This window comes from Bufo gargarizans, chromosome 5 (assembly GCF_014858855.1).
Source record: "Bufo gargarizans isolate SCDJY-AF-19 chromosome 5, ASM1485885v1, whole genome shotgun sequence".
NCBI classification, from domain to species: domain Eukaryota; kingdom Metazoa; phylum Chordata; class Amphibia; order Anura; family Bufonidae; genus Bufo; species Bufo gargarizans.
The window spans coordinates 376,392,263-376,536,441 of record NC_058084.1 but is presented as its reverse complement, the minus strand read 5'-3'; the positions used below and the strand labels follow the sequence as shown (position 1 = coordinate 376,536,441).

The 144,179-nt window shown below is 45.5% G+C and overlaps 2 protein-coding genes across 3 annotated transcripts; one reads left to right on the top strand and one right to left on the bottom strand.

Moving 5' to 3' along the window:
- The first annotated feature begins 8,411 nt into the window (after positions 1 to 8,411).
- CMTM6 (CKLF like MARVEL transmembrane domain containing 6) lies at positions 8,412 to 50,201 on the top strand. Its single transcript, XM_044293987.1, has 4 exons — positions 8,412 to 8,648; positions 43,817 to 43,993; positions 45,103 to 45,201; positions 47,761 to 50,201. Exons 1-4 carry the CDS (start codon positions 8,526 to 8,528, stop codon positions 47,917 to 47,919), a joined length of 558 nt encoding a protein of 185 aa, XP_044149922.1. The 5' UTR covers positions 8,412 to 8,525; the 3' UTR covers positions 47,920 to 50,201.
- Positions 50,202 to 80,592: 30,391 nt separating this feature from the next.
- CMTM7 (CKLF like MARVEL transmembrane domain containing 7) lies at positions 80,593 to 131,605 on the bottom strand. 2 transcript variants are annotated; one of them, XM_044294768.1, is made up of 5 exons: positions 131,287 to 131,601; positions 89,702 to 89,875; positions 87,275 to 87,373; positions 85,562 to 85,643; positions 80,593 to 81,663 (listed from the first exon to the last, which is right to left on the bottom strand). In XM_044294768.1, exons 1-5 carry the CDS (start codon positions 131,413 to 131,415, stop codon positions 81,650 to 81,652), a joined length of 498 nt encoding a protein of 165 aa, XP_044150703.1. In that variant the 5' UTR covers positions 131,416 to 131,601; the 3' UTR covers positions 80,593 to 81,649. The 2 variants fall into 2 exon arrangements, with proteins under 2 accessions (XP_044150703.1, XP_044150705.1); XM_044294770.1 differs by lacking the exon at positions 80,593 to 81,663 and adding an exon at positions 83,733 to 84,780 and having other exon boundaries at positions 131,287 to 131,605.
- Positions 131,606 to 144,179: the final 12,574 nt, after the last annotated feature.

Here is a 144,179-nt window from a genome sequence, read left to right as displayed (position 1 = left end):
TGAAATCGATTGTTGTGTGATTGCGGAACATACATACATACACACATATATACGTCCTTCTTTTATATATAGATATTGTACCTTACTGGGTCTGATTCTTTAAAGCTACTTTAATTATTGTACTTCCCCTTTAAGAATAGGGGTATGGCGTGTTGACCAACATTCTCTACTACTAATGTCCTATTGGACTCAATTCCACCAATTTTCCCTGCGCCTACCTATTTAACTAAGACTTAACTTTTATTCTCAATTACTTAATATTACTGGTGTGAATAGCTAATTCATTTAAATTAAAATTCCAGTAGTGCACTCTGCCCTAACCCCTGAAGACGCCGTGATACGGCGAAACATGTCGGGGGGCAGTGTGAGGCTCTGATTTTACAACAGTAAATCACTGTCGCTTACCAGCACAAGTAAAATGACACACACAGTGCATATATAATATACAGGCAGCGCGCAGCCTGTTGGCACAAGTGTATAGGAGGTTAACCTAGTCAGGTGACAATCTGACAAGGTGGTCTTAGTGATATATGAAGGGCAGTGACTACTGGAATTTTAATTTAAATGAATTAGCTATTCACACCAGTAATTTAAAGCTACTTTCACACTGGCGTTTCTGGGTCCGCTTGTGAGATCTGTTTCAGGGCTCTCACAAGTGGCCCAAAACTGATCAGTTCAGCCCCAATGCATTCTGAATGGATAAGGTCCATTCAGAATGCATCAATTTGGCTGCACTTGGTCTCCGTTGCGCAGACATTTAAAAATGCCCAAAAAAATGTATATATAGAAAAATACCGGATCTGTTTTTCCGGACAGGGGAGAGACGGATCCGGTATTTCAATGCATTTGTCAGACAGGTGATACCGTTTTGGGATAGATGCATCCCTTTGATAATTTTTTTTATTACATTTTTGGAGAGTGTTCACCATGTGGCTTAAATGATGGGATAATTGAATAGGTCGGGTCATTATAGTTGCAACAACCCCAGTTCTATTTATCTTCTGTATTATGGCGCACAGTGTATTACATGCTGCCAGAGGCTGGATGATAACGCTGCACATTTCCCACTTCGTGTATAAAGCTGAGGAAATGGATTGTTAGATGGCCGCTAGCACATCCGCAATACCCAGTCCCCATAGCTCTGTGTGCTTTTGTGTAAAAAACTAAAAATTTAATAGATATACAAATTAACCTGAGACGAGTCCAGCGTGAAGGAGCCCAGCACCGCCCCGCATCCTCAGAATCTCCTTCTTGCTCCCCGGCGTCAGACAGCTAGAGCACCGTAATCTTGCGATGCGCGAGCTAGCGTATGCGCAGTGTCGTCATAGTGTTCCTTTCCTGTGCTGGCATCAGCTTCAGGGAAAAAACTGCGCATGCGCTAGCTCGCGTTTCGCAAGATTACGTCGCTCTAGCTTTCTGACGTCGGGGAGCAAGGAGGAGTTCTGAGGATGTGTGGCGGTGCTGGGCTCCTTCACGCTGGATCTCAGGTTAATTTGCATATGTATGAATTTTTTTTTATTTTTTTACACAATAAAAGCACACATGTCCTCAGCTCTATACACAAAATCCCGGTGACAGGTTCCCTTTAAAGGGGTTATCCAACTTCTCCAACAGCCCCCCATATGCCGGGCCCTTCACAGGTAATATACTTACACCGCTCCTGGTCACCACCACTGCTGCTTCTCCCTGTACATGGCTGAAAACATCCGGTGTCGGGGGGGGGGGGGTGTTTAGCAGCCAATAGCAGGCGGGGACGAGCCTCCCTAGTGCTGGAGACGTTGGAGAACCCCTTTAGGGTTCATTTATAAGGGGTAATTGCTAGCATGCAATTCTATGAGGATGAACAAGTGTTTATACGATCATTTGCCCCCATTTATGTTGCAGTTGTCGGCAGTACATCCTGATTACATGGGCTAATGTGCTGCAGATGATGTATAACCATATGTGACGGCCTGAAGACCTGCATAAAAGGCTGGTATGTAGCCTCATTAAAGTGTCCTGTTCTACCCTTCATGAAGTCTGGGCTCATGTTTGGGGGGGGGGAATTCAAGAACTACACGCTGGGGATTGTTATACTAATTATACTCTCCAGAGTATAATCCCTTGCTCTTGTAAAAGCTGTTCCTGCATCGCTCTCTGAAGAAAGAGAGGTGCACCCACTGGAACCTGGAAACCTTGTTGTAGGTCCAGGTTGGGTAAAAGACGGCGAGATCCCAACCAAGGTGCCGCAGTTCGTGGGGTCGGCAGTGCTTACGGTGTCAAGTGGAGTGCTTGGAGTCCTCGGGATGCACTAGGAGCATTCATCAACAGAGGTACCCAGTTGGGATGCCAGGAGATCCGTTACAGCGGTGGCAGCAGTGGGATGGCGTCCTAGTGAGAGGAGAAGCAGCTTGGAGACACAGTTTGTGGAAAATTGAAGGCAACGCTTGTCCCTGTACAGTGCCCCTGGCTTCAGCAGTACGGAACCAGGTTGTAACCAAAAAGCGTCACTAGACGAGGAGGACCTGATCGATCGGGATACAGTCCGGAAAGGCATCTGGTATGAGGCCCTGGAGGGCGTACAGCGCCGGCGGGGCGAGAGACTCCCCAGCGATGGCAGACGCGACTGGCCCTACGAATGCCCCTCCTGGGAGAACAGCCCCAGGAGTAGTGGGTGAAGGAGCTCAAGCTCCGGGTGCGACAGGAGCTGTGGCTGGAGAATGCCTACCAGGCGCTCTGGTGGTATACCGCTCAGCATACACCCTGGACGGCGGAGCACGACAACCCGAAGAGGTATGATTACGATGGCCCTGGCCTGTTGTGGGAGGCTTTTACAGAACCGAAGTTTGGGAGCACTACGGAGACCCAATTTATGACATCTACGACTTCAGGGAGGGTATGCAAGATTGGGCTGACCCCAACGAAGTGAGACTAGACTCGGAATATCTAGTGACACTGGAGTGGGGGGCTGGAACAGGACTACCGACATCTGCTCCACGTAATTGAGAATACCCTGCAGGAGAGTTGGGTGGCAGTCCTAGACTTAAAGTCCTGTGGCAAGGAAGACCCGGCTTAGGTACCCCTTACTTTACTACCAGCTACAGAGGTAGGGGACCCGATAGACGGGTTCGGTGGGGGGGGGGACTGACTGACTCCATATGACAGCTGGAGATGGGACCGAGGTCTCTCCACCGGCCCTACAGGGATGCTGGGCGGTCGGCCCAGATCCCCAACGGCAGCCGGAGTTTCAGGAAGTAGGGACAGTCGGTCCTGCTCCCCAGCGGCAGTATGTTTTGCAGGGAGAGGAGAGCCTCGTCTCCCTTCCCCAGCGGCAGTGTACCTTGCAAGGAGAGGGGAGCATTGGAAAGTAACTAGAGAGAGGTGTGGAGGCTCACCTGTTTATCAGTATGGGAGGGGCTCAATGTCTGGTCTGACTCACCCAGTCAGTGGAGTGGATATGGAAAAGAATGGTGTAGACAGGCACTCAATATTTGCAATCGCACGGAAGTATAGATAAAATAAGTAGTTTAATAATACATAGTACATAAAATATTGCGGGCGTACAGTGGATACGTGTGCTTCCCAAAAGTTAAAACGTTTTTTTTTTTTTTTAATTCAGAAAAGAGGCAATGTAAAGGTAATATCAAGGTCCTCAGTGATTGAACCAGTGGCTGTAGCAGACAGACTGACTATCCTAATTTTAAGAAAACTTCGCCTAGAGTAATATTATAGTTTCAATTGCAGATCGATTGTATTGTGATTATACATCAATTGTAGTAAACCGTCATGGTAATAAAGGTTAGGTATGTGTCCCACCATACACTGGCTGCTGTTACCTGTCCCGGTGTCTTCACAAGCTCCCACTGCTGCTGTGTGCCCGACTGCGTATTCTTGGCATCCTACGTGGCTTCACACTAGGATGTCCGGGTATTCAGCGTGTGCGTTGGTCAGCAGGCGCTGGTGTTGTAGAGGAGGTTGTGTAGTTCTCTGTGTTCAGCGTCCCTCGTGGGCTTTCGGGTTTCCAGGTGATTATACAGGTAGATGAATAGAAGGAAGCGCTTCCAAATAATAAATATAGTCCATATGAGCATGGGTTGTCCAGGTATTAAACTGCTTTACACCAAAAGCATAGTCTCCCTTCCCCAGCGGCAGTACTTACGATGTCGAGCGGAGTGCTTGGAGTCCTCGGGAAGCACTAGAAGCATCCATCAACGGAGGTACCCAGTCAGGGTGCTAGGAGATCTGTTACAATGGTGGCAGCAGTGGGATTGGAGATGGTCGCTACCCCTACCCAGCAGCGTTCCAGGGAGAAGAGACAATCGGTCGATCTCCCCAGCGGCAGAGGGCGTTCCAGGGAGAAGAGGTAGCTGACCTCTCCCCCCAGCGGCAGTGTGGTTACCCAGATGATATGGGTGGCATCACTCTCCTGCAGCAGAGTCAAGCGGACCAGTTGGAAGAGATACTGGATTCAAAATACAGCCTCGTCTCATGTGTGTGGGGAAAAGGCTGCATCTACACTGGGGAATGCTATATGCTGTATACTCCCCTGGCTATAATCCCTGAGCTCTTTTAAGAGCTTGTTTCTGCATCGCTCTCTAAAGGAAGAGAGGTGCACCCGCTGGAACCTGGAAACCTTGTTGTAGGTCCAGGGTGGGTAGAAGACGGCGAGATCCCAACTGAGCTGCAGCGATTTGTGCTTACAGTGTCAAGTAGAGTGCTTGGAGCATTCATCAACGGAGGTACCCAGTCGGAGTGCCAGGAGATCTGTTACACCATATAAAAGATGCGATCGGCCGAGCATTTGCTCCTCTGTCAGCTAATCACATGCAGCAATAGTCAGGATTTTTTTTTCGAAGGAACGTGTCTCTGCTGAAAGTGATGTCTTGTAAAATGGGATCTCTATACAGCAATGTTACATTGAGGAAGCAGACAGGTTAGGGTCCTTGGGGTATTCCCACTATTGCGATGTTACATGGGCTCTCAGATCACCTTGGACACGCTGGAGGCCATGTACTGCCGAATGAGACACCATGACGACCAGCGCTGTACATGTACGGCAGAAGTCATCAGTTTAAATAGGGCGCCCACTCGTGAGCACAGCGTACATGAGCTTTGGTTTTCACGCATCACTTGTGCGTTGCGTGAAAATCTCAGCATGTTTTATATTCTGCGTTTTTCAAGCAATGCAGGCCCCATAGAAGTGAACGGGGCTGCGTGAAAATCGCATCGCATCCGCAAGCAAGTGCAGATGCAATGTATTTTTCACGGATGGTTGCTAAGAGATGTTGTTTGTATACGTTCAGTTTTTTTTACCACGTGCATGCAAAACGCATTAAATCGCATTGCACCCGCGCGATAAAAACTCAACGTGATCGCATACTAAACTGAATGAACTTGCTTGCGAAATCGCGCATTTTTCACTGAACGCATCCGGACCTAATCCGCTCACACTTGTCTGCAAGGGGCCTTAAACAGCAGAGACCTGGGGCCAATATCTGTGATCGGCGATAACACCAATCACGTACATTTAACCTCTCATTTGTCGTGGTGAAATGTGATCACGGCACCTAAGAGCTAAAAAACTTGGAACGCCTTCCTCTCGCTGAAATCGTTAGCAGCACTGCATTGGAATATACTGAATTCTCTATTCAGTGATGGAATAAATTCGTTTGGAAAATAAATAAATAAATGATATATATATATATATATATATATATACACACACACACACACACACACACACACACATACAGTACAGACCAAAAGTTTGGACACACCTTCTTATTCAAAGAGTTTTCTTTATTTTCATGACTATGAAAATTGTAGATTCACACTGAAGGCATCAAAACTATGAATTAACACATGTGGAATTATATACATAACAAAAAAGAGTGAAACAACTGAAAATATGTCATATTCTAGGTTCTTCAAAGTAGCCACCTTTTGCTTTGATTACTGCTTTGCACACTCTTGGCATTCTCTTGATAAGCTTCAAGGGGTAGTCACCTGAAATGGTCTTCCAACAGTCTTGAAGGAGTTCCCAGAGATGTTTAGAACGTGTTGGCCCTTTTGCCTTCACTCTGTGGTCCAGCTCACCCCAAACCATCTCGATTGGGTTCGGGTCTGGTGACTGTGGAGGCCAGGTCATCTGGCGCAGCACCCCATCACTCTCCTTCATGGTCAAATAGCCCTTACACAGCCTAGAGGTGTGTTTGGGGTCATTGTCCTGTTGAAAAATAAATGATGGTCCAACTAAACGCAAACCGGATGGAATAGCATGCCGCTGCAAGATGCTGTGGTAGCCATGCTGGTTCAGTATGCCTACAATTTTGAATACATCCCCAACAGGGTCACCAGCAAAGCACCCCCACACCATCACATCTCCTCCTCCATGCTTCACGGTAGGAACCAGGCATGTAGAGTCCATCCGTTCACCTTTTCTGTGTCGCACAAAGACACGGTGGTTGGAACCAAAGATCTCAAATTTGGACTCATCAGACCAAAGCACAGATTTCCACTGGTCTAATGTCCATTCCTTGTGTTCTTTAGCCCAAACGAGTCTCTTCTGCTTGTTGCCTGTCCTTAGCAGTGGTTTCCTAGCAGATATTCTACCATGAAGACCTGATTCACACAGTCTCCTCTTAACAGTTGTTCTAGAGATGTGTCTGCTGCTAGAACTCTGTGTGGCATTAACCTGGTCTCTAATCTGAGCTGCTGTTAACCTGCGATTTCTGAGGCTGGTGACTCGGATGAACTTATCCTCCGCAGCAGAGGTAACTCTTGGTCTTCCTTTCCTGGGGCGGTCCGCATGTGAGCCAGTTTCTTTGTAGCGCTTGATGGTTTTTGTGACTGCACTTGGGGACACTTTCAAAGTTTTCCCAATTTTTCGGACTGACTGACCTTCATTTCTTAAAGTAATGATGGCCACTCGTTTTTCATTACTTAGCTGCTTTTTTCTTGCTATAATACAAATTCTAACAGTCTATTCAGTAGGACTATCAGCTGTGTATCCACCTGACTTCTCCACAACGCAACTGATGGTCCCAACCCCATTTATAAGGCAAGAAATCCCACTTATTAAACCTGACTGGGCACACCTGTGAAGTGAAAACCATTTCAGGTGACTACCTCTTGAAGCTCATCAAGAGAATGCCAAGAGTGTGCAAAGCAGTAATGAAAGCAAAAGGTGGCTACTTTGAAGAACCTAGAATATGACATATTTTCAGTTGTTTCACACTTTTTTGTTATGTATATAATCCCACATGTGTTAATTCATAGTTTTGATGCCTTCAGTGTGAATCTACAATTTTCATAGTCATGAAAATAAAGAAAACTCTTTGAATTAGAAGGTGTGTCCAAACTTTTGGTCTGTACTGTATATATATATGGGCATCGCCATGTCTGAAAACGCCCCTACTATTAAAATATTTATCCAATACGGTGAATGGAAAACGCAATCAAACCTGCAGACTCTGCATTTTTTTTCGTCACTTCACTTCCCATAAAAATCGGAATAGAAAGTGATCAAACAGTCATACATGGCCCAAAATGATAAAAAAAAAAAAGGAAATCAATGAGTACTCACACAGCTCCATCGACATAAATATTAAAAAATAAAAAAAGTTATGGGGTCAGAATATGATGATAAAAAGAAAAGAAAAGAGAAAAAAAAATTTTTTTGGTCAGTATGAAAACACAAGAGAAACTCTACAAATGTGGTATCGTTGTAATCGTACTGACCCAGAGAATGACGGGCACTGGTGAGTTTTACAGCATGGGAACGCCGTTAAAGCAAAACCCATAAAACTGTGATGGAATTTCCAGCTCCCCCCTACATGGTAGGCCACACTAAGGCCTTATGCCCATGACCGTTGTTTTGGTCCACATTTTTTGTGGCTCGGATGCAGCCCCATTCACTTCAATGGGCTGCAAAAGCTGCGGATAGTAGACCGTGCGCTGTCCGCATCCGTATGTCTGTTCCGTGGCCCCGCAATACAATAGAACATGTCCTGGTCTGTTTTGTGGACAAGAAGAGGCATTTCTATCATAGGGCGGGAGGTTCCGTTACGCTAAAGGCGGAACGCACACAGCTAGTATCCGTGTTTTGCAGATCCCCATTTTGCGGACCACAAAACACGGTAAGGTCGTGTGAATGAGGCCTCAATGGTGACATTAGAAAGTACAATGTGTCCTGCAAAAAACAAGCCCTCATACAGCAATGTGGACGGAAAAATAAAAAGGTTATGGCTCCAGGAAGGGAGTGAAAAACTAAAAATCCTCACTTCATTACATAAACCCCCAGCTACACTACAAGTCGAGCTGCCGCGCGTTATTTGCCCGCTTTTAGTTTCTATTTCTTCGGACCCGGAGAGAGCAGCAGGGGGAGGCCGCGCGTCGCAGTCTTCAGGGACGTCCGCCACATGCTGCCAGTTTCACTTTCTTTTCGTTCTCGGAGGCCATTTTCTAGGAGTCGCTTGAAGAGCAGGAAGCGCTGAGAGCCGCCCGCAGCCCCGGTGTGTACACGGACGATCGCCGCAGTGAGGGTCATGGCGGACACGGCCCCGGCCTACAATCCCACCACCACCGTCTCTGACGTCCCCGGCAAAGCCAACGGGGTCTGCGGCTCCGAGCTGGACCTGAAGCACTTAGTCCTGAAGCTCGTACAGCTGGTAAGTCTGCGGCGGGGGCTACTTACCTGCTGAGCAGAGGTGTGGAGGGCGCCGTGCCCTGCCTGTGGCGGGGGCTACTTACCTGCTGAGCAGAGGTGTGGAGGGCGCCCTGTCCTGCCTGTGGCGGGGGCTACTTACCTGCTGAGCAGAGGTGTGGAGGGCGCAGTGTCCTGCCTGTGGCGGGGGCTACTTACCTGCTGAGCAGAGGTGTGGAGGGCGCAGTGTCCTGCCTGTGGCGGGGGCTACTTACCTGCTGAGCAGAGGTGTGGAGGGCGCCGTGTCCTGCCTGTGGCGGGGGCTACTTACCTGCTGAGCAGAGGTGTGGAGGGCGCAGTGTCCTGCCTGTGGCGGGGGCTACTTACCTGCTGAGCAGAGGTGTGGAGGGCGCAGTGTCCTGCCTGTGGCGGGGGCTACTTACCTGCTGAGCAGAGGTGGGGAGGACGCCGTGTCCTGCCTGTGGCGGGGACTACTTACATGCTGAGCAGAGGTGTGGAGGGCGCCGTGTCCTGCCTGTGGCGGGGGCTACTTACCTGCTGAGCAGAGGTGTGGAGGGCGCCGTGTCCTGCCTGTGGCGGGGGCTACTTACCTGCTGAGCAGAGGTGTGGAGGGCGCAGTGTCCTGCCTGTGGCGGGGGCTACTTACCTGCTGAGCAGAGGTGGGGAGGGCGCCGTATCCTGCCTGTGGCGGGGGCTACTTACGTGCTGAGCAGAGGTGTGGAGGGCGCCGTGTCCTGCCTGTGGCGGGGGCTACTTACCTGCTGAGCAGAGGTGTGGAGGGCGCCGTGTCCTGCCTGTGGCGGGGGCTACTTACCTGCTGAGCAGAGGTGTGGAGGGCGCCGTGTCCTGCCTGTGGCGGGGGCTACTTACCTGGAGGGCGACACAAAGCCCGGGAGTTCCTGACGCGTCCTGTGTGAACAAAGCCATTGAGGGCAGTGACGTCCTCTGCGGTAGAGAGCTGTGCTCCAGGGATCCACCCGTTCCTCTTCAGTGATACTTACCGTCACCCCTTGTACTGACCCAACAGGGAGCCTGTCACCTACTTGTGGGACACAAGGACAGGGGTCATAAACTGGTGGAAAGTAGAACTGGCTTAGTTGCTCTTAGCAACCAATCAGATTCCACCTTTCATTTCCCAGTTCTACTTTACACCAGTTTGATAAATGACCCCCGTAAGTTTTAAATATATGCAAATGAGCCATCGTAAGCCCCCAGTTTGCTGCAAGGGTCCATTCGCGTGTCCGCATCCATTCCACAATTTTGCGGAACAGGTGCAGACCCATTCATTTTCAATGGGGCCGGAATGTGCTGTCCGCATCTGCATTTGCGTATCCGCACTTCCGTTCCGCAAAAAAAATAAAATAGAACATGTCCTAAAAAGGCATTTTCTACGGACGTGTGAATGGACCTTCCTCGCGCCTAACTCCTCTCCTACAGCGCTGTATCTTTCTGGTGTCATTCTTTCCTGCGCACATCACCTCCAGCCCCGGATTTCAGCTGCAGGAAGTAGTGATGCCAGAAGGATACAGGGCTGGCCGGACTATACACAGCGGAGGAGTTAGACGCGAATAAGGAGGGGGTGGGGGGGGGGCACTTTCAGCGAACGCGCTGCCCCCGGGCACATTCGATGGGGTCCGTGTGCATCCTGTAATTTTCGTGGGGCCCAATGTAAAAAAAAAAAAAAAGCCTATTCTTTTATGCAAAATAGACAAGAATAGGACACATTCTATCGTTTGCAGCCTGTCCATATGGATGACTTCCTTGGGCTATCCGTTTTTTACTTTTTTTGCTGACCCATAGAAATGAATGGGTCCGTTTGCTTTTCAACCCAAAAAAAATTGGATCGGATACAGACCAAAAATAGTCGTGTGTGTAAGGGCTAAGGCCTCCTGCACACAAATGTGTGTGCCCCGTGGCCACGCTGCGGCCCGCAAATGCGGCTTCCGCAATACAAGGGCAGCGTTCCATGGGCATCACGGACGCGGACCCATTCACTTCAATGGGTCTGGAGATCCGGAATGGTGCGGAACAGAAGCACGGAACGGAACCCTACGGATGCACTACAGAGCGCTTCCGTGGGGTTTAGTCCTGTACTTCCCTTCCGCAAACAGATAGAACATGTTCTATCTTTTTGCGGAACGGGCGGATCGCGGACCCATTAATGTGAATGGGTCCGCGATCCGCTGCGGCTGCCCCGCAGTCTGTGTTCGTGCATTGCGGCCCGCAATTTGTGTGCAGGAGGCCTAAATCTAGTTTCACACTAGCGCTTGAGAACAAGCCAGAACAGCCGGCCGGATCTCTCTTCATTCCGACATTGGCGGAAGTTTGGAAGTCCTCGTCCAGCCCTATAATGGGGACCGGCGGAGATCCATCCGTATTCCGGCAAATCCGCTGTGCGCATCTCAAGCCCTAGTGTGAAAGTAGCCTAAGGCGACCAGCACACGGGCGCAGGTTGTCTAACAGAAACTCCGCATGGATTTTTGTACCGATTATCTATGCGTTTCTGCACCAAATCCGCACCTTGTTACTTGCTTACTTTGACGCGTTTTCTCCCCTTGTGATACACAATTGACATTCTGCGCATTTCACGCGGCAGGTCAGTTTCTGCACCAAAAATATACACAGATGTATTAGCACCGATTTCTGTGTGGATTTCTCACCAATATCCATGTGTTACTTGCCGTTTTTGTTTGATTTGATGTGGATTTTCCGCAGCTCTTGCCCTTGCATGGCAAAGGGTGAAATCTTAACATGCTGCGCATTTCTTAATCCGCACGGCACGCCGATTGCGGCACGGAAAAAAAATAGAGAAGTGTACTTGGGATTTGTCAAATCTCATTCACTTTACACTGCAGTTTTTCCTGTCAAAAATACATGTGGAAAAACCGCTTATACTCCGCAACGTGTGCAGGTCCTCCTACCACAGGCGATATTCCGTATGAGGAAAAACCCGCAGCAGAGATCCATGACTGACCCTCAGATCTCTGCCGCGGATTTGCAGCTATACATGGCGCGGGCTGCAGTTTCAGCATGATAAAAAACAGCAAGTATTGACATTTTTCATCTGTTTTCCCCAAAATTCTGATTTCAATATAAATAAGGGCTCGTTCATATCTGCGTTGGGGGGGGCCTTCATCACAGATTTTGTCAGAAGTAGCAGAGTAAGGTCTCTTTCACGCGAACCATACGGATTGGCTCAGAATACATTCAGGGTGCGTTCAGTGAAAGTCGCACCATTATACAAGCAAGTTCAGTTGGTTTAGTCTGCGATTGCGTTCAGTGTTTCAGTTTTTTCCACGCGGGTGCAATCAGTTTCGATGCACCTGAAAAAAAACAAAAACGGAACATCTAACAACCATCAGTGAAAAACGCATTGTTCCCCGACTGCATCCAGATGCAATGCGTTTTTTAACTGGAGTCCCATTCACGCGTGAAGAACGCGGAATATAGAACATGCAGCGATTCTCACGCAACGAAGAAATGGTGAGTGAAATAAACGCTCATGTACAGAAACCCATTTAAAAGGAACGGGTCAGGATTCCGTGCGGGTGCTATGCGTTCCCTTCGCTCGTGTGAAAGGGGCCAAAAAAACTGCATACAGAACTTTTTTTCTCCCAGACAGAAGCCAAATGGATGCCGTTATAGTCAATGGTATTTGTTGTGCTCCGTTTTTGTTAGTTATAATGCACTGCACTGCTTAAATGGGGTCCGCGATCCGCATCCGCCGGTCCACACCGCAAAAAAAGTACTTTTTTGCAGTGCGGTGGCACGGACAGAAACACCACGGAAGCACTCCGTGGTGCTTCCGATGGGTTCCGTGCCTCCATTCTGCACCGACCTTCCGGATTGCGGACCTATTCAAGTGAATGGGTCCGCCGCATCTGTGATCCATCAACATCCAGTTTGACAAAGGTTGCGCGGCTGCTGCAGCAGTGATGTATCCACCGCGTGTGACGTCTCCCCCATGTACAACAGAAATCAGAAAAGGCTGAGGTTTAAATGTACAAATTACACGTTTTACTGATTCTTTTCCTACAAAACGATATTTCGCTCAGCTCCTTCCTTCACTATAACATAGTGTCTGCAGATTGCACTGCATTTTGTGAGGACAGGTCCTCTCTAACTTCCTAAGGCCTCTTTCACACGAGTGAGTTTTCCGCGCAGGTGCAATGCGTGATGTGAACGCATTGCACCCGCACTGAATCCGGACCCATTCATTTCTGTGGGGCTGTGTACACGGATGCGGTGCGATTTTCACGCATGGTTGCTAGGAGACGATCGGGATGGAGACCCGATCATTATTATTTTCCCTTATAACATGGTTATAAGGGAAAATAATAGCATTCTTAATACAGAATGCTTAGTACAATAGGGCTGGAGGGGTTAAAAATTTAAAAAATAAAAATTATATAACTCGCCTTAATCCACTTGCTCGCGTAGCCGGCATCTCTTCTGTCTTTTTCTTTGCTGTGCACAGTAAAAGGACCTTTGATGACGTTGCTGCGCTCATCACATGGTCCGTCACATGATCCACCACATGGTAAAAGATCATGTGATGGACCATGTGATGAGCACAGTGACGTCATCAAAGGACCTATTCCTGTGCACAGCAAAGAAGAAGACAGAAGAGAAGCCGGGCTGTGCGATCAAGTGGATTAGGCCTCATGCACACGACCGTTGTGTGCATCCGTGGCCGTTGTGCCGTCTTCCGTTTTTTTTCGCGGACCCATTGACTTTCAATGGGTCCGTGGAAAAATCGGAAAATGCACCGTTTTGCAGCCGAGGCCGTGATCCGTGTATCCTGTCCGTCAAAAAAATATGACCTGTCCTATTTTTTTTGACGGACAACGGTTCACGGACCCATTCAAGTCAATGGGTCCGTGAAAGAACACGGATGCACACAAGATGGTGATGGGGACGCTTCTAGTTAGAATACACTGCAAACTTTGTACAAGACTGCCCCCTGCTGCCTGGCAGCACCCGATCTCTTACAGGGGGATATGATAGCACAATTAACTCCTTCAGGTGCGGCACCTAAAGGGGTTAATTGTACTATCATATTCCCCTGTAAGAGATCAGGGCTGCCCGGCAGCAGGGGGCAGACCCCCCCCCCCCCTCCCCAGTTTGAATATCGTTGGTGGCACAGTGTGCGCCCACCATCCCCCCCCCCCTTCCTCCCTCTATAGTTAAAAATCGTTGGTGGCACAGTGTGCGCCCACCATCGCCCCCCCCCCTTCCTCCCTGTATAGTTAAAAATCGTTGGTGGCACAGTGTGCGCCCACCATCGGCCCCCCCCCTTCCTCCCTGTATAGTTAAAAATCGTTGGTGGCACAGTGTGCGCCCACCATCGCCCCCCCCCCTTCCTCCCTCTATAGTTAAAAATCGTTGGTGGCACAGTGTGCGCCCACCATCGCCCCCCCCTTCCTCCCTCTATAGTTAAAAATCGTTGGTGGCACAGTGTGCGCCCACCATCGGCCCCCCCTCTCTCTATAGTAGTAACAACCATTGGTGGCAGTGTGCGGCCTCCCATTCCCCCCCCACCCCCCCCCCACCACAGTAGAAGATTCATACTTACCTGCTTGCTGCTGCGATGTCTGTGACCGGCCGGGAGCTCCTCCTACTGGTAAGTGACAGTTCTTTAGCAATGCGCCGCACAGACCTTTCACTTACCAGTAGGTGGAGCTCCCGGCCGGTCACAGACATCGCAGCAGCAAGCAGGTAAGTATGAATCTTCTACAATTGTACTATTGCTAAGTAACCATGGCAACCAGGGATGCAGTAGCTTCCTGGTTGCCATGGTTACCGATCAGAGCCCCAGCGATTAAACTGGGACTCCGATCGGAACTCCGCTGCCACCAATGATGGGGGGGGGGGGGGGAATGGGAGGCCGCACACTGCCACCAATGGTTGTTACTACTATAGGGAGAGGGGGGGCCGATGGTGGGCGCACACTGTGCCACCAACGATTTTTAACTATACAGGGAGGAAGGGAGAGGGGGGGCCGATGGTGGGCGCACACTGTGCCACCAACGATTTTTAACTATACAGGGAGGAAGGGAGAGGGGGGCCGATGGTGGGCGCACACTGTGCCACCAACGATATTCAAACTGGGGAGGGGGGGGGGGGGGGGCTGCCCCCTGCTGCCTGGCAGCCCTGATCTCTTACAGGGGGATATGATAGTACAATTAACCCCTTCAGGTGCGGCACCTGAGGAGTTAATTGTGCTGATCACGGCCCCCTGTAAGAGATCGGGTGCTGCCAGGCAGCAGGGGGCAGTCATGTACACAGTTTTTCAGTGTATTCTAACCTGAAGCGTCCCCATCACCATGGGAACGCCTCTGTGTTAGAATATACTGTCGGAAATGAGTTTCACGATGTAGCTCATATCCGACAGTATATTCTAACATAGAGGAGTTCCCATGGTGATGGGGACGCTTCAAGTTATGTTCGGGTGTCCGCCTGGCCGTGCGGAGGCAAGCGGATCCGTCCAGACTTATAATGTAAGTCAATTGGGACGGATCCGTTTGAAGATGACACACTGTGGCTCAATTTTCAAACTGATCCGTCCCCTATTGACTTTCAATGTAAAGTCTGGACGGATCCGTCTGAGGCTATTTTCAAATGTTTTAACAATATAATGCAGACGGATCCGCTCTGAACGGAGCCACCGTCTGCATTATGAACACAAGTGTGAAAGTAAAGGGACTCCTGACTTTACATTGAAAGTCAATGAGGACGGATCCGTTTGCAATTGCACCATATTGTGTCAACGTCAAACGGATCCGTCCCCATTGACTTGCATTGTAATTCAGGACGGATCCGTTTGGCTCCGCACGGCCAGGCGGACGCCAAAACGACTTTTTTTTCATGTCCGTGGATCCTCCAAAAATCAAGGAAGACCCACGGACGAAAAAACGGTCACGGATCACGGACCCACGGACCCCGTTTTTGCGGGCCGTGAAAAAAAACTGTTGTGTGCATGAGGCCTTAAGGTGAGTTAAAATTATTTTTTTTTTTTTATCCCTCCAGCCCTATTGTACTTTGCATTCTGCATTAAGAATGCTATTATTTTCCCTTATAACCATGGTATATTGTCTGGATACCAAACATGCCTATTTTTCTCACGCGCGTGCAAAACGCATTACAATGTTTTGCACCCGCGTGGAAAAAACGCGAACATGGAACGTAATCGCAGTGAAAACTGACTTGTTTTAGTGTCAAAATCGCACCATTTTCCCCGAATGCATCCGGCCCCAATCCGCAATGCCCGTGTGAAAGAGGCCTAACGGTCATGTTAAAATTGGAAAAACCCTGCCAAAAATGTCACTTTTTTTTTTAACTGCAGGGGACACTATTGCATTTTTAACCCTTAGTGATATAATTAATTTTAGCTTTAAGGACCAATAATATTTTCCTTTGTGTTCTAGCGGTCATCATTTTTTAATTTATTCTGCTAAACTTTTATTATTTTGTAGGATTAGTTGTAGGTTTTTAGGAACCATTTTGGTGTATTTATAGTGTATTAAATAACAATGTATTTTATTTTTAGGGGAAAAAAATCCATTTTTTTTTTAAACATTCTTTTGTGGAATTTATTTATGGAGTTCACTGTGTGGTAAAAATAACATGATTTTATTATGTGGGTCAGTACAGTGATAATAATATTTAATAACCATATTTCTATATATTTTTTTACTATTTTTCCTTTCCGCCTGTCAGCTCTGCGACTGCTCCCTTTCCTTCTCCAGACTGAAGGGGAGAAGGGTGGCTGCTTTGGCTGCTCATATCTCTGGTTTTGTACCAGCTAGAGATATGGTATCTTTGTATTGTTTGAAAGCTGACATTTCAAGCTATCAGACAATACCAGAATGATAGCAATATCTTCAGTACAGGGGAAGATATCACTGTTAAAAATCGGGATGCAGAGAATACAGCTGAAAGTCAAAGTGAAAGCAGGTTTTACCTGTGATTATTCCTGACTCGAATGAGGCCGTTTCTGTTCTGTTTTTGCAGATTCCGTTTGCGGTCCGTATGCAGATCCATTCATTTCAATGGTTCCGCAAAAAAAAAAAAATCGGAATGTACTCAGTAGGGGTGGGCGATATGTCCTAAAATCTATATTGCGATATAATTTGAAGCATGTGCGATATATATTGCAATATATTATTTTCTTCTGTATGTATACAAAAAATACAAATTAATAAACTTTGTAAGAAATTTTTAGAGGGCGCAGTTTTTGGCTATCTTCGTATTCCAAAACGTGCTTCACTTTGAGGTGATGAAACAAGTTGGTTGTATTCCCTCTCTTTGCTATTATTGTCGCCCTGCATAGTTTGCAGTATTTATTTTTCTGTTCCACATCCGACCGCTTAAACCCAAACCAGGTCCATATGACGACGTCGCACCGGTCTTCTTTATGAGCACCTCCTCCTCTTCGTCCCCACATGTAAGCTCCTCCATGGAGTTGACCAAAACAGGCACAGCTTGATGACATCTAGGGCGCCTGCAGGAAACGATTATTTTAGCAATCTCTAAAGACTAAAACTATTACTAACCTATTGCTAATTGCTTTCTAAAAACTATATTTTTATGTGCCTATGGTATAGCAAATCATCAGCCCCATGCCATTTGCCATCAGTCATCGTCAGCCCCATGCCATTTGCCAATTGCCATTATCAGACATGTCCCCCAGAGCCAGTGCCATCAGCCCCATGGCATTTGCCATCATCTATCAGACTGTCTGATGATGGCAAATGCCATGGGGCGCTGATCTGATGGCGCTGGCTCACTGGGGGGACACATGTCTGATGATGGCAAATGCCATGGGGCGCTGAGCTGATGGCACTGGCTCACTGGGGGACACATGTCTGAATAAGACATGTGTCCCCCAGTGAGCCAGTGCCATCAGATCAGCGCCCCATGGCATTTGCCATCATCAGACATGTGTGTCCCAGTATTTGCCATCATCAGACTCCATGTGTCCCCCCTGCTATATATTCAGATAGAGCAGCCGGCCTCAGTGCCATCAGATCACCCCCATGTGGCATTTGCCATCATCAGACTCCATGTGTCCTCCCTGCTATATATTCAGACAGAGCAGCCAGCCTCAGTGCCATCAGAAGATGATCAGGTACTGGCCATCCTTTGCAAAAAGATCCTTTCCTTATCCAACCCCGATCCTCCAGCAAGAGTCCCCGTCCCCCGCACAAGAGTTGCTGTTATTATACTTACCTTTCCTTCAGGGTGCGCGGCAGCGGCCGGCTAATGGAGTCCGCAGATGTGGCGTCGTCTTTAAGCACTGGGCGGGACCTTACTGACATCACATACAGCGTCAGCAAAGCAGGCGGACTCTGTGTGCACGCCGGCCCTGGCCAGTACAGTGCGGTGCGGAGTCTGGAGGCCAAGGAGTGGTGAGCCAGAAGCTTTTGCGCAATCATTCACTACCGCTCCATGGTCATATCGCGGGGCGGCGATATAGGCGATACACACAAGATCCATATCGTAGCACATATCATATCACCAATATCGCCCACCCCTAGTACTCTGTATGCATTCCGTTTCCGTATTTCCGTTCCGGTGAAAGATAGAACTTGTCCTATTATTGCCCGCAAATAACAATCCGTGGCTCGATTCAAGTCAATGGTTCCGCAAAAAAACTGAATGCATATGTATGTCTTCTGTATCCATTCCGTTTTTGCGGAACCATCTATAGAAAATGTTATGCCCAGCCCAATTTTTTTATGTACTTACTGTTTTCAAACATTATTCTATGCTTCTGTTTCTGATCCGCAAAAAACGGATCACAAACGGAAACCAAACGGAATGTCAGCAAAACGGAAACACCAATGAAACAGAAAAAAAAACTGAAAAACTGATCCGTTTAAAATGGACCGCAAGACCATACGGTCGTGTGCAAGAAGCCTAATGCTGTCATTTTGGTCTTGTATGAAAGCCTGGGATGTCATCTTTAAAACAAGACCCGTCCTATGCTTCTCGCTGCTACCATTCAAGAGTTATAAGCTGCCCCCAACCACTTCTGCCCGAGCCCAGCTCTGGCAGAACAGTTAGGTGGTTAACCCCTTAAGGACCCATGACGTACATGTACCTCATTTCTTTGCGGGACTTAAAGACCCGTATCGTACATGTACTTCATGGGGATCGGGCGGGTGCAGGAGCTGCGCCTGTCCGATCCGCAGCAGGGGTCCGGCAGTCACTGACAGCCAGACAGATCCCTGCTGCATGCACCGGCATCTGTGAAATCACTGATGCCAGTGCATTAACCCTTTATGTACCGCGGTCAGCGCTGACCACAGCACGTGCAATGTCGGGCGGGGATCGGAGCTGCTGTGACGGGGACCTGATGGCATGGAAGGCAGCCCAATCAATGTCTTCCTTAGGCATCAGGGCTGCCTTCCGGTGGAGAGCCTGTGAGATCCAGCCCACTGGATCTCACAGGCAGGAAGCTGTATGAGTAATGCATTTGTGTACAATACGTGACGAGAAAACAATCTCAGAATGGCTTGGATAAGTAAAAGCGTTTTAAAGTTATCACCCCATAAAGGGACACATGTCAGATTTGCTAAAAATGGCCTGGTTCTTAAGTGAAAAATGGCAGGGTCCTGAAGGTGTTTTCTGAGTTCTTTTTATTGATGACCTATCCTCCTGGATTAGGGCTGCAGTAAATGAATATTTTAGTAATCCGGTATTCTATCAATTTTTACGATTCATCGAGTAATCTAATAAGAAAAACCTTCTTAAAATAATGTATTACTTTATAAAAAACAATATTTTTTTCTTACAGTTGTATAGCAAATAATTGCACACACATAAGGCTTCTTTCACAGCAGCAATATACAGTCTCATAAAAACACAGTTTTATAGATGCTCACCTGTCTATTGTCATGCAAGGTGCTCAAAGGCTGGCCCTGCTCTTTGATGCTATGTTTCCTGCTGCAGAAAACAGTCGCTCTGATGGCGTGGAAGTTGCTGGAAAACACAGAAAGGACTCTGCCAGCTTTGCTATTACTGGATAGCAGCGTGTTTGATTTGTTTTCCACCATGACAGCGGATTCTCTTTCTTGGATACGGGATGTTATCCAAAGTACATCACGACCTCCTTCTACACAGATTGACCTAACTGCTGCTCCTTATCCTCTTCATCAGTGGAGCTGGACTCTGATGATCCCAGTATGTTCTGGAGGAATGATGTGCCTGTGGCATGATCCTTGGCATGCTTTGCTGCAGCAGGTTTATCTCCTTGTCCTCTTCTAGAAGAAGCTCCACCATGTTCACAGGGCCATGTCATTTCCTTTTTGGCAACAAGTGACATGGTCTGTACTGTGCTTTGGACCTTGAATGATTCATCAGCAGACAAGAATTTAAGTTTCTTAAATCTGGAATCCAGAGGACAGGCAATTAGGGCAGTGTTTGAAGAGTCTGGTTGTAACGTAGACAGTTCTTGCCATCTTGTTGTGATCTGTTCTACCACATGAGCCTGGTATGACATTAATGGTGCAGCCTCAAAGGCTAAAACCTGTATGGACTTCTTTAGGTTCTGCACTAGCTGTGGAAGTGCAGAGAGGGTAACGTACTTCTGGCCACTCAGAAACACCGTAGCTCCTTCAAATGGCTCAAGGGCCTGGCTTAGCTCCTCAGTCAGGCTCCACTGTTCAGGCTTTAGATTAAAGGGACACTGACAGGGCCAATAAGCATATTGAGGGAGCAGCAGGGAGATGTGCGAGATCCTATTCACCCTGATAGATCTCTATCAGGGTGAATAGCACAAGGGATGAAAAGATCCAGGTTCTAGTCCTAAGGGAAGAAATGGTTATTAAAGGGACTCTGTCACCACTTTCTAACCCCCACTTTTAAAACTATAGTTCTGTCCATGGAGCCCCTGTGATTACAATGGTGTTGTTATATGCGAAATCTGCTGGCTCGTTTTGATAAAAAAAACCTTTTATCTAACCTGTCAATCATGAGGATAAGGTGCCCAGGGCGTTTCTCCTGGTCTGAACATGCCGCCCGCCGCCACCGCCGTTGGTGCCCAGCTCCTCCTCTGCCTTGAATTAGCGCCGCCTGAATGTGAAGAAATACGCCTCCGGCTCTCCCTCAGTCCCCCCTCCTTTTCTAAAATTTCGCGCGTGCACACAGGCCTGTGCCTGATGCGCCCGTGCGGACTTTTCGATTCAGCCTCATTGAGCGAAGTGCGCATGCGCACTTCGCTCAACCTCCCGATAACGCGAACACTGCCGCACGCGTGGGATCTTAGAAAAGAAGGAGGGGGGACTGAGGGAGAGCCGGAGGCGTATTTCTTCACATTCAGGCGGCGCTAATTCAAGGCAGAGGAGGAGCTGGGCACCAACGGCGGTGGCGGCGGGCGGCATGTTCAGACCAGGAGAAACGCCCTGGGCACCTTATCCTCATGATTGACAGGTTAGATAAAAGTTTTTTTTATCAAAACGAGCCAGCAGATTTCGCATATAACACCATTGTAATCACAGGGGCTCCATGGACAGAACTATAGTTTTAAAAGTGGGGGTTAGAAAGTGGTTTAAATAAAAAGTTAAACAAAAAAAACACCAAAATACTAAAAGTTTAAATGGCCCCCTTCCCAGTTTTACATATAAAATTTACAAACAATAAAGAATTAACATATTACATATCGCCACGTCCCAAAAAGTGTGAGCTATTAAAATATAAAAAAATATTTCCGCTCGGTGAAGGCCGTAACAGAAAAAAAACAAAAAATCGCAAAACCACGCAATTCGCCATTTTTAAGTCACCTTGTCCCCCAGAAGATGTCCCTGGATGTGAGAGGTATGTGGTGCTGTTTTCTCCTATATGTAGTGCTGGCTCACTACTGTGACCTGCGTCTCATCTTCTCAAAGTCCTTTTTTTTAAATTATATGCATTTTAAATTTGGCGACTAAAAAATGTAATTTGGCTCCTAACTTTTTTAGTTTAGGAGCCAATGGCTCCTGGTCATTTTTTTTTTTGTCTGGAGCACTGTATATGGCAGTGCAGGTGTTATAATGGGTATTACAATCATATAAGTATCCCCCCTGTCCACATTATACATACGGTAAACTTAAGTTTTATAACCTGCTCCAACGGTCTTCAATCTGCCCAAGGGGCGGCGTTTCACCTCTCTTGCACCCAGCCAGCCTCCCCCAACTGCCGCTTTGAAGCGCCGCCCAGCTCATGAATATTCAGTTTGCTGGGCGGCTTCTGCTGTCCCCGCTCTGAAGCGCCGCGCTTAACAGTGCCCGGCGCATGCGCCGGATCTTGTGAAGTCCGGTACAGTAAGCACCGCCCAGCTCATCAATATTCACTTCGCTGGGCGGCGCTTACTGTCCCCGACTTCACAAGATTCGGCGCATGCGCAGGGCACTGTTCAGCGCAGCGCAAGCCCGCAATCAGACCCCCATGCCACCATTATCACACGCTCCCTTGCTGCAGTGCAATCACAGCCAGATCTGGACCCATGCCATCCATTGCCATGTCCCACAGTGCCATCAGATCAGCAGCCCCTCCATGCCATGTGCCCCCATGATGGCACTGCCATCAGCCCCTCCATGCCATCCAGATTGCCATGATGTCCCCTTCCCCTGTGCCTCCATGCCATCCACCATGTCCCCCACTCCCCCAGATCAGCCCCTCCATGCCAAATCACAGGTGCCCCCATTAACCCCTCCCCCCCCCTAACAATAACTTTATACATGCCAAATCATAGACTGGTGCCCCAATTCACCCGTCTTCCACCTCCCCCATTGCCAATTCCCATGTGCCCCCGTTTCTCCCTTGGCCCGCCGCTGGTGCTGCTGACTTAACTTTAATGGCAGTGCGGCTTGGAGTCTGCAGGAGACGCGTCTTCATCCCAGGATGCACTGGGACATGACATCACACACATCGTCAGCCAGCGCGCTGACGATGTAAGTTTACAAGGCCATGCAGCGCGGTGCCGAGTAGGGACTCGGGAGGCCACGGAGCGGTGAGTGAGAAGCTTAATTTCACTCCCGCTCGGTGGTCATGTGATTCAAACAATTCCTTGATGCAGGGAAACTGCATTGAGGATTTTTCTGTCTCGATTTCATTGATTTAATTGATGAATCGTTTCAGCCCTACTCTAGATAGGTCATCAGTATCTGATTGATCTGGGTTTGACACCCGGGACCCCCCACTGATAAGCTGGTTGAGAAGGCAGCAGCCTTCTCACAGCTTTTCCTAGGCCAGTAATGACACGTTCATGGATCACGATGCCTAGGAGCAGCTCAGCCGCATAGAAGTGAATGGGGCTGAGTGCAATATTAAGCACAGCCGCTATACTATGTACTGCGCTGTACTTGGTAAGCTGCAAGAAGGCAGCGGCGCTCACATACTCATGACCTATCATGAGGATAGGTTATTAGTAGTAAAGTCTCGGAAAACCCTTTTAAAGGTCTCTCTTTAAAAGCATTTGAACGTTCAGTAAGTAATATGCTCCTCTTCCCCGGTTGGGCACATAGACGCAACTAAAAGTCCCTTTATACGGGAAAATGATCATGCTGATAATCAGCCTGTGTGAATGTGCCGCCAATAACAAGATGAACGAGCAAATGCTCGTTCTTTAGGTGAAAGCATTCTTAAGTAGGCCCTATGATGTTTGCTGCCGGTTTTGATCCACTGACCTGGTCTATGTCTTGTATGGCTAGGACAGAACTGGATTTCTGGTACACTATTAAAAACGTTGTCCAAATGGCAGTAACGTGAGAGACAATGTGACTTATGAATGGGACAACCACACTGTTCTCTGGTCATATCAGGAGCACTTCAGATGGTGCTTTCAGACTCTAGGTCCTTGAAAGCGGTCAATGTCTGGTCGGCAGGATGTACTGCTGGATGTGACTGAAACGCCCTCATCCCAAAGTATCCCTGCTGTATAGTACACTCTGGTTGTGGCATACAGTTTTCTCCTGCTACATGTTTGGGATCCAGCTTGTAAAGGAACAAGAGATCCACCTCAGATGTCCCTCGTCCATGACAGAACATGAGAATATAACCGGACCAGTCTGATTATGCTCATTGCCCTACTTCTAGATTAGATAGAAGACCCCGTCGGCTTGCCTGTGTGCAGTGTACCCTTGTCTTTGAAGTTTCTTGTCCCTATGACCTGTGGAGTGACTCTTCTGTTACAATCTTACATGCGGTAGTTTCCGTACTGCTATGTTGTTTCCTGGAAGAGCTGCTTTGTTCTGAGAAGACAGCTGATCTTTAGCGTGGAGAATCAGAAATGAGGCAACTTCCTAATCTACCAAGACGCAGCGTCTATTGATGTTTTTGTTTCTTCTACAGCCTGAGGCGCCCTTTATTGTCTGTACTATTATAGAAGAATGCAGAATATCATTTTCAGATATGCTGCGTTCAAACACGTGTCCTCTAAAACAAATAAGTGAAAAATATCTCAATGTGACATAGCTGTCTTTTGCAATTTGTAGAATTTGTATGTACCCAGCCAAGCCCTCCTCACTGCCGCTGACTGGGTACATACTACTGGGGCAACTATAGGAGTCATTATTAGAGGAAGGTAGAGCTGTCTTGGTGTCATGACCCACATCTCACCTCCTAAGCCCCCTTCTCTGTATTTATATTAGAGACGATTGGAGGAGGACAGAACGTGACAACTATTGATGGCCACCACAGAAGGACAGCTTCTGGGGAGGTCTTCTCTGCTGCATATTTGATTCTGTGGTATGGTATTCTGTGGTATTACTGACCCTGCCAACTTGTATTGGCCCCATCTACTTGTGTTGCCCCACCTTCTGTCAGGTTGGACCCATTAACAACATTGGAGCCACTTTTAGATTTTTTCCAGGTCCACTTTAAGTTCCCAGTCTGCCCTTGTGTATACAAGATGTGTGAGGTTTCCTACGCTATCCTGTCTGTACAGAGGTAGATTGGCTTTATCCTGATCATTACACCCCTTTGCTAAGCCCCACCTTTTAGTTCGTCTCCAGCCAAAGATGGAACAGATCAGCAGGAGGTTAACCCCTGTGTTCTTTCTGGGATTTCTACAAGACTGTTTGTTTGCATCAGGACAAGGACTCGTGCACATGGCCATTGCCTGGCCATGCCCGTATTGTGGACCACAAACAGTGGGTCCGCAATATACTGGCACCGGCCGTGTGCACCCAGCATCACGGATCCGGACCTCTTCACTTGAATGGTTTGGCAATCCGGAAGGTCCTGTGCCGAATGGAGGCACGGAAGCACTGCGGAGTACGGACTGCTTCGGTGGGTCTTCTCTCCATGCCTCCGCATCACAAAAAAAGTAGTGCATACTTTTTTGCCGTGTAGACGGATCACGGACCCATTCAACTTGAATAGGTCTGGATCCGTCTGTGGAATCTGCACGGATGTTGCCCGTGCATTGGGGAGCGCAAATCATTGTGTGTGGCCAGGTTCATCAGACATCTCAAGCTTTATCCTGGTAGCATTTAAAGGGGTTGTCCAGGCACACTCACTGCCATGACTTCTGCACTTTAATTGACAGTGCTAGGTGTGATCATTTTTACACTGTGTGGCCCTGTCAATCAAAGAGGACCTTTCACCAGGATACATGTATTGAAATAGTTATATTGCTTTACAGTGCGGCCCACAGTGATGTCTTTCCGCGTTTATTTTTCAAAAGACCCCCCCCCCCCCCTTTCATCCGAGGTGGTCCGTGTTTAGTTTGGCTCCTCATATGCTAATGAGGCGATTCGGTACAACTAGGCGGGGACTTGAATTTGTCCTGGGCGCGGTTATCTTCTCCCTGGCTGCGAGCGCATCCAATCAGAGTGCCCCGCTCTTAGCCAGGGGGAAGGAGCTCAAGTTCTCGCAAGATTTGCGAGAACTTGAGCTTTACACATCCTGAGCCGTGCGCCATCTTGGAGTCCCCGGCGGAGAGCATCGCAGCGGCGGCAGCAGCAGCATCTGCCTGGGACTCCAAGATGGCGCACGGCTCGGGATGTGTAAAGCTAAAGATCTCGCTAGAACTTGAGCTTCTTCCTCCTGGCTAAGAGCGGGGCACTCTGATTGGATGCGCTCGCAGCCAGGGAGAAGATAACTGCGCCCAGGACAAATTCAAGTCCCCGCCTAGTTGAACCAAATCGCCTCATTAACATATGAGGAGCCAAAACAAACGGGGACCACAGCGGACAAAAGGGGGGGGGTCTTTTGAAAAAAAAAAAAAATGAAATACATCACTGGGGGACATGCTGTAAGGTAAGATAACTATTTAAATACATGTATCCTGGTGAAATGTCCTCTTTCAAGTGCAGAGGTTGCGGCAGTGCCTCTAGGAGTAATGACAACGCCCCCGTTGCTCCTAGAGGCTCATTTGCATATATTAAAACATATTTTTTCTCAGCAATGTGGGCACATATGATCATGGGACAAATACAGACGCCTTCAGCTGGCAGGTGCACATGTAACAGGTCAGCCAGTTTCATGGGTACAAATCAGCTGATAGATGCCCTTTGATGTTATTTTTTTGTGGGGTTGGGGGGCAGCATTGGCGTTTTATGTATTTTTTCCAAAACTCTGCATGCTCCGTTCACTATAGCAAAAAGTCAGAAAAAAAAATGTATGTTACAAATTGAAAAAATGCCACTAAAACCTCTTGTAAACCTATAAGCCCTTTTTATCTTCCAAGCTTTAAAATGGTCTGTGACATGTGTGCGACAGAGGCTTTACAGGGAGGTTGGGATGGAAGGACTAGGCGGCGGGGTGATTTCACCGTGAAAGAATGCCAGAAACTTGCTGACCTCACGAGGCTATCGCCGGGAGTTCCCCGTGTAGAAATGGAGGAAATGTTTGACTGTGCGGGGGAACTCTGACAGACCTCCATCACTGCATCTGGCCGGTTTAAAATGAGAGGGTTTTTACAAAAACAAAAAAAAAAAATGCTACTCTAGGAAGTAATACAGGGAGATTACTGACATGGGGACAGGCAGCAATCTGCGGGTCTAATGGTCCTGTGACGTTAATCATTTACCATTCTGTCCCATACAGCTTTCTGTTGTCATTGCCCTGAAAGGCGCTCTTGTTCTGTAGGTGGAATACAGTGCACCTTGCACCAGTCTTCTAGGTCACCTACCTAGCAGGCACCCCAGTGAGCAATTGGCATTTGATCTTTGATAGATAGCGTTTTTTTTAATTTTCCAGTGCTGGTATTACTCTTTATTGTGAGTACTCGTTTAACCCCTTAACACATTCTTCAGAAAATATATGGGTATAGGGGTTAATGTAACTTAAGAATTCAGGTTTATATTTGTGGAGAGTATAAATGTTAGGGCTAATGCAGACAGCCGTTCTCTGACCATTCCACGTATCGTTGCCCACAAACAGCGTGTCCGCAACATATTGGCCCTGGATGCGGACGCCTTCATTCGAATGGGTGCGCAATCTGAAAGGAGTGGTGCAGAACGGAAGCACTACAGAGTGCTTCTGTGGGTTTCTCTCCGTGCCTCTGCACCACCCAAAAAAATATAAAATGCAGATGGATCACGGACCCATTCAAGTTGAATGGGCCTGGATCCATCTGCGGCAGCCGCACGGATGGTGCCCATGCATTGGAGACCTCAAATAGTGGTCCCCAATGGTCCGGAAACATCCGTCTGCATGAGCCCTTATCACCCTCTGGCAGTGAAAGTGTTGAGAGGGGCACATACTGGACCAGTACTAATTATGACAAGGTGGCATCTCATGAGTGACAGATGCCACTGTATGGCATCCAGTCAGCGGCATCCATTTAATGTGTAAGTTAAATGGAGCCCAGAGGACGACGTGCCAGTCATCAGTTAGATGACCATACAAAACAAGAGGACCCCAGTGACTCCTATAGTGGTTCAACAAAATCTGCCTATAGTTTCTAGCTTTTTATTGTTGGAATAGAGAAAGTATAGTGCAGTGTGTGATGAGTGCAGATGACATTTTTACGAGCACTAACATGACCCTTTTTGAATGCCAGGACCCTTCATCATTGGACATGCCCCCTTTTCATGATGTACCATGCCCCCTCCATGAACATTTGCGCATCGGTGCTGAGTCTGATGATGCAAGATCCTGGCGCCACATATAGAAGTTTATGGTGGACGTGTAGTTTAAGGACTTTCTTTTACATATGGTGACCGAGCAGGCAATTTTCAGGAACAAACTGTTCATTCCCTATAACTGCCTGCTCGTCATGCAGCAATCGCCTCTGTTTTATGGAGTCTAGCGATTGCTTGTCCCATACAGATTCATTGTTTCTGGGCAGTAGATCCCTGTGTAGACAGCAGAATCTGCCACCTGGACATACTGGTCGGCGATGCTTTCACCCGATAAAACAGCAGCACCTTTACATGGGTCAGTTATCGGGAACAAACGTTCCTAGGAATACTCCTTCCCGATAATTTCCAGTAGTTGTAAGATGTGGATTGAGGTGGGGGTGAGATCTGTATAAGAGTGTGCGGGTGAAGAGGTGGGATTTGGAGAGTAGGGTGGAAAGCATTGAATCTGTTAATATGGGAAGGAGCACTGAGAAATTGTGTAGAGGCCATAGGTTATAAAGGGGTAGGGGAATTTATACCAAAATTTCCATAAACAGTATTGTTTGATTCATTCATTTATAAATGATTTATATTTTCACCTAGTTTTGTTAGTGAAGGCCCTGACGTTTCCTCCTGGTTTTGTCGCTGCTTGGTATATTACTCTGCGTTTGGTTCTGACGATATGCGCTGGTTTTGACTGTCTGACTTCCCCTTTTGTCTGCACACTTAGGCAGGTCAGGAACTAGGGATGAGCGAATCGACTTCAGATGAAAACATTCGAAGTCGATTCGCATAAAACTTTGTTTTAATACTGTATAGAATGTATTGGCTCCGATGGGCCAAAGTTATTGCTTTGCGAAGTCTCGTCTTGTAAACTCTGGTTTGATTCCAAGGCACCACTGATGTTTCATCCGAAGTCGATTCGCTCATCCCTATCGGGAACCATCGCCCAGTTGGGGGGAGCGGGGCACCATTTCGGGATGATCTTCCAAAGTAAGTAGGGACAGTGGTGTGGGTGGAGGTCCGGTCTGCACGGCTACCTATCTGTTTGGCACCTTTCCTGTCAGTTATGTACTGAATCCGGCACTTCTGCTATTTTTCGTTCTACTTCTACTATAACGAAGCAGAACAACATAAATAATGGCACCCACGTGAACGTGCCCTTAGTGAACCACAAACCACTACAGTCCATGTTGTGAAACTTTAATGAGTTTTACTAAAATTCACTGGAACCTCGTCATCCAGGACAGTCTGTCACTCGGGCTGTCTCATAAGCCTGATTAGAAGCAACTGGGAGGGCACTTTGTTAGCCTTGGTTTCTGTTTAGCGGGCGCCAGTGTGCTGCACAACGAAGCTGCAGCGGTATACCGCAAATGGCCTAGTTTCTCTATAAATACAGGTGTGGCACTCCGCTGCCTAATGTATAAGTTTTGCGCTGTGATGTTCTTCCATATGACAAGACAATAAAGCTATTTACGGACAGTTTTATATGAAAATGTGTTGGAGTTAAAGTTCATCTTGTGCCAACCATCTTACGTAGGAGATGGCAATCCTAAAAATCTATACTTGCCGGTTTCCTACTGCTCCGTTCAGACTCCATGGCTCCCTGGGTCGTCTTCACTAAAGCTCTGGTCCTGCTCTCGCTTAGATGGGGTCACGTCTGCCACTGCAGCCAATGACTGGCCTCAGCAAGCGGCAGTGATATGTCGCTTGGGGACATGTCACCGCTGAGGCCAGTCATTGGCTGCAATAGTGCACGTGACCCTGTCTGCAGAAGTTTTAGGGGTCTGGAAGTCAGAAAAGACAAAGCCAGAATGGAGTGGTTGTGAGTAGATGCATATAAATCTCAGGTACCACTGGGTAGTGGTATGTGGGATTTAAAAAAATTCTGGACAACCCCTTTAAAAAGGACCTGTCATCTCTCTTGACATGAATGGGTTGCTTGCAGTATCATAGATTGTAAGGCTGAAAAAAGACATCTGTCCATCCAGTTCGGCCTGTTAGGGTCCATTCACACGTCCGTAGAATGAGTCTGCATCCGTTCCGCAAATTGCAGAACGGTTGCGGACCTATTCATTCTCTATGGGGCAGGAATGGATGCGGACAGCACACAGTGTGCTATCCGCATTTTCAGATCACGCCCCCGATCTTCTGGTCCGCGGCTCCGGAAAAAAATAGAACATGTCCTATTCTTGTCCACAATTGCGGACAAGAATAGGCAGTTCTATGGGGGTGCCGGCCGGGTGTACTGCGGATCCGCAATATGCTATGGACATGTAAATGGACCCTTATCCTGCAAGTTGATCCAGAGGAAGGCAAAAAACTGTGAGGTACAAGCCAATTTTCCCCACTTTAGGGGAATAAAAAATTCCTTCCCGACTCCAATCAGGCAATCAGACTAACTCCCTGCATCAACGACCCCTCTCTAGTAACTATAGCCTGTAATAATATTACACTCCAGAAATACATCCAGGCCCCTCTTCAACTCTTTTAGGGTACTTTCACACTTACGTTGTTTGATTCCGGCAGGCAGTTCCGTTGCCTGAACTGCCTGCCTGATCTGGCAAACTGCATGCAAATGCATGTCATTTTTTCTGACTGATCAGGATCCTGATCAGTCAGAAAAATGCATTGCAATACCGGATCCGTTTTTCCGGTGTCATCAGGCAAAACGGATCTGGTATTTATTTTTGTCTCATTTTTAAAGGTGTACGCATGCCGGTATTTTGAATGCTGGATCCGGCACTAATACATTCCTATGAAAAAAAATGCCAGATCAGGCAAGTCTTCGTTTTTTTCCGCTGGAGATAAAACCGTAGCATGCTACGGTTTTCTCTTTTGCCTGATCAGTCAAAATGACTGAACTGAAGACATCCTGATGCATCCTGAACAGATTACTCTCCATTCAGAATGCATGGGGATATGCCTGATCAGTTATTTTCCTGGTATAGAGCCCCTAGTGGTATAGACACGCTAGTGTGAAAGTACCCTTAGGCCTCTTTCACACTTGCGTTGTCCGGATCCGTCGTGTACTCCATTTGCCGAAATTACACGCCGGATCCGGAAAAACGCAAGTGAATCCGTCTTCAAAATGCGTTCAGTGTTACTATGGCAGCCAGGACGCTATTAAAGTCCTGGTTGGCATAGTAGTGTAGCGGGGGAGCGGTATACTTACCGTCCGTGCGGCTCCCGTGGCGCTCCAGAATGACGTCAGAGCGCCCCATGCGCATGGATGACGTGCCATGCGATCACGTGATTCATGCGCTTGGGGCGCCCTGACGTCTCTCTGGAGCGCCCCGGGAGCCACACGGACGGTAAGTATGCTGCTCCCCCCGCTCCCCACTACACTTTACCATGGCTGCCAGGACTTTAGCGTCCTGGCAGCCATGGTAACCATTCATAAAAAGCTAAACGTCAGATCCGGCAATGCGCCGAAACGACGTTTAGCTTAAGGCCGGATCCGGATTAATGCCTTTCAATGGGCATTAATTCCGGATCCGCCCTTGCGGCAAGTGTTCAGGATTTTTGGCCGGAGCAAAAAGCGCAGCATGCTGCCGTATTTTCTCCGGCCCAAAAACGTTCCGGTCCTGAACTGAAGACATCCTGATGCATCCTGAACGGATTTCTCTCCATTCAGAATGCATGTGGATAATCCTGATCAGGATTCTTCCGGCATAGAGCCCCGACGATGGAACTCTATCCCGGAAAAGAACAACACAAGTGTGAAAGAGCCCTTAGTGAACTCTCAATCACCACCTCCTCAGGCCGAGAGTTCCATAGTCTCACTGCTCCTACCGTAAAGAATCCTCTTCTATGTTTGTGTACAAGCCTTCTTTCCTCCAGACGCAGAGAATGTCCCCTCGTCATAGTCCTGGCTTTACAGTCAACAGTAAGGCCACCACCACACTGTCACCTTTCTGCAGGCTTCCAAAACTGCATCGGAAAACCTGACAGCGTGACCCTAAATGTCCAACTGGGTGTTACCAGATGTGTATGCGTCCCTGCACTGTCTGTCACTATCCAGTTAATGCTGTCAGCATCAGCGTGAACACAAACCTAACTGGTTACACTCAGTTGGACCTTTATTGCAAACTACCGGCAGTACATTCATAACCTTCTAGTTGGAATAATAGAGGATTGGCAGAAAATAGTCATAAGAACAGATGTTGCTTCCAATAATGATTACCGGTACATTGGGAATGCAAGCAGTTACTAGACTAAACTTGTCAGTAGAGATGATGGGTCCTCTTTTTAAAGGGGTTTCCAGGACGAAATTAGATTAGGTGTTTTTGCCCCAGAACCAGGCAGTGTAGTGCTCATGCCCGGTTACGGCAGTATCGCTCCCGTTCATCCCGAATAATTGACCCAATCTTCAGTGTAGTGTGAAAACATAGCGGTAAAATCCTAAAGGTAACCTGTATTATGCTATAAAGCTTAGGTAGGCAAAGTATCAGGTGAACCTTCCGGTCAACGCTGGAGTTATGTCTATTTATAAGTTTTGGGGTTTTTTGCTTTTGTGTTTTTTTTTTTTTTTGTAACTTAAAATTTAGCAAAATATCCTTTTAAGTCATAACCTGAGAAGTGTGCCATGACTGCAATGTTTCCATTTGACCTTAAGGGGATTGGATGTGTTGCCGTTGTGGAGGATTTTAAGGTTTTCCCTTGTATTGTACGGTCTTGAGTAGAGGAAGGAAATGCTGTGCACTTGGTGATTCAGCAGCCGCGTCTTGAGAGGGGAAGCTGAGGAGCCACTCCTTTCTTTGCAATCCTTGCCCGGTGAAGTCTGTAATTTACAGCAGCGTCTCCCATGTCTGTTGCTGGTTAACATCTTCGGAAAACCTCTGTGGAAGTTCTTGCACGCTTGTATATTATGTACTGCGCATCCAGATAACCAGCGTGTTCCGAGCTGGGCCGCAGTAATTAAAGGGTGCTGTTCTCTGCGTCCGCACCCTCTCTGTTTGTTTGTATGCGAAGGGCGAAATGCCTTCCTGTTCCAGGCTTTTTTTTTTTTTTTTTGCACTAACACATTTTCACTGATGTACTCTCTCTTAAAGGGGTATTCCCACAAATAGTACTGTACTTATCCCGTATTCACAGGACGAGGAGATGAGGCCTTATTCACACATCAGTGATTCATGGACATGTGCTGTATGTGTTCTCCACGGACTGCTCACATACCTATTCTTTTAAAAGGGGTTATCTAATTTCAAGAAAACCCCCCCACATGTGCCGGGCTCGTCACCAGTAATATACTTACCCCGCTCCCCGCGCCACTCCTGGTCTCGGCATTGCGGGTGACGCTAGAGAGGCTCGTCCCCGCCTACCATTGGCTGCTCCCCCGAACACTGGATGTTTTCATCCGTTTGCAGGGAGAAGCAGTAGCGGCGATGCAGGAACCAGGAGCGGCACGGGGTAAGTATATTACTGGTGAGGGGCCCGGCACATGTGTGTGTGTGTGGGGGGGGGGTTCTTGAAATTGGATAGATCCTTTTAATGTGTGTATTTACTGTAGGGAGCATTACTCACTTGACCAGTGTACAGAGGCAGGGACACCAAAACGTTCAACAAAAGTCCTCTTTATTTAGGCTTTTTCATCAAAAGTACAGCCAGTACATCCAGATCGCAGCCGGGTCAAACAGTGTTACTCCACTCTGTGTGCCTTTCCTCCAGACTGAGACACCTAAGATCCAGCAGCAGGATTAAATAGGATCCCTGGACATGAGTATGCCTCAAGTCCCGGACTGGAACCTGGGGAACAGGCACCCACCCAACACATTGCCTGTTCCCAGTAAAAGCCTGCCCTGAACTAGCTGAACCAGCTACACTATCTATTTTCTGTGTCCACCAGCTAACTTAGTGGACTCCTGGACTAAGGCTTTTACTCCACCAAGGCCGGGCACCTTGGTGGCACATTCCTGGTAAGCAAGCCGCTTTAGAATGCTTCCTGCAACATTCTGGGTGACACATCTCCCCTCATAGATGACTCCTGTCACCGCCTCACATTACATAGCCGTGTTTTAGCATGGAAGCATGCTCTAATTTGCCCGTGTTTATGTATGCATCACGCTCATTATAGTCTATAGGTCTATGAAAAGCATGAACGCCATCAGCGTTTCATCTGTTTTTCACGGATTATTTAAAGGAGATGCTCTATAAATTAATTTTCAGCTGTGCCGTGTCAGTGGAACCCGAATAGAGAGCAAAAAAACTGACACATGGACCAAACACAAATTCTTCCTCCCCACTCAGGTACCCGTTTTTACAGACCATTAGACGGCTGCACTCCAATCTAAACGGCTTACAAAAATGGGCCGATTTATTTCAGTGGAGTCCTTCTGGCCATCAATATGGCCAAAAATAGAACATGTCCTATTTTTTTGATTGCCTCTATTCCCTGGCCATTAAAAAACAGTCATGCGAATAGCCCTATAGACTGCAGTGGTTCTGAAAACGGTGTGTGTGAATATGTGAACCGTTGTGCGACCATTAAGAAGTCTCACAACCGCAGCCTTGTGGTCGTTTCCTAGGGCCTTGTTCACATGTCTGTTTAATGTCCGTGAAAAACCCATCCATGAAGACGTCTGTGAAGAGTCCATGTTTGATCCGTGTGTGTTGTTTTTTTTTTGTCCTCCATGTATCAGCTTAAATGCTTACTGTAGCTGAAAATAAATTTCCAGAGCATCTCCTGCCAATAGTCCGTTGACAGAACACACACGCGATCCGTGCTGTCAGTGGTTTTTCACAAACCCATTGACTTCAATCGGTGTATTTGGTCCGCGTCATGGACCAAGGTAGTGCATGTCTCCGTGATTTTTCCACTGACTACTTAAAATCAATGGGTACGTGTGCTGTCCTTGGAAAATGCGGATAGCGCACGTACGTGAAAAATGGAAATGTGAACAAGGCCTTAGGCTGATTTCACAACATCAATGGGGTTCATTTATTAAAGCTCGTCTGGTGTAAAAATAGTCACCTTTGTGACTATTTTAATGCCCGTGCAACAATATTTTGTCACAGAGACATTTTTAGGCCACGTCCTATAGATGGGGTAGAGCAGGGCGTGTTGGGGGTTGTGTTCCCCCTGGCAAATTTAATACTTTTTCTTCCCGGAAACCGGCAAAAGTGTAGACGATAAACTGTGCCAACCAGGTGCTGGCATTGTTTTTCAGAGAGGCGCACAGACTATATTTTTGCCAAATTTATGACCAAGCGCACGCATTGTATTAAATTAGACGTATACTATGGCAGCACAGGATGGACAACTAAGACTGGCGTAAAAAGCTGGCTTAGTAAATATCCCCCAATGTCTCCATCTTGGGGCGCTCTTAGTTCAGTATGGACCGCACCCGAAAACAGACTCATTTATTTGGATGGGTATCTTTAAATGGGCGATTTTATGCACGGAAATCGCAGTGTGTTCTAACTTTGTCTGTTTTTCCTGCAGAACTGCGCTCGTAAGGATTTGTGTCTGGTGTAAAATAACAATCTGGTGAATATATCGGTTAATTGAAGGGATTAAAGGCAATCTGTCCCCCTGATTTTGCCCAGTGACACATGAGTAGTACTGCAGATGAGGAGTCCAGATCACAGTCCCCCCCCCCCCTGCTGTCAGCGCTCAGAGCTGATGAATTGCATTGTCAGGACTGCCGTGTATGTGCACATGAGTCCTCTCCATTGTGGTAGAACAGCCCAGCAGTCCTGCCAATGTAATTCATCAGTGACAGCGGGGGGATAAAAACAGTGATCTGGACCCCCTTATCTATTAGTGTAGACAATGGTCCAAAATCAGGGGGACAGATTGCCTTTTAGTTTAATATTTTTACTATACAGTGAAATTTATATGAAAATTTTACATAATGCAAAAATAACAGCCCTCCACTTGATTCTCGCCACCTCTCCCATGCAGAAAGTCCATTGAACTTTTTACTAAAGGTGGCAGCAAATTGGAAAGGGATACCAGCCCGATTCACAATAAGGACTGGCAAAATATCTGCACCAACTGCAATAAGTACCGAAATAATAGCTTGAACAATAATTATCTTTATATAGCACCAACATATTCCGCAGCGCTTTCCAATCAGGGAGTTCATGTACAAACAGAGTCATAAATAACATAGCAACAAACCATTCAAGCCAGAGGAATGAGGGCCCTGCTCTCAAGAGCTTACAATCTATGAGGAGATAGGAGGGACACAAAAGGTAAAAGTGCTTGTTTTATACAATGTTTCTGCCATCTTAACAATATTGGCTACTTTCACACTAGCGTTCGGGGCTCCGCTTGTGGGTTCCGTTTGAAGGCTCTCACAAGCGGCCCCGAACGGATCCGTACAGCCCCAATGCATTCTGAGTGGATGCGGATCCGCTCAGAATGCATCAGTTTGGCACCGTTTGGCCTCCGCTCCGCTCAGCAGGCGGACACCCGAACGCAGCTTGCAGCGTTTTCGGGTCCGCCTGGCCGTGCGGAGCCAAACGGATCCGTCCAGACTTACAATGCAAGTCAATGGGGATGGATCCGTTTGACGTTGACACAATATGGTGCAATTTCAAACGGATCCGTCCCCCATTGACTTTCAATGTAAAGTCAGGAGTCCCTATTAATATACCATCAGATCGGAGTTTTCTCCGATCCGATGGTATATTTTAACTTGAAGCGTCCCCATCACCATGGGAACGCCTCTATGTTAGAATATACCATCGGATTTGAGTTACATCGTAAAACTCAGATCCGACAGTATATTCTAACACAGAGGCGTTCCCATGGTGATGGGGGACGCATCATGTTAGAATATACTGAGAACTGTGTACATGACTGCCCCCTGCTGCCTGGCAGATGCTGCCAGGCAGCAGGGGGCAGACCCCCCCCCCCCCCTGTAATTGACTTATTAGTGGCCAGTGCGGCCCCCCCTCCCTCCCCAGTATTAATTGTAGCCAGTGCGGCCCCCCTCCCTCTATATTCATCGGTGGCCAGTGCGGATTCCCAGTATTAAATATGACCAGTGCGGCCTCCCCCTCCCTCTATATTTATTGGTGGCCAGTGCGGATTCCAAGTATTATGACCAGTGCGGCCCCCCCCCCCCCCCCCATCATTGGTGGCAGCGGAGAGTACCGATCGGAGTCCCAGTTTAAATCGCTGGGGCTCCGATCGGTTACCATGGCAACCAAGACGCTATTGCAGTCTTGGCTGCCATGGTTACTTAGCAATAAATACAAGCATTATACTTACCTGAAGAGCTGCGATGTCTGACCGGCCGGGCGCTCCTCCTACTGGTAAGTGACAGGTCTGTGCTATAGGCAATGTGCCGCACAGACCTTTCACTTACCAGTAGGAGGAGCTCCCGGCCGGTCAGACATCGCAGCTCTTCAGGTAAGTATAATGCTTGTATTTATTGCCAAGTAACCATGGCAGCCAAGACTGCAATAGCGTCTTGGCTGCCATGGTAACCGATCGGAGCCCCAGCGATTTAAACTGGGACTCCGATCGGTACTCTCCGCTGCCACCAATGATGGGGGGGGGGGGAGAGGGGAGGCCGCACTGGTCACAATACTTGGAATCCGCACTGGCCGGCCACCAATGAATATAGAGGGAGGGGGAGGCCGCACTGGTCACATTTAATACTAGGGAGGGGGGCCGCACTGGTCATATTTAATACTGGGAATCCGCACTGGCCATCGATGAATATAGAGGGAGGGGGGCCGCACTGGTCATATTTAATACTGGGGAGGGAGGGGGGCCGCACTGGTCATATTTAATACTGGGAATCCGCACTGGCCATCGATGAATATAGAGGGAGGGGGGCCGCACTGGTCATATTTAATACTGGGGAGGGAGGGGGGCCGCACTGGTCATATTTAATACTGGGAATCCGCACTGGCCACCGATGAATATAGAGGGAGGGGGGCCGCACTGGTTACAATTAATACTGGGGAGGGAGGGGGGGGCGCACTGGCCACCAATAAGTTAAATACAGGCAGCAGAGGGGAGTCATGTACACAGTTCTCAGTATATTCTAACTTGAAGCGTCCCCATCACCATGGGAATGCTTCTGTGTTTAGAATATACTGTCGGATCTGAGTTTTCCGAAGTGAAAAATCAGATCTGAAATAAACAGTTATGCAAACGGATCCGTTCTGAACGGATGCAAGCGTTTGCATTATAGGAGCGGATCCGTCTGTGCAGATACCAGACGGATCCGCTCCTAACGCAAGTGTGAAAGTAGCCTAAGGCTGCATGAGCCGTCACCGGCCGACATCTGTAGTGCTTCTGAGTGCATGGGGTGCGGTGGATACTGGGTGATGGATCAGGCTCTGAAGAATGATGATGAAGGGGGGTGGGGTGAATGGAGAAGTTTGATTAGGGTTATGTAGGAATCCGCCCAATTTCTTGGGGAGCGGCTCGGGAGAAGTCTTGGAGCCCGGAGTGAGAGGTTTGGATTATGGTGGATGTCAGTTGTAAATCATTTGAAGAGTGTAAAGCACGAGTAGGGTGGTAGACAGAGATTAGGGAGGAAATGTAGGGGGGGGGGGGGCAGCACTGTGGAGAGCTGTGTGGTGAGAATGAGCAGGTTAAGGCTACATTCACATGACCAAAAAAACGGATGACTGTCTGTATGGCATAGTTTTTAGTTTTTTTGTTGCGGATCCATTGTAACAATGCCTATCCTTGTCCGCAAAACTGAAAAGAATAGGACTTTTTCTAATCTTTTTTTGCGGAGCTACGGAATGGACATACGGATGCGGATAGCACACGGTGTGCTGTCCGCATTTTTTGCGGATCCATTGAAATTAATCCTATCTTCCAAAAAAATGGAACAGACACGGAAACAAACAACATTCGTGTGAATGTAGCCTAAATTGAATCCTGTACTGTGCGGGCAACCAGTGCAATGACTGGCACATGGTGGAGGCATCGGAGTAGCGGCTAGAACTACAACTCCCATCATGCCTGGGCATACTACAGCTATCAGGGAATGATGGGAGTTGTAGTTTTGCAACATCTGGAGGGCCATGAGTTTGACATCCATGGGCTAGACTGATGGATGACCCTGGCTGCTGCGTTTAGGATAGATTGGAGAGGGGAAAGTCTGGTGAGGGGGAGTCCAATTAATAGTGAGTTTCAATATCGAGGTGGAATGGATCAGGGCAACAAGGAGAGTTTTTGTTGCTTCCGCAGTAAGAAAATGGCAGATTCTAGAGATGTTTTTGAGGTGAAGGCAAGAGATTGAATATAGGGGGTAAAGAGAAGATCAGCGCTGAACATGACACTGAGACACTCAACGTGCTGCCTAAGAGTTATGGAAAAAGGAGCAATTTTTATTAAAAAAATTTGCACCGATAAATTGCTCCGTTATGGTTGTTCAGATCAAGGTTGAGGGCGTCTGCAGAGGCTCCCAGATGTTCTATGTTGGTGGCAGATATACATTGTGTGATGTAGATGCCCTAAGATACCATTTTGGGATAATGTAATTGAAATTATTAGTGACGCTTACAAATTTCAACTCCATATTGCATTTTATACTGGTTTTATTATTTTGTAATGTCTTGTACAATGATGCCCTGGATTTTTTTCCCCCTGAAAATTAAGAATATATAAATAATGGTATAATCTAATTATATGCCACATTTTGTAAAATTTTTGTAAATGTAGGAATCCTGCTTTAGGCCTCATGCACACAGCTGTATTTTTGGTCTGCATCTGATCTGCATTTATTTAATTTTTAGACCTATTCATTTTAATAGGGCCCCAAAAAATGCGGAAAGCATACCGTGTGCTGTTCGCATCTGTATGTCTGTAGGTCCGGCATAAAAATAGAACATGTCCTATCCTTGTCTGTCTTCCGGACAAGAAAAGGCATTTTTTAACATAGGGCAGGATGTTTTTTAACATAGAACAGGAAACTGCAGAATACGCATGGCCGGTATCCATATTTAGCGGACTGCAAAACAGTCATGTGCATGGGCAGTATGTGTTTTGAGGTCCGCAAAACGCAAACCTGCAAAAGACGGGTGACATCCGTGTTGCATCTGGTTTTTTTTGGGGGGGGGGGGGGGGGTTTGCAGACCCATTGACTTCAGTGGGTCCATGGTCTACATTTTGTGGCCAAGAATAGGATATGTTCTGTCTTTTTGTGGAATGGAAACACATGGATCATCCATTTGCTTTCCACATCTGTATGGCCTCTTTCACACGGGCGTTGCGGGAAAATGTGCAGGTGCGTTGCGGGAACACGCGCGTGAGAAAAATTGCGCATGTTTGGTACCCAAACCCGAACTTCTAAACAGAAGTTCGGGCTTGGGATCGGTGTTCTGTAGATTGTATTATTTTCCCTTATAACATGATTATAAGGGAAAATAATAGCATTCTGAATACAGAATGCATAATAAAATAGCGCTGGAGGGGTTAAAATAATAATAATAATAATTTAACTCACCTTAGTCCACTTGATCGCGAAGCCGGCATCTCCTTCTGTCTTCATCCTAGCTGTGTGCAGTAACAGGACCTGTGGTGATGTCACTCCGGTCATCACATGATCTCTTACCATGGTGATGGATCATGTGATGACCGGAGTGACGTCACCACAGGTCCTGTTCCTCCACACAGCACAGAAGACAGACAGACAGAAGAGATGCCGGGATGCGCGATCAAGTGGATTAAGGTGAGTTAAATTTTTTTTTATTTTTAACCCCTCCAGCGCTTTTGTACTATGCATTCTGTATTCAGAATGCTATTATTTTCCCTTACAACCACGCATCCGCGGTGGAATGCTCGCCCGTGTGAGAGGGGCTTATGTCTGTTCTGCAAAAATGCGGACCATAGACTAATTGAAGTCATTGTATCCACAAAAAACATAGATGCAACACAAACGTCACACGGATGTCAATCATATTTTGCAGGTCTGCATTTTGCAGATCGCAAAATACATACGACCGTGTGCACGAGGCCTAGAGCTAGTTAAAAATTGCAGCTGCGGCTTTGTTTTTTCCCTATGCAAAGTGCTACCATTCGCCACATAAGCTATGTTGCAGTTCAGTGCACAGCAATCCCATTTGGCAACAGAATACCCCTTCATTCTTGTGAGTCAAACCCCCAGCAGTCGTCGTATCAGGGCTAAGGGCAATCTGCATAGGAGGCTCCATTCAGATCCTTCACTTATTTATTTTACTCGCCTATATAGCGCTGACATATTCCGTACAGACGTCATCATTGCTTGCTTTCTCCAATGGCTGGCTCACAATCCCTATCAGTATGTCTTCGGAGTACCCACAGAAAACCCATGCAGACACGGGGGGAACATACAAACTCCATTCAGATGTTGTCTTTGGTCAGATTTGAACCTAGAACCCCAGCGCTGACCACCAAGGTATAATGCTGATTCCATCAGATGCCGTCATAAAGACTGGGCAAAAAAGTCCTGCATGCAGGAAAAAATACAGGAAACTGAATGGACCACATTGTAGTCATCTGCTAATCTGTCGGTGGATATATACACTACTCCCAAAAAGTTAGGAATATTTGACTTTCGGGTGAAATTTATGGAAAACGTTAAAAAAAAGTTCATGCTACAGTGATATTATATCATGAAAGTAGGGCATTTAAGAAGCAGCAACAGTGGTAGATATACCCCCACAAAAATGTCAGTGTCTCAATAACTTCTCATGTGGCCTTGAGTAGGGATCGACCGATTATCGGATTTACCGATATTATCGGCCGATATTGAGGATTTTGAACGCTATCGGCATCTATTTTGCCGATATTCCGATAGCGTATGGGGAACACAGATCACGCTGCTGACAGCGCTCTCCGTGTTCCCTCAGCAGCACAGGGGAGAAGGAAGCAGTGTCTCCTCCCCCTGTGATGCTGCTGCCGCTGCCGCCAATGAAAGGACAGGGCACAAGAGGAGGGGAGGAGCTATGGCCACTGCGCCACCAATGAAGCTTAATCTCTCATTTATTCATATACAGGAGGCGGGAGCTACAGAATCACATAGCCGGCTCCCGACCTCTATGAGCTGTAGCTCATAGATCTACGGTAGTTAACCCCTCAGGTGCCGCGGATCGCAGCTACAGCTCATAGAGGTCGGGAGTCGGCTATGTGATACTGCAGCCAGCTCCCGCCTCCTGTATATGAATAAATTGGAGATTAGGCTTCAATGGTGGTGCAGTGCGCCCCCCCCAAGCCCAGGATTTGACATTGGTGCAGTCCCCCCCCCCCCCCCCCCAACCCCAGTATTAAGCATTGGTGGCACAGTGCGCCCCCCCCTCCCCCCCAGTATTAAGCATTGGTGGCGCAGTGCGCCCCCCCCACAGGATCCCCTCTCCCCTGCTCCTCCGACGATTGGAGCCCCAGCAGTGTAATGCTGGGGCTCCGATCGGTTACCATGGCAGCCAGGACGCTATTGAAGCCCTGGCAGTTATGGTAAGCTCCATGCTGCTGTGTGCACAAAGCACAGAGCAGCAGGGACAGTGTGAGCTCCTATTCACCCTGATGGAGATCTATCAGGGTGAATAGGACAAGGGTTCTAGTCCCTAAGGGGGCTAAAAGTTAGTAAAAAAAAAAACTAAAAAAAAATAAGTTATAAAAGTAAAACACCAAAATATTAAGTATAAATGAAAAAGAAAGATTTACAAAAAAAATACACATTAACAATAAACATAAATTTTCAGCAGGTTTGTGGGAATTTGTTTTATTTTTTTTCAAAAATAAAAAATTCCCAGAATATCGGTATAAATTATCGGCTATCGGCCTGAAAGTTCACAAATTATCGGTATCGTCCCTAAAAAATCAATATCGGTCGATCCCTAGCCTTGAGCATCAGTTACAGCTTGACAACGGCGCCTCATGCTGTTCACAAGTCAACTTATTGTCTGCTGAGGCATGGCATCCCAATCTTCTTGAAGGCCGGCCCTCAGGTCATTGAGGTTCTGGGGTACAGAATTACGAGCCTCTACACGGCGTCTTAGCTTATCCCATAGGTTTTCAATGGGATTCAGGTCTGGAGAAAATGCAGGCCACTCCATTTGAGGCACCCCAGTCTTCAGCAGCCGTTCCCTAATTATGTGACCTTGATGAGCTGGAGCATTGTCGTCTATGAAGATGAAATTAGGCCTGTGTTGTTCATGCAGAGGCACAATGACTGGATTCATGATGTTATTCAAGTAGTTTGGGCTTGTCACTGTACCATTCACAATGTATAGGGCAGTTCTGTATTGATTAGACACTCCTGTCCACACTGTAATACCACCACCACCACCAAAGGCTCGTCTGGTGACAACAGTGGCTTATGTATAGCGCTCTCCTTTACGTCTCCAACATCATTGGCGGCCATCATTTCTGCTAGACTTTTATCGGTGAACAGCACTGAGGCTCACTGGTCCCTCGTCCAGCATAGATGCTCCCTGGCTCATTCAAGATGATGACGCCTGGTGGTGTGGTCAGGTATCCCTGCAGGTCATCTAGCATGCAGACCACGGTGATGTAAATGGTTTCCAAAGGTCTGACCTGACACTTACCTCCCTTAAATTTAACATTCATCATCGAGTTTCACAGGGCATTGTTCACAATAGAGCGGTCATCAGTGTAGGATGTGGCCAAAGGATGTCCACTTCTATACCCTTCTGTGACTCTTCCAACTCTTCCAGTCTCTCTGTATCTCTGTTGCAATCTGCTGGTGACACTCTAAGCTCAGTGGCCACTTCCGTCTGAGAACATCCTGCTTGAAGCCTCGCAATGGTGAGGTACTGTTGATCAATTGTTAGGTGTCGTCTTGGTCTCATGGTATCAAAATGTGAACAGCATGAGGAGGACTGTTTAAATACCAATTCTGTTTGCACCAGGAATTTTATTGGTTGGTTGCAAGTTGTGCAAAAAACTGAAACAATGAGCAGTTGGACTTGGGCCTTCAAAAGTTTAGAGAAGGTGACATTAAGTTCATCTCTAAAGATTAGAGTGCATCTTTAAATTTCACGAGAAGCCGGATATCTATAACTTTTTGTGACTAGTGTATATTGGTGATGTGCTATAACATATCAGAACACCCCTCACGACTGCTGCATAAATACATAGTTTTACCTCTAGCATATATGCAAGTAGAAAACAGAATTGATCCTCGTTTGCCTTTCCTAGGTGCTGTCCTTCGTGGCTTTCATATGTGAAGAAGTCATCGATCAGTGTGACTCCTGTGGTGGCCTGTACTTCTTTGAGTTTGTTAGCTGCAGTGCCTTCTTGCTTTCCATCCTCATGTTAATCGTGTACTGGACACCTCTAAGGAAAAGAATATCCATTCCAAGCTTCAAGAAAATTGTAAGTTCGCTTACCTAATGAATTACTCAGTTTTAACAAATCTAATAATGCCTCATAGAAGTACTGACCGCTCTGCTGGCATGCTCGTTTTATTACTCATTACATAACAATCCAAGGACACTGCGTTGTGTCGTTCCTCCTAGAATAACTGACCATTGGGTGTTGACATTCTCCAAAGGGTGGTCCCCACACAGTCGCGCAGGCACACCCACAACTGGTTACGCAGAGTTGTCCTATTCAGAGGAACAGGAACATTGCTCAATAATTGTCATTTTCTGAGGAATTCAGTTATTCACGCTGGATCCTTTTTAGGGCGGCTAGGGCTACATGGCGACTTCCCACGACTAAGGATTGCAGATCTGTGAGGCTACATTGCCAAACGATAAAAGTGAATGTAGTTGCATTGTGACCCACAAGCCGCCAGAGAGCTAGCAGGTTTAGATTTTGTTGCTAGTCGTGGCAATTTGCAGATCACTAGGCTAGCACTTTAAAGGGCATCTTTCAGCAGATTTGTCCCTATGAAAACTGGCTGACCTACTACATGTGCGCTTGGCAGCTGAAGACAGCTTGTGTTGGTCCCATGTTCATATGTGCCCGCGTTGCTGAGAAAAATGATGCTTTTATATATGCAAATGAGACTCTAGGAGCAACGGGGGCAGTTGCCGTTACACCTAGAGGCTCTGCTCTCTCTGCAACTGATGTACCCTCTGCACTTTGATTGACAGGGTCAGGGGTGATGATGTTTTCACTGCCCGACCCTGTCAATCATAGTGCAGCAGTTGCAGAGCGAGCAGAGCCTTTAAGTGTAATGGCAACGCCCTTGTTGCTCCTAGAGGCTCATTTGTATATATTAAAAATCCTTTTTCTCAGCAATGCGGACACATAAGAACATGGGACCAACACAGATGTCTTCAGCTGCCAACAGGTCAGCTAGTTCCATAGGTACAAATCTGCTGACTGAGGCCCCTTTAAGTTTCATTATGTTTCACTGCTTGAGATATGAAGTCCATCTCTGCACCCCAGCACTGGAAGCCTGAATTCTGTGCACATGTAGGGTAAATGCACCACCTGGAGGAAAGTACAACAAATTGCATTGTTATCTATTGCAGGATTTCTGGGTTACTGCAGTTGTTGGAGTCTTTTTCCTGATCGCTTCTATTGTATTTGCGGCGACAATGGACAGTTCTTCACTTGGACAAGTATCAGTGGTAAGTCGGAGCCATTTTTTAACTTCCGTCTGCCACGAATAAGCTCTTTATTGAGCAGTACCATATGCAGGAGATTGGAAGTAGTGATTAACGGCAGGGGCAATATTCTAATTTGTGATATTTCGCAAATATTTTGTAGAATATTCGTAGATTATTCACAAATTTGAATATTCGTTATATTCAACTTTTCTTTTTTTACTTGAAAATCGGCCAGGTGATGATTCCGTAATATGCGTGTAAAGGGGGAATATTAATCGCCAATATTTATGCAAATATCAATAATTAATCATTTTTTACTTGAAAATCGGCCAGGTAATGATTCCGTAATATGCGTGTAAAGGGGGAATATTAATCGCCAATATTTATGCAAATATCAATAATTAATCATTTTTTACTTGAAAATCGGCCAGGTAATGATTCCGTAATATGCGTGTAAAGGGGGAATATTAATCGCCAATATTTATGCAAATATCAATAATTAATCATTTTTTACTTGAAAATCGGCCAGGTAATGATTCCGTAATATGCGTGTAAAGGGGGAATATTAATCGCCAATATTTATGCAAATATCAATAATTAATCATAAATAGGAGGGGCCGTCTATTGATGACTCCGCCTATTTATACCTTTATATTAATAACACTACTTTCACTTTGCCTTGCGCTAATCACTAAACTAGCTGCGAGCGCCTAACTGAGCTAGCTACTGCTAATAACAACATGTTACACAGTAGGTATTTATTATCAACCTACTATGCACAATACACACAATACAGCACCATGAATACAATACTCGCTACACTACACAGTTTCCAAACTCCACCCACAAAGTAACTATACAGTATACACAAACATACATTCATTAGCAGCCCACCCAACCTGGCTCTAAGCTATCCCTATGGGAGGCAAAGGGTTAACACACACTCGGCTGCTGCTGGGGTAAGCGGGCAGCAGTGAAGGGGGGGAAGGATTACAGGGCAGCTACAAGGGTAACTGGGGCTGCCTCAAGGGTACAGGGCTGAGGTTCATGCTGCAGGAGTTCAGCAGCCAGGGTTAGGGATGTTGGTGGCAGGAAAGGGGTTACTATTGTTGGGGATATAGGGGGTATGTGAGGGGTAGGTAGGGGCTAGACAGGTAGATACTTAGCCCTTCCAGAGTTACTAGGCCTTCTCCAGGTGCACGTCATGGCGCTGCTCTCTCCCATGTGTGTCTGTGTGTAGTCCAGTTCCAAAAGACCCATTCCCTTTGTCTTGGACTGATATATAAGTCACTCTCACCCCCCCCCCCCCCCCTTCCCCCATCCAAGGTGCAGGGAAATGACATCATCGTGTGCTAGTGACAGAATGCATGCACTCAACCTGACTGGCCCCCGAGGCTCACAATCTGTACAGCCAAAGACACCATGGCACCACACACACCCATGTCATAAACAGTCCCTAAACAGAAGGTGGGGGAGCCCTGCTGGGCATGTTTCAAAGGGATCTATTGATCTTCTGAAGTAACCAGAAGCTGGACAATCTAGCCATCTGATGCCATCACCCGCAGGTATGCAGGAGGAGGCGGGGGGGTGCCATGACTGGAGGACATAACTGGCCACATGCATATAAGACAATTGGGGCATATCTATATCTATCTATCTATCTATATATATATATATCCAACTCTAATGTAAGTACATATGGACATGTGTGTAAATACAGGGGCATACAGACATATCCACATATACACACACAACACTATGACCTTCCCCCCTCTGGCCATACAGGGACACACATGCACAATTATACCACTTCCCTCTACACATATACATATATATATCCACAGATGCTTGGGGCACATCTATAAACACATACACCTACAAAACCGGGGGTATGAATGGTCAGCAATAAGCCCACATACATACTGTCATGCTGACATAAGTGTATATACATAGACATGTGTGCAAATACATACACACATATCTATATATACACACACACACTCGCATATACCTGGGGCATCACATACAGGGGACATACATGTGTACCCACTTGCCATACAGTGCCAATATATACACGGCCATACAGGAAATATATATCCCTATAAAAGGGCCCATATATACACATGTCAAAGAAGGGGCACACATATATATATACTCGCCCACCTGACTTCCCTCTACAATGCGAATATTACGCGATCAATACAGGCGTGGGTCAAAAACTAATATATAGTACTATAGAATATACTGCTATAAGTTGCTTGTGGGCCATTGTCCCACAAGCAAGAAGCAGGGAGGAATCTTGACTTCAGATAGAAAAAAATGCTGAATATTCAAAAAAGAATATATAGCACTATATTCGAAATATTCGCGGATTCTCAAAGTTGCAATATTCGAGATAAAAATTAGCTTTTTGAATATTCGCACTCAACACTAATTTGGAGGTCCTGGTCCATCTCCCAAGTGGACATGTCTGTGCTGCCCTTCTACAGGAAAGGGGCAGCCCGAGTTTCTGAAACACCGCTGGGCGAGACCTACACCTAACTGGGGGTACACTTTAATGTCTCTTTTTGTATCTTGCAGGCTTTTGGATTCCTCGCCTCTTTTGCGTTTCTAGTGGAGTTGTGGTTTATGCATAAAAGTGGCTACCTGAAGCAAAATCAGGAGGACCGTTCAACACCCGGAGCAAATGGCGTGGTTGAGAACCAACCATTGAACCCACCAGTTCAAGCTACTGCTTGATTGCCCAGGACACTGATTCTGGCGGAGCGCAGTGAGCTATGCCACAGGAAAACCTATCCGTCAGGAAATCCATCCAATTTTATGGTCTCTCTTTTTTTATCATCTGTAAATATAATCCACTATTTTGGAGATTAACATCCATTATAACACTATGTGGATATGCAGGAAAACGTTGCCTTTCCAGATAATTACTTTTTTATTTTAATTCATTCCAGATAATAGTTCCTTATATGCATGATGGATTGCTTCACTTATTTATTTACTACCAACGTGAAAAATCATGAAATTAGTCTTTTTAGAATATTTCTGTGCATTCTTAGGCTGCCACAAACTACTTTGCTTTGCTACTTTGCTTACTGTGACGAATCTAGATTCCAGGAGGTCCTCCTTTTTATCTGTAGGGATGAGATGAAGTCCCCCAGTTACTTGCTGCAGGTTGTATTACTGTACAGTATCAAACACAATCAGTTCTTTAGATTTAGGAAGGCCTTTACAGTAGTAGGTTTCCTGTATACTACATTAACCCTGCGCGCCCCATTCGTTAGGTACTGGTGCTGTATAACGTGAATGAGCTGCTTTTTGGGTATCCATATGCACTGTGGGGGTCACCTTACAACAGGTGCAAGAAGTCAAGGACTAAGGTCGCAGGAGGAACTAAGGGTTCTTTCTAAACTATGGGTCACAAGACATTAAAAAAGACGTCCCATTTGAACAGTTCCCTTTTTTAAAAAAAAGTTTCACCGGTTAAGTTGATCGTAAGGTGTACCTCTGCTGGGACACCCAGAAATCGGACGTAATTTGTGTGCGGGAATCCAGCCGCAAGCATTCAGTTTCCTTGCAGCGCCACCACCGGAAAAGTGAGGCATTACGCCATTCCCATTGGTATGAATGAGCTGTCTGTGTAATGATCCAGGCGTGCTTCGTAGTCGCTCTGGCTAATGGACAAGTCATGCACAAGGCAGAATTCCCTAAATCCCATTAGTAATGTATATGGCACTTGGAAATAAAATTTAGAAGCTGCAGGTTACTAAGGTATGCTGAAAGCATTTTTTTTACGCAAGCTATATTGGTCTAATTGTCCATATAGCGTTTTTTTTAGCAAAGTTGTCCGTAAATGTATTTTATTAAGAGAAAATTAAGCCTGTTTAAGCAATGTAACCTTCTTTTAGCCTGGGCTCTCTGGCAGGTGACATTATGTGCACAGAGCAGGAGCTATCACTGGACCTGGTGTTGAACAGACTCCATAAAGGGTTTCATCCATATGATCTAAAACTGTGCAATACGAAGTTTTGGCTCTAGTGGGAAGGTTGCTCAAATTAAAGGGCATTTCTGAGATTTTAATATCCATGACCGATCGTTAGGATAAGCCATCGATATGAAATCGGTGGGGCACAGCCACTGCACAGCCAAAGGGCAGCTCTCTGAAGCAGTAGCGTCTCTCCGGTGACCGATTGCTGCGGCGGCAGCTCTTCAGTGATTGATTCCTGCGGCGGCTCCTCTCCAGTGATTGACTGCTGCTGCGGCAGCTCCTCAGTGATTGATTGCTGCGGCGGCTCCTCTCCAGTGATTGATTGCTGCTGCGGCGGCTCTCCGGTAATTGATTGCTGCGGCGGCTCCTCTCCAGTGATTGATTGCTGCTGCGGCGGCTCTCCGGTGATTGATTGCTGCTGCTGCGGCGGCTCTCCGGTGATTGATTGCTGCGGCGACTCTCCGGTGATTGATTGCTGCTGCGGCGGCTCTCCGGTAATTGATTGCTGCGGCGGCTCCTCTCCAGTGATTGATTGCTGCTGCGGCGGCTCTCCGGTGATTGATTGCTGCTGCTGCGGCGGCTCTCCGGTGATTGATTGCTGCGGCGACTCTCCGGTGATTGATTGCTGCTGCTGCGGCGACTCTCCGGTGATTGATTGCTGCTGCTGCGGTGGCTCTCCGGTGATTGATTGCTGCTGCTGCTGCGGCGGCTCTCCGGTGATTGATTGCTGCTGCTGCGGCGGCTCTCCGGTGATTGCCGGTGAAGCGGCATCTTCATTGTTTACCAGGAGCGTTGCCCTACATTTTGCTGTGGTGGTGCAGGTTCTAGTGAATGAGACAAAGCCATGTGTAGTACCACGAACAGCTACTACAAAATATATGGTACTGTACCAGTTAATGACAACCCTTTCAAACCTAAGGATAGGTCATCAATATTCAAATGCCGAAAACAGTTTTTAACATTGTGATGTTTGATTAAAGTGAAAAATGTGAATCTTGCTGTTTTTAAAAATAAAATAACTTCTTTATTAATATCTTCAATCTCTAAGGGTTTTTTTTTTTTTTTTGCAGTTTATTAAAAAATAAAGAACTTTGCAAAATGATACTGTGCATTAGCTGATGCAGCCACGTCCCCTCTCCTCAATAAACCCACACGCTAGGATCAGCCAACCATGTCAAGTTTTTTTTTTTCTAACTGGAAAAGGAGGATTAGTGACTGGCAGACACCTAGCACTGCTTACCTTCCCCCTACTTTCCCACTAACACACATTTAGGCGCCTTGCAGATGAACGTTTGTCACGCTGCGGACTCGCAGCGCAGCTCCCGGCCTGACCTCCCAGCACTGACGGGGTCACATAGCATTATATTGATTTATGATGCTATGTAACCCTTACAGTTCTGGAATGTATTGGATAACACTAACATAATGAGGTCAGTGTTATCCAATAAGTTCCAGAACTGTAAGGGTTACATAGCATCATAAATCTATTTAATGCTATGTGACCCCGTCAGTGCTGGGAGGTCAGGTCAGTGGTTTTTGGCCTTTGGTGTTCCTTTTTAAAATTGCAGCATGCTCTGGGTGTCATTTTTTTTTTTTTTCAGACATATTTCCATAGCCTTCTCTGTAGAGAAAAAAAAAAAAAAGTTTGAAAAAACCAAAGTTAAATGTGTGACTAAAAAAAACAACATTTTTTTGTGGAGCCCCTATACACTGTTTTTATGGGGCTGTGAAAATGCCAGCAAACCCAAATGCATATTTTTGGTCACCTTCCTTTTTGCCATGTTTTTTTCAAGCATTTTATTAAATGGTATGTTTGCCCACCAGCATTTTCTTCATAGTGTTTTTTACATGCTGTGTTTTTGAGAAGCCAGAAAGACAAAAAAAAAAAAAAAAACCCACTTAATTAACAAAAATTACAATATAAAAAAATATATTTGTGGGTTGTGTTTCAGATTTCCCATAGACCTTCAGCTAACATCTGGAGCTGACGTTTTACCGGGAAAAAGGGAAACCTGCAAAGAATGGTGCAGGTGCAAAAGCCACCACTAAATGCCATAAAAACCTGTGTAAAAGCCCTTGTAAAAAAAACATGAATTTCGCTGCATTTTTCTTAAGCCAAAATAAGCTCAGTGCAGTTGTTCAGTGAGGTAAGGCTACTTTCACACTGGCGTTTTGGCTTTCCGTTTCTGAGATCAGTTCAGGGCTCTCACAAGCGTCCAAAACTGATCAGTTTTGCCCTAATGCATTCTGAAGGAAAAGGATCCGCTCAGAATGCATCAGTTTGCCTCCGATCAGTCTCCATTCCGCTCTGGAGGCGGACACCAAAACGCTGCCTGCAGCGTTTTGTTGTCCGCTTGACCAAACTGAGCCAAACGGATCCGTCCTGGCCCACAATGTAAGTCAATGGGGACGGATCCGGTTTCTCTGGCAAAACAGAAAACGGATCCATCTTCCATTGACTTTCAATGGAGTTCATGACGGATCCGTCTTTGCTATGTTACAGATAATACAAACGGATCCAGTCATGACAGATGCATGCGGTTGTATTATTGTAACTGATAAGTTTTTGCAGATCCATGAAGGATCCGCCCAAAACGCGAGTGTGAAAGTAGCCTAAGAAATAAGTCAACTGTGGGTTTTTTTTTTTCTGTACAAAACCCGGCATGAATTTCTAGTAACAATGTATCTCGGTCCGAGAGGTAGAGATTACTAAATCAATAGATGCTGATGTGTACGTATTTCTCTGTGTATGCGTTTACTGTATATGACACTGAATATGACTTTATTTGTTTATTTTTAGTATTTCAGCTCAAAGTGATTTTATGCCACAAATAAACATGATATTGAATAAATGAAACAGTTTTGGATATTTTGCTTATTTGTTAATATTTATTGCAGGTTGAATACATGTATCAAAGAAAGTGAAATGAGTCTATTGCTACCATTGGTGCTACCATTGGTGATCTGTAACATGCACTGGGCAGACGTGGTAAGAGGGAAAGTAGCACTAAAGCTTTTCATAAAAGATCTATATCAGTAGTACAGGTGAACATAAGAAAATGTGTAATATAGCCTCCACGTAGCGGTGTAAACGGCCTTTGCCCTGCGCGATACAGCTCATTTCAGAGGGGCTGCCTGTGTGAAAATGGGGATATGTCCGGGTTTTAATAAACACTTCCACCACCAGCTCAGGGGTGCTACGATGGGGTTATCCTGTGACCTATTATATGCTAACTTGCCCCTGGCGTTGGGGGAGAAACCTATTCTGGGCACTACAGTGCTTTGAAAAAGTATTCATACCCCTTGAACTTTCCCACATTTTTTATATTACACTCACAAACTTAGGGTACTTTCACACTTGCGGCAGAGGATTCCGGCAGGCAGTTCCATCGCCGGAACTGCCTGCCGGATGCAGCAACATGGACGCAAACGAATGCATTTGTGAGACCTGATCCGGATGCGGATCCGTCTCACAAATGCATTGCAATACCGGATCCGCCTTTCCGGTTGTCATCTGGAAAAACGGATTCGGTATTTATTTTTTTCACAGAATTAATGGTCTGCGCATGCATGGACGGAAAGAACTGATCCGTTTTGCCGGAACACTTGGGGCCGGATCCGGCATTAATACATTTCAATGGAAATTAATGCCAGATCCGGCATTCCGGCAAGTGTTCAGGATTTTTGGCCGGAGAGAAAACTGCAGCATGCTGTGGTATTTTCTCTGGCCAAAAAATGTATGAGGGACTGAACTGATGCATCCTGGACGGAATGCTCTCTATTTAGAATGCATTAGGATAAAACTGATACGTTTTTTTTCGGTATTGAGCCCCTAGGACGGAACTCAATGCCGGGAAAGAAAAATGCCAGTGTGAAAGTAGCCTTAAACTTATTTTATTGGGATTTAATGTGACGCAAAGTAGCAAGTATGTGTGAAGTGAAAAGAAAATGATGCATGGCTTTTACATTTTTAATAAATAAAAATCTGAAAAGTGTAGCGTGCATGTATTCACCCCCCTGTACTCTGATACCCCTCAATAAAATCCAGTGTGACCACTTACCTTCAGAAGTCACCTATTAAGTAAGTGGAGTCCACCCGGGTGTAATGTTTTCTCAGGATAACTACAGCTGTTCTGTGAAGGCCTCAGAAGCTTGTTAGCTTCTACAAAAAGAGGTACTTTGGATCCACACCTTAGATTAAGTCCTAATGGTCTGAACGAATCTTGCAATTTTAATGTAGTTTTGTGACCCTAAATGTAGGTTTGATAATTGTGCATGATATATTTAGGGAAATGGCAAATTAAGGGTTAAAAGGAACTACTCTCTAAAGGGTTAAAATCCATATCAATGACACCGCGCTTGCCTCAACCTTCTACAGTACACTACTACGCAGTAGGGTTGTCGCAGACTGGTTTACTCAACGCTGGAGCTGCCGTTACTTACTAAGAAGAAACTGCCGTTACCTGTCTCCTAGCGCTTGTTCCGTGACTGCTTTCTCCTGTAGTCTGAAGTGGTACTGGGTACTTGGTTGGGGTTGTTTGTTTCACGGTCCGCGTCCCAGCCGCTGGCGCGACATCGTTTCTACAAATTGTACTTGGCGTTCTCAGGAGTGGATAGTGACGTCACTGTTCCAGCTACGGATCGTAGCTAGTACCAAAATTCCTAACGACACATTTCGGACTTTACGCTGTCCTTCCTCAGGTAAAGAGGAATATGGTGATACTCCTGAGTGCTCAGTACTTATACCCTCTAGCGAACCCACCTTAACTCTTTCTATCCTGTCTTATGTTCTGATTTGCCTGCAGTGAAATCTACTGCTTAAGTGAATTTATCTGCCGCAATAGTGCTTTTCTCATTCAAATGCAAACAACTCTATCTCTTTATCCATGGATTTTTAATATGGATACCTTGGCACCCGGAGGGATAAACTCTGAGATAGTTGTTTGCATTTGAATGAGAAAAGCACTATTGCAGCAGATAAATCACCCTTAAAGGGAGTCTGTCACCTCCATATGGCCATATACAGTGCTTACATGGCTCTGTAGCACACCTATACAGGATTGTAATGGTACCGTTGTTCTTTTCTTTAGACTTGCACCAGCAGGAAAAACAAAGTTTAATTCTTATGCAAATGAGCTCTTGCAAGTGCCCAGGGGCGGCGTTCAGTATATAGGTGCCCAGGCTGCTCTGCCTTCTTTTCACTTTACTCCTCCCCAGTCCCTGCCTTTGCCCGCCCTCCAAGTCTCTTGCCTCATCGATGGGTCCGGACTTGGAGGGTGGGCAAAGGCAGAGGCTGGGGAGGAGTAAAGTGAAAAGAAGGCAGAGCAGCCTGGGCACCTATACACTGAACGCCGCCACTGGGCACTTGCGGGTGCTCATTTGCATATGAATTAAACTTCGTTTTTCCTGCTGGTGCAAGTCTAAAAGAACAAAGGTACCGTTACATTCATGTATAGGTGTGCTACAGAGCCATGTAAGCACTGCATATGGCCATATGGAGGTGACAGACTCCCTTTTAAGGTCTGAGTAGCACAGAATGTGCATGCTTGAGAAAGGAGGTGGGGTTCCCACGAAATATAGCTTCACGTGCGCTGCTGCGTGTTAATCCCCTCCGGATGCGGTGTCTCTACATCTCACTTTAAAAGTACTTTTCTGGACATTACACACTGGATGGACTAATCTTTGATATGTGATGTAAGTCATCATTATTTTGTTTCCTATGAAGATTAAAGTGAACACTCGCAAGTTTATGGCTGCAGTTTTGATGTGTCTTTTTTTGCATATTAGGGCTCTTTCACACTTGCGTTCTTTTCTTCCGGCATAGAGTTCCGTCGTCGGGGCTCTATGCCGGAAAAATCCTCATCAGGATTATCCCCATGCATTCTGAATGGAGAGAAATCCGTTCAGGATGCATCAGGATGTTTTTAGTTCAGGACTGGAACGTTTTTTGGCCGGAGAAAATACCGCAGCATGCTGCGCTTTTTGCTCCGGACAAAAATCCTGAACACTTGTCGCAAGGCCGGATCCGGAATTAATGCCCATTGAAAGGCATTAATCCGGATCCGGCCTTAAGCTAAACGTCGTTTTGGCGCATTGCCGGATCCAACGTTTAGCTTTTTCTGAATGGTTACCATGGCTGCCGGGACGCTAAAGTCCTGGCAGCCATGGTAAAGTGTAGTGGGGAGCGGGGGGAGCAGTATATTTACTATCCGTGCGGCTCCCGGGGCGCTCCAGAGTGACGTCAGGGCGCCCCACGTGCATGGATGACGTCATCACATGGCACGTCATCCATGCGCATGGGGCGCTCTGACGTCACTCTGGAGCGCCCCGGGAGCCGCATGGACGGTAAGTATACTGCTCCCCCACTCCCCACTACTACTATGGCAACCAGGACTTTAATAGCGTCCTGGCTGCCATAGTAACACTGAACGCATTTTGAAGACTGATCCGTCTTCAAATGCTTTCAGTTCACTTGCGTTTTTCCGGATCCGGCGTGTAATTCCGGCAAGTGGAGTACACGACTGATCCGGACAACGCAAGTGTGAAAGAGCCCTTAGCTGTACTCATTTCCGCAATAACAATGTAGAATGTGCCCAGCACACTGAACATCCATTATCGTGGTTACTAGTGTTGAGCTAATCGAGCTTCCGGTCATAGATTCATAGATGGTTTTAATGCTGAATGGAGACCTGTCTCTGTGGAGGCAAAATTCGTATCAGCCGAAGCCGCGTGATACTTCGGTCTTTAAAAACATTTTAAAATAGCAATCCGAAGTCAGGCTTCGTACTGAGCCGGTACCAAACCCAACTTCGGATTCTGGATTTTAAATCTTTTTAAAGATGCAGAAATGAATACTGAATTTATTCACCGAAGTCTCATGCGACTTCAGCTGAAACGAATTCTACCTCCGCAGAGGCAATACATTTTATGGCTGTCCACGGAGTGTTTGAACGAATTGACTTTGGATCTATGATCTGAAGCTCGGTTAGCTCAAGCCTAGTAGTTATACAGCAGACCCATCCTGCGGGTCCCACTCCCTAGTAGTCTGGTCCCTTATTATCCTGTAATATGCTGTGATAATACTGCTGTCTGGTTTGTGTTGGCATCTTCTGGTCATATTTTGATGTGTGTTTATCACATGCCCAATTCTGTCAGTAAGTTTTATATAATTAGAGAGAATAAGTGCAAATGAAAACCCATGATTAATGTAAAAAATATACTGTATTTTTCGCCCTATAAGACGCACGGGTCCATAAGACGCACCTAGGTTTTTGAGGAGGAAAATAAGAAAAAAAGTATTTTGAACCAAAAGGTGTGCTTTTGGTGGGTTTTGAACTAATGGTGGTCTGTGGATTTCACTGTCATGGGGAAAATCTGTGGATGGCACTGTTACAGGGGCATCTGTGGATGGCACTGTTACAGGGGCATCTGTGGATGGCACTGTTACAGGGGCATCTGTGGATGGCACTGTTACAGGGGCATCTGTGGATGGCACTGTTACAGGGGCATCTGTGGATGGCACATATATAGCATCTTATGCTATGTGTCAGCCACAGATTCCCCCCCCCCCCCCCCTCATAACAGTGTCCCTGTGTAGTGAATGACTCCCAAAACAGGGGCTGGGGGCCGACATCTGGTGCTGTAATGGCAGCGGGGCCCGGTGCAGTCACTGTATTCTATTACACCAGGCCCCGATCACTGTAGTCTAACGTGTAGCCAATGTTAAAGTATAGAAATCCTCTGAAATCCAGCATGTAGCACTTACTAAACTCCCGTAGCAGGCAGGAGGCCGGGCGGCGGCAGCGTAACTCACTACGCAAAGCGCCTGTTCCTCCCACTTTATGAATGAAGCAGGAGCGTGACGTTACGCTGCCGCCCGGCCTCCTGCCTGCTACGGGAGTTTAGGAAGTGCTACATGCCGGATTTCAGAGGATTTCTATACTTTAACATTGCCTACACGTTAGATATGATTACTACAGTGAGCGGGGCCTGGTGTAATAGAATACAGTGACTGCACCGGGCTCCACTGCCATTACAACACCAGATGTCAGTGTTTCTCCCAGTGGAATTGAGTGTATATTTTGGATCTTCCAATACAGATCAGATAGTGAGCCTACTTTCCCTTCACGACCCATCAAGGCCCCGAACCACCCCAATCTCTCCGAGTCTCCCAGCGTATCCGCTTGGGATTTACCGAAGGATGTTATTTGTCTGAAGGGCAGGAAGTGAGCCGATGGTAGCTGAAATTTACTCTGGAACTCCTGCCACTTGAGTATCTCCGTTTCTGAAGTTGACAACGATTGTTTCACCGTATTGATGCCTTTTTCCCTCCATCTGCCAAACATCTTAGAATGTCTCCCTGAAGAGAAGGCTGGTAAGGACCACAGTGGCATGTATGATGTGATGTACATGGGTAACCTATATAACTTCCTGACTGCCCTCCATGTCACTGTTGTGTCTTTTATTCGATTTTTATTCTTAATCGAGGGTGGTGTATCTCTAATTCTGGTGTGTAGTAACACTACCAGATCTCATGGGGCTACCAACTCTGTCTCCAAAGGCGTATTTGAAAAGTGTGATGTACCCTAAAGCCAGTCTCTAACATGTCTAATAGCTGCCAAATTATATTTTCTAATATTAGGTAGCTGTAGCCCACCCTCCCACTTCATCAAACACAGCTTTGCATAGGCTATCCTAGGTCTCTTCTTTTTCCATAGGAAGAAGGTAAATACCTTTTGTAGTCTATTGATATCTGTGTGTCTTATAAGTAAGGGTATTGTTTGCATCGGGTAAAGTAATCTTGCTAAACTAACCATTTTTATAAGGTGCGCTCTGTCAAAGAGGGAAAGTGGTAAGTTTGACCATCTCTCTAATTCTTGTTCTAAGTGTATAAAGAGGATGGTTGTTTGCCTATCCCTATGCCCAAGTATGTCGGATGATTCGGCATCACCTCTACGGCAGAGGCCCATCCAATAGGCCTCGGAGATATAATAGTTGACTCTTATTTACATTGATCTTATATCCGGTGGTTTTTCCATAGTAAAGCATACTCTCTAGGACTTTTCCCAGTTGCTCCTGTGGAGAGTTCAAAATCAACAAAATATAGTCTGCGAAACAGGTAAGTTTTACTTCCCTTTGTCCCTCCTGGATACCCTGGAATGTATCTGAATGAATCAGGAGACGAGCCAGGGGCGTAGCTATAGGGGGTGCAGAGGTAGCAGACGCTACCGTGCCCAGGGGCCTGAGGGGGCCCAAAGACTCTTGTGCTTATAAGAAGACACTGGTATAATAGAAGGAGGGAAGGGGTTTGGTCAAGAATTTGGCAAGGGGGGAGGGGGGTTCTGTTTTTGCCTCAGGCTGCAGGAGGGCTATGTGCTTCCCGGCCCCTGGTCACAAAGCACTGAGGGAACGGGGGCCCAAGCTGAACTCTTGCATCAGGGCCCCTGAGACTAGCCAATAGTTCCAAAGCAAAATTAAAAAGAAGGGGGGAAAGGGGACAGCCCTGTCTTGTCCCCTTACAGAGGTTAAAAGGTTCTGACAGAAAGCCTGGGACGCTCACTCTTGCCTGAGGTCTCTTGTACATACTGTTCAGAATAGCTGTGAACGGGCCTCGGACGCCAAAAGCATCAAGGGCTCTCCCAAGCTGCTCCCGGTTCACATTATCAAAAGCCTCCTCCATGTCTATTGATAAGAGGGCTGGGTGGCATCCTCTATCTTGGTTATGCATAATAATGTTGGACTGCTAATACTGTTCTAATATTAGTTACAGCTGCTATCCCCTTCGTTAAGCCCCTTTAAGTTCAGGCATGTATTGCGCTAGTCTATTTGCCATCAGTTTAGACAGATGGCATCCTCTATCTTTATGTCTTGGTTAATTAATGAGATTGGTCTATAGGAACCAATTAGGGTCTGATCGTTGCCTGGTTTGGGTATGACTTTTAATATGAGCCATATTTCCTGAGGGCATTTTTTTCCCGCCTTGAATATGGATACTAGGGCCGGGGTCACTTCTCCACTCAATGCTTTGAAAAATTCAGCTGAATACCCATCAGGACCCGGTGCTTTCCCATTGCGCACCGTTTTGATAGTTTTCTTTACCTCCTCCTCTGTTATCTGAGCATTGAGATGGGTTAGCCTTTTGTCCGAGGCCTGTGGCAGACATACCTTAGCCAAGAGTTCCCCCGCTCTAGAGATATTGCATTGATCTTGGCGATATAGTTCAGTGTAATATCTCCCAAACCAATTTGCTATGTTTTTTGGGGCATTTAATTTTTTCCCAGACTCACTTAGTATAGAGTTAATCCCTGAGTAACCTCCCTGTGTTTTTGTGAGATGCACTAGCATTTTGCCAGCTTTATTGCCGTATTTGAATAAGTCTGCCGACTTTTGGTCCAGGAACAATTTTGTTTTTTGTTCCAGATAGTAGTCATAGGTATGCTTTGCAGTTACCCATTTTGGTTTTGTTGAGTCTGTGTGGTCTTCTAGGAAGGCCGTGTAGGTATTTCTCACCCTGTCATTAGCTTCTTTATAATGAGCTTGTGGTTTAGTTTTTTTTTTTGTCTGTGTATGAAATTGTTTTCCCCCTTATTACTGCCTTTGCAGTCTCCCAAAACAGCAAATGCTCATCCTTATGGTTAATGTTTTCAGAGAATTCCCACCACCATCCCTTCAGTCTGTCTATGAGGTCCTCATCAGCCACTAAATTATTAGGAAGACGCCATATATAGTCAGTTCCTCTAGGTGTATTCTCTGCTATGTGTATAACTACCCGGCCATGGTCTGAGATGACTATATCTCTTATTTCTGCCAAGTCTGTTTTCCGCATATGTTGCAGTGAGGTCAGGATATAATCCAGCCTTGACCACCATGACTGCTGAGCATAGGAGTAGTGTGTATATTTTCTTTCAGTTGGATTATAAAATCTCCAGATGTGAGGTTTGTAGATCCCAAGAAGGACTCGAGAGTGTATAGTCCAATCTCGTATGCGAGTCATTTCTATTGTGTTGGCGAATTTCTCGCACATCCCGTGCCACGTTGAAGTCCCCTGCTACCAATACCTGTCCCATTTCCTCCTGGAGGATCTCCTTCTCCAGCTCTCCAAAGAAGGTCACCTGGGTAGAGATAGGCCCGTATACAGTGTATATAGTAATCTGTCCTGCTTCCGAATCTAGTTTCACCTTTTATTAGTCATCCCCTTTTCATCCTGAACAACCCCAATGATCTTGTGACACAGGTGCTTATGGACCAGCATCAAGACTCCTGCCCTTCTACTGTCCGAGGAAGAGCCTAGCACTAAACCCCCCCAAAGCCCTTTCATGCACCAGAAATCAGCATGCTCCAGGTGCGTCTCTTGCAATAGCGCAATATCCAAATTTAATCTCTTGAGGTGTCGGAGAATCATTATTCTTTTTTGTGGAGATCTCAAGCCTTTCACGTTCCACGTCACTATTTTCATGTTCTACTTTTGGTATGTGTTATAGAGATATCCACCGGAGCACACCCCTCCATTAACTAGTATTACATCCATGGAGCTTAGCAAAATACAAAACTTTCCTCCCCCCCCCCCCCCAACCCCAGCATCAATGCCCTGACTCCCCAGTCTAGAGTTTGGCAACCAGCCTTTCAATCGTATAAACTTCACTTTTTTGGCACCTATCTGGCTAGAATTGCTGGTGTCTCTATTTCCAGCATACCACCTTATTCTCATTGTAACTTTCTATCTATATATGCTCACTTACGCTCAGGGAGTTTTTAAACAAATGCTCGACTAAGCCCCCCTCCACCTCTTAACATTTTACACAACTTGTATATCTCGCCAACTCGCGTTGCATGGCAAATCAAGTACTTTTCATATATGTCTTTATAGTCCTCTTGTAGCTGTGATTTTGCGACCTTTCATGTAAGTCCCCAGATCCTTTTTCCTCAGTCCCATTCCGGACTTGATTCTTCGATGCGGTTCCACGCGGTTTCTACGGGATAGTCCCTGATGATGACTACCTCTCGATGAAACGTTCCCTCTGGCTATTGTCTCCTCCTCTTTGCCTCCACCGGTAGATTCTCCCTCTATAGCTGCCACTGCATTTTTAGGTGATAGGTAGGTATCCATGATGCCTCCTTGTCTAAAGACTTCCAAGACCGCAGGATATATCAATGCAAATTTTATTTTCTTCTGTACTAGCTGTGTACATACTGAGGAGAAAGCTCGTCTTTTCCTGGCCACTTCCGCTGAGTAGTCCCCAAAAAGGAGAATGTCCCCTTACTTTAAGCTGTTGGGTTGCGCGGATGTATTTAATCAAGAGGGATTCTTTCTCTGCATAGTTGAGCTTCTGCCTGTGTATCTTTTAAACGTTAGTGGGCCTTGAATTCCAAGAGCATGGGGCAGTTCCACTACACATATTTAGGTGAGCTGACTTGGGAGTATCGATTCCAGTAGACCCACAATCCTAAGATTGTTCCTTCTTGAACGGTTTTCCAAGTCTTCCATTTTACCTCTTAGGGCTTGGTTTGTTCTAAGAGTGTCTCTGACTTGGGACTGCGCCCTCTCCAGCTCATCTTCTATCAGACCGACTCTTTGCTGCAGCTCTTGTATTTGCGCTGAGTGTTGCGCTGCATCATTTTGTAGTTGTTTCATGGAGGAGGCAACCATTGCTTCCAACGTGGCTTTTAGGTCAGGAGTGAGCAGATTTGCCACTGTTATTGCAAGTTCTTTGCATGGTATATCAAGTCCCTGTATTTGCGGAGAGACTTCAGTCTCCGCCTCCTGTTGGCTATCTTGCCTTGCTGATAGTTGCAGTTCTCCCGCTGTGGAAGAGGAGACTCAGTAAGCGGGGAGCCGCTGCGCACAATGAATTTTTCCATTAGTGTCCGCGCAACCGCAGGTAGCGTTTTTAGGGTGTTGTTTCCCCGGTCTACGGCTTTTTCCCCTGGATATTGGCCTGAGTTCACAGAGCTCCTTCTTTGCATGTCCTCACATGTGCGTGCCGGAACTGGAAGTCCTGCGTTGTTTTTTCCGCGTGGGTGCAATGCGTTTGGTGCGTTTTTCACACACGTGATAAAAAACTGAAGGTTTACAAACAACATATCTTAGCAACCATCAGTTAAAAACGCATTGCCTCCGTAATTGCTTCCAGATGTAATGCGTTTTTCACTGAAGCCCCATTCACTTCTATGGGGCCAGGGCTGCATGAAAAACGCAGAATATAAAACATGCTGTGTTTTTCATGCAACGCAGAACTGATGCGTGAATAAAAACGCTCATGTACACAGACCCATTGAAATGAATGGGTCAGGATTCAGTGCGGGTGCTATGCGTTCACGTCACGCATTGCACCCGCGTGGAAAACACATTTGTGTGAAAGGCGCCTTAGGGTATGTGTACACATCAGATTTTGCAGAAGCAAGGGCAGAAACGACTGCGTTTTTTCACTTTCAATGCTGCGGACCACTTGCGATTTTGCCCCAATGAATGTACCTAAACTGTGTATGGACACCCACTGTGGAATCCAGCGGCATCTGTCCTGTCACTAGGGCTGCGCATCTTCACTCGTCTCACGATTCGATGCGATTACGATTATCAAGTCCACGATTCGATTCGATTCGGCGATGCATCACGATGCATCAAGATTATTACCCAAGTCCCCTTGTTTTTCAATTTTACATCAAAAAATTAATTCAATCAGTCAGAAATTGCACAAAAATATTTATTTGTATCTGCTATTTAACCGCTTGCCGCCACGCTAACGCCGAAAGGCGTCATCGCGGCGGCTCTCCCAGGTCACACTAACGCCAATAGGCGTCATCTCGCGAGACGCGAGATTTCCTGTGAACGCGCGCACACAGGCGCGCGCGCTCACAGGAACGGAAGGTAAGCGAGCTTGCTGGCAGGCTGGAGATCCGAATTTTTTAACCCCTAACAGGTATATTAGACGCTGTTTTCATAACAGCGTCTAATATACCTCCTACCTGGTCCTCTGGTGGTCCCTTTTGTTAGGATCGACCACCAGAGGACTCAGGTAGGTCAGTACAGTCGCACCAAACACCACACTACACTACACCCCCCCCCGTCACTTATTAACCCCTTATAAACCCCTGATCACCCATGATCACCCCCTATAAACTCCCTGATCACCCCCCTGTCATTGATCACCGCCCTGTCATTGATCACCCCCCTGTCAGGCTCCGTTCAGACGTCCGTATGATTTTTACGGATCCACGGATACATGGATCGGATCCGCAAAAAGCATACGGACGTCTGAATGGAGCCTTACAGGGGGGTGATCAATGACAGGCGGGTGATCACCCATATACACTCCCTGATCACCCCCTGTCATTGATCACCCCCCTGTCATTGATCACCCCCCTGTAAGGCTCCATTCAGACGTCCGCATGATTTTTACGGATACATGGATCGGATCCGCAAAACACATGCGGACGTCTGAATGGAGCCTTACAGGGGGTGATGAATGACAGGCGGGTGATCACCCATATACACTCCCTGATCACCCCCCTGTCATTGATAACCCCCCTGTAAGGCTCCATTCAGACGTCCGCATGCGTTTTGTGGATCCGATCCATGTATCCATGGATCCGTAAAAAATCATGCGGATGTCTGAATGGAGCCTTACAGGGGGGGTGATCAGTGACAGGGGGGTGATTACCCTGATCACCCCCTGTCATTGATAACCCCCCTGTAAGGCTCCATTCAGACGTCCGCATGCGTTTTGTGGATCCGATACATGTATCCATGGATCCGTAAAAAATCATGCAGATGTCTGAATGGAGCCTGACAGGGGGGTGATTACCCTGATCACCCCCTGTCATTGATAACCCCCCTGTAAGGCTCCATTCAGACGTCCGCATGCGTTTTGTGGATCCGATACATGTATCCATGGATCCGTAAAAAATCATGCGGATGTCTGAATGGAGCCTTACAGGGGGGGTGATCAGTGACAGGGGGGTGATTACCCTGATCACCCCCTGTCATTGATAACCCCCCTGTAAGGCTCCATTCAGACGTCCGCATGCGTTTTGTGGATCCGATCCATGTATCCATGGATCCGTAAAAAATCATGCGGATGTCTGAATGGAGCCTTACAGGGGGGGTGATCAGTGACAGGGGGGTGATTACCCTGATCACCCCCTGTCATTGATAACCCCCCTGTAAGGCTCCATTCAGACGTCCGCATGCGTTTTGTGGATCCGATCCATGTATCCATGGATCCGTAAAAAATCATGCGGATGTCTGAATGGAGCCTTACAGGGGGGGTGATCAGTGACAGGGGGGTGATCACCCTGATTACCCTGATCACCCCCTGTCATTGATAACCCCCCTGTAAGGCTCCATTCAGACGTCCGCATGCGTTTTGTGGATCCGATAAATGTATCCATGGATCCGTAAAAAATCATGCGGATGTCTGAATGGAGCCTTACAGGGGGGGTGATCAGTGACAGGGGGGTGATCACCCTGATTACCCTGATCACCCCCTGTCATTGATAACCCCCCTGTAAGGCTCCATTCAGACGTCCGCATGCGTTCTGTGGATCCGATACATGTATCCATGGATCCGTAAAAAATCATGCGGATGTCTGAATGGAGCCTTACAGGGGGGGTGTTTGTTTTTGTTTTTGTTTTTTCTTACTAAGTCTCATATTCCACTAACTTGTGTCAAAAAATAAAATCTCACATGGACGCACCATACCCCTCACGGAATCCAAATGCGTAAACATTTTTAGACATTTATATTCCAGACTTCTTCTCACGCTTTAGGGCCCCTAAAAAGCCAGGGCAGTATAAATACCCCACATGTGACCCCATTTCGGAAAGAAGACACCCCAAGGTATTCCGTGAGGGGCATATTGAGTCCATGAAAGATTGAAATTTTTGTCCTAAGTTAGCGGAAAGTGAGACTTTGTGAGAAAAAAACAAAAAATCAATATCCGCTAACTTATGCAAAAAAAAAAAAAATTCTAGGAACTCGCCATGCCCCTCATTGAATACCTTGGGGTGTCTTCTTTCCAAAGTGGGGTCACATGTGGGATATTTATACTGCCCTGGCTTTTTAGGGGCCCGAAAGTGTGAGAAGAAGTCTGGGATCCAAATGTCTAAAAATGCCCTCCTAAAAGGAATTTGGGCCCCTTTGCGCATCTAGGCTGCAAAAAAGCGTGACACATCTGGTATCGCCGTACTCAGGAGAAGTTGGGCAATGTGTTTTGGGGTGTCATTTTACATATACCCATGCTGGGTGAGAAAAATATCTTGGTCAAATGCCAACTTTGTATAAAAAAATGGGAAAAGTTGTCTTTTGCCAAGATATTTCTCTCACCCAGCATGGGTATATGTAAAATGACACCCCAAAACACATTCCCCAACTTCTCCTGAGTACGGCGATACCAGATGTGTCACACTTTTTTGATGCCAAGGTGGGCAAAGGGGCACATATTCCAAAGTGCACCTTTTGGATTTCACCGGTCATTTTTTACACATTTTGATTGCAAAGTTCTACTCACACATTTGGGCCCCTAAATTGCCAGGGCAGTATAACTACCCCACAAGTGACCCCATTTTGGAAAGAAGACACCCCAAGGTATTCCGTGAGGGGCACGGCGAGTTCCTAGAATTTTTTATTTTTTGTCACAAGTTAGCGGAAAATGATGATTTTTCTTTTTTTTTCTTTTTTCCTTACAAAGTCTCATATTCCACTAACTTGCGACAAAAAATAAAAAATTCTAAAAACTTGCCATGCCCCTCACGGAATACCTTGGGGTGTCTTCTTTCCAAAATGGGGTCACTTGTGGGGTAGTTATACTGCCCTGGCAATTTAGGGGCCCAAATGTGTGAGAAGAACTTTGCAATCAAAATGTGTAAAAAATGACCGGTGAAATCCAAAAGGTGCACTTTGGAATATGTGCCCCTTTGCCCACCTTGGCATCAAAAAAGTGTGACACATCTGGTATCGCCGTACTCAGGAGAAGTTGGGGAATGTGTTTTGGGGTGTCATTTTACATATACCCATGCTGGGTGAGAGAAATATCTTGGCAAAAGACAACTTTTCCCATTTTTTTATACAAAGTTGGCATTTGACCAAGATATTTCTCTCACCCAGCATGGGTATATGTAAAATGACACCCCAAAACACATTCCCCAACTTCTCCTGAGTACGGCGATACCAGATGTGTCACACTTTTTTGATGCCAAGGTGGGCAAAGGGGCACATATTCCAAAGTGCACCTTTTGGATTTCACCGGTCATTTTTTACACATTTTGATTGCAAAGTTCTTCTCACACATTTGGGCCCCTAAATTGCCAGGGCAGTATAACTACCCCACAAGTGACCCCATTTTGGAAAGAAGACACCCCAAGGTATTCCGTGAGGGGCACGGCGAGTTCCTAGAATTTTTTATTTTTTGTCACAAGTTAGCGGAAAATGATGATTTTTCTTTTTTTTTCTTTTTTCCTTACAAAGTCTCATATTCCACTAACTTGCGACAAAAAATAAAAAATTCTAGGAACTCGCCATGCCCCTCACGGAATACCTTGGGGTGTCTTCTTTCCAAAATGGGGTCACTTGTGGCGTAGTTATACTGCCCTGGCAATTTAGGGGCCCAAATGTGTGAGAAGAACTTTGCAATCAAAATGTGTAAAAAATGCCCTGCAAAATCCGAAAGGTGCACTTTGGAATATGTGCCCCTTTGCCCACCTTGGCAGCAAAAAAGTGTGACACATCTGGTATCGCCGTACTCAGGAGAAGTTGGGGAATGTGTTTTGGGGTGTCATTTTACATATACCCATGCTGGGTGAGAGAAATATCTTGGCAAAAGACAACTTTTCCCATTTTTTTATACAAAGTTGGCATTTGACCAAGATATTTCTCTCACCCAGCATGGGTATATGTAAAATGACACCCCAAAACACATTCCCCAACTTCTCCTGAGTACGGCGATACCAGATGTGTCACACTTTTTTGATGCCAAGGTGGGCAAAGGGGCACATATTCCAAAGTGCACCTTTTGGATTTCACCGGTCATTTTTTACACATTTTGATTGCAAAGTTCTTCTCACACATTTGGGCCCCTAAATTGCCAGGGCAGTATAACTACCCCACAAGTGACCCCATTTTGGAAAGAAGACACCCCAAGGTATTCCGTGAGGGGCATGGCAAGTTTTTAGAATTTTTTATTTTTTGTCGCAAGTTAGTGGAATATGAGACTTTGTAAGAAAAAATAAAAAAAATAAAATCATCATCATCTTCCGCTAACTTGTGACAAAAAATAAAAAGTTCTATGAACTCACTATGCCCATCAGCGAATACCTTAGGGTGTCTACTTTCCGAAATGGGGTCATTTGTGGGGGTTTTCTACTGTTTGGGCATTGTAGAACCTCAGGAATCATGACAGGTGCTCAGAAAGTCAGAGCTGTTTCAAAAAGCGGAAATTCACATTTTTGTACCATAGTTTGTAAATGCTATAACTTTTACCCAAACCATTTTTTTTTTGCCCAAACATTTTTTTTATATCAAAGACATGTAGAACAATAAATTTGGCGAAAAATGTATATATGGATGTCGTTTTTTTTGCAAAATTTTACAGCTGAAAGTGAAAAATGTCATTTTTTTGCAAAAAAATAGTTAAATTTCGATTAATAACAAAAAAAGTAAAAATGTCAGCGGCAATGAAATACCACCAAATGAAAGCTCTATTAGTGAGAAGAAAAGGAGGTAAAATTCATTTGGGTGGTAAGTTGCATGACCGAGCAATAAACCGCTAAAGTTGTGGAGTGCCGATTTGTAAAAAAGGGCCTGGTCACTAGGGGGGTATAAACCTGTGGTCCTTAAGTGGTTAAACAAATCATACCAAGTTCCCTGCATATCATATAGCAAAGTCTGAATGAACAAAACAGTGCAGCAGACAACAGTATTTATTTAAAACAGTACTGTCAGTGTCTCTGTAACGTTAAACTGTTGTGCTGGCCTGGCTGGTGCAGTTAGTTTATAAGTTTTACAATAGTTTTACCATATAATATATATTATATAATATTAAACAGTACTTACAAAAAAAAGGAGCACTTCAGTTCCTGACTGTAAAACATCACAGTGAGTCAGTGAACCTATAACACAGTCAGTGTGACAGTGACTGTGTTATAGGTTCACTCACTGTGATGTTTGCCAGTCAGGAACTGTCTGTCACACAGTGTGTTCAAGTTGTCTGTGTTGCAGAACTTCCTGGTTCACCGTGATTGTTTTGGCAGCAGGAGCAGCACCACCACCAGCACCACCACCAGCACCAGATGGGTAGTACGTCTAGATCAGTGCTATAAGCTCTCAGAGTTGTCACTTTACAGAAAACGTTACCTGCACTGAGCACTCAGCAAGCACTCTACCACGATACATCAACTGAAGCCAAGCCATGCCACCATTAGAGGAAGCTGGAAAATCCTTGACAGAATACATTTTCAACTGAATCTGAAAACCTTGGACAAATCTTTATGGGATCACAAACACACACCACAGAATACCAGAAAAAAAATAAACACACATCCTCCTCACTGAATCATAATGGTAAAGGGCAGGCCACAGGACGGGCAATGTGGCACAGCCACCATAGTCAGACATGATGTCAGAAGGTCGGTGTGTGTTTTTTTGGTTTGTGTGAATGTGTATTTGTGTGATCCAATAAAGATTTACTCCAGGTTTTAAGTTTCAATTTATTCTTTCAAGGATTTGCCTTCCTCTGGTGGCTTGGCGGGCGTCAGTTGTCTGGAATTAAATACAGAATTCTTTTGGTTGAAGGTTAAACCCCTAAACAGAGTCAGAAATTCACAGAGCATGACAGACACATTGGGAAAACACCAAAAAACACGTCAGTGTAAAAATACAAAATGGATCGGACGGACAGTCGCATAATAGAAAACCATTCTCCATCTCCTCTCCACGCCAGTGCTGCTAAAAGCTAGAATAATATCATATATTCTGATTAATCATCACAGTGAACTTAGAATATATGATATTATACAATTACAAATATACATATTATAACAAAATGTTACATTCATTGATCGTTTGCAATTGCCACGACCTGCCGACCACTGCCAGTCACCTGCAGGCGGTCACTGCCTGTCTGACTGCCAGTGCCACGACGGCACCCCACCAGTCAGTCAGTCACAGTGACTGAGTGCGTTCCGTTGAGGACGAGAGTGGCATAACTGGCGTTAACCGTTAAGTAACTGGTCTTGTTGACAATGACAGGGATGGAGTTGGAGTAACTCGTCGTGAGGGAGGGGTGGGGAGGAAAAAGGGAAAGGGGAGGAAAAAGGGAAGGGGAGGGGAAGGGAAAAGGGGAGGGGAAGGGAAAAGGGGAGTCTGGCACTGGCAGGGGAGACAGAGAAATAAAAAATTTCAGTGGCAGAGACAATGCTATAAACAAAATCTATAAAATTAAAAACACTGCTCAGCATTTTGGAACATGTAGATTTTTCTGTAAGAACACCAATTGATCTACATGGTCTGGTTTGAGGGCGCTTCTTTTTGCAGTTACTTGCAGTGGAGAAAACCCGCTCTGCAGACACGCTTGTACCTGGGATACACAAGTATTGCTTTGACAGCCGAGAAAGGAGGGGAAATATGACCTCATGCTCACGCCACCAGTTCAAAGGGTCCTCAGTGAGAGGCAGAGGTGGGGCTTTACAATAGTTTTCCATTTCCTCTTCAGCCTTGGCATAGGGGGTCTTTTTGGGTTCTATAGTACCTTCAGTGTCAGTGAAAGACTGTCCCAGCAAACTCACGAGCAGCGATCTGGCCTTTTTGGGAGGAGATGGTGGAGATTCAGAATGGTTGTCTTCGATGGGTGAACCGTCCTCTTCTTCCAGAGTTTGTTTTCTTCTAGGCACTTGATGATCCTCTTGTGTCCTCTCACTCTCATCTGATGTAATCTGTGTTTGAACAAAAAAGAAACGGAAAAAAAACAATAAGTAAAAACACAAATGTCAATGCCTTTGATTCTGATGGGGTGATGAAAAAGCACAGGAAACGGACAGTACAGTTCCCGCACCGCATCAGATTCAGAAGCGTGGTAGTGCTACTGTCGTTTCAAGAAGAAACATGATGGAATTCTTCAAATTAATTTAATTACCTCCAAGGATGCAGCTTCCTCAGTGACTCCTTTAAATATCTCCAATCTTTCTTCATCTGTGAGGATGAAAGGCAGTCCCTTAAAGCGAGGATCCAGTGCAGAGGCTGTATGAAGGATCTTCTTCTCGGCCTCACTGCTGTACCTCTTCTGGAGATCTGTTCTAATAGAATTCTTGATCTCATGGATCATGGGTGTGTCTCCCATCGTGTCTGTCATGCTCTGGAGAAGTTGTGCATTTATAGGGGCAATGAGAGAAACTGTTGGATTGCGCTCTTCTGACATCAGCATGGTTGCATCCTTTATTGGCTTTAATGCACTCACGGCATCCTCTGCATTTGACACATCTGTTTCGTTTAGAGTGCAGAGATCGGACTCTCCTCTTCTGACTTCTGGAGACAGCAAGGTGGCACAGACTGCAGGTTGTTGTTCCAAGAACCTCTCGACCATGTCGTATGCACTGTTCCATCTTGTTGCCACATCAGTTATCAGCTTATGATTCTTCAGGCCAAGACATTTCTGTTTCTCTTTTAGACGGTGGCTTGCTCTAGTGCTGCGGTGAAAGAATGTGGATATCCGACGTACTCTGCCAAGAAGCCTAGAGAGAGTGGCCACTTTCAACGCTCGCTGGGATGCAAGATTCAGTGTATGGGCGAAGCATTTCACATGGGGGAATTTTCCAACTTGAGCTGCAACTATCATGTTTGACGCGTTGTCGGTCACAAGCACTACAGATTTATCGGACAGCTGCCATTCTTCCACAACATGAGAAAGTAGCTCTGCCAGATGAGCACCCGTGTGAGACTCATAAATGGCTCTCGTTTGCAGTACATGCGACAAAATCTGCCAGTCCTTACTAACGTAATGTGCTGTTATTGTAACATAAGACTCTGTCGTGACTGAAGTCCAGGAATCACACGTTATTGCGACTCGACTTGCTTGGCTCATTGATGCAATTATCTTAGCTTTGGTTTCGTGGTAGAGTGCAGGTATGACGTTTTCTGTAAAGTGACTTCGTGACGGGATCTTGTAACGCGGCTCTATCGTCTTCAAAAGGTAGCGAAACCCACTGTTTTCCACAACAGAGTAAGGGCGCAGGTCCTTCGCTATGAAAGCTGCCACAGCTTTTGTTATTCTCTTTACCTTTTCAGAGTTGGGCGGCAAAGTTGACTGTAACATTGCATCAATTCTTGGCTGATCTGGGTTCATTTCCTTGGTGGTGGTGGTAGGTTTTAGCATTTCTGGGTGAAAACGGCTGACGTGGTTTCTCAGATTAGTAGTATTCCCTAGATATTTAATTTTTGTGTGACAGATTTTACACACAGCGTATGACTTGTCCAATTCGTGCTTCCTACTTTTTTCATAAAAGCCAAAATGTTCCCAGATGTTTGCTTTTAAAAAGCTAGGTGCATTTTTTATCTCTCGTTCCTTTTGTTCTACTTCTGCCATTTTTATTTACTAGCAAATGCAATGCATGCCAGGCATCTATGTGAATTTGTGAGTAGGGATGACACAAGTCTTGAATTTGAGTGACTAAGCCTAAAGCCTGCCACGAGATCAACAGAAAAAGTAACACTGCTGGCTGCTGGTGGTGGAGCGATTCTCCTCCTGCCTGTGGTGGACTGGACTGAGCCTGAGGAGTGAGGAAAAACGGACAGGTGAGGTGACACAATTTTTTTTTTTAGGTACGGTAATAACAGGCAGTGACCAGCTGCAGTCTCTGTGAGTGGTGTATCTGTGTGATGGTCACCTACCTGTCACAACAAGGTGGCAGAGTCTGACTGGCACGTGGCACCTGCGCAGGGGCGTAGCTAGAAATGACTGGGCCCCATAGCAAAAAAAATTTATGGGCCCCCCGATGGTGACCTCTATGAACCTTGTAAAGAAACCAAGACAATGGGGACACGGGACATAGCTTTCTGTAGCAGTTACATCTGACTCCGGTCCCCGAGGGGCCCAAAGGCACCAGCATTATAAATGGCACATGCCATGTGCCATTTATAATGCTGGTGCCTTTGGGCCCCTCGGGGACCGGAGTCAGATGTAACTGCTACAGAACGCTATGTCCCGTGTCCCCATTGTCTTGGTTTCTTTACAAGGTTCATAGAGGTCACCACCGGGGGGCCCATAAATTTTTTTTGCTATGGGGCCCAGTCATTTCTAGCTGGTAGGCGGCGGTAGAGAGTTTACATTGGTGCTCGAGGCTGTGCTTAATGCTACTTTCACACTTGCGTCAGAGGATTCCGGCAATCTGGACGCAAACGGATGCATTTGTCAGGCGGATCCGTCTGACAAATGCATTGAAATACCGGATCTGTCTCTCCGGTGTCATCTGGAAAAACGGATCCGGTGTTTATTTTTTTCACAGATTTAAAGGTCTGCGCAGATCGGAAGAACGGATCCGTCAATACAGCAATTTTGATGCCGGATCTGGCACTAATACATTTCAATATAAGTTTAAAGCTGGATCCGGCAAGTGTTCAGGATTTTTGGCAGGAGAGAAAACTGTAGCATGCTGCGGTATTCTCTCCGGTCAAAAAACATAAGAGGGACTGAACTGATGCCTCCTGAACGGATTGCTCTCCATTCAGAATGCATTAGGATAAAACTGGTCAGTTCTTTTCCGGTATTGAGCTCCTAGGACGGAACTCTATGCCGGAAAAGAAAAACGCAAGTGTGAAAGAACCTGAGAGACCATCAGTATGTTAGTCCTGGAGGTTTCAGGTTGATAGATCCTGTGTATGCTACATTGTATCCACAATAACCATCCTCTCAGTAGGGACTGAGTCTGATACACGTGTGAACTGTGAAGGGGCTCTGATGGTGCAGGATCAGTAACTGTCAGTAAATCTGACACCCCAGCAGTTTCAGATCCCTGCCCTTAGCTGAGAGTTGTCAGTGTGGAATCGGATCACCTCCTGCTGGGAGCAATCTCCTGAATAGTGTGAGATAAATGTAGACATTCCCAGACTGGCCACTAGGGGCCGCTGTTTGACCGCCTTTCATAGACCCGGAACCTAAAGTTCCGTCCACTGTAGACGGAGGGGAAGAATAAGAGAGACACAACCGAAAAAAATAAAGAAGAAACATGGCGTGGGCGGCAAAGGTATGAGAAGCGGCAATATGAGCTGTGTAGGTGGCAGGCGGTAGGTGTATATGCTGTGTAGGTGGCAGCACTGGCAGGCGCTTTGGAGGTAGATATTACATACTCATAGGTGACAAAACTCACCTCGCCGCCAGCCACCGCACGTCCGCACTGCCGCCTGCTTCTGAGTGTCTGACTGGGAGCCGGAGATGCGCGGAAAGCCGGAAACCACGCCTCCGGCTCCTCCTCACTCAGTCAGACCTGGCTCACTCAATGTTGTGGCCACCCCCTCTGACACGTCGGCGGGAGGCGGGAAAGAAGGCGCCCAAAAACTTTTTTCCGACTCGGCTGCACGGCGGACGCGACGCTGACGTCATCAACATGCATCGATTATTTAAAGCAACCGCATCGATGCAGAATCGCCGGGGGTCGAATCGCGATGCATCGCTGCATCGATTATATTCGACAGCCCTACCTGTCACCGCACCAAGAAGGGACATGACTTGTTTCTTTTTGGCAAGGTCACAATTTTAAACTGCCAGCTAAGGCCACTGATTTAAAAAGATGGGAGACGGACACCAGAATTTTGGTGCAGAATCCCTGCAAAAATTCCACCAGCAAAAGATGCCGTGTGACTCTATACCCTTGTCACAGCTTCTTTCAGGAGAAAGTGCTTGAGGCAGTTGAAGGATGGAACTGAGCATGTGTGACCACCTAAGCAATGTTACTGAGGTAGACAGGGGAATAGGGAAAAGAGCCATCAGCAGGTGGCACTATACAGATTTAATTGAACAATTTATATTACATTTTAGCTACCTGCAATTGCAAAAATATTCAGATCCAGGTGCTGCTTTGAAAAATATTTTTTGTAGGACAACCCCTTTAAGGTGTAGCTCATATGCTAGAGTTGCTATTCTCCAGTTAAGGGGGGATACTGATAATTCTCTCAGCAACTCCACTCCTATATTGACTCAATCACCTACTCTGAAAACAGCCCCCGCTAGCCAAATATCAACCCTCACCGTAGTCTTTCTATAAATTTCACGTGGCCTATACATTGAAAATTTGTGAACCCTTCAGAATTCTATATAACTGCATAAATTTGACCTAAAACTATATCAGATTTTTACACGAGTCCTAAAAGTACATAAAGATAACCAAATCAGATAAATGAGTCAAAATATTAGACTTGATCATTTCTTTATTGAGGAAAATGATCCAATATCATGACTGGGAGTGACAAAACTATGTGAACCTTTTTTTTTTTTGTATCTGGTGTGACCCCCTTGTGCAGCAGTAACTGCAACTAAATGTTTCTGGTAATTGTTAATGAGTCCTGCACATCGGCTTGGAGGAATATTAGTCCATTCCTCCATACAAAACTGGCCTCAACTCTCAAGGATAATGGGGTTTCTACCATGAACTGCTCGCATCAGGTTCTCCCACAACATTTCTACTGGTAGAAAGGTCAAGACTTTCACTTGGCTATTCCCAAACTTTAATAGTCTTGAACCATTATATCAGTAGTATAATTCACAGCTACTGGGCTTGTATTTTCTCTTCAAGACGTTTCACTAGTCATCCAACTGGCTTTGTAAAAAAGGGCTCATACACACGAACGTACTTTCTGTCTGTGTCCGCTCTGTTTTGTTTTTTTGCGAACCATATACGAAACCATTCATTTCAACAGGTCTGCAAAAAAAAAAGGGAAGTTCATTGAACAGAATTCATTGTTCCATCAATGATGGCAAACCATCCTGGTCCAGATGCAGATTTATGCAGAAATGTAGTAAATTTCACAAACTTTCAAGCACCACGGTATATACATTACCTAGGCATTTTATAGAATGTCTGTTTTTCTCTGGATTCCGTATCTATAACTTCCAAGCCAGGCTATTATGATGAACGGAATCAAATACCCTTTTTACAATCCAAATATATCATATCAGTAGAATACACAACATTCAGATTTGAACTTTCCTCCTTCTCTTCGTAAGGCAACCTAGTTTTCATGCTCCTGCTGATTCCCTTAGATTATTTCCTGCTGTGTAATTCTACATATTCCTTAGTATAATACTATAAATACATCAGAAGTCAGGCACAGATTTGTATTGTGTCACAATGTTACCAGTACCTTTGTAAGCATCAAAGAATACTTTTAATGAGACTGTAAAATAGGAATCACAAATGTTACCGCTGCAGTAGGCGGCTTTATACAGAGTTGTTCCTTAGTTATTTTACTCCCTATAATGATGGTTGACATGTGATAAAGAATATGTGCATATGAAACAAAAGAGCCTCTGTGCCAGCCGTTCAAAGAACTCAGAAAGTAGATATTAGGCATCTTAACGTCAGAGAGAATCTGAAACAGCTAGCGGTAAAGGAAAAACATGTCAAGTTGAAAGAAAGACTCCCTTCCCCTTGCTTTTTCCCTATTCTAGTTTTAAATTTTATGATTTAAATTTAATTTATTTTCCACCAAGTTTATTTAGGTGATTACATTGTACCAATAAAGGGGTTTACAGTTTATAGAAATCCTTAGGATAGTTTATCAATATCAGATCAGTGGGGGTGTGACACCCATCACCCCCAGCGACCATCTGATCACACTTGGACGGGTAGCTGAGCTGCAGTAATCCAGTAAGTTCTTGTGCCGGCGGGTGCTGTGAACAGCTGGTCGGTGGAGGTACCAGGTGTCAGACCCCTCTGATCTGATACTTATAAACTATCCTAAGCATAAGTTACCGATATCTATGAACTGGAAAACCTCTTTAATAGAATATTTTTACAAGTGTCATATTTGTACGTTCTGTGTAAACTGTTAAAAGAATACCACTACTAACATACGCTACAGGTCTAGTAACATAGTTTATAAGGCTGAAAACCGATATCTGTCCATCTAGTTCAGCCTGTTATCCTGCAAGTTGATCCAGAGGAAGGCAAAAAAAAAAAAAAAAAAAACTGTGAGGTGGAAGCCAATTTTCCCCACTTTAGGGGGAAAAAAATCCTTCCTAACTACAATCAGAATAACTCGCTGGATCAACGACCCCTCTCTAGTAACTATAACCTGTATTATTATTACACTCTAGAAATACATTCAGGCCCCTCTTGATCTCTTTTAGTGAACTCCCCATCATCACCTCAGGCAGAGAGTTCCATAGTCTCACTGCTCTTACCGTAAAGAATCCTCTTCTATGTTTGTGCACAAACCTTCTAGCCTCCAGACGCAGAGGGTGTCCCCTCGTCACAGTCACAGTACTGGGGATAAATAGATGATGGGAGAGAGCTCTGTACGGACTCCTGATATATTTATACAGTCATTAGATCTCCCCTCGGTCATCTTTTTTCTAAAGTGAATAACCCAAATGTTGATAATCTTTCAGGGTATTGTAGACCTCCCATTCCAGTTATTACTTTAGTTGCCCTCCTATGTACCCTCTTCAGCTTTGCTATGGCTGCCTTGTTCACAGGAGCCCAGAACTGTACACAGTACTACATGTGTGGTGTGACTAGTGATTTGTAGAGTGGCAGGACTATGTTCTCATCACAGGCATCTATGCCTTTTTTGATGCAACCAATTATCTTATTGGCCTTTGCAGCAGCTGTCTGACACTGGTTTCTACAGCTTAGGAATTTTAGTGACCAGCAAACGAAGTCCTTTTCTATGTCGGTGTTACCCAGTGTTTTACCACTTAGTATGTACTGGTGACTTCCATTATTCCTTCCCATGTACATAACATTACATTTGTCATTGTTAAAGCTCATCTGCCACTTCTCTGCCCAAGACTTCAATCTATCCAGATCCATCTGCAGCCGTATACTGTGCTCTTCCGTATTAAATTACTTTACACAAAATATTTTACTGTGCAAGCCTTCTACAAGATCATTAATAAATATATTGAAGAGAATAGGGCCCAATACTGACCCCTGTGGTTCCCCACTACTGACAGAAAACAGAAGGTTGTTACTGTCACTATCACTGAACCAGTTACTTGCCCACATACAGACATTTTCTCCCAGTCCAAGCATTCTCATTTTATATGTGGTACAGTATCAAATGCTTTGTAGAAGTCCATATTTACGACATCCATTGATTCGGCTCGGTCAAGTCTAGTACTACCTCCTCATAGAAACTGATTACATTAGTTTAACATGACCGATCCCTCATGAAGCCATGCTGATATGGCGTTTTTCATCGAGGTACTCCAAGATAACATCTCTTAGAAAACCTTCAAACAGTTTATCTGCGACAGATGTTAAACTTACCGGCTATAGTTTCCGGGCTCTGTTTTTGGACCCTTTTTGAATATTGGTACCACATTTGCTATGCGCCAATCCTGTGGAACACTCCCTGTCAGTATATCCTTAAATATTAGAAATAAGGGTCTCGCTATGACATTACTTAATTCTCTTAGGAGACATGGATGTATGCCATCTGGTCCCTGCGATTTGTCTATTTTAATCTTTTTAGGATGCCCCTGTACTACTTCCTGGGTCAGACAGGGCACTTTTAATGGGAAATTTACTTTTACATTCTGCATTTCATCTGAGTTTTCCTCAGTGAATACAGTGGAGAAAAAAATATTTAATAGCTTTGCTTTCTCCTCATCGCTCTCTTCAGATTTATACTTTTTACCATTTATATAATTGAAGCACATTTTAGGGTTAGTTTTACTCTCTTTGGCAATTAATCTCTCGGTCTCTGGTTTGGCTGCTTTTATTTGTTTTTTACATATTCTATTTTTTTCCTTATAGTTTTTCAATGCTTCCTCGCTACCCTCCTCTTTTAGTGATTTAAATGCTTTCTTTTTGTCATGTATTGCTTTCTTTACATTTCTATATATGGACATTGTTTTTGTTTTTTTTCTTGTTCCTCCTTTTATTCCCACACAATTAGATTTTACAATGCTTTTAAAAATATCGTATTTTGTGGCTGTATTTTTATTTTTGAGGACTTTGTCCCAGTTAGTTAGGCCTATGGCCTCTCTTAGTTGGATAAAAATTAGCTTTTTTGTTTGGTATTTTTGTTCCTCCCTGAAGAAACACTCTTTTGAATGACAATTGGAAGATTATTACTTTATGGTCACTATTTCCCAGGTGTCCTTCAACCTGCACATCTGTTGTTCTGTCAGATCTATTGGTTAATACCAAGTCCAGTATGGCTGTCCCTCTTGTCAGGTCCTGAACCAGTCAGGAAAGGTAATTGTCGTTAGTTATTGTCAAGAACCTGTTTCCTTTATGAGATTTACAGGTTTAAGTTTCCCAGTCTATATCTGGGTAGTTGAAGTCCCCCATAATAACCACCTCATGATTTACCGCCTCGTCTATCTGGTTTAGAAGTAGATTTTCTGTGGACTCAGGAGTTTATTATAAGCCACCTAATACACCAATTAGTATTTTATCATAGTTTTTGCCTCCATGTATTTCTACCCACAGTGACTTCACATGTTCTTCTCCTTCACTTATATCTTCTCGGACTGTGGGCTTTAGACAGGACTTTACATAAAGGCAGACCCCTCGCCCTCTCAGGCTTTTATGATCCTTTCTAAACAGACTGTAACCCTGTACATTAACCGCCCAGTCATAGCTGTCATCCAGGCATGTCTCAGTTATTCCCACTATGTCATAGTCCTCCTCACACATCACCATAAAGAGAAGCATCATCACAGGCCTTTCACCAAGCCAGCTAGTACTCTGCTTTGCACTGACAAGGGACAAAAAAAACCCCCACCAAAATACTGCCTGTGGATGGGGCTTTTTCCCTTATGGAGTAGATTTTGGTTTGGCATAGCCTTTGTCATGTTGCAAGATAGGTGGCACTAGGGAGACCGTTTTCAGTCTTTCTGGAGGAGAGCTATTTTGCCTCACATACAGTACTAAGAGTCAAACTACAGGGTCCCTAAACTCCTATCATAAATGCTACCTGTGTAGCAGCATTTTATAAGAGACCACTTGCTAAAGCTCTGTTCACACTGGCTTTTCCACAATTTTTACTGAAAAAGAAAATACCAGTATTGGCTTCTATTGGATTTTGTGACAGTCAAATTCTGTTCAATCAGCTCTGCTTTTACACTACTGTACTCTGCAAGAAAATAAAATTTGATCAATCCCATTCATGTCAATATATCTTAGGCTTTTATTAAATATACTTATAAGATGACTATGAAATATTGGGTCAGGAAATGTGATGACTTTTGCTCTTTATCTAATTTACATTACTGTTATATCCCTTGCACTGTATGTACCACCTGATGTCAACCTTGAAAATAAACATTTTCTCTACAGTTTACATCATGCATCTTACTAACAGGTCAGAGAAATATTTTTTTTGTGGGAGTGCTACTTTAACTCTTTCCCTTTCAAGGATTATCTCATACGTCCTTACAGGGTGGTACTTCAGTAGTCAGTATGAGATACATCTGTGCTCCTGACAGATATATGTTTCAGGCTTTATAGCAGCTAAGAATCTAAGCTTTAAAATAAGACAAGGATGGTATTGCTAGACACGATATATCCCAAGATACAGCTGGATAGAGATGGGAACTGTATATACCTACAGCTCCCATTTCTGACTTCATTTCTAAAGGCTCTATCTCTGGCTGTATAGCAGAGCTGTATGTGAAAAGTGTCTGGCTACCAGAAGTGCAAAACGTCCAAAAACACCTGCCAGCGAAAAGCTATAGAAAGGGTTTGCAACTACTTTTTTTTATTGTTCATTTTGCTTCCTAAACTCAAAGTTAAGCAACAACTGTAAAAAAGTACCATTTTGCTTCTAGAGAGTGTAAGTTCTTCACCTAGCTGTTGGTGCTTCTGATGTGACGTTAAACAGTCGGCGGACTGCTCTCTCTCTGCTCCGTCACATACTTCTCTCACGGCCACATGGTCAGATTGTCTAGATGCAGTTTTGGAAACCAAAACCAGAAAAGAGCAGACTTCCTATATATCCTTTATACTTTCACCCCTCTTATTATCCACTTCTGATTTGGGCTTCCAAAATTGCGTGCAGAAACCTGACCATGTGGCCGTACCCTTACAGATAACAGCCGAGTGGGGAGAGGATTCAATGAGGGCAGGTCTCATAAGCTATAGATAGAGAGGAGAGCACACACAAGGCAGCTGCATCCTGGAGACACTAACATGCTCTTAAATTACAGCACATAACCAAAGTGTCACGTCACAGTTGCGAGATGAAGCAAGTCTCACGATATTTGCAGCAAGATCGCAAAGATGTAAGTCTTTAATTTTTTACTCCATATTTTCACATTATCATATAATAGTATGAAACTATGATTACAAATTACACAAAATGACCATTTATTTCACATGTAAAAACACTTTTTACTGTTTTCAATCCTGTACAGCTTCATAAAATACAAAATGCCGTTAACTGAGTTAATTTACATGCACGTATATTAACTGCTTACGATTCTCACAGCCCATAAAGAAAAGTTGTACATATTTTATGTGGAGAGGAAACAAATTATAAGAATGAAAAAGCAATATCTGTGCTATCAAGTATTCGGCAGCAGCCATCACATATACTGCAATAGTTAAAACAAGATACTGTCCATTCATGGAGGATATTATTATTACAGCTGTAAAAATAATGGCAGACACCATATATCCTTGCTGAACAATATAAGCAGAATATAAACATACCCCAAAAATGTTTTACTTGCTGACCCCTTGTTTCAATCTACCCTTTAATAAATCTGCATAATCTGATTCTTCAAGACACTAAAATGGCATTTACTACTTAAAGTCATTTAGGTTGGTAAAAGAACCACTACTGACTACTATCTACAGCAGCAGTCTCCAACCTGCGGCTCTCCGGCAGCTTCAAACTACTACTCTCAGCATGATGTCAGAGCCGAAGGTTCGGAACCACCACTCCATAGCTTGTCCATAAATATAATTTTTATCTAATAAGTAATGGAATACACTTGAAAGTTATTGATTGACACAATCGTATTGTCATCTTTGGTTTTAGCACTTGCTTTTCAGGAGCAGTTTTAAAGCCTAAATGGCAGCAAGCCTCCAGAGAACACATATGTCCTCCTTTCCATTACTGGATATGGCGTAAGACAGGGAAGACAATGCTACAAATTAGCTGCCTCAGGTATGTGTATATTCCATAGCTGTGCATCCATTGGAGGCGGTGGAAGTTTCCTGCGGAGAGGATCTCACAGCCAGTGCAAACTGTGCTCAGACATAAGTGTTTGTGCAGGAGATTTTCATTCTCACTTCAGCTCTGGAATCCTGTGCTGACCAGGCAGTCATAACGTCGCTCCTGGAAGAGATCACGTCAAGCATTACAAACATGAAACCGCTTGCAAGTCCAAATGACAGTCTCCGTTATCTAATCATGTGATATCACCATCATCCAGAGAACTATAATGATGACGGGTATTCCCATCTCTGGGAGTCCCAGAAACAGCACGGCACTACACTGTTTCCACATCTCAAAAGTTTATGGATGTTTCAGTTGTTCCAACCACCTCTGGCTGCCACATCCAGTTTCCAGGGGTTTGGGTGGGGAAAGGGGGGCATTCTTGGGACCAGTATCTATCAGACATTTATAGAATACCCTGTGGATATGCTATCAATGCTTGAGATAATAGTACAAGCTTACCCTCTGGGAACTGTTCTCATTTCTCGTAATCACGTGAAAACTTGGCAAAACTGAAACCTGTAGGTTAGATTAATACTAACCTAATACATATGTACGGAAACCACAATAAAAAGGTATTCCACATATAGCAACATTCCAGGTTTTTACATGTTGTCATCCAAGTACCTAAAAACTTTTCTCAGGTGATCCCTTAAATAAAGAAATGCAGAGTACATAGACAACAACTGCTGCTGCACATTACTGAGATTACAGCAGTAGTTGTCAAAACATCCCCATGTAGGCTAGAGATATTCTTTAAATGATGACTAATCTTTCACACAACTTTGCATAAATCAATAGTACAAGCGACCACAAGAAACTTTATAACATGTTTTATCAGTGAAATTTTTTGTTGTTCTCCTGTTATTATCTGTTCACCAGCATCCCCGCTAATTGATTTTCACTTTGAAAAATGCCTCATTCCTGTCCAGGATGGTTCATCTGTGCAGAAGGATCATATTACACTTGTCAATGCAAATCTATGGAGATGGGAGGTGAAGGAGTGAGCAGGAACTCAGAGAGGCACAGACAAAGAAAGGCATGGCTACATAGGAAGCTTATAGCTCAACACAAGTGCTTCATTCACAACCATGCAGGTCAGTACTTCTGTAATGTCCTTCATTATCCTGATCCTGCTTCTGAGTGACTGTGAGACGGTTAGGAAGGGGATTCTCCTTTATTTTCTGTGTGCAGTAGATGGCAGCTAGTCTCCACCCACCATGTCTGAGAGAACTGCTCAGTTATTCAGATATTCAGCAAGCACAGGGGAAAACTGCTACAAATGCCAGATACACATGATAAAATGGCCAGAAATAGTGTTAGGCTGGGTTCACACGGGCGTGACGGATTTGTTCAGGATGCGTCCCGGTTGTATTGCGGCAAACCCGCGCGAGTAGGTATGCAATTGCAGTCAGTTTTGACTGTGATTGCGTTCCGTTGTTTAGTTTTTATCGCGCGGGTGCAATGTGTTTTGCACGCGCGTGATAAAAAAATGAGTGTAGTACCCAGACTCGAACTTCTTCACTGAAGTTCAGGTTTGGGTTAGGTGTTGTGTAGATTGTATTATTTCCCCTTATAACATAGTTATAATGGAAAATAATAGCATTCTGAATACATAATGCATAGTACAATAGGGCTGGAGGGGTTAAAAAAAAAAATAATTTAACTCACCTTAATCCACTGGTTCGCGCAGCCTGCATCTCTTCTGTCTTCATCTGTGAGGTAAAGGACCTGTAATGACGTCACTGTGCTCATCACATGATCCATATCCATGGTGATGGACCATGTGATGAGCGCAGTGACGTCATCACAGGTCCTTTACCTCACAGATGAAGACAGAAGAACAGAAGAGATGCCGGCTGCGCGAACAAGTGGATCAAGGCGAGTTACATTTTTTATTTAATTTTTTTTAACCCCTCCAGCCCCATTTTACTTAGCATTCTGTATTCAGAATGCTTTTATTTTCCCTTATAACCATGTTATAAGGGAAAATAATAATGATCGGGTCTCCATCCCGATAGTCTTCTAGCAACCGTGCGTGAAAATCGCACCGCATCCGCACTTGCTTGCGGATGCTTGCGATTTTCACGCAGCCCCATTCACTTCTATGGGGCCTGCGTTGCATGTAAAACACACAATATAGAGCATGCTGCGATTTTCACGCAACGCACAAGTGATGCATAAAAATCACTGCTCATGTGCACAGCCCCATAGAAATGAATGGGTCCGGATTCAGTGCGGGTACAATGCGTTCACCTCACCCAGAAATCTCGCCCGTGTGAACCCAGCCTTATTCCTCATCTACACACCATGCTTTGGTGAATGAAGAGTTTGTTGAAAGGTCAGTGAAGTTTTAAGCACTACAGAAAAAAATGAGTGTCACAAAAGAAACTGTACAGACTGCACTTTGCCAATTTTTCTGTAGTGTTACAAGCAAACTGCCGATCCAGCTTTCAGCTGAGGCCCTTAATTTTATTGAAAACTGACCACAGGCTTACACATGGGGAGGGGTAGACCACAACGGGCATTTGCTGTCTGGTCTTATATAGCATACATGTATGGAAACATTAAAATACTGTATGCATTGGCTCTGCAGGGAGCAGCCATGGAGGTTGGTGGTAAATGTGTCTGGCATGGTATGGTGGCATAAGGTTGACTATTACAGCTATGGGTACTTTGCTATGAGAGCACCAACTGTGACTAATATATGTTCTTGTGCATCTGTCCATGTCTATGATCTCACAGACTGCCTGTGATAAAAGTAGTCTGAAATGGCCAATTTTGAACATTTCAGTTAAACATGGTATGAAAATTCAATGCAACCCATCACTTGGCATTTTGTGGAAGCCCAACATGTTGTTTTTTTTATTTTTATTTTTATTGCCTCCCTGGTCAGTTTAGTCATTGTATGTTGGTGGGATTGTGTCTAGAAACCATCCCATGTATAGCGGGATTTTGACAAATATATGCCCCATGACAGCCTGGTGGAAAGGAAACCATGCGAAAAGACCATAGTTTTTTTCATTTTTATTCCTGGCAACCTGCTTTCAGGTCTTGAGCTCGGAGTGATTTGCCACCAAACAGAGAATCAGATATTAGAGCAGTAGCCAAAGCGGCATAATTATGTTGTTTCAGGCTGGGTTCACATTGTGGTTTTTTCCAAGCATTTAATGTCTACATTGGGGAAAACAAAGGATACAAAAACATAGCACACCACACTTTTCTATCCTGCAGAGTCTGGTAAAAAAAAAAAAAAAAAAACATTAATGTACAGTATTTGTATTTTTTTTTTTACAATGGATTTCTATGGTGAACAGATGCATTGTATTTGTATTTGTTAAATGCTTGGCAAAAAAGTGATGTGAACCCAGTCTTACTTCCACAGATATTGACATATTTAGCAAAAATGACAGCATACATTAACGTACAGTATATGTTTTTTTACATTCGATTTCTATGGTGATGGATGCCACTGTATGGCATCCGTTTAACATATACGTTTTTTGTGGTGTGAACGCAACCTAAATTCCACAGGTATTGACATATTTTGCAAAAATGATAGTAGGGACGTACGGCCATACTGGTTGTCACTCACAATCACCATCTATTATTTTGTTCAATAAATAGGAAAGAGTCATTTTTGCCATGCAGAGATGAGAAAGAAGCCAAGTCAAAAGTGCAAGCAGCGTTCAGGTGTCCGCCTGCTGAGCGGAGCGGAGCCCAAACGCGGATCCGCGTCCACTCAGAATGCATTAGTGCTGGATGGATGCGTTCGGGGCCGCTTGTGAGAGCCTTTAAATAGAACTCACAAGCGGAGCCCCGAACGCAAATGTGAAAGTAGCCTAAGACTGCATTTCCTATGGTCACATTTCAAAAATGGCACTGTACCATTACAGGAAAATGCCAACATCTCAGTATATACTGATTAAACATATAGAAGTCCCTTCTCTGGGTGCAGCCCCTCAAGTTGTGCCCATACACATTCAATACATGGGTTTTCTTTGGTAATATAACTTACCACTGGATTGAGTTACAAATGTCACTTTATATGATAGCACCATGCCTACAATACAGAGGACACAGGCGATGAATCCGAAGACCTGAAAGGAAAAAAGGAAACCATGATATATATATATACATACATACACACTATTCCAAATGTGGAACATCACTGGTCAGAAAGTATCAAAATTACTTACAGTTCTGAGACTTTTGAACTTCTGAATGTACAAAGTATGCAACACAAAACTACTGAGCTCAGGGATACTGTTTTATATAGAATGTAAAAATTACAATTCATTTTAAAATTGTCTAAACATACTAGAAAAACTCGATTGGACCAGCTAAATTAGATCATTGAAACCAGGACAATGTATTTTTCCTGCAGGTATCCATCCCAATACAGGATACAATTACCATCGTAATAATCTTAGATAGTGGGCCAGATGTATAGACACTGCTATGAATTCCGTTTAGTTCTGAATAAAGTACCACTATTGTATTCAGCAGAATGTAATCGTCTAGTGGTGGAGTCCTCTGATCATACTTTTATGACATATCAAATATGCCCTGAGAGTCTATGGTGGGAAACAGCAACGGTGATGGTATTCCTATTCTAGATACTGAGCACACTACATGCATCTAGCGGTGTACTGCTAGTAGGGAAGGTATGGGGGTTGCAGCTGTTGCTATTACTAACGGGACCCTAAAGCTCACCACATACACTGACTGGCTTACTTCTTCTCTGCCATCATTGCAGAATGTCTAGTGGTGTGCATGTCTGGATACAGAGCACTCTGAAGCGGGAGGGAGAAATAGTCTGCAGCCCCGGAATCGGGAAGACAAGGAATAGGGACTCAGAATACGCATGCTGCGCTGTGTCAGGCAGCAAGAATGTTTGTCCACTTGTTTAACTGGTACGTGCATTGTACAGCAGACTTCACATCTCTTTAGCCATAACGGCAGGCAGATGTGGAGACCACCCAGTGAGTCACTGCAGGGAGTATTTATATTTTGGGGGGTTGGCAGAAAGGGGGCGCTATTGCTTTGCTGCAGCAATACTACCTTCTGGAGTGCATAAAGTGGATCATTTAAGGACACAAAGGTGAATATAACTATGGGGCAGCATATAGGGCCAATATGATTTTGTAGGGGCACAGAACGGAGCAACTATTTGTAAGGAGTTTCAATTGGGTAGTATTACTGTGCAGGAGCATACATGAAGCCACCTTTACTGTGGGGCACAAAAGGAGCACTATTAGTTTGCGAGGGACACAAAAGAGGGGATTGTTACTGTGTGGGACACAAAGGGGGCTACTATCAATTTGTGGGGCACAGAAAAGGACACTATTACTGTGTTAGGACAACAAGGAAGCATTATCATTCTGTAGTGGACATGGTGGTCTGGGCCCAAAGTGAAGAAAAGGGAAAGCGGATGACTCCCATCAGAAAAGACATGACCTTTGAATCACTGTCTGCAACTGTACCAGAGCAGGCTGGACTGCAGGCCCAAGCACCAGGGTCCGTGAGCCTTTAGCGGTTTGCTGCTTTTTATAACTGCACTAACTGTAATGCTACCATACTGTATGTACCGGTACGTATGTTTTCAATAATTCTGAATAACCAAATATCTCTTAATAACCTCTAAAAAGACCCCATGCCCAGTATAGCAGAGCTGAAAATGCGAAGATGAATACTGCGCTGAAACAGAGAACTCAATATATTATCTTACCGATCCAGCTACTAATCCACCAACGCCAGAACTTTTGACAGCAGCCACAATGGAGCCGATAAAGACCAGGAAGGTACATATGGCATAGTGTAACAATTCCTAGAATGAAAGAAACCCCCTCAAAAAATGAACTGATGTTCTAATACACATTCTCATTATACTAGTACAACTTCTTGGAGTTCACAAGTTCATTTAGTAATATATGTATTTTCTCATCACTGCACTGGGCTTGTGGAGAAGAATCCTCTACTACAGGGGTACTCAACTGGCAGACCGCGGTCCATATATGCCAGCTGTCCGGACCCCTGCCATCCCTTCAGCTCGCTCCTCCAGCGCCTGCATGGGGAGGAGCTTCTGCTCTTTCCAGCGCACTGGGCGCTTCCTAATCTCCCAGGAGCGCGCTGAAAGAGACAGGTCCCTCCACATGCAGGCACCAGAGCTTTCATCCGGCACGTGGAGGGAGCCGTCTCCCTCAGTGCGCTCAGTGTGTTTACAGGTCCCTTCTCTCCTGCAGCAGCGGCACGTAAGGGAGCTTCAAGCTCCAAAGGACACATACGTGCTGCTGGAGAGGGGGGTGGACATCACCACTGCCACCAATTAAATAAAGTTCACATTTGGGGGGGGGAGGGGGGCGGTGGAGAGGGGTACAGACAGGCGGGAACCCGTCACTGACTGCAGGAAAGGACTCCAGGGTGTCAGTGTCGTGTTCCCATCTTTCCTGGGCCTCTCTGTAAAGTTAAAGGTAAGGATTTTAAATAAAGATAAAGCCCCATCAAACCACGATAGTTTTGTTCCACATCCAATCCCCATTATTGGGGGATTGGATGTGGACCCCTTCATTTCAATGGGGCTGCAAAAGATGCAGACAGCGCACACTGTGCTGTCTGCATCTTATGTGGCCCCATTGTAATTAAAGGGAACCTGTCATCAACTTGATGCTGCCCATAACTAATGGCAGAATAAAGTAGAGACAGGTGAGATTTCAGCGGTCTGTCATTTATAAGTTAAAAGTAAGTGGTTGCTGAAAACCAACATCACAATCACTGCAGACTGGGCCTGGCCCGGCCACCTGAGAAGTCCTGGTTATTCATGATCTCCTGCTCTCCTGCCACCTGCTGATGGCTGACCGTCTTCTACCTAGTTTTCTCCCTATCTCTCTAGTAGAGAACTGCCAATCATCAGCAGATGGGCGGGATAGCAGGAGGTTATGAATAACCATGACTCTTCTCAGGTAGATTTGACTCTTTTTCCAGGCCCGGGCTGCAATGATTATGATGCTGGTTCTCGGCAACCACTTGCTTTTAGCTCATGAGTGACACACCGCTGACATCAGCATTTCTGTTACAAATTTATGCACTCAGTGAGGTCATCATAAAGTTGATGACAGGTTCCCTTTAATACATATGTCTGTTCTGTGGCTTAGGTTGCCACCCGGCCAGTAGTTCACCGGCAAGGCTGGTATTTTAGTTCCCCTGCCGGAATTTTCCTGTAAGGACTGTTACTAATGAGTGCTTCCATCGTGGAGCACTCATTAGTACAGCCTTTACCTCCACCGCCACTTGTGCTAATCAAAAAAATTAAATAAATTACCTCCCCCTCCATTTGCTCACGCTGTGGGGAACACTCCCTGCTGACTGGAAGCTCAGGATAGGACCTGCAAAACATCATCACGTTGGCGGACCAGTCCTGTCATGAGTTTCCGGTGAGCAGCGAATGTTCACCGCGGCGAGATGAATGTTTTTTTTTTTTAATTAATTATTTTTTAAAAAAATTTAAAGCAGAGAAGCAGGCACTAATGGGGGCATTAGGGCATTACTCTTACTGAGGCACTAATGTGGGCATTACTAATTCTGGGGGGGCACTAATGGGGGCATACTATTAATTAGGCAATATGAATTCTAGGGGGCGCTAATAAGGGCATTATTTATTCTGGGTGGCACTAATAGGGGTATTAATATTACTGGGGGGCACAGTATGACAGTGACGTAACACACCATGTTAAGCAACGCCCCCACAACTTGGCCAGTATTTTTTGTTGGGAAAGGTGGCAACCCTATCTGCAGCCCTCAAAAAAGAAAGAGAAAAAATGACAGTTTTTACACTTGCAAAGTACAAAGTTTGCAAGGCATTAAAAAGATATCATCTTTACTGTTGGCGCTCAGCTTGGACCTTCACCTGACTGCAGACCCAGGTATGTGGACCTTTAATAAAACTAGTTGAGTACCCCTGCTCTACTATCTAAAATATAACATTAATCATTGTAAGTGATCAACCAGAACTCATTTCTAACAATCTCACGTGCTCTTAAGAATAATTTGATACAAGGAAGGAGGGCATTTGCCGTCCAGCCTCATCAGCCACCGCCACTGAGAACTATAAATGCTTTTTGAGTAATGAGCCATACAAGCATATTAAAGATTTACCTACCGCTAGCGGCCACGAGACACAAGTGAGCATCCTGTAAATCCGGAATAGGTTCACCACATAAAAGATAATTATGAGGATCATGAAGCAAATTGTGACAACTTCAAAATAGCGGTAAGCACTGTAGTCTGTCCAGTTGGAGAACGTCACGCAAAGAAAGGCAATCAGCAAACACAGCTGGAAGAAAGTAAATGGAGAAACCAAGAATAAAAAAAATACATACATTAGTCAGACGTAAAAAAAGGACATCTACAAATCTTATAAAAAATAAAAATCTAATTAAATGGCAATAGTATATACCAATCATGTGGGTAAAGTAAAACAGTGGGAGATGGTCCTTTATGTCAAGGTCAAGGCACTGGACGATATGATTGACATTTGGATATGTTACTTATAGACCTGAATCAAAACCTTGCACGCCAGAGGTCTCTCTCCTGTCAACTGCATGTCAGAGAGAGCCAGAGGATGGAGACTATGACAGTCATTTATGTTTGTTTTTAGTAAATTGGCCATATAGTGCTTTATAGAGTAAAGAAATGGCTGTGAAATAGGTTAACACAGTCCTTTATTAATTGCCTCTGACTACATCTGAAATAACAGCTCCCATGCAGGTCTATGTGTCTCCATGGTAACCGACTACAAACGGTGTAATCTGCTTCTGCAGTCATATTTACTTCTATTTGTTTTCTAATTCTCAATAACTGAGTGAATGTATGTTAGCAAGACATACGGAACAAATGAAAGGAAGTACGACTAAATAATCAGACTACACCATTTTTTGTAGTCTGTTACCACGGAGATGCATTGGAGTTGTAGACACAAAATGATGTGAAACTCTACTTTCAAAGTTGCTTTATTTTGGGAGTGTTGGAACAATAAAACGATGATGATGTGACGATGGCAGGCCTATTTACCTGTAGACATGATTAACCCTTTCCCACCCTCCGCCATGCATGTACAAGTCAGGTCTTTAAAAGGGAATCGCTCAATAAATCCATGCTATTAAAATCAGCTTGCATGTCTGGGTGCTCCACGAGCTTCAACCCTTGTATTGTGCAAGTGCCGAACACAGTGGCGATAGCGCTGCCACAAGACTTCAGGGCCAGGCATTAATAAGTCTACGTGCCTGGCCCTGTCAGTCAAAGAGGTGGGGGTGCCGCATGTACAGAGTGAGCGGCGCAATAGCAATGCTCTTGTTGCAACATAGGAGCAAGAACATTCAGCTGGCAAGTGCTCATCGGACATGTAAGCTGATTTTAATAAGATGGATTCCTTTAACCATGGCGCCCGCTCCATAGGCATCATAGCCACTGGGTTTCTGCTGTTTTAAACAGCATAATTTTGTAGCTAATGTCTGATCATTTAACCCCCTCAGATTTCGTGGTCAAGTTTTTATTATTTTTTAAAAGTATTAAAACACTAGAAAAACTACAAAAAATGTGGTATCAGGGCAGATTTTATTACACATTTCCTTTAAGGCCAGTTTCACACGCAGTATTTTGGTCAGTATTTGTAAGACACTTATAGAATAAGGGGGTATTCAATATTTAATTTCCTTCAGTTTTGTGGTGTTATATAGCCCAGAAATTGCAGCTCACAGCATGGTAGTTTTCACTTTCCAGTTTCAAGATAGCACAAGATGCCACAAGTGTATTATGAGTAGAGATGAGCGAATTTCATATTTTGAAATCCGTTCACGCTTCATTTGGTGGTAAAAGCAGAATTGCGTTATGGATTCCGTTACCACGGACCATAACTCAATTCTATGACGGAATGCATAACGGAATGCATTTAAAGGCATTCAGTTATTCATTCCATCATAATAGAAGTCTATGGACTGCAAAACGGATCCGTCTCGTTTGCGTTATGCATTCTGTCATAGAATTGCGTTATGGTCCATGGTAACAGAATCCATAACGCAATTTTGCTTTTACCACAAAACAAAGCATGAACGAATTTCATAACATGAAATTCGCTCATCTCTAATTATTATGTAATGGCAGGCTTGTGGGGATTGGCCAAACTCTCTAATGCCCCTGGTGGCTTGACCAAAATGGTTTACTTGAATTTTCAATACCTGCAAACCATGTCTTCTCTTTTCTCTAGCCACCTACCTCGGCCATTACCTGCACACCTATTCCCCTATTTTATTCCCCCATAACATGTGGACGCCCTCAGCTTCTGGTCTAAATTGCAATATTAAACTGTGAGAGACCTTATGTCCAAGATAGGCTCTGACTCCAACTTTTGCTCAGAAAATCTCCCTACTGGGAATTTTCTAAACATGCTACTCCAGAGGATCTGACATGGCTAGAAAAAAAATAAAAAACCACTGACAAAGAACCCATGGCCCCCAAATTGATCTCTCTCTTTTATCATATGATATCAACATTTAAAAAGAGATGCGTTCTGGCCTACTTGAGAAGCTGGGAAAAAGACTTGAATACATCTTTCACAGACCCTGAAACAATGGCCATTCACTTGAAGTCACATGGGTTTTCCCGATGTATCCGTACTCAAGAACATTCTTTTAAGGCCTCATGCACACGGACGTTTTTTTTGCGGTCCGCAAAAACGGTTTCCGTTGTTCCGTGATCTGTGTCCGTTTTTTCTTCCGTGGGTCTTCCTTGATTTTTGGATGATCCACGGACATGAAAAATGAAAAAAAAAAAAAAATCTAAGTCAAGTTTGCCTTTAAAATGATAGGAAAAAACGGACACAGATCATGGACGCGGATGACAATCTTGTGTGCATCCGTGATTTTTCACTGACCCATTGACTTGAATAGGTCCGTGAACCGTTGTCCGTGAAAAAAATAGGACAGGTCATATTTTTTTCACGGACTGGAAACACGGATCACGGACACGGATGACAAACGGTGCATTTTCAGATTTTTCCATGGACCCATTGAAAGTCAATGGGTCTGCAGAAAAAAACCGGAACAACGGCCGCGGATGCACACAACGGTCGTGTGCATGAGGCCTAAAAGGTGATGACTAGATGGTATAATTATCCGCAGAAGCTTAAACAACTGCGGCTATCCCAATCTGATTTATGTTGGAGATGCGGAAATGAGGTGGGTACACACATATTATTTAAGTTATTGTCACCAAGATTAGTCTATCCCCTGAGATGGTCCTGTTGTGGTTGCTTAACTCCTCCTGGACACCCTCCAGATATAATTTGCCCACATTACTAGTTCAAGCAGCCAGCAGCTGCCTAAGCAGATAACCCCCTTCTATGGATCTCTGGTATAATAAACTAAACCAACATTAAAGAAAGGAGAAATTGTCCAGTTGGGTATCCAGGCAACATTCAAAATTTTTGAAGCTTTGGCAACCATGGAGACAGTTCAGGTTAACCCACGTGGGAAGGCTTTCTACAAAATTTTGGAGTGTGTCTATGAAAATGTATGGCCATTTATCCAGAAGAACTTTCATGAGGTCAAACACTGATGTTGGACGAGAGGGTCTGGATCATAATCTCTGTTTTAATTCATCCCAAAGGTGTTTGATGGGGTTGAGGTGAAGGTTCTTTGGGGGCCAGTCAAGTTCTTCCACAACAAACTCACCCAACCATGCCTTTATGGACCTTACTTTATGCTCTGGGACACAGTCATGCTGGAACAGAAAAGGGCTTTCACACAATTGTATACAGTCTTGGCATGCTGTAGTATTAAGAGTTCCTTGCACTGGAATTAAGGAGAACAACCCTATAGCATTATCCCTCCTCCTCCACCATACTTTACAGTTGGCACAATGCAGTCAGGCAGGTAATATTCTCCTGGCATTAACCAAACCCAGACTTGTCCATCAGACTGCCAGATAGAGAAAAGTGATTCCTCACTCCACATAACACGTTTCCACTGCTCCAGAGTCCAGTGGCAGTGTGCTTTACACCACTCCATCTGATGCTTGGCAATGTAAGGCTTGCATGCAGCTTGAAACCCATGCCAAGAAGTTCCTGGCGCACAATTTATCTGTAGTAGTTAATACCGGATAAAGTTTGGAAGTCTGAAGTCAGCAGATCGTTGGTAACTTCTATGCACCTCAGCAGTTGGTGGCCCTGCTCTGTAACTTTACCTGGTCTGCCACTTTGTGCCTAAATGCTTCCACCAATAATACCACTAACAATTCATTGTGGAATATGTAATAGGGAAGATATTTCATAAACACACTTGTTACAATGGTGGCATCCTACTACAGTATTACGCTCAAATGTTTAACCTTATTGTGACTGCTGCAGCCAAACACTGGCCTCAGTATTCTCATGCCGTACAGTGCAGAGGTCAGTGATTGGCTGGAGCAGTCTCATCGGTAGCTGGGCGTGTCTTCACTGCAGAAAAGTAAACCATGACTGGCAGGGAGCTCCAACACTGGAACGGCAGAGGATTTAACAGGTCAGTACTTGTTCTTTTGTTATTTTATTACACTTCCACTCTTTAGCCTTTTATTTCCCAGGTCAGAAAACTCCTTTAATTACAAACACTGCATCATGTTTTAAATAACAGTTTAGCGCTTGTTCATATGTGCACTGTCTTTAAATATGTTCCATCAGAAAAGATGAAAAATGGAAAAAAAAAAAAAAACAACTTTTAAATACCTATTTGTCACAACCTATCGTTGACACTGTTGTACCTGGGGTCAGAAGGTCCATGACCTAATGGTGAGAACAGATTCCGGTTCGGGTTTTCCTGCTTAGGTTTGCAATCCTTTTTGTCCCACTTAGGAATCTGTAGCTTTTCCTTTTAGCTGTTCTCTGTCAGCCACTTCCAGCTACTATATATATTCTCCCTTTCTGCTTCCCTTGTTGCCAGATATAGACCTTCGTTCCAGATCTTCTATTCTGACCTCAGGTGGACAACTGTTGCTGTGGAGCCGTTGGAACTGGAGCTGTTGGATCTCCGGTTCACTTCTGTTGTAGTTGTCTCCCTTAGGGGATTGTGTGGTTTGTCCTTTCCCTGTTGTTACACTAGGTGGCAGTGGTGAGGACTAGTGCTCCCACCACCCTACTCACTACCTAGGGCATATTTCAGGGTAAGCCAGGGACGAGGCACGTGATCGGCGTACGGGTTAGCAGCCCGTCTAGGGATGTCAGGGCAGCCAGGTGCCAGGCGAGCTAGGGGTCACCACTCCTTCCTCTCTGAAGTGGAAGGGTACTGGCCATCTGCGCCATCTCAGATGTGATACCACTTGTTTAAATTGGTGTTTATGAGCATCAGTTATGTTACCGGGAGTATTTTTTTTGCTGCCAAAAATAACAAATATATGGCCAAATGGAGTTTTTTGTTCTGTTTTTAACATTACAGTCAATGGATGATGGATAGAAACGGAAAGTGCTCCATTTACATCCATTGTTCAATCTAATGTATACTTTTTGTTCTGTTCCTCTTACGGAACAGAACAATGGAAAGGTCAACACAGACATGAACAAAACTTTTTACATGAAGATAAAAATAAAGTAGCAAATGTCATCTGTAGCAAGTAATATGGAAATACATTCCTGCGCTTCTTCAGGATGAAAAACTGATCTATAGTACAGGATGCGGTGGAAGTTGTGGCGAGGATGGCCTTTGTGTTTATTATTTAACATAAGCTTTAATAAAGATTATTTTTGCGGCACATGTTACTATTTGTTATTTATTGATACTATTTTGGACCGATATATTGTTTGTAGGCGTTATGGATTTATATCAGATATCTGCTTCATGTGATTGAGTACTATAGGAGCGCTCTTTTGGTGGTTGTTCACTTGTGTATAGACTAGACAGTTTGCTCTGATAGTAGATTTCAATGTCAGTGACACAATCCGCATATAATACTGGCAGTGACATCAACTGTAATACCACCAACATTGTGTATGTTACTTGCAGCAAGCAATATGTGGGTTGTACCACTAGTTCACTAAAAACACGTATTAGGAGACATGACGTACAATATATCTACGCAGTCCCGGCACTTTAAAGGGCATTTGTCAGTGGCTTTGTACCTGTGAAACTGCACTTGGCAACATGCATCCCATGTTCTTATGTGCCCACATTGCTGTTTTAATATATGCAAATGAGTCTCTAGGAGCAATGGGGGTGTTGCCCTTACACCTAGAGGCTCTGCTCTCTCTGCAACTACAGGGAGTGCAGAATTATTAGGCAAGTTGTATTTTTGAGGATTAATTTTATTATTGAACAACAACCATGTTCTCAATCCAGTGAAACCAATATAACATCTCAACATTCACAAATATACATTTCTGACATTCAAAAACAAAAACAAATCAGTGACCAATATAGCCACCTTTCTTTGCAAGGACACTCAAAAGCCTGCCATCCATGGATTCTGTCAGTGTTTTGATCTGTTCACCATCAACATTGCGTGCAGCAGCAACCACAGCCTCCCAGACACTGTTCAGAGACATGTACTGTTTTCCCTCCTTGTAAATCTCACATTTGATGATGGACCACAGGTTCTCAATGGGGTTCAGATCAGGTGAACAAGGAGGCCATGTCATTAGATTTTCTTCTTTTATACCCTTTCTTGCCAGCCACGCTGTGGAGTAGTTGGACGCGTGTGATGGTGCATTGTCCTGCATGAAAATCATGTTTTTCTTGAAGGATGCAGACTTCTTCCTGTACCACTGCTTGAAGAATGTGTCTTCCAGAAACTGGCAGTAGGACTGGGAGTTGAGCTTGACTCCATCCTCAACCCGAAAAGGCCCCACAAGCTCATCTTTGATGATACCAGCCCAAACCAGTACTCCACCTCCACCTTGCTGGCGTCTGAGTCGGACTGGAGCTCTCTGCCCTTTACCAATCCAGCCACGGGCCCATCCATCTGGCCCATCAAGACTCATTCTCATTTCATTAGTCCATAAAACCTTAGAAAAATCAGTCTTGAGATATTTCTTGGCCCAGTCTTGACGTTTCAGCTTGTGTGTCTTGTTCAGTGGTGGTCGTCTTTCAGCCTTTCTTACCTTGGCCATGTCTCTGAGTATTGCACACCTTGTGCTTTTGGGCACTCCAGTGATGTTGCAGCTCTGAAATATGACCAAACTGGTGGCAAGTGGCATCTTGGCAGCTGCACGCTTGACTTTTCTCAGTTCATGGGCAGTTATTTTGCGCCTTGGTTTTTCCACACGCTTCTTGTGACCCTGTTGACTATTTTGAATGAAACGCTTGATTGTTTGATGATCACGCTTCAGAAGCTTTGCAATTTTAAGAGTGCTGCATCCCTCTGCAAGATATCTCACTATTTTTGACTTTTCTGAGCCTGTCAAGTCCTTCTTTTGACCCATTTTGCCAAAGGAAAGGAAGTTGCCTAATAATTATGCACACCTGATATAGGGTGTTGATGTCATTAGACCACACCCCTTCTCATTACAGAGATGCACATCACCTAATATGCTTAATTGGTAGTAGGCTTTCGAGCCTATACAGCTTGGAGTAAGACAACATGCATAAAGAGGATGATGTGGTCAAAATACTCATTTGCCTAATAATTCTGCACTCCCTGTACAGTCCAGTGAACCGCAGGATATGAATAAGCGACAGGATCGTATCCTCCAATACAGATTCTGATGTATACAAAAGGTTAATATCTTGCTAACTTCTATGAGGACTCCTATTGTTTTAATTAGTATGGTATAGGATTCTTTAATAACTGGGGATGTTTTACTCCGCTGCTGGATGGGTCATGAATAAGGCATACTACCCGAAAGGCGTAGACCAGGAAGAGGGGGTCTATATTTGGACTTTTTATTTCACTGTTTCAACAGTAACGTCATGAATTTTATTCATCTAGCCTCGAGTATCGGACATGTTTTTTTTTTTTACAAAGTAGCAATTGTATTACGGAAAAGTGAACTTAGGATACAAACTCAGTGATGAAAATGTTACTTCATTTCCGTAAATAACAATGCCTATAACTACACAGTAAAACCTCATCCTCTGTAACCACGAGGCACACTTGTCACATGTTTCCTGTTACTGGAAGCAATAGCTCACACATGCATTATTCATTACCATTATGTGTTATTTTAGTCGCCCCAACTTACAGAAAATGCAGTGTAGCATCAGCTTTTAAAGGGGCCAGAGTGGGGTGAAGGGTGAAATAATAACCAGTCAGTACTCACTTTACTGATTCCCATGCTGCTGTTCATGCATTTTTCCAGGTTTTCAGAGGGTTTATGCCTCACTCACACGTCAGTGTTCAGTCAGTGATTTTGAGCCAATACCAGGTGCGGCTCTAAACAGAACAGGAGCAGACCTTTCCCTTATTCCTCATGTCTGTGGAGGCTACAATCCTGGTTTTGGTTCACAATCACTGAGGGAAATCGCTGACCGAAACACTGATGAGTGAATGAGGCTTTAAAATCACACAGTTTACTTTCAACTTTGTTTTTGCCATTGGAAAAAGTCTAAACTTAAAAAAAAAAAAAAAACACCACACCCAGAACACTGAGATTTGAAAGAAAAAAAACTGTCAAAAGGACAAAAAAACACATCTTAAAATGGCAATTCAAAAAACAAAAGGCCCATTTAATATTAAAAATACGCCATTTTTTGTGGCATAAGAAAGTCGCAAACTGCTTAAGTGCCCATTCACCACCAGCCTCACTACTTTTCCTGAGAAGGGGAAGTGCGAGGGTCAGGAGAGGGCAGGGCCAGCGGCACCATCACATTTATCATCTTTCCCGGCGTAGAAAAAAACTGAAATCTACACCAGCCCCGTACGCCGTGAGGCTATGATAAATATGACAACAGTGTGTGCAAGGCGTTTTAAAACCGACACATGAAGACCAACATGTTAAAAAAAGATTAGGCATTTTCTATTATAGTGCCGGCGATGTGTGGTCCGTAAATTGCGGAATGCACATTGCCAGTGTCCGTGTGAATGGACCCTTAAAATGTATAAATGACATGTTGTACGGAATCTTTTCCCACAAAGCTATATGTAAATCTGCTCAGCGCCTGCTCGATGACATGCTGCCTGCAGATTGCACTGCATTTCATATATTTTTTTATTTATTAATGCAAGATGTTTGGGCCCTGACAAAACAATAAAAGCTTTTGCACTCATCTTTCCAGCCGACTCCGATCGCGCGCTGCCGGTGCATGGTGCCAGACCATTGAGGTCAGTGATCGGCAGAAGTGAATTTGTAATTAAATATAAAAATAGTATTTTATATGACCCGAGTTGTGGTTTATTTTTTAGCTGAGATTTTTGTACGGTTGACCAAACCACAACATTTTCTATGATAAAAACTGCAGCAAAAAAATAAATAAATAAGGAAAAGAACACAGTACTGTTCATATCCATGTTAAAGGGAACCCTGCTGATCAGCTGTTTGAGGAGGCCTTCCTAGACCCGCAACATCACGTTCACCGGCCACGTGGCTTAGGCGCAGCTCAGTACCATTCAAGTGACTGGACCTGAGCTGTGATACCAAGCACAGCCACTATCCAATGGACGGAGCTGTGCTTGCTATGCAGCGACAAGGATGCGATGCTCATGGGAGCGCAGCGGCCTCCGCAGACAGGTGATCTGTGGGAGCCTGGGTGTTGGACGCCACTGATCTGACATTGATCACCTATTCTGAGGATAGGAAAAAACGGAATTTGAGCAGTGATGGATCTGTTACACAATGGACACCAACGGCACATGACCAACTTCATTATGTTTTGATAGGGCCCTCATGGTGTCCTTCATTTGACTGGATGTAGTGCTTTTTCTTTTTGTCCAATGTGACGGAACCTCTGATGCGGTGCAGTCAGGAAAAACCTAAGCATATTTCTGGGGTTTGGGTGAAATACAGACGTTTGCCCAATTATGAGGGGGACATGTAAATACTGTACAGTTCCTGCCCTGGTGTGGCTCCAGGAACCAAGGATAGGGCCCCAGTCCCACTCCATAATATACAGCTAGAAGTGTCTTAGCTGAGCATTTAGAAACACAGCACATATACCACAATGTCATAGTAATTACAAGTCCTTCATTATCTCCGTAGGTACAGCCACCCGCAGATCAAACACCGAGTGAAGCCAAACTATTTTGTGCCTGTCTGAACTCCTCACAAACCTCATCCATCTTCACCATCAATTTGCATAAATTATATTCGGCGGGTTTTAATGAGCAATCTGTAACAAGCTGCACAGGGAACAGAATACTGTAAAGTCACAGAAACCTAAGGAAACAAAATGACCAGGCTGAAATGTGCATATACAATGCAGCACGGAAACTACAAGATGTAAACCGGATCGGTCAGTCCAAAAGAAACAAGAACTGCCTGCCGAGCCCAGATTAGACGCTGACCATGGCGGCCAACAGGCTGATGTGTATGAGGGGGGGGGGATATATGGAGGCGTCAGGAGAGATAGATGTAGGCACATGGAACGGAATTTATCTAAGATGACATGTTTAGGTTGTATTAAAATGCTGTTTTTTTTTGTGCTAATAAAAACCAGAGCAGATAAAGTAAACTGACTTATGTAAATCCAGTCCAAATACTGCAGCAATTAATCACATGTTTTTGAGACATACAATGATTTTAAAATGAGCATAACCAGCAGACTATGAAAACCACATGCAAAGTCACAAGTACATTTTTCCAAGAACTGCTTTAAAAGAAAACTGCAGCCGTTGGCTTTTGTGTAACCTTAAAAGGATTTTCCGTGGCCTTCTCTGTGCTCGCCAAGCACAGCGCCAGACATTGAAAAGTGGATGTGCTTGGTATTGCGCTCAGCCCCATTCACTTCTATGGGGCTGAGCTGCGCCTAGGCCACGTAATCGATGAACATGTCGTCAGGGCTGCAGTAAACGATTATTTTAGTAATCGAATATTCTACCGATTATTTTTTACGATTAATCGAGTTATTCTAATAAGAAAAAAATAATTAATACTGTTTTCCTTTATAAAAACTCATCAGACCCCCAAGTGCATCAGCTCCCCCTCGTGCCACCAGCTCAGTTCCCCCAGAGCCATCATCTTCACTATCCCCAGTGCCATCAGCTCCCCCTCGTGCCACCAGCTCAGTTCCCCCAGAGCCATCAGCTCTCCCCCGCTCATCTCTAGACATATTATTTATGGTACTAGGGCTGGGTGATTATGACACTGTAATGAAAGCCAATGTTTGCGACAGCTCTGAAGGGTTGTTAGTGGGGGAACGCCCACATACACCTATAGATCTCACTTATAGATCCGGGCGGTTTCATTACAGGACACATCTTAGAGGAAGTAAGAAGTGTAATGAACCTTAAAGAATGTGTAAGGAAATGCAAACACAACCTCTGATCATCTGAGGGACTGCAATCAGTAAGTCCCAGGGTGTCAGTACCTATCGGGAGAGGGTAAAAGTACCTACAGTACTGTGGGTGTGTGTGTGTGGGGCTCCTGTCAGGGTGCGAGTCTCACGGTCGGCTCACACCTGGCAGGGGTGCGTCAAGGTTGGCTGCCATAGGGCAAGGGTTGTCAGAATTGGCTGGCATAGGGCAGGGGGTGTCAGGACTCGTATTGGGAAGCGGTTGTCAAGACAGTTACCGTGGTGCTGCTGGGCATCATCAGCATTGAAGTCCATGATGTGTTCCGGCAGCTGATGGTGCTCCTGCTGCTCCATGTGCCACCCATGGGGGTCGCTGTGCAGGACGTCGGGCGGGTGCTCATCCCGCTCCTGCAGGGCGATGGGCCATATCCTAAACACCCGAAACAGGGCTCCATCATATCGTGCACTGGCGGCTCCTCCCCTGCGCGGATCACCAAGGAACTGCTAAGCTCCTCCTTTCCAGCAGGGGCGCCGCCGACACTCCATCGTTCCGTGCTGCTCTGGGCCTGACGTCACACAGCACGTCAGGTCACGGCATGCGTACGTCAGTGCAGCACGGGACCATGGACGTGCTGCGCAGTGTCCGGAGGCCCCCTGCTGGAAAGGTGAGTATTCCGAGCGCAGCGGGAGACCAGGGAGCGGGAATAATAGCAAGCTCTTCACTCCCGCTCTGTGGTCACGTGACAAAAACGAATTATCGATGCAAAAAATTAGCATCGAGGATTTTTATGTATCGAATTAATCGATTTTATCGAGTACTCGTTGCAGCCCTACATGTCATCATTCGGCCTAGGGAAAGCAGCGAGAAGGTTGCTGCCTTCTCAAACAGTTGATCAGTGGGGGTCCTGCATGTCAGACCCCCACCAATCAGAAACTGTATTAACAGCTCAGAAAACCCCTTTAAAACAGCACCCCTACAGGCAATATGTAAGCGTATGGAAATTCAGGCTTAAGGGAAATTTGTCATCAGAAAATGACCTATTGTTTAAATCATGTTTTAGAGTTCAACATTTTTTATTGAAATTTTCTTATTTTTTCAAATATAAGGAAACAAAGCATTGCATGGGTACAGTACATAGATATGATGAAGTGGACACAGCCACCTAAGATACAAATCATTACATCTAGCCAGAAGATCAGGCCAATTGTACTGTCAAAATACAAACTGTAGAATGTACAGCAAACACTATAACAGTGAATAGCAAATGCCAAACACAAATCTATCTGCACGTAAGATAAGGTTACAGGAGGGACCTCTAAAAAGCACGTTCAAGGAGGACACAAGCGACTATCCCCCTTACAGTGTTGTGGCATTAGTGCCTGTTTACCTGGCAAACTTCGGGTGAACCATCCATGGATCCCAGGTGTTTTTATACTTCATAGGAGAAATCACAGAAGGAGGGAGCAACCTCTCACACCTGCATGTATTATTCAGTTCAGTAATCACCTCCGCAACAACTGGGGGGTTCATCTCCTTCCAATGACGGGTGATAACCAATTTGGCGCTAAGCAAGATGTGCCCCACCACTGGTCTATATGAAGGGCAAATTTGCTGGATGCCCAAGAACAGAAGAGCAATTCCCGGAGATGGAGGGCTGCGCTGGCCAGATACTTCACCTAGCAACATAAATACCTGTTTCCAATAATCAGTGATAACTGGGCATGTCCACAGGACGTGGAGTAGGGAACCTACATTTCCACACCCCCTCCAGCACATAGGGGAAGATGTAGGGTAAATAACATGCAATCTCTCAGGCGTATAATACCAATTTAGAAGCGTTTTTACCCCAGCTTCATAATGCGTGACACACTTGAAGTTAGAGGTCAGAAAGCCTATAGCAGAAGACCATTCAGCCGTAGAATATGAGCTGCCCAACACACTCTCCCATCTCTGGAATGATTTAGATTTGACAAATTCAGACTTATCCCCCATGCAGTCATATATGCGCCCTGTCGCCCCTTTTTTCAGCAAGTTTTGGAAGCAGTAGAGTTGAATTATCCCTTTGTGCGTAGAAGGGGGTTTAGCAACGATTGATGACAAGAGATGTTTAACCCTGAGATAATTAAATATTTCGCCTGATGGAAGCTGAAACGTCTGTTGGACCGTAGCAAATGGGGTGACCCCTGCAGAGCTAATAATTTGGGAGACCTTCTCAATTCCCTGTGTCCGCCACTTCTGAAGACTTATATCTCTCAATGTCCACTCCAAGGAGCAGATGTCAACGTGGGAGAACAGGGTGTCCCTAGAATCTGCATAGGAACTATGAAAGTGCAACCAAATTCTCCCCACATGACTCACGGTTTGTAGGGAGACATCAGGGACCTTCCTACTCCATAATATGCTAATCAACCAGTCTTTCAAGGAACCCCCTTTAATCGAGTGGGATTCTATTTGATGCCAGGCTTTGTCACACTCTATATTCCACCATTCCCTGGCTAACGACAGGCCAATGGCTCTATGGTAATCGCTAATACAAGGTAAACCCAGTCCTCCTGCTTTTTTCCGTAAGAAGAGCTGCTTTTGGGCAATCCGGGGCTTAGATGATTTCCAAACATATTTGGACAATGCTGCCTGCGCTTTGTGGAAGAACAGGTCTGGGACCGGGATAGGAAGAGCTCTAAATACGTATATCAATTTAGGTAATGTCATCATCTGAAATGCCGCCACTCTACCAACCCAGGATATCTCCCTCATGGAGTATTGGGAGAAGTCGGTTGCCATGGTGTCAAGGAGAGGTTCATAGTTCAATTTGTACAAATGCACACAGGGGAACGTCAACTTAATCCCCAAGTATGGAAGCTCATTTTCCTGCCAATCCAGGGTAAAACGGGACCGTAGCAATCTATCTTCTTCCCGGGAAATATTAAGCAACAGGGCTTGGGATTTGGAATTGTTAATTTTATAGTACGAAAGAGTACCAAAGTGTGATATCAAATCCAAAGCTGAATCTAGTGACTGAAGGGGGTCTGAGAGAGTAAGGATAATGTCATCAGCATATAATGATATCCTGTGGTCCCTCCCTCCCACGACTACCCCCTGTATACTAGATGAGCGTCGGATATGTTGGGCTAAAGGCTCAAGAGCCAGTATAAAGAGGAGGGGTGACAACGGGCATCCCTGACGCGAGCCGTTAGTAATCTGGAAAGGGGCAGATACTACCCCATTAACCCATACGCTAGCTGAAGGGGAGGCATATAAGCTATAGAAGGCGTTCAAAATGCTACCCTCGAACCCCATTCTACCAAGGACTGAGAATGCGAATGACCAGTGAAGACGGTCAAACGCCTTCTCCGCATCCAGGGTCACTGCTACCATAGAGAGGCTATTCCGTTCAACATGTTCAAAGAGATCAATCAGTCGTCTAGTGTTATCTGACGGCACCCGGCCCTTAACAAACCCCGTCTGATCATCTTTAATTAAAGAAGGAAGCATAACCGATAGTCTACTGGCTATCAGTTTGGCAAAAATTTTGATGTCTGAATTCAATAGCGAAATCGGCCTGAAATTTTGTGGTACCTCTGGGGGCTTACCTGGTTTCGGCAAGGTGACTATAAGGGCCGCGAGCATTTCTGGCGGGAACGGGGTACCCGCCAGAGCTTTATTAAAAATATCCAAGAGATGTGGGGACAGTATAGGACAGAAATGCTTATAATATTCATTAGACAACCCGTCTGGGCCTGGGGATTTGCCTGATGGAAGAGTAGCAATAAGTTTCTGGAGTTCAATAGGCGTAGGAGGGGCATTTAATGAATGGAGTTGGTCCCGGGATAGAGTGGGCAACTCTGATTGGGTCAGGAAATTTTCCACGAATTCTGAATAGTTCTGTGGTAAATCAATTCCATCCTTGAGATTATATAGGCTCTGATAGTAGGTACGGAACTGTTCTGCAATATCCCTGGGGTCTAGTAATTTGGCCTTAGAGGACGGGTGTATAAGGAAGGGGATTTTTGATTTAGTTTGTTGAGCCTTAAGTTTGTTAGCCAATAGTCTACCCGCTCTGTTTCCCTGAGCATAATGTTTCGCTTTAGACCAAAGCATGGATTTAGAGTAATTTTGGGATAGTAGACTACACAGTTTGTCCCTCTCCGCCTTCAGGAGGGCAGTTATCGGAGCTGTAGGGGATACCTTATTCTGGGTCTCAAGGTCCTCAATGGATTGGAGCAACTGAGAAACCTCTTTCTCTCTGACTTTCCTTAGTTTGCACTTCAATCTAATCAGGGAGCCTCTTATGAACGCCTTGTGGGTCTGCCATAGAACATACTTATCCGTGACAGAACCATCATTAAAGGCGAAGAACTCTCTCAGTTCAGCAGACAACTCTTTAACTGCGCCTGGGTTGGAAAATAAAAACATATCGTTACGCCATATAGGGGCAGATGGGAATTGGTATAAATCCTCCAACGACAATGTAATTGGGGCATGGTCGGACCATTGTATGAGACCAATATCTGAGGATATTGTGTGCAGTAGGGTGGCTTGATCAACAAAAAACATGTCAATACGTGAGTAAGAGAGATGGGGGGCAGAGAAGAAGGTGTAATCTTTCTCTCCACTATGCTGAGCCCTCCACACATCAATAAGGCCCTCTGATCTCAGCAAAGAAGCAGCATCTCCTCCCATACGCCGGTTAGGGCTGGTGGAGTCCAGCGACCGATCCATCACCATGTTAAAATCTCCACAGAGAATCACCTTCCCCTGTTTCATGCGGGTCACCTGTTTCAGTAGCTTCCGCATGAAAGAGATTTGGTGATTGTTAGGTGCGTACACGTTGACCAAAGTGTAGGTGATGTTGTTGATGGAACATACCAGAATGATGTATCGGCCGCCGGAGTCCACTTTTGAGGACAATGTAGTAAACGCCACTGAATTCTTGACAGCTATGAATACTCCTCTGGATTTCTTGCTAAAATGAGAATGAAATACATGAGGAAAGAAACGATTATGGATGCGTTTAGCATCCCCCTGAAGCAAGTGGGTCTCTTGGATACAGATGAGGTCCGCTCCAGCTTTGGCTGCCTCCCGCCACACATATGTTCTTTTTTGCGGACAATTAAGTCCTTTAGCATTCAAAGACAATAGTTTAAGACCCATTAGAGTGGGGGGAGGGGCCAAGTTCTGTGCAGGCAGACAGACAACCAAATATCAGCAAGTCAAATTTTGATAACAAAAAGACAAACGTCTAACAATATGCAAATTTCACGAAGCTCTGAGCAGATACGACAAAGCAGCGAAAAATAAGGAGTCAATATAAATGGGGTAGGGACAAAAACAGAGAAGGATATTACGACACCAGACGGTAAAACACGTCAGTATGGCATAGGTGGCGTAAGTCCACTAGTAGGCTGAGAAGGGTATTAGAAATGCAGGCATATAACACTATCTGCACCTAGATAAAAAGAATAGACATCAAACCCCACATGAAGTAAGCGAAAACAGCAAAAGAACTCCACTCCTCTAGCCGCTGATAAACCCACTGCGGCCAACTATGGAGTCTCCTACATCACCAATTCAGAACTGTGGCAGTCTCATTGAAAGCATCAGCCAACTTGAGCTCCAGCCGCATTCATCGGATCATCTCTTCTTCGGTTCCCTCTTTTCTCCACCTGAAGAGGGATGTCCCACGCTATAAGCAGTTCTCGTCCATCTGAGACCGATTTCACCACATGCGTTTTTCCATCTTTCCGGATCAGCAGCTTTTGTGGGTAGCCCCATTTATACTGGATATCATTATCCCTAAGGGCAAGGGTAATTGGTTGCAGTTCCCTTCTTTGTCTCAAAGTCGACATGGAGAGATCCGCAAAAAGTCTGACAGTCTGAAATGGAGCAGGGAGTTTGTCACAGTTCCTAGCCGCCAGCATAAGGGCTTCTTTAGTGTGAAAGAAGTGGATTCTAGCAAGTGTATCTCTTGGTATATCCGCACTCAGGTGTGAAGGTTTTGGGATTCTATGAGCCCTGTCTATTATCATGTCAGGAACAGGGATTTTAGGTAGCAGTGTCTTGATGAGGCTTTTAAGATATGGCTGCAGGTCTCGGGGTGCTACATCTTCAGGGATGCCCCTAAATTTAACATTGTTCCTTCTGGAACGATCTTCCAGATCCGCTAACTTGCTTTTTACGGTTTCCAGTTCTTCCGCCATGTCATTGTGGGCATCAATAATGCTATTTTGCGACATGGCAAAGTCCGCCATTTTGTTCTCTACATGCTGGATTTTATCTGCGTTATCCTTCACTTTAGCCGCCAGAGGGTTAATTAACCCAGCCATGTCTGAGCGCATGGATTGATGCAGTGCCAGCAACATGTTTTTAATGGATTCCTCACAGAGCGGTTTGTCTGAGGTACGGTAGGCGACGATGGGTGTTGCAACAAGAGGCTCTGCTGTTTGAGCCCAGGGTCCCTCACCGACCTTAGTGGAACATTCAGTGTCCAAGCGCGGCCTCTGCTTCTGAGGGCTGCTGGAGGGTGACATCTCGCTCCGGCATGCAGCGGCGCCATCATGTGTCTCCACGTTCCCCGGGGTTCCTAGATCACTCGGAGTTGGTGGGAGCGAAGGGAACTCTGCCTCTGTCAGGGAGAAGGCATCGGGCTCAAGCACAGGCGACGGAGATCTGGAAGCGCTCCTGGGCGATGCGCTGCCCCGAGGAGACGATGCGCGGGTTCCGGCGCGGGAGCCTGCGCCATCTTTGGCCGGGCCCCGTTCAAAGAAACTGTCCAGATTGCCGCTGAGCAGTCTAGGCAACTGCCTTTTTGATTTCCCCATGGCTTCCTGGATAGTGTCCAGCTTCCTTGCCGGCGAGGATGCGGAGATGGCAGCGGTCCTAGCTGAAGGGAGCTGCTTTTCAGTCGCTGAGGTGCAGGAGCCGTTCGTTCAAGCGGCCATTCTTCTCAGTGGCCAAGCATGAAGGCTTTATTTCATCACACTGGAGCCGCACACAGGGAGGTCTAACAATCGTTTTTCAGGGCACTGGAGTAATTGTCAGCCCCACAGTGGTGCCTTATGTTAAGATAGCCTCTATGCCTGTCCTCTCTTAGTCCTGGAGCACCTATCAGCCACACGCCGGTGCCGGGACTCAGGCGCGGAGGCGTTTAAATCATGTTTTATGTTAATATTTCTTTTTTGTGATTTTTTGGTGAGTTTTTTACATTTTCTATGTTATTTTCTATATTTAAAAAATTGTAAATGATCCTGCAATAGTCACACTGGCCACTGGGACTAATAATATTTCATGATTTCCTCTTGGTAAGGCCTCTTGCACACGAACGTTGTGTGCCCGTGGCATACGGCAGGTCCGCAATACACCAGAACTGGACCGTGTGCACTCCGCATCACGGATGCAGACCCATTCACTTGAATAGGTCCGGAATCACGGCGATGCGGAATGGAAGCACAGATCGAAACCCCACGGAAGCACTACGGAGTGTGTCTGTGATGTTTCTGTTCGTAACTCCGCACCGCAATTTTTTTTAATTTGTCCTATTTTTTTGCGGTGCGGACGGATCACGGACCACTTCCAAGTTGAATGGGTCTTGATCTGTCCAGGTCGCCGCACAGATGTTGCCCGTGCATTGGGGACCGCAAATTGCGGTCCCCAATGCACGGAACAGACCCACAACGGCCGTGTGCAAGAGGCCTGACTCTGGTAATTTGTTCCGGCAGAAGATTCGTCTAGCAGGGTTACTGTATGCACACAGCCAGGTCCCTATTTACTGGCAAATTTTCTAGGAGCAACGAGGGCGTTGTCATTATACCTAGAAGCTGTGCTCCTTCTGCAACTGCTGCTTCCTCTGCACTTTGACAGGGCCGGGCAGTGAAAACGGCATCATGTTTACCCGGTTCTGTCAATCAATGTGCAGAGGGTACAGCAGTTGCAGAGAGAGCAGAGCCTCTAGGTGTAATGGCGACACCCCTGTTGCTCCTAGAGGCTCATCTGTAAATATTAAAACATAATTTTTCTCAGCAATGTTGACACATATGAACATGGAACCAACACAGATGCCTTTAGCAGCCAAGTGCGCATGTAACAGGTCAGCTAGTTTCATAGGTGCAAATCTGATGACAGATGCCCTTTAACTCACAGGATACCAGCGCCGTACATGTATGGCGTTGGAAACAGGGTCACAAATCCCAGCGCCGTACAGCTACGGAGCTCTGATCGGCTGCACGGGTCCGGTAGTCACTGATAGCCGGACCTTTGCTATATGCACTGGCATCGGTAAAACGGTATGTGCGGTATCCTGCCGGATTTCCATCGGGTCCCCGCGCTGCTGTGACCCGATGGCTTGGACTGCAGCCCGATGCCTTCCGTGTGAGCCTGTAAGATTCACTGGTAATACTCTTACAGCCAATGCATTACAGAAGTATTGTAAAGGGGATCAAAGTGGGACAAAAAATAAAGTTAAAAAAGAAGTAATAAAAATAAAGTAAAAAAAAAAAGTAAGTTTCAAGTAAAAAAAAAAAAAGGGTCTTTTTCCCCAAAATAAAGTTAAAAAGAATTGTAAAAAATAGGGAAATAGGGAAAAGTAGACATATTAGGTATCGCCACATCCGTATCAACCGGCTCTATAAAAAATATCACATAATCCACCCCGTCAGCTGAACGCCATAAAAAAATAAAAACATTGCCAAAACAGCCATTTTTTTCACCTTGCCTCACAAAAAGTGTAATACTAAGTAGGGCTGAAACGATTAATCGATCTAATGAAATCGAGGCAAAAAAAAATCCTCGGGACCACTGAGCGCGAGTGAAGAAAAGCCTCTTACGGCTAATGCTGTGTGTGACGTCAGGTCCCGTCCAGTGCATGCTTGGAAGAAGACGCGGTCCGTCTCCTGCGGACTCCATGTCAGCACACTGCAGTGCCAGGAAAGGTAAGCATAAAGTGAGCGGGGGAGGGGGACATGGCAATGGATGACACTGGGGGAGTAGGGGACATGGCATGGAGGCAGGGGCTGATCTGATGGCACTGGGGGAGAGGGAAACATGGCAATTGGGCTGGCAATGGATAGGCATGAAGGAGCTGATGGCACTGGGGGAGTATGGGGCATGGCATGGAGGGGCTGATCTGATGGCACTAGGGGAGTGGGGGACATGGTAGATGGCATTGAGGCACTTGGAAAGGGGGGGGATGGCAATGGGGGACAGGGCATGGAGGCAGGGGCTGATCTGATGGCACTGGGGGAGTGGGAAACATGGCAATTGGGCTGGCACTGGGGGACATGGTGGCAGCCTTGGGGTCTGATTATCATGGTGGAATTGGCATGGGGGTCTGATTGCAGGCTTGCAGCATGGGAGGACTGATTTGAGAGCAAGGCTGACTGACTTGGGGGTGTCTTACCTGTGGCTGAGATGTGATAGTCTGATCTGGGGGGTGTAGTTTGATCTGATGAAAAATATTTTGTTTCTGAAATTCCTATTTTACCCCCACGTAAAAGGTATGACTCAAGTCACTCAACTTTCTCTGTGGCACAAAGCAAAAGGGCAAGAGGCAAGACCTAAAGAAGTATTACTTTACTTCATCAACTGCGAAATGGAGAAAGAGAGAGAAAAAAGTGAGGCTGAGGGGCGATCAGAAGAGACAGGACAGAATGTCCAAAGTTTGGGATCATTTCAAGCTGAAAAAGAAAGAAACACTGTACAGTGTGTCTATTGTAAAACCGAACTAGCGTACCATAATAGCACAACATCAATGCTTCAACATCTGACCAGTTTACACATGTAGTTCACCGAGCGGACCGGACCCAAGGTAAGTAAAGCAAACATGTTATATGATCTTAGTGACACAGACACAACACACAGGCTTCGTATTGTAGTAATAATTGTTTATTTAACCTCTTTTTCAGTACATCACAGCGACGTATGGACAGCTATGTGTGGACAGCAGCATCACGTTCAACTGAAGCAGCTGAGCTTACAGACAGCATTCTGAACATGATTGACACAGACATGCGCCCGCTATCCATGGTGGAGGATGAAGGTTTTCAGAGGATGATTTCCACTTTCAATCCAAGATACGTTCTTCCTTCAAGAATCTACTTCATGAAAATTATGGAGAAAAAGTATGAAGAAATCAAAGGCAAGTTAAGGAATACTCTTAAGGAGACTGACAGCATTGCACTTACAACTGACATTTGGACGAGCGTTGCTACAGAAGCTTATCTGGGGGGTGACGTGTCACTTTCTTGGGAAGGATTGGGAAATGGAGTCCTACAGCCTAACTACGATGCCCCTTGAACAAATATTGCAGAGTGGCTTGAGGATGTTATTGCCGTATTTGGCATTCCAGCAAAGAAAGTCCAAGCTGTTGTCCATGACAATGGTGCTAACGTTGTAGCAGCAGGGAAGATTTTAAAAGGAAAACATGGATGGGCATCGGTGCGATGTGCAGGTCACATCCTGAACTTGGTTGTGCAATGCGCTTTGAAGAACCACCAAGCTATCTCTAAGTGTGGCTTGTGTAAGATGCCTTGTTGAGCATTTTAAGAAGAGTGAGTTGGCATGCACCAAGCTATAGGAGAAGCAACGGCAGACGGGCACACCACAACACATGCTGGTGCATGATGCAAGTACGCACTGGAATACTACTTATTACATGATATCACGACTGCGGGAACAAAGGTGGCCAGTGACTGCTGCTCTCTCAGACCCGGAAGTGACTCCAAGAGGAAAACACCACTACCTTGATCTAAAGCCTGAATAGTGGAGCCTGACTGAGGAGCTAAGCCAGGCCCTTGAGCCATTTGAAGGAGCTACGGTGTTTCTAAGAGGCCAGAAGTACGTTACCCTCTCTGCACTTCCGCAGCTAGTGCAGAACCTAAAGAAGTCCATACAGGGTTTAGCCTTTGAGGCTGCACCATTAATGTCATACCACGCTCATGTGGTAGAACAGATCACAACAAGATGGCAAGAACTGTCTACGTTACAACCAGACTCTTCAAACACTGACCTAACTGCCGGTCCTCTGGATTCCATATTTAAGAAACAAATTCTTGTCTGCTGATGAATCATTCAAGGTCCAAAGCACAGTACAGACCATGTCACTTGTTGCCAAAAAGGAAATGACACGGCCCAGTGAACATGATGGAGCTTCTTCTATAAGAGGACAAGAAGATAAACCTGCTGCAGCAAAGCATGCCAAGGATCATGCCACAGGCACATCATTCCTCCAGAACATACTGGGGTCATCAGAGTCCAGCTCCACTGATGAAGAGGATAAGGAGCAGCAGTTAGGTCAATCTATGCAGAAGGAGGTCATGATGTACTTTGGAGAACATCCCATATCCAAGAAAGAGAATCCGCTGTCATGGTGGAAAACAAATGAAACACGCTGCTATCCAGTAATAGCAAAGCTGGCATGTGGATATGCTCACTTTTCATCATAGCAACCACCAAATGATCCTTTAGGCCACAAATCAGCAACCTTTGGCACTCCAGCAGCTGTAAAACTACCACTCCCTACATGCAACTGTTCTTCTAACTCCTATAGAAGTGATTGAAGCCGGAGGTTGCTGATCACTACTTTAGGCCTCATGCACACGACCGTATGTGTTTTGCGGTCCGCCCAAAAAAGGATGAAGTTCCGTATGGCATCCTTTTTTTTATTTTTTTGCGGATCTGTTTTTTTTTTTGCGGATACATTGTAATAATGCCTATCCTTGTTCGCAAACTAGAAAAAAATAGGACATGCACTATTTTTTTTGCGGCGCAATGGAACGGACATACTCATGCGGACAGCACACGGTGTGCTGTCCGCGTTTTTTGCAGACCCATTGAAATGAATGGGTCCGCATCCTATCCGCAAAAAAAACGGAACAGACAAAATACGGTCGTGTGCATGAGGCCTTAGGGTAAGCTGGTTCATGCATGCTTACATGCACTTTACCATATGTACCTTTATTCAGGAGATCGCTTTATCCAAACTGGTGTTAAGGTCAACTGGTTTAGCAACCAATCAGATTCCACCTTTCATTTTTCAGAGCTCCTTTGGAAAATGAAAGGTGGAATCTGATTGGTTGCTATTGGGAAACTAAGCCAGTTTTCCTTTCCACCACTTTTGATAAACCTATTCTCCCCCATAGTTTTTGTTTTTGCCTTCTAAAAATGCCTGAAAGCTGCCTGAAAGTCTTCAGAGTTGAACAACATAAAGGGTAAGGCAATGTTTATGTCTTACTACTTTGTTTACTTATATATTTTTTTAAGTAATTTAGCATTTTTTATTTGAATTTTGCTTTAAAAAGTAATTTAATCAAGGTTTCTTTAACAGCTTAGGCCAAGTTCGCATTGCAGTGTGAACACTGGGACTCCGATCATCTGGCGACTGGCCGGAGTCCGGCCACAAAATGCTATGATACTGTGCAGATCATCTGTCATAGCTGGATACCCACAGATGCAGCCAGTCAACTACGGCAGTCTGTTTCTCCACCGGAACAGACTGACGGAGTTCACAACATAGCCTTAGATACACATTCTGGCAGAAGAACAGCCTGCTGGAGTATACTCAGATACAACCAGCTATATGCTCTCTGACTATAATGTGGTCCAAGGCCATCTGGCCATATTCCGGCATACATGCTGGGTATCGTCTAAAGCGTTTTAGTTTTTTTTTTGTCCGGCCAAAACCCAGCTTAAATGCTGTAAGAAGGCCGGACCCCATTACAGTCAATCGCTGCTTCGGCTGGCAGTATCAAGCTATACCCGATATGGTATATTATGGCTGGCTGTTCTTCTAACAGAATGTATATTGCAGCTGTGAAAATATAGTTTTTATAATGCAATACATTATTTTAGCGTACTTGATTGATCGTAAAAATAAATAAAAAACTAATGGCAAAACAAGATATTATTCTGTTCAAAAAGGCTTTCACTGTGTAAAACTTAACAAAAATAACAATGATCGGCATATCAGGTATTGCTGCGTCCGTAACAACCTGCTCTATAAAAATATCACATGATATGCCCCTCAGGTGAATGCTGTAAAAAAATATGTGTCACCTTGTCTCACAAAAAGTGTAATACTAAGCGATCAAAAAGTCTTATGTACCCCAAAATGGTACCAATGGTCACCTCATCCCGCAAAAAAATGTCACCCATAAACCAATACATCAACATCTGCAATGCAAAAGCCATATGGCGCTCCTTCCGTTCTGAATCCTGCCATGTGCCCCCACAGTAGTTTACCACCACATATGTTGCCATATTCAGGAGAAAATGGGTAACAACTTATGGGGTGCTTTTTCTTCTGTTACCCCTTGTGAAAATGAAAAACTTGGGGCTAAAGCAAAATTTTACTGGAAGAAATGAAACTTTTCATTTTCACAGCCAAGTGTTTCCAAATTCCGTAAACCGCTTAGGGGGTCAAAGTGCTCAGTACCCCCCTAATATATTCTTTAAGAGGGGTAGTTTCCAAAACGGGGTCACTTTTTGAGGGTTTCCACTGTAGGGGTCTCTGCAAATACAAAATGGTGCCTAAAAACCATTCTAGCAAAATCTGCCTCCAAAATCCATATGGCGCTCCTTTCCTTGTGACCACTGCCATGTGCCCATAGGGCAGTTTACTGCCACATATGGGGTATTTCTGTAAACTGCCGAATCATATTAATATATATTGAGGTTTATTTTGCTGTTAACCCTTGCTGTGTTGCAAGAAAAAAAATTAACTAATTAATTTTGAAATTTCACCTCTATTTTTCTTTAATTCTTGTGGAACACCTCAAGGGTTAACAAAGTTTATTGAAGTTAATTTGAGGGGTGTAGTTTCTAAAATGGGGTTATTTATGGGTGCTTTCCGTTACGTAAGCCCATCAAAATCACTTTATAACTGAATTGGTGCTTAAAAAAAATTGTTTGGGAAATTTTGTAGAAAATGTGAAAAATTGCTTCTAGACATATGGGGAATGTTGATTGATAACTATTTATGAGGAATTAATGTCTGTTTTAAAAGTAGAAAAATGCTCATTTTGAAAATTTTGAATTTTTCTAAATGTTTTGATTATTTTATAAATAAAGGTAAAATATATTGAGTCAAATTTTCCACTGCCATGAAGACCTTTAGACCAGTCTTGTTTACATCGAAAAAAGTATCCACATGCGCCAAAAATTCTGTCCATATCCGTGATATATCTGCCCAGCAGAAACTTTAGACCAACTCTAAATTGTTCTAATCTGCACCACTTTGTTATTTAGCCAGAATAGTGGAGGTTCAGCTTCATCTAAAGGTGCATTTACGTGAGTGTAACTGTTTTGTGGTGCGCAAACCGCGGAACCTGGCCGCGTGCACGCTGCATCACAGGGCAGACCCTTCCGTTTTCTTCAAAAAGATAGGAAATGTCCTATACTTTCTTGTGTTGAAAAAAAAACACAGCGTAATACAGTACCCAGCGATGTGTATGCGATTAGACAAATCTCATGTACACTTCTGGGGTCATTTATCAAACTGGTGTAAAGTAGAACTGGCTTAGTTACCCATAGCAACCAATCAGATTCCACCTTTCATTTCCCAAAAGAGCTGTCAAAAATGAAAGGTGGAATCTAATTGGTTGCTATGGGCAACTAAGCCAGTTCTACTTTACACCAGTTTGGTAAATTACCCTATTTGCTTTTTTTTTCCTTCAGGCCTGTCATGCAGATTCTGAAGTCCACAACATCTCAATTCTTTGTGCACCCTTTTTAACACAAGGGTGAAATCTTCGGAAAAACACGCATCAAATCCGCACTCACTAAGAACCACAAGAAACATGTACGTTTGTTGTGCAGAAATGCACACAGAAAACTTATGTGGAATTCCTGCAAGGCGGCCTGCATCTGTGTGCAAGGAGCCTAAATGTGGGCCCATCTGTCTCAAGTAGTAAAAACTGGAAACACTTTGAAAACCGCATGCAGTTTTTCCAATGTGGTCATCTGAATAGAGCACAAAGGCATCCAGCTTCTGGCGAGGGCCAGCTACTTACGGTGCACATTTTGTCACGTAGAACATCAATGTGCATCCGACACAGTCTACTGAGCAGGTTAGTAACTGACAGAAATATTAACAGCGGAACATGAGGTCGGCACATAAGAGGAAGTGTGCGGGTGAACAACTACCTCATGGGTAATACAGCAGGAAGTTCACAAGTAATGACAGAAAAAAAGAGTTAGCCAATATCTCACTTTAGTGAGAAATACCTGACATTGCTAACATAACTGTGTGTCATGTGACCCTCCCGCCTTAAAGAGTTGTTGGAGGATTTTTTTAGAAAGAGTAGGGGATGGTAAAAAATAAATAACTCACCTGTACTCGCCCATTAAATTCCCTACTGCATCAGCTCCGATGGCCCCGACTGATCCTGCAGTGATGACGTGACCACTGTAGCCAATCGCTGGCCTCAGTGGTGACGCTTCAATCCCCAGCCAGCACCTCTAACACCATAAATAGTAGAGGGGACAAAGATATCAATCTGTACAATATTTCAAAGCAGATCTGTAGTCAGGCTGTGCTCTCCTTTACCCACATGGACATCATAGATGGGGTCCCCGGCTTAGAAACCCCTCTGTGAGCCGAAATGGAGAGCTTAGTGTCGAGACAGCTCCATTCTTCTATTAGCCAAATGGCACATCAATTGTGCTATCTGGCTAACAGAAGCAAACAAAAAAAATAAAAAATAAAAACACCTACTTATAAACCTGGCATATTCATGAGGTGAGCGCTCCCCCTCGCGTCCTTCTGCCTCGGTCAGTGGTGACGGACAGCTGGTATGTGTCTGCCTCTGTAACTGAGAGACCAATCTATTTCACAGCTACTACAATATTTTTTGATCTATCTGGAGAATGTTTCTTAGAACTTTGCATTTTGCCATTCCTCTGTTACTCCTCCAATAAACGCAAGAATACGTTGATTTCAGGCACGGGATTTCAGGTGCAGAGGACAGTGATGTCAGGGGGATACTAGGCTGGCTTACAGTCAGACAGAGGGGGAGTTATCGTCGAGTAACGCCTGGGGGTCCGGGCACTCGCAGCAATCGATAACACCCCTGGGCACTTGCGAGCTCATCTGCACATGGCTTTAAAGGGGTATTCCCATCTCAGACAATAGGGGCATATAGAAAGAGAGGTTCAAAGGGGGCTATAGTTAACCCAGACAGGACTAGATTAAGATCCCACGAAGGAACCGCAGGTCTTAGGGTACTTTCACACTAGCGTTTTTCTTTTCCGGCATAGAGTTCCGTCACAGGGGCTCAATACCGGAAAAGAACTGATCAGGCATATCCCAATGCATTCTGAATGGAGAGTAATCCGTTCAGGATGCATCAGGATGTCTTCAGTTCAGTCGTTTTGACTGATCAGGCAAAAGATAAAACTGTAGCATGCTGCGGTTTTATCTATGGCGAAAAAAAACGGAAGACTTGCCTGAATGCCTTGTCCTGACGGATCTTTTTTAGCACCCTAGGTATCAATGGAAAGGGAGGAAAAGCATATGCTAGGTGAAAGTCCCATTTTTGGGACAGGGCATCCACCCCTATGTTCCCGTCGAGGGGTTTAGGGAAAATCATTTTTTGAGTTTTGAGTTTACTATGGAGGCAAACAGATCCACTTGTGGGGTCATCCCCTATAAAGCTGTTATCTGTAGAAAGACCTAATTCTCTATACTCCACTCTGTCTACTTCAGTGATACCCTGCTTAAGAAGTCTGCCTTTGTGTTTAAAGACCCTTTTAGATGAGCCTCCGCCTAGGAAAATATTTTTTCTGCCATTCAACTTAATCCCACACTTCTTGTTCCCCCTTGATGGTTTATATAGGCTACTACCGTCATGTTGTCCGATCTTATTTAAATGTCCTTTCCCACTATATATTAGGATAGTGCCTTTGGAGCTTCCCAAAACGCACAGAATTCCCTCTGGTTTGATGAGAGATTCATCTGATCCTCGGACCATTGGTCTTGACAGGAGTGATGAGAGCAATAAGCTCCCCATCCCCACAGACTTGCATCGGTCGTGATAACCTGTAGATGACTGGGAGACCAGGCAACTCCTTCCCTCAGGTGATCTGTATTTATCCATCACTGTAGGGAATGTTTTACCCAAAGTGGAATCTGAACTGTTTGATCTAGAGATTCCTGACTTCTGTTCCAACACCCTAACAACCACTGCTGGAGGATCCGAGTGTGGAATTGAGCCTATTTGACTGCGGAAATACATGATGTTAGTGTGCCCAACAGTTTCATAGCTTCCATGATCGTACAGACTGACTGATTTTGGAAGCTTGAGGCTTTCCCTATTACTTCTGTCAACTTTTCACGGGAGAAAGGTTTGACAGAAACACAAAGGGGTTAGCATAAGTACAATTTATATAGCATCCCCCAAGTGGAAGTAACAACAGCAGGACCCATAGAGGACTCCATCTGGCCTGATCCTAATTCCGACATACTGTCAGGCCTCTGCAAGGTCTGTCCCCCTTACTCCCAGCACCTCAATAACCCAACTAGGGAACGGGTGCTGCCTGCATCCCTCATGTGCCTAGCCATAATGAATCCAGTATAGCCACCTCTGCCTCCCTTCACAGAAGAGGACCCACAGCAAGTGCCGTGAGGAATAATCCGTCTCCCACCTGGAGGGACAGGAAGACATTGAGGAGGAGCCGAAGGAGGGTCAAATTTATTCTTCCTGTCCCTACCTGGTTGGAGGCGGGTCATCTCTCATGGTATGCCGTCATGGCGGATGAAAGGGAAAATAGAACATGTATTTTTTGTGGTGCGGAGGCATGGAGAGAAACCCCTCCATAGTGCTTCCGTGGGGTTCCGTGCCTCCGTTACGCACCTTCTGTATTTCACTTGAATGGGTCTGCCTCCTTGATGCGGTGCAAAAACGGCCAGGGCCCTTATATCGCAGAACTGCTGTTTGCGGGCTGCAATAGAGGCCCGGCCGGCAACAGGTCGTGTGCTTGAGCTCTAATAGCATTAGTCATGCAAATGCAATCAACATCTTGCTTCCATAACTGAAGAACGAGTCACCAGTATTTAAAGGGAACCTGTCACCAGGATTTTGGGTATAGAGCTGAGGACATTGGTTGCTAGATGGCCACTAACACATCCGCAATATCCAGTCCCCATAGCGCTGTGTGCTTTTATTGTGTATAAAAACAGATTTGATACATATGCAAATTAACATAAAAGAGTCATATCTTACTTGTGTGAGCACAGAAGAGTCATATTTTCAAGCTCTGACTCATCTCAGGTTAATTTGCATATGTATCAAATCGGTTTTTATACACAATAAAAGCACACAGAGCTATGGGGACTGGATATTGCGGATGTGCTAGCGGCCATCTAGCAACCCATGTCCTCAGCTCTATACACAAAATCCAGGTGACAGGTTCCCTTTAAAGGGACACTGACAGGCCCAAAAAGCATATTTAGGTATATATATATATATATATATATATATATATATGACAGTACATGTCATATAAAGTGTATTAGAATCATCTAAGTATCCCCCCTGTCCACCTTATAAATACAGTAAAAAGAAGTTTTATAACCTGCTTGTCTCGTGTTCAATCTGCCCAAGGGGCGGTGTTACATCTCAACTTGCGCCCAGCCAGCCTCGCCACAACTGCCGTTTGAAGCGCCGCCCAGCTAATCAATATTCACTTCACTGGGCGGCTACTAGTGTCCCCGGCCATCTTCAGCGCATGCGCCCGGCACCCTCACTGGCTGGGATCGCATCGCGCCTGCGCACAGTCTGATTCCAAGAGGCCGATGCAGCCTCTGCTTAATGCGCATGCGCCGGGCACAGCAGCGCTTCAGAGTAGCCGCCCAGCGAAGTGAATATTGATGAGCTGGGCGGCGCTTCAAACGGCAGTTGAGGCGAGGCTGGCTGGGCGCAAGTTGAGATGAAACACCGCCCCTTGGGCAGATTGAACACGATGAAAGCAGGTTATAAAACTTATTTTTACTGTATTTATAAGGTGGACAGGGGGGATACTTAGATGATTCTAATACACTTTATATGACCTGTGCTGTCATATATATACCTAAATATGCTTATTGGGCCTGTCAGTGTCCCTTTAATGCCAAAGATTTCTCAGACAACCCATTCTAATTGAGAAAGCCAGTCGGATGACTAATGAAACATCGTCAAGAAAAAAAAAAATAATACAAGGCGTCTGATTGCTCTGGATCCGCAAAACACACTACGGACGTGTGAATGGACCCTCATAAGAATAGATGCTCCAGGAAGATGTAAGGAGATACTAAAAACAGACATGTCAGGAGCGGTGACAGGTCCACATGAATGCTAGGATCAAAGTAAAATACAATAGAGAGAGGGTGAGGGAAAATATGTCATTACCAGATATTTCTGGCAGAGCTCATCTCCCAAAGGAACAAAGGATCGGGCATATTAACCTCCAACATGCTGATCCTTCTTTTCCAGATGTCCACGCCAACACAGAGATAAATTTATCGCAGAGCTTCAGTAGTGAGCCAAGCTAAATCCTAGCGTTCTGCAAACATGTTTACCCCTCCAAACATAAGAGGTAAAAGGCTTTAGCAGAACCACCCTGAAGTAAGCAGAACTTTCTCTGCCAGACAGGATTCAACGGAAGAAATAACACAGATGAACCGCCAAAGAATATGCACAAAAAGAGCCATTTATTCTGCAACGCGATCCTTCCCCTGTGGGAAGAAAGAGTACGGCTCATGTTTGTTAAGAAGGTAAATTCCAGGGCTTCAGCTACGACTGCAGACCAGTGATCTCAATGTGCCAAAACCAAGTACCCCCTGACCAAACATTGTGCAGCCTATTATAAGCTCTGCATAGGGACAGCGGCATGTACGACATGTAAAGACCGAGGACGTAGACTGCATAATACAGTATAACAAGGGTGTGAGGTCCATCCAGACATACACCACTACTATCACTGTGCTGCTGCCATGTCCACCCGCCTGGTTTATTAGGAGTTAGTAAGGCCGGGTTCACATCTGCGTTTTGAGCTCTGGCACTGTAATCCGGTTACTGTATCCAGCGTACATGTTGGCTTTCAGCCTGGCAAAAAACACTACACGCAACATTATTTGGCCAAAAGTCGGCATATATGCCGCAAAAAGCAGCCGGATTACCATCAGATCCCATTGCAGTGAATGGGGATCCGGCGTGTGCGCAGTGGTATCCGGCAATGCCGCATACGGTGAACTCTGCCAGAGTTCACAGCGCAGATGTGAACTGAGCCTAAGAGAGCTGCATAATACTGGAAATGAACACAGGATGCTGGTTCTTGTGTAACTTAGGCTGCATTCACATCTCAGTTTCGGAGATCCGATGCAAATGCTGTCGACCGGTCAAAGAAATAATTAGAGAGGATCCGGCAGGCTGTTCACAGATCTCAGAACGAAGTCTTAGCTTTAGAGCTCATGCAGACAAACGTGTGCTGGCAGGGCCCGTGCTGCGGACCGCAAATTGCAGTCCGCAATGCACAGGCACCGGCCGTAGGGCCGCCGTATGCGGACGCGGAACCATTCACTTGAATGGGGTCCACGATCCGCATCAGATGCTTGACACCGCTGCGGAGGCATGGACAGAAACCCCATGGAAACACTCCAAAATGCTTCCGTGCTCTTGTTCCGCACAGACCTTCCGGATTGCAGATCCATTCAAGTTAACGGGTCCGCATACGTGATGTGGGGTTTGCAAACGGTCGGTGCCCAAGTATTGCATACTCGCTGGCTGCAGTACAGCCACGGATGGGGACAGTAGGGGTCCCCAAAGAGAAGTCAGGGACAGTTACTTACCCCACTGCTGCATACACAGCGCTCAATAAGCTCTGTGTTAAAAAGTCAGGAAGTGGCAGAGCTGCTCCAGTCCTCGGGATCCCGTGATAATGGGGGGCCAGATGTCTGCACAAGATCAGCTCTGCAGTAAGGGCTCATGCACACAAGCGTGTGCCACGTGCCCGTGCTGCGGACCAAAAATAGCGGTCCACAATGCACAGGCACCGTCTGTGTGCACACCGTTTGCGGATGTGGACATACTGACTTGAATGGGTCAGCGATCTACAAGAGATGTTCCACATCCTAAAAAAATAGGACATGTTCTATTCTTTTGGCGGTGCAGAGGGACGGACCACAAAAAGATAGGTGAAGTCCTATCTGGCGGATGCGGACCCATTCAAGTCAAAGAGTTCGCATCTGTACCACGGCCAATTCCCCTATAGTGGGGTCCGGCCGTTTATGGTCCGCAATATGGGCACTGAGCGCTAATGTGCATGAGCCCTAAGGCTGTACAACCTTGTATATCCTCTCTAGGGGCTGTATTCTCCCTGTAAAGCCTCATTCACTCGTCAGTGTTACATGGACGTGTGCTGTACGTGTTCTCCACGGACAGCACACGTTCCCATTTATTTTAATGTGTGTATTCAGACATCAGTGTTTAAGCACAGTCCGTGCGTCAGTGTTTTAGCAGGGATGCATGCTCTATTTTGTCCGTATTCACGGATCCATCACGTCCATTATAGTCTATGGGTCCGTGTTTCACGGATCATTAACAAGAAATGCTTTGAAAAAAAAAAAATCAGCTGTTCAGTGTCAGTGAAACACGGACAGCAAAAAACGGACACACGGATCCTTCACAGACAGCTTCACAGATGCATCACTGACCACCTGATTTGAGCACGGACGTGTGAATGAGGTTTAACTGGGGCTAACATGTCAACTGGTATCACAGATGACAAATGGGAGTGCAAAAAAAACGGACCCACGGACCAAACACAGATTCTTCACAGAAATCTTCACGGATGAATCACTGACCCTCTTATCAAGAATTTCACGAACAAGTGAATAAGGCCTAATTCCAAAAAAACATGATATAATGTACTGCACTGTGTGTGAGAAATAAACCTGAAACTTAAAAAGCAATCAAATAGTATCAAAATGGTACCAATAAAAAGGTCTTTGAATGCAGCGACATGAAAAAAAAAAAATTAAATCACATTTCAAGAAAAAGTGTTTCGATCTCCTGTCTTTTCGAGTCTGGCTGCTGTAGATAAAATGTGCCTCCTACAACTTCACTGTTCAGACTCCTCACCCGTAACATAAAGCAGGTGCCAACCGACAGATGACGTCAGCGGAGGAAACCAATTTATTCTTCACATTGGGACTGAGAGAGGAATATGACTCACAGCAAGACGTCTTCTGTATGAGCACAGCGACGTGACAGGACAGCGGGGCCGATTTACTAATCCTGCAACCTCCGCACTCTAGCTGTTCTGAGACTACAACTCCCACAATCCTCCTTTCACTTCTATGGGAGTTACAAGAGCAGACAAGTATGTGTGCATGCTGGGAGTTGTAGTTTGACGGAGAAAAGTGCTGATCCCTGATCTAGACAATGCAAACAGACCAGTCTGAAGGTGGATCATCTTTATCACAGTGGCTGAGGCTGGATGACAAATTTGGTTGTTTACTTTGTGGCAATATTTCGGCACACACTGAAAGATCTTGGCCCACTTACCTTTTCGGCTAAGCGACCTTCCAGTCAAGTAAAGTGATTTTTTATTTGGGGGCACTTTAGGGGGGATCCTGCTGTGGCCTGCCTTCCTTTGACTATATCAGTCCGAGCGCTCGGCACTTACCTCTGCAAAGACGGTATAGAAGTCCTTGCAGAGTCAGTGACAGTAAGGGCGCTTTCACACGAGCGGATGCCCTGCGTGTAATCCGCTGCGTGAAAGAGAGCCAAGCCCCGTCCCGGACAGCAGAGACACGGGGCATTAACATGAATGATAATGCTCTGTGCCTCTCTGTCACCTTTTTACTACAAAATCACAGGGACAACTTTATCTCACTGTGATTTTGTAGTAAAAAGGTGACAGAGAGGCACGGAGCATTATCAGTCATGTTACTGCTCCGTGTCTCTGCTGTCCGGAACGGGGCTTGGCTCTCTTTCACGCTGCGGATGACACGCGCGGCATCCGCTCGCGAGAAAGAGCCCTAAGGCTCCGCATAGGGAAGGCAGGGACATTTTCTGTTACCATCCCTCACCTCCCCATCGCTGTATACACAATTTCTGCAGTGTATACAGATCAGGAAGCTGCAACTTAAATAAAAGTATTTCAGTTCCACAATGTACATGATAAAAATGTGGAAACTATTTTCACCCTTTTTCTTTACATTGTCCTGTATATAAAAAATATAAGTGAAAGTAGAGGGATGGCACTCAACACCTGAGGTGTATGGAAAAATAGTGTTTAATAAAGAATAGCTGATGTTAAAAATATATTAAATATAATGGCTGTATATGTACATAATTAGATAAATAAGTACATGATGGTAATCAAGATTAAAAGATAAAAAACACAAATATAAAAAATACAATAAAAAATATATGAGTGAAAAATATGAGGGTGGTTAAATGTCAATTCAATTAGATCCTGCTGGAAAAAAAGGATGAATCCTGCTGGAAAAAGAAACAGATAATCTGCTGAAAAAAAGTCTTTTTCTTATATTGTAATGACCAGTGATATGGTGGCCAATATTATCCTGGTACAGTGTCAATGGTGTGGAATCCTGTTGGGAGAGAAAGATGCTCCTTCCTATAAAAGGTCTAATTCATATATCCCAAGATTTTGGGTTTAAAACTCAATCCAATTCTGGTATTGATTATTTATTTACAGATCCAGTGTTGGTGGGCTGTGGAATAGAGACTGCTTAGTAAGCAGGTACGTTACCCTCCTTGCGGCTGTTGATGCAGCTGTTCAGCGGCTCCTGTCCGGGCGGCGATGTCCACGTGTGCCGTTCCCGCTCGCTGGTATCCGCCGTTGGTTGCTATTAGGTGTCGTCACTTCCGGTGACGTCACCTGCGTTCCTCGGATCTCCCGCTCAGTGCTGATGGAGCTTGCCACGTGGAGGCTAATGGCGGGAAGTGGAGACGCTGTAGCTTTTTAGGAGGGAAGTGGATAGATAGCTCCGGAGCTCCTCTGTAGTTGTGGGATCCTTCTTATTCGTTGCTAGCTAGATGTCATAGGCTTACTCAATGCCCCATACGCGTTTCAGAGCTTCCTGCTCCTTCATCAGTGGGAATGAGTAGCCTATTTCTTTTTGGGAATATATATGCATCTGATTAGGTCCAATTAGTGGATATGGGTGTGGTTAAAGTTTTTTTCAGATATGGGAGTGGTCAACAGTTTGTTTAAAAAAATAAAAACATAAAAATCCCAAAAATAAAAATAAAGCCCCTTGTATCGCTGAAAAAAGGTGCCAAAAATTGTTTACGTAACTAGATGGAAAAAAAGTTAAGGGGGCTCTGGCAGCGCTAAAGCCCGACCATTAGCGTAGGTGATGTCACCAGGGACACTGCTAGGTGGAAGCCTCCTCCTAGCAGTGCAATAATGTAAAAGCCCTTGCCCTCCGCTATACTGTACAGCGCAGGGAAAGGGGGAGCACTGGAGCATGAAATGCTCATGTCAGAGGGGCTGGGTGGGGGAAGAAGGGGATATGTCCGAGTTCAGCTCTGAACCTGGACAACCCCTTTAAGGCCACCTGCACAGATTGTGGACTATGTGCGTTTTACCGTGTGGATTCTTGTGCGGAAAAACTAGTGTAAGGCCTCATGCACACGACCGTTGTGTGTTTTGCGGTCCGCAAATTGCAGATCCGCAAAACACGGATGGCGTCCATGTGCGTTCTGCAATTTGAGGAACAGCGCGGGCAGCCATTAATATAACTGCCTATTCTTGTCCGCAAAACGGACAAGAATAGGACAGGTTATATTTTTTTTATGGAATGGAGCAACGGATGCGGACAGCACACGGAGTGCTGTCCGCATCTTTTGCGGCCCTATTGAAGTGAATGGGTCCGCATCAGAGCCGCAAATACTGCGGCTCGGATGAGGACCAAAACAACGGTTGTGTGCATGAGGCCTAACACAGTACCAGTGAAGTGTAGGAGAGTAGACAAATCTCATGTACACTGTGCTTTATTCTTAGGTGTGGGAATTGACTAGCAGTGCGGATTTTGAAATCCGCAGTGTCTCAATTGTTTGTGCGATTTCTGGTGCGAACGTAACCCTTTTCAATGCCAAAACAGCATCAAATCTGCAAGTAACACGTGTGGATTCGGTGCAGAAACACACAGAAATCTGCACGAAAATCCTGCAAGTCTATCCGCATCCATATATAGGTAGCCTAAGGTTTTCAAAGCCAAGTCGTAAAAAAAAAAAAAATGAGCCGGGTCAGGAATCGGGATAAAATGAGCCAGCCGCTCCTAACTGCCGTTCTGAAGCCCCACCCAGCTCATCAATATTCACTTAGCTGGGCGGCGGCTACAACTCTCCCGACTCAAGTGCCCGGCACATGCGCATAAAGCAGAGGCTGCAGCACTTGAGTCCGGAGAGTTGTAGCCGCCGCCCAGCTAAGTGAATATTGATGAGCTGGGCGGGGCTTCAGAACTGCAGTTAGGAGCGGCTGGCTGGGCGCATTTTGTGATGAAACGCCGCCCCTTGGGCAGATTGGTGACCGGACAAGCAGGTTATATAACTTTATATTTTCGTACTTATAAGGTGGACAGGGGGGATACTTAGATCATTTTAATAGACTTTATAAGACCTGTACTCACGTATATATACCTAAATATGCTAATTGGGGCTGTCAGTGTCCCTTTAATAACTATTTCCCCCTTAGGCGCTAGAACCTGGGATCTTTTGATCCCTTGTCCTATTCACCCTAATTAGGGTGAATAGGATCTTACACTCTTACCATCTTACAATGGCAGCCAGGGCTTCAGTAGCGTCCTGGCTGCCATGGTTACATATTGGAGCCCCGCGATTACATTGCTGGGGTTCTGATCAGAACTGCCACTGCACCACCAATGAAAAGGGGTGTAGGGGACCCTGTGGCCATTTCCACCAATGATTGGGGGGGTTGGGGTGGGGGGGGGAGCGCACGGCGCCACCAATGATTCACTACTTGGGGAGGGGCCGCATTGTGCCAATGTTTTTAAGCCATTAGTACAAATACAGGAGGTGGGTGAGGGGTTAACTGCCGCTGATCGCAGCACCTCGTCATAGAGGCCGGGTGCCAGCTATGTGATTCTGCCGCCGGCACCCGCCTCCTGTATTTGTATTATACATTAGTTATCTTCATTGGTGGCGCAGTGGCCACAGTTCCTCCCCTCATTGGTGGCAGCGGCACAGGGGTGAGAAAGAGACTCCTTCTCCTCTGTACTGCTGAGGGAACATGGTGCTCGCTGAGAGCAGCATGCGCCATGTTCTCTGATACTAGGAGAGCGCAGCCTAGTATCGGTAAAGGGCAAATCCCGGTATCGAATTGATACTGGTACAGAAGTATCAATGGAGTATCGATAATTCGATACCCGATGCAACCCTAGTTCCCACAATTCTACAGTTCAGCACGCAGAGGAAGAGGTGATGCCTAATTATACGTGTGCAGGCCATCACTTCACTGCCCCTGACTGAAGACCTGTATGTGCCGGTAACATACAGATGAGACATTCAAGGCTCCTTTACACGGGTAGATCACCGATTGAAAAATCGTGCGAAAGTTATTAATTATAGAGTATAAAAGCAGTGAGCGACAAATGATACTCATTTAGTTTTTCATTCTTGTGATCAGGTGTAGACTAGGAAATTAAAGTAGAAATATTATGTCTATATTTTTAAACAATAAATTCTCCTCCATGTACCCATAATTAGAGTGCCTGCTCATTAATACCATATTTTTTAATTATTTAAAAGTGACAAGGGTGAGTCATAATTGAGCTAGAGCACCTGGTTCCAGAAAACCAGTGGAGAGCCGCCTTTTCTGCTATATATATTTTTAAAGTGGAAAAGAACCTAAAAGTGTCCCCAAGTTGTAACTGAATCCAAACTGACAGAAGGCGGGGCAACACAAGTAGGCAGGGCCGACACAAGCCACAAGTAGGCGGGGCATCAGAAGTAGGCGGGGACAGCAATACCATAGTGCAGCACTTAATACTGCCCCAGCAAAACCAAATACCACAGAATAAAATACTGCCCTATCACCATACTGAGGATGGCGACGCCTGGCCAGGAGTATAAGTACCTGATAAAACAAACACAAACTAATGCACACTCACAGGTCATGATTAAGAACCATCTGTTCGAAACGTGTTGACCGCTCCTGGTGTCATTTATGGAGATGTATATATATACTTTTAATGGATTAACGCTGGGTTCAGACCTGAGCGTTCTGAAAGGAGCGCTCTGTATGCGCGATTGTACCGGCGTTTGCAATCGCGCATACAGAGACAAGCGAACGCCCATTGTCGCGCGTTCCCAAAAGTCTATGTACGGGAACGTGCGACAAGACGCCCCAAAGAAGCTCATGTACTTCTTGGGGCGTCGGGCGTTTTACAGCGTGATCGTACGCGCTGTAAAACGCCCAGGTGAGAACCATTCCCATAGGGAATCATTGGTTTCTCCTTGTTGTGCTTGTTACAGCGCGTAGGAACCTGCTGTAAAACGCTCAGGTGTGAACCCAGCCTTAAACAAAATGGAGTTTTAGAGGATTTCTATTGCTAGATTTTTTTCTTCTTCATAAGTACCTGATGCTCCTAGTATTAATGCTGAGAGCAGTAGCGTACCTCGAATAGAGGAAGACCATGCAGCTGCTATAGGGCCTGTGGGGAAAAGGGTGAATGAAAAGCCCCGCCCCCTAATTACACTCATTACTGTCCAGCTCCAGTATAGTAGTATTCCTATTATCAGTGAAGTAAGCTAAAGGACCTGTGATTATGTCATCACAGGTCCTGTATTTCTAGTAAAGGTACAGCACAAACAATAGTGTAGTTCCCAGGTTAGATAAGGGCATCTGCCAAGACATGTGATGACATCATCATCGGTCCTTTACATGTAGTAAAGGAACTGTACAGAGCAATATCACAGGTCCTTCAAACCCCAACAGCATGGAGAAGAACTGCAGGATGAGCTCTCCGCTGAGACTAGAATGGAGTGGTAAGAGGAGGTCGTTACAGCCACTATTACCTCATCACGCAATAACCATAATATATAACTGATCACATATATCTGTACACACTGCCCTATTATACCTCATACATCAGTACACTGCTCTATATACATATATAGATGCAGTGTGTACAGGTATATTATATATACAGCAGTGTACTGATATGTGAGGTACGAGGTATAATAGATGCAGTGGGTACAGATATATTGTATATATAGCAGTGTACTGATATGTGAGGTACGAGGTATAATAGATGCAGTGTGTACAGATATATAGTATATACAGCAGTGTACTGATATGTGAGGTACGAGGTATAATAGATGCAGTGGGTACAGATATATGGTATATACAGCAGTGTACTGATATGTGAGGTACGAGGTATAATAGATGCAGTGTGTACAGATATATAGTATATTCAGCAGTATATATGTACTGAAATGTGAGGTACAAGCTGTAATTTATACCTCATACCTCACATATCAGTACACTGCTGTATATACTGGCCAGGAAAGGGTAGCAGGAGGGGCTGGGGGCCCAATGTAGATTCTTGCAATGGTGGCCAATGAGAGCATCAGATCTTTATGTACCTGGCCAGCAGCCATGAGGAGGGTTTGGGCAGCCCTCTGAACATCGGCGCATCGGGAAATTTCCCTGTAGGGTATATGGCCCGTCCACCCCTGATTGCTGATGAAGACACCTGCAATGATCTGTACTGACAACTTTATGTGAATAAATCATTATAATGCAGGGAGCAGAGTTCACGAACAAGGTGCATGTTTCATGCAGTGAACACACCAGTCTGACACTGACCGAAATCATGGTGTACAGCACAGACGGTTCCACAGTGGGTGGGAAGGCGGCTCGATCTATTACACAGTCACACTTATACATAAATATAAGGGGTTGGCTGTGGGGCGTGTCCCACGAAAAATATTCTACAGTTTTCAAACCAGCACCTGGATCTGAGTAGCTCATTCATCAACCAATCCAATCAATTATCTACTCACGTACCCAGACAGACGACAATAAGTCGCGCGACAGATAGGGCACAACTACACTGCAACATTTGTAGCGCAACATTTTGTTGCACAAATGTCGCGCGACAATTTTTATAACGGCAGTCTATGGTGTCGCACCGCAACATGCAGCGACTGCAACGTAACAGTCGCAGAAAAATCCATCTTGAATGGATTTTCTGCGACTGTTGCGTCGCAGTATGTTGCAGTGCGACACCATAGACTGCCGTTATAAAAATTGTCGTGCAACAAATGTCGTTGTGTAGACGTAGCCTTAGGCCTCATGCACACAACCGTATGTATGAGGTTTTTCCGTGCCGATTCCTGTGCGGAAAAACCTCATCATATTACAGGACCAGCAAAGTGTATGAAATTACACAAATCTCACGTACACTTTGTGAATTTTGACCCGCCGTGCGGATTTCCGAATCTGCAGCTTGTCAATTATGTTTGCAGTTTTAGCTGCAGATTTCACCCTTTTCCAATGAAGCGTGAGATCTGCGGCAAAACCGCATCAAATCCGCCCCAAACGCTGCTGTTAGAAATTGCAGATTTCGGTGCGGATGTGGTACAGAAACGCACATGAATCCACATGGAAATTTGTGCGGATCTTTTGCACATTGAGAAGCACCATAAGGGATCGCAGTGTAGTGGTGCTAGCATAAAAATAAATGGGGTCACAGCACGACTCTCATGTGTGCCACGACCGCGACCCCGGAATCACAAAAAATCCAACAATGCTGGCAAATGTGGCACTGAGACCCCATTCATGTCTATGCTAACGATCCGTGGGTGTGACAGCGGTCATGCGACCGAGACCACGTGTAGCCGAATCCAATTTTCTCAGCAGCAGAAGCGGAGTGCCAGCTACAAATACCGCCATAAAAGGTTCTAGCTCAAGAATACGGTCTGCAGGAGGAGGTGGGTATTCTCTAACAGGATAACATCAGCCACATAGGCTTGTATAGCAACATGCTCACCATGGGTGCCCTGCATGCCAATGTGCCAACCAATGATGTACCAACCACTGACGCCCTGCATGCCAAAGTGGCAATTACTCATGCACAGACAGCAATGTGCCAACCACTGCTGGCCTGCATGCCAAAGTGCCAATGCCCCCACAGGGGCTAACATGAAAGTGCCAATCACAGATGCCCCTCAGCAGTTATGCCCTGGGCACTACATCACGTATATAAGCAGAGTATGGGTACAGTAGACTTCTCTCTGAAGTTGGAAACTTTGGCTGCAGCTGGCAGTGGCCATGCTGGGAAAGGACCCCGTACACACAGGTCTCCGTCCTTACCGCCTGGCACAGCTTGAGGGTGGCGCCGCTGGAGCGGGGGTAGCCTCTGTCTACGAGCCCCGGGCTTTGGTGCTGCACGTTACTGCTGCTGGCCGTGGTCCGGATCACCGTCACGTTGTGCTGGGACATGATACAGCCGCTGCCCCGTCCTCTGTGGTGACGAGCGGGCGGCGGGCAGGATGGGGGCAGCGGGGATGACGACAAGATGCTTCCACTTGTGGAGGGGCAGGCGCCGGCCCGCCCGAGTGCAGCCCCTTTCCTGGCCGTGTGTGCGCCTACACAGGACGCGCAGACGCCATCTCCTCGTCTGATACCACTGTAGTGCCACCCGGTATGGGAGGCTCTGAAACTACCCCACACAGGGCAGGGAGTGCCCTCAGGAAGCCCCATATGGGCTGCCACTAGAGATGAGCGAATTTCCGCTGCTAAAATTCGCTCACACTTCGTTTGGTGGTAAAAGGTGAATTGCGTTATGGATTCCGTTACCACGGACCATAACGCAATTCTATGACGGAATGCCTTTAGAGACATTCCGTTATTCATTCCGTCATAATAGAAGTTTATGGGCTGCAAAACGGATCCGTCCCTTTTCCGTTATGCAGGGGAGTCCGTTATGCATCCCTAAGCTAGGTCTACACGACAACATTTGTTGCGCGACAGATAGGGCGCAACATTTGTCGCGCGACAATTCTTATAATGGCAGTCTATGGTGTCGCACTGCAACATGCAACATGCTGCGAATGCGACGCAACAGTCGCAGAAAAATCCATCTCGAATGGATTTTCTGCGACTTGCGTCGCAGTCGCAACATGTTGCAGTGCGACACCATAGACTGCCATTATAAAAATTGTCGCGCGACAAATGTCGGTGTGTAGACCTAGCCTAAGGCTACTTTCACACTTGCGGCAGGACGGATCCGACAGGCTGTTCACCATGTCGGATCCGTCCTGCGGCTATTTCGCCGTGCCGCCGGACCGCCGCTCTGTCCCCATTGACTATAATGGGGACGGGGGCGGTGCACGGCGAAAGGCCGCCGGAATAAAATTACTGCATGTCAGGCTTTTTAGTCCGGCGGCTTTCGCCGCGCTGCGCCGGAGCTCCGCCCCGTCACCATTATAGTCAATGGGGACGGAGCGGCGGCACGGCGAAATAGCCGCAGGACGGATCCGACATGGTGAACCGCCTGTCGGATCCGTCCTGCCACAAGTGTGAAAGTAGCCTTAGACTTCTATTATAACAGAATGCCTCTACAGCAGGCATGCTCAACCTGTGGCCCTCCAGCTGTTGCAAAACTACAACTCCCAGCATGCCCTAATAGCTATAAGCTGTGCAGGCATGCTGGGAATTTTAGTTTTGCAACAGCTGGAGGGCCGCAGGTTGGGCATCCCTGCTGTAGAGGCATTCCGTCAGAGAATTACGTTATGGTCCATGGTAACGGAATCCATAACGCAATTCTGCTTTTACTAGTAAACAAATTGCAAGCGAATTTCAAAATATGAAATTCACTCATCTTTAGCTGCCACCTTTCCCAACAAAAATACTGGCCACCTTAAGCCACACCCCAAAGGGGGTTGGCCGTGGGGCGTGGCTTAACATGCGGGGTCTTAAAGGGGTTCTACAGTTTTCAAACCAGCACCTGGATCTGAATACTTTTGTAATTGCATGTAATTAAAAATTTAGCATAGCCACTGAGTTATTTAACCCTTTCAGTACCGGGCCACTTTTCATCTTAAATCCCAGGCCAATTTTTGCAAATCTAAAATGTCACTTTATGTGGTAATAACTTTGGAACGCTTTTATTTATCCAAGCAATTTTTTTTAGGACGTTAGAAGTTTAGAAGCAATTTTTCAAATTTTCCATAACATTTCCAAAACCATTTTTTTAAGCACCAATTCAGTTATAAAGTGATTTTTCTTAATCAAATATTTTATTGGGGTTTAAGGTTACTTTCACACTTGCGGCATCGGATCCGGCAATCCAGATGCAAAATGATGACATTTGTCAGATGGATCCGGATGCGTCCGTCTGACAAATGCATTGAAATACCGGATCTGTCTCTCCGGTGTCATCCGGAAAAACTGATCCGGTATCATTTTTTTTTTTCATTTTTAAAGGTCTGTGCATGCGCAGACCGGAAAGCCGGATCCGTTTTGCCGGAACACTTAATGCTGGATCCGGCACTAATACACTTCAAAGTAAGTTAATGTCGGATCCGGCATTCCGGCAAGTGTTCAGGATTTTTGGCCAGAGAGAAAACTGCAGCATGCTGCGGCATTTTCTCTGTACAAACAACGTAAGAGGGACTGAACTGATGCGTCCTGAACGGAATGCTCTCCATTCAGAATGCATTAGGATAAAACTGATCAGCCCCTGTTACAGAACTCAACACCGGAAAACAAAACCGCTAGTGTGAAAGTACCCTTAGTATAGTTTTTTTGTCGTCAACAAATAATACAATCTCGGAATAGACATATAATAAGGGTGAACACATATATCTTCCTGTGTCCATAAGTACAAAACCATGCAACAAGCATGGATGAGGGCGAATAATCATACATAAAACATAACAGTTTGAGTGACTAAAAAGTAAAAATAAAGGAAAGGAAATAAAAAGAGAGGGGAAGGGAAAGGGGGGTAGGAGGCTCAATGTGTTTGACTCACAGCTGTAGGTTCTGGAACGTGTCCCATGGACTCCAGGTTTTCAGAAATCGCGAGGAGTCTGAGGGGGTTAGGATAATTAGGTCCTCCATCCGCTGATACAGAGCGACCTCCTCGAACCATTCCTCCAGTGAGGGTGGGGAGGGGGATTTCCAGTGTCGTGGAATCACTTATTTTGCTGCCTGAATCGTGAGTTCTTATAGGCAGGGATGTTAAGGTCAAGCACAAAATTCAGAGGAATTTGGTACAGGGATGCCCGTCACCTCTTGGATTATCTTGTGTACAGAGTCCCAAAAGGTGCGTAGGAGAGCACAGTGCCACCAGATGTGAATCATCGTACCTTCATCCTTGTGATATCTGTTCAAATGCCGAGAGGTTTCGGGTTAGTAAGTGGTCATGCGTATGGAAAAGTAGAAATGCTGAAGTTGTAGCTTTTCGAAAGAGTTTCCTGCAGATGGGTTGGGAGTCTTCAACAGTAGAGATAAAGGTTTCAGGGAGGATCCAGAGAGGACATGACAGAACCTGAGTGGGCAAATTTTCGTGCTTTGGAGAAAAGAAAAGGGGAAGGGCCCTAGGGGGAAATGCGGATGATCAGTAATCAGGACATGGGGCCCTTTAGGGTCAATGAGATAGGTGTGTCGGCTCATGGATGCTAGTATCGCAAAAGTATGGTGGGCCGTGAAGGACAACGCAAGAGAGGTAGAGCGTGGAGTACCTACCAACCAGGAGTACTGTCAAAGAACAAGAGGAAGAGTCTCATGCTATGTGTACCCAGGACTTGGAGGTATCAGTGCGCATTATGTCTAAAAGCCTAGCATAGGCGGTAGAATGATAGTATAGGCGACAGTCCGGAAGACCAACTCCTCCGTCCCTACTTAGGACGGGTCATTATTTCCCACTTGAGTCGTGGTTTACCAGTAGACCATACACATTTCGCGACGCAGCGGCGTATCTGGGACCAGAATATTAACGGTATGTGGAGGGGGATGGTCTGCAGGAAATAGAGTAATTTTGATAGCAGATTCATCTTTAAAATGCTGATTCTGCCAAACCAAAGAAGTCATGTCGATGCCAGGACTCTAGGTCTTTCTGGAATCGTTGAAGAAGAGGGGTAATGTTAAATCTAAAGAGTTGTGACAGGTCAGCGGTAAGACTACTTTCACACTGGCGTTTTGGCTTTCCGGTTTGTGAGATCCGTTCAGGGCTCACAAGCGGTCTAAAACGGATCAGTTTTGCCCTAATACATTGTGAATGGAAAAGGATCCGCTCAGAATGCATCAGTTTGCCTCCGTTCCGTCTCCATTCCACTTTGGAGGCGGACACCAAAACGCTGCTTGAACAGCATTGAAAGTCAATAGCGGACGGATCCGTTTTAAACACCATCGAAAGTCAATAGAGGACGGATCTGTTTTCTATTGTGCAAGATTGTGTCATAGAAAACGGTGTCTGCCTCCAAAACGGAATGGCTATGTTAAAGATAATAAAAAACGGATCCGTTCTGAACGGATGCAGACATTTGTATTATCTGAACGTATCCGTCTGTGTAGACCCATGACTGATCTGCACCAAACGCGAATGTGAAAGTAGCCTAATTTTGATACCCAAGTATGTTATCCCATTTGATGGCCAGGCGAAGGGAAAATAGGCTTTGTGAGAGGAGACCAGGGAACCAAGTAAGGAAACATTTAAAGAGGACCTTTCATCAGAAAAAAGTATGTAAACTGACTATACCGACGTGTAGAGCGGCGCCCAGGGATCCCCCTGCACTTACTGTTATCCCCGGGCGCCGTTCCGTTCTCCGGTTATAGCCTCCGGTATGTGCCTACTTAGGCTCCACCCGGGGGAACTTAGGCTCCACCCAGGGGAACCTGCCGGCGTCTCTTTCTCCTATGCTGTAGCGCTGGCCAATCGCAGCGCTCAGCTCATAGCCTGGCTAACTTGTGACAAAAAATAAAAAGTTCAATGAACTCACTATGCCCATCAGCCAATACTTTAGGGTGTCTACTTTCCGAAATGGGGTAATTTGTGTTTTTTTTCTACTGTCTGGGCATTGTAGAACCTCAGGAAACATGACAGGTGCTCAGAAAGTCAGAGCTGCTTCAAAAAGCGGAAATTCACATTTTTGTACCATAGTTTGTAAACGCTATAACTTTTACCCAAACCATTTTTTTTTTTGCCCAAAATTTTTTTTTTATCAAAGACATGTAGAACAATAAATTTAGCGAAAAATTTATATATGGATGTCGTTTTTTTTGCAAAATTTTACAGCTGAAAGTGAAAAATGTCATTTTTTTGCAAAAAAATAGTTAAATTTCGATTAATAACTAAAAAAGTCAAAATGTCAGCAGCAATAAAATACCACCAAATGAAAGCTCTATTAGTGAGAAGAAAAGGAGGTAAAATTCATTTGGGTGGTAAGTTGCATGACCGAGCAATAAACAGTGAAAATAGTGTAGTGCAGAAGTGTAAAAAGTGGCCTGGTCATTAAGGGGATTTTAGCTAGCGGGGTTAAAGTGGTTAAGGCTTCAGACTTGGTCATGTTGATCAAAAAATTGGTATATATATGTAGAACAAATTTGTTCTCACCAGGCGTCTGCTGTGTATTGTTCCCACCCCAGTCGTAGTATAATAAAAAAAAAATAGACAAGCGGCAATGTGTCTGATAAAGGCTAATTGAGCCGAAAACGCGTTTACACGTTATTGTCGCACTTAATCATCACAAATAAATCAAAAAAATCTCCTACTGCTGTGATCTAAAAATTGGTCCATTTCCATAGCGGTAGATCTCACAGAGCAAAGATGGCAGAGAAATGCAGGGGTTAGTTATATAGTGCAGGAGATCATCCGCGAAAGCCGCGCATTTGTATTCATGGCCTCCAATTTTTACTCCTGAGATGTCCAGGTTACTGCGGATGGATGACATAAGATGTTCCATAACCAAAACATAAAGAGGAGGAGACAATGGGCAGCCCTGTCGCGTACCATTATGAATAAGGAAGGAGGGGAGAGGGTGTCGTTGACTTTGACCCGTGCTGAGGGTTGCTGATATAAGCTAAGAATCTTTGATAGAAATCCTGAACCTACACCTATGTGGGAGAAGACAGTGTGGAGAAAATACCAGGAAATATGGTCAAAAGCCTTTTCAGCGTCTAGGGACAGGATCATGAGAGGGGTATTGTTTGTTTTTAGTGGTGGATAATATCTAATGTCTTCTGTGTGTTGTCACGAGCCTCCCATCCCGGCACAAACCCCACCGGTTAGGGTGGATGATCAAGGGCAGAAAGACGTTCAGTCTGTTAGCGAGTAATTTGGGATATATTTTAAGGTCTACATTTAGGAGGGAAATAGGACGATAGCTGGCACATGTGTGCGGGTCCTTACCAAGCTTCGAAATAACTGTGATATGAGCCTTTGTGGCCTGTATCGGGAAGGGAAACTTAGGAGACACCCTGTTAAAGACCCGGAGCAAGAAGGGGAAAAGAGAAGTCAAGAAAGTTTTATATAAACCTAACTGTGAACCGGTCAGGACTTGCACTTTTGCCCCCTGGTAGAGATTTAATGACCGTTTGGAGTTCAGCCTCCGTGAATGGAGTTTCTAAACTAGCAGACTCCCGTTCAGATAATCTAAAGGACCGAGGGTGGAGTTCAGGTCCATGTTCTGGTCGGCCCGAAGTAGAGCGGGGTAGGTATGGACCACACGACCTGCAGGATTCTTGATGGTGGGGATGTGAGAGGTAGCCAATTTTCCCGAGAGCCCTTGCCAGCAGACGCCCACTCTTCTTGCCGTATTTGTAGAATTTACTTCGGCAGAGTTGGATCACGCACTTATAAGACGATTCCAGGAGGCGTTTAGCGTCTAGGCGTGCGTCCTGGAGATCGTGGAGAGTCGATAAAGAGAGTGCTTCTTTGTGGGTAAGCTCGAGAGAGGCAACCTTCCATAGTGCAAGTTTGAGAGAATGTGCCTTCTCCTTCTTGAGACGAGAGCCATGTTTAATGAGAACCCCGCGTAGAACACACTTCAGAGCTTCCCATTGTTTTGGGAGAGATGTGGGGTTCGTGCGGTGGTCAGTGAGGAAAATTTCTATGGTGCTGGTAAGGTCAGCAGCGCATAATAAGTCAGGGAGGAGAGATTCATTCAAACGCCATGTCCACTCCTTATTGGTAAGGAAAGGAAGGTTTAGAGAGCATTATACCGGGGTATGGTCCGACCACAAGATATTGCCTATGTGTGTGGAATCCTGCTATGAGAGAGCCAGTTGTTGGAGCAGAATGTAGTCTATTCGGTTATAAGAAGAGTATGGGGCGGAGTAAAATGTGTAATCTTTGTCTGCGGGGTGTTGGAGACGCCACGAGTCATATAATTGAGTCATATAAGGAAAAAAGAAGGCAAAGCAACAAAAGAGAAAAATAAATAACTATCTAGAGATAACTATCTAGTGTGACCAAAAAGTCTAAGGCTACTTTCACACTAGCCTTTAAGTTTTCCGGTATTGAGTTCCGAAATAGGGTTCAATACCGGAAAAAAACGTTTCAGTTTTGTCCCCATTCATTGTCAATGGGGACAAAATGGAAGAGAACGAAATGCTCCAAAATGCATTCCGTTCCGTTTAGTTCCGTTCCCAGAACGGGGAGCAAACTGCAACATGTTGTAGTTTGCTTTCCGTCCTGGGATGCGGAGCAAGACGTCATGCCCCCCAATGCAAGTCAATTGGGACGGATCTGTTTTCTCTGACGCAATAGAAAACTGATCCATCCCACATTGACTTTCAATGGAGTTAATGACAGATCTGTCTTGGCTATGTTACAGATAATATAACCGGGTCCGTTCATAACGGATGCAGACGGTTGTATTATCAGTAACGGAAGCATTTTTGCTGAACCCTGCCAGATCCAGCAAAAACGCTAGTGTGAAAGTAGCCTTAGGAGACAATCACCAGGAACAAAACAGCCCCAAGGGAGTGTCTCAAACTATTGGGGGAAAGTAGCAACCAGAAAGGAGCAGACATGCCACATTCCCTGTCCAAATAAACTGCCAAAAAGATATCACCAACTACTGAGGGGGGCAAGTGAAACAGAAATGGAAAAGGTAAAGGTGAGATGAGCCGTTATGGCAACAGGTCAATAGTCCCAGTCAGGAACAGCAGACAGTCCTTCAGGTAACGGAACTAGGTGGAGATCCACATCGGGGACCAGCAGATCGCCGGTGTTGCTGTTCACGGGGAGCAAGCGTGGCTGGTCTAGAAGTCTCGGTACTGGCAGCCTGAGAGAGAGGAGGTCGTTCTAGACATGAAGGAGCAGGTGGGTGAATAGAGGGCCAAGGATCCAGGTCGACCAGAGGCAGGAAGTGCGGAGAGCAACAACACGTCCCTTTGGAAAATGGGTAGCCCCAGCGATAAGGGATTCCAATGACCCTGAGGAGGTCTATTAGAGGACGTAGGAAAGCCCGCTGTGACAGAGTATGACAAGAAAGGTCTTGCAGCAGCGTGATTGGGTCCCCTCAAGAGACAAGGGAGATGATTGTCGAGCTTTGTTCAGGATTAGCTTTTTGATTGCATAGAAGTGGATTCTACAAATTACATCTCTAGGTCTAGCGCCATCTGGATTAGGAGGCCTGAGGGCAAGATGGGCCCTGTCAATCTCTATAGGAGTACCCGGCGGGCGGACCAAGATGTTGAATATTCCCACAATCGTGGGTAGTAAGTCAGCCATTGCTACTAACTCTGGGAGACCTCTCATCCATATATAGTTACGGCGAGTGCGGTTCTCTATATCATCCAGATGTTGTAGTAGGACATAGAGTTGGGCATCATAAGTTTGGCTCTTATCTTGTAGAGCTTTGACAGCCGTGGACTTGGCGGTATGGTCTTGTGTGACAGAGTTCACTCTTGCGTCAATTGCTGCCAGCTCAGAGCAGATCTGGGAGAATTCCTGTTTACTTTCTCGTAAGATGTTAGTAGCAAAACTGGACAGGTCTGCCTTAGAGGGTAAAGAGCAGATGAGCGTACGTAAGTCTGCCATGGTCGGCGGTCTAGAGTCTTCATCAAATAAATCTGCGGAGGATGAAAGTCTGAAAGAGGAGTGCAAAGGAGACCCCTGCCGTTTCAGGCGCATGTGGATGGGAGCCGTCCCATGAAGATCCAGTGGACCAGTGCGGGGATGCTGCCAGAGAGGGTCAAGGGGAGTGAAAGGGTGAGAGAAGGGGGTCTTGTGCAGTAGGTGAAGAGGGGATATGGTGCGCAGACAAGTTGGGGACCGTCGCTGGTAGTCCAGAGGCTGTCTCTGACAAGGGGGACCAGAGCCTAGTGGTGGCTGGTCACAAGAGGGCCCATGGTGGGTATCTGGGGCATTTAGCACCGTAGGTGGGGCCTTCTGGGCCAAAAGGGTTGAGCTTAGAGCCTCAAAGCAAAGTCCACATGGCTGACAGGGCTATCCGCCACTGCTGCTGAAGATAGTAAGGGGGGGGGGGGGGGGGGTGAGCCCCCTGGACTGACCTGTGGTTGCTGCGGTCCGTTACAGAGTTCAGCAAAGGCTCCAGCAGGTACAAGAAGTTAAGGCCGGAGTGCGCACATGGTGAGTGCGATTGTGATGGCGTTGGGGAGACCTGGTCGGGGTCTTGAAGATGCTCATGGGGCTGAGCAGGAGAGTGCAAGGAGGGCACTGATGCAGAGCGGCGTCCTTGGAACTGTAAGGAAGGGCTCCCAGGCACAGCGGGCAGAGATTTAGCAGGCCGCGAGATATAAGCGCCAGCTCCATCTTGGGGGCGCATGGCGTGGTCATTCAGGGCCGGGCCCGAGCAAAGAAGTGAGGGAGATCACCTTGAGAGGATGCCAGGGGAGCCGATAGTCGGGCTCTACCTTTTTTTATCATTTTAATTTTTGTTAAGCTTTACACAGTGAAATCATTTTTGAACAGCATAAAATCTTGTTTTTATGTTGCCATTTTCTGAGAGCCCTATTTTTTTTATTTTTTGGGCGATTGTCTTAGGAAGGGGCTCATTTTTTGAGGGATGAAATGACGGCTTGATTGGTACCATTTTAGGGTACATAAAACTCTTTGATCACTTCTTATGTAAATGAATCTCTAGACAGATTTACTATTGGGACTTTTTTAAAAAGTCGCAAAAAAGTCGCAATTTCACTCCAGTGAGGACCATGCTTATCTTATGAGACTTTTTAATAGAACATGCAACTTTTTCATAAAACGTGCAACTTTTTCATAAAGATGTGCGACTTTTGTAAAGCTGCTTACTGACGGATAAACTGCTACTGTCAAACCACATTTATTACAGTCTTAAAAGGCCGATCATAAATCTGACTTGGCTAAAACTGACTTTAGCCATATGTGAAAGTGGAGTGAGCTGTCAGAGTCATGATAAATCTGGCCCAATATGTTTACTTTTCTTTTTTTCCCTATTTTTTTTTAAAAAAATTACTTTATTTTGGGAAAGGAAAGTTTTTTGTTGTTTTTTTTTTTACTTGAAACTTTTATTTTTTGTAAAACTTTATTTTTTTAACTTCTTTTTTCACTTAATATTTTGTCCTACTAATGGAATTCAACTTTTGGGGGTCTAATCCCCTTTACAATGCATTACAATACTTCTGTATTGTAATGCATTGGCTGTAAGTGTATTACTCAATGTAATACATTTACAGCCTGCTTCCTGTCAGATCCAGGGGGAGATCTCTTACGGAAGGCAGCCACGATGCCTAAGGAAGCAGCGCGGGGACCCGATGAACACCCCGCACCCGGTAGGATACCGCACATGCAAGGGTTAATGCGCCGGCATCAGTGTTTTCACCAATGCCGGCGCATACAGCAGGGGTCCGGCTATCTGTGACTGCCGGACCCCTGCAGCTGATCGGCGCTCGGATTTCTGTCCCAGTTTCCAGCGCCGTACATGTACTGCGGTGGTATCCTACAGGTTAATAAAATGTATTTGTATAGCGCCACCTACTGTTTTTTTTTTCTTATTTCTTTGACCTGCTCACTGAGAAGGCCGCACATGCTCAGTTTCATTCTTCAACTGCCTCCGGAGCTGTGATAGGGAGAGCATGGACAAGCCCCTCAGCTGCAGCAGAAAAAACACTCCGCTTGAGCTGTCAGCTTGATATTGTCACGATCCCTCCCGTCACAGAGGTTAGAAGATCTGAGAGACTTGCATCACGTGAGGTTATCTGACAGTCTCTCGGTTTTCCCTTTGCAGGGTTGTTGCTGGTATGACCACACCTATAGTTTCAGGTGTAGCTTGTGGTCTTCACTGCTCCTCTCTTTAGTCTGGACTCACACTTCTTACCATGCGGTTGATATTATCTGCCTGGAGTTGGAAGAGCTGGCGTGTTGTCCTCTTCTGAGTTCCTGCTCATCCATTTTCTATATAAGATAAGTGTATTCCCCTTTGTATTTTGTTGTCCCCTTTTGTTCATTGTTTCCTAGGCCTCAGGGAGACGCTGGTTAGTTAATCTGGGTAGAAACCAGGGGTCTCAGACCCTGTCATTATGCCTAGGGCTTTTCAGGGTTTCTAGGGCCTAGGTTTCCGGTGTATAAATATTCCCACCTTCAGGGTCTATTCATACTGACAGGAGTCAGGACTAGGTTTAGGGTTTCCTAGGTGGTGACCTTTTTCCTTTCCCTAGCCGTGAGTCCTAGTTTCGGGTCATTTTCCTTCTGTGGTCATTCTGGTGTTCCTCCCCTCCCCTACATTGTGACAGATATAAATCTTGCAGAACAATAAATGGGAGATTTCTGGATCCATGTGAGGTACAGGGCTGGTTCTAGCTTTATTAGAAGGAGATTAACATGTACTATATAATGTCTGATTTTCATTTTTTACATTAGTCATGGGATAACTTCTTTAAGTCTCTATCATACTGTGGCTCCCAATAATATTATTGCTCCCATTGGTGCCACCCTGAATTAATAATGCCCCCATTAATAGTAATGCCCCCATTAGCACCCACCAGAATTAATACTGTCCACATTAGTGTCATCCAGTAATATTAATGCCTCCATTAGTGCCCCCCAGTAATAGTAATGTACCCATCAGTGCACCCCAGAATTATTGCCCCCCAGTAAGAGTAATGGGTCCATTAGTGCACCCTAGTAAAAATAATGCCCTCATTAGTGCCCCCAGTAAGAAAATTGCCCCAATTAGTGCCCCTGAGGGAGAATAATGCCCCCATTAGTGCATCCCAAAATAAATGCCCCCATTTGTGCCCCCAAGAAGAATAATGCCCCCTACTAGTGCCCCCCCCCCCAGAATAGTTCCCCCAGTTAGAATAATTTCCCATTACTGCCCCAAGTTAAAATAATGCCCCCCATTAGTGCCCCCAATTAGAATAGTGCCTCTAGTTAGAATAATGCCCCCCCCCATTAGTGCCCATAGTTAGAATAATGCCCCCCATTAGTGCCCCCAGTTAGAATAATGCCCTCCATTAGTTTAAATGCTGCACTAATGAGCGCTCTGCAATGGAAGCGCTCATTAGTAGCAGTCCTGTTAGGAAAATACCGGCAATTAACATTGGCGGTAGAAACAAATTGCCGGCATCGGCAGGGCCACTAAAATACCGGCCTTGCCGGTGAGATACCATCCGGGTAGCAACCCTATACAGGGAAGAGAGTGCGCTCAGGAAGCCCCTCCAGGTGCCCCATACATGGCAGAGAGTGCCCTCAGGAAGCCCCATACAGGACAGATAGTGCCTTCAGGAAGCCCCTCCAGGTGCCCTCAGGAAGCCCCTCCAGGTGCCCCATACAGGGCAGAGAGTGCCCTCACGAAGCCCCTCCAGGTGCCCCATAAAGTGCAAAGAGTGCCCTCACGAAGTACCTCCAGGTGCCCCATAAAGTGCAGAGAGTGCCCTCACGAAGTACCTCCAGGTGCCCCATACAGGGCACAGAGTGCCCTCACGAAGCCCCTCCAGTTGCCCCATACAGGGCAGACAGGGCCCTCAGGAAGCCCCATACAGGTCAGAGAGTGCCCTCAGGAAGCTCCTCCAGGTGCCCCATACAGGGCAGAGAGTGCCCTCAGGAAACCCCTCCAGGTGCCCCATACAGGGCAGAGAGTGCCCTCAGGATGCCCTATACAGGGCAGAGAGTGCACTCAGGAAGCCCCTCCAGGTGCCTCATACAGGGCAGTGAGTGCCATCAGGAAGCCCCCCCCCCAGGTGCCCCATACAGGGCAGAGTGTGCCCTCAGGAACCCCCATACAGGGCAGAGAGTGCCCTCAGGAAGCCCCTCCAGG

Excerpts from the sequence above, each read along its gene's own strand:
- CMTM7 (XM_044294770.1), bottom strand. The coding sequence starts at position 131,415 with ATGTCCCAGCACAACGTGACGGTGATCCGGACCACGGCCAGCAGCAGT. Across the intron at positions 89,876-131,286 it reads CCCTCAAGCTGTGCCAGGCG|CTGTGTTTGCTGATTGCCTT; the intron begins GTAAGGACGGAG and ends ACTTTCTTCCAG. Across the intron at positions 85,644-87,274 it reads GTGGATTAGTAGCTGGATCG|GTCTTCGGATTCATCGCCTG; the intron begins GTAAGATAATAT and ends TTTTCCTTTCAG.
- CMTM6 (XM_044293987.1), top strand. The coding sequence starts at position 8,526 with ATGGCGGACACGGCCCCGGCCTACAATCCCACCACCACCGTCTCTGAC. Across the intron at positions 8,649-43,816 it reads TCCTGAAGCTCGTACAGCTG|GTGCTGTCCTTCGTGGCTTT; the intron begins GTAAGTCTGCGG and ends TGCCTTTCCTAG. Across the intron at positions 45,202-47,760 it reads CACTTGGACAAGTATCAGTG|GCTTTTGGATTCCTCGCCTC; the intron begins GTAAGTCGGAGC and ends TGTATCTTGCAG.